Source organism: Haliotis asinina, chromosome 4 (genome assembly GCF_037392515.1).
Source record: "Haliotis asinina isolate JCU_RB_2024 chromosome 4, JCU_Hal_asi_v2, whole genome shotgun sequence".
NCBI classification, from domain to species: domain Eukaryota; kingdom Metazoa; phylum Mollusca; class Gastropoda; order Lepetellida; family Haliotidae; genus Haliotis; species Haliotis asinina.
The window spans coordinates 2,904,458-3,040,449 of NC_090283.1; the positions used below are offsets into that span (position 1 = coordinate 2,904,458).

Consider the following 135,992-nt stretch of genomic DNA (forward strand, 5'->3'; position numbering starts at 1 on the left):
GATTAGGCATCATCACACGCCCGCGAACTTTTGGTGTCAAAAGTCAGTTCAGTAGCCTGTGTGCCATCAACCGTTGGTTTTGATGAGGACGACACATACGCGACGCTAAGTGATTGAAGTAAGCTTGTGGAATGCTTTTCTATGTCTGATCCAACGCTTGTCCCTATTCATCTGAAGTCAGTAGTTAATTCTGGGGTTGACGTCGCTCCATTTTATCCTTGCTCGAAGTGAATTTACGTCTCTGTCCTTGAATGAACAACTGTCCACGAGGTACATACATCTCTGTATCACAGACGTGCCATATTGTACAAATGTGCTGTGGGAACATCTCCCTCATGTGGATGGTATGTCACCAGGGCTGTATTCGAGTGTTCTATATCCCATCTTTATCCACGCATACAGTGGAAATAATTATATATATTTATATATATATTTATCATGCTATAGGACAGAAATGATCTCCAGTCGTGGATTCCGACCTCAGCTAACACCGGCCCACGCATAGTTCATATTCACTGTATTCAGACACCAAGGGAACGCCCAGTTTCGCTACACACGATGAGAAAGTGATACTGAATGTATCCCGTAACACATATATCTGTGTTCAGTTAAATTCAGTGTTTACATCTGTGTTTGTGTACACAGGTACGTGCAGTATATAATTATGTTCACATCTGCGTTTGCGTACACAGGTGCTTCCAATATATATGTTCACATTATACATGCAGTTTTGATGTGAACTCTACTAGCCTATTCTCAGTTGGATTCTCCACAATGTATTTGGTGGTTAACCTTAGGCTGGTGTATATTGCCGTTGGCATGTCTTTCCCTCGCCATACCATCATCCTCACTTTCATCAAAGGGAGTTGAAAGTAGACCCTTTATCGCTGCCCACCGAAAACACGGGTAGCAACCTGGTAGTGTAGTACAGGGATGAAAATATCATTAAATTACTTGAGGTAATTGCGAGAATGCGTGTGACCCTTTAAATTGGTTGGGAAAAAGTGTTTCTTAATAACTGGTTGGGCCTCTTCAAACACCCGTGGAGTACCTTCGTTTTGTGTTCGAAAAGATGAACTCTAGCTGGGTGAAATTTAAAGTAGAGTTTACTGCTACACACATTCATTTGGGACCAGGAAGACCATAGGCTGTAACAGACACAACATACAGGCTGTCGTGATACTGATCTTTACTGTTTCGGTGCTGTTTTATTAACTATCACTTAATTACCAGGAAACCGAAACAAACAGATGACCTTAACAGTGAAACTAGTGTCCGTCAGTTCAGTATCGGGCCTTCATGCAAGTAAGTGAGGATATTTTATTGTCTAAGTCAAAAGCAAGGACATTTTTTTGTTTTTAGGTGTGTATGTTGTAGATACTACTTGTGTAGTCCTGTCTACATGTACTGTTACATCTTATTTTGCCGGCAGTCCCAATCTGCCTACGTCCCAGTTTGCCCACTAACATTATCGTAGGCGGAATGGGAAATGACGTTTTACTTGTAAATGCGGTTAGTTAAATCAGCTGAGTTATTTTAGCCGACATGATGAGAGTGGTGATAGAGAATGACAAGTTGAAGCTTCATGACTGTGGTTGGTTCTTATAATGACTCAATATGCATAACAATAACAAAGATACATGTACAATGATATTGGCTTTTATTTGAAAGAGTTAAACTGTTTATTCACCCATGCAGATTTTTATCTCAAAGTTTGGATTAACTTAATCACTGCATCTCCTCATAAGTCATGAACCTAACTTTAGTCAACATCTCCATTGTGGTTGCAGCTACACCATGTCGCACCTTCTTCAGATCTTGGTCACGGCATACATCGTCATTTACTCACAAGGTAAGGATTGAGTGAGTGAGTTTAACGCTAAATCATGTCATCAATATGTGAGTGAGTTAGTGAGTGAGTGTGTTTTGTTTACTAACGCTTCAAACAGTTATATGTCGACTTGTAAATATGATCTTGGAAGGAAAGTCTGATCTTGGATGCTATCATGGCAAACATCAAGCGCATAGTTCTTACCTAGAAACTGGGATTTGAAGCCAGAAACATAGGTTCCTGGCAGGAAGGCTACAGGTCTGCCTGGTTGAGTCTGTTTCAAATGCAACCCTGTAAACAATGTATCTAATCTGTGTATTGTATATACAATTATTATGACTACGTCGTAGTATAAAAGCCACTGTCATTGGATCCAGAACAATGTCTTCTAGATTACCAGATTCCAGCTCTATTTTCACAGGTGAAGCAAACGCCATATTAACGGCTCTTAAATATGTTCAAAGGCACCCAAAACATAAACAGTATATAATCTATTCCGACTCTCTTTCTTGCCTTCAGGCATTTCTAGCAAACATCCACTTTTAATTGAAATTATTGAATTGCATAATGATCTTGCTACTGGCCAATACGACATCGTCTTTTGCTGGTAACACAATGGCTGACCTTGCTGCCAAAGCAGCCCTCAACAAATCTGTGACACCACTTCTTATTCCATACACCGATTATAAAAGCTACTATTAAATCTTATATCCGTGAACTGATGCAGAAGAAGTGGGATATCCAAGTGAGTATTAATAAATTACATGCAATAAAACCGTATATTGGTTATACCTACTTGGGATGTCAGTCCAGATTTGAAGAGGTCATCATTCGGCGATGTCGTATTGGCCATACGAGATATACTCATAAATACTTATTGAAAGGTGAGGATCCTCCATTCTGCATCCCTTGTGATGACATAATCACCGTCAAACATGTCTTGCTTGACTGTGTCGAATATTCCATCACAAGGGATAAATATTTCAAATCACCAACTATGAAGGATCTTTTTAGTAACATACCTTCTCGTTTAATTCTTGCATTTTTAAAAGAATTAGATTTGATATCAGACTTGTAAATAGATAAATCTTTTATGTTTGGAGGTTTAAATTGTTAACTGAGATTGTTAGTGGCTGTATCCTCGAGGGGGGTTAAGGTACTGTAAAATTATTGTCCTCCGGAGAGGGTACGTAAGTCCACAAACATTCAAAGTAAATTCAAACTCTGCTTATTTTAATCGCAGTATATTTGTTATTTTAAATGTGTGACTAGATCTGTCTAAATTGCTAGCGACTGAGGGGATAGTGTAAATCCAGCTAGGGTCCATGCAGGTAGCAAAGGTAACGTAAGTCCCCATGGTCCTTAGCATGGTGATCTACCTTCAGTTGTTGGCAATCTATAGCCCATTTCTATATTGTATTGTCATCTATAGTTAAACTGTTTTAGATTTGATTACTAATCTTAAATGGATGTCTGTGATATTTACTAGTGGTTTTACTGTTCTTCGTCAACAGCGTTTTAATTTCTTACATTCATTCATTTTACAATGTGATTATTACTTGTTCTCGTCACGATATGGCTGCAATATTGCCGATGTGACGATAAATATGAACTCACTCACGCACTCGTAGTATCAATATTGGTTCTATGTGCACATAGATATGATTTTATTGGTCTAGCCGTGTGAGCATGTAGAATATGACCGCGTCAAATATTGTTAAAATGTATTGCTCAGGAAACTGGTAGCTATATATACTAGGCACATAAGGAAACTGTGCATACAAAACTTGAAACTCTAGATTTATCAAACCTGTGTAGACACATAAGGATTTAAACTCAGAAAGTTGTGACATGTATCCAAAATGTATGCACGTGCCACATTCCGTGACGTCAGAGGTTTCCTACTTGAGACATGCAATACGCTGTTGTACGAAAGAGAAACAGAGCAGAGAATAACACACAATGCTGTCGCCTTGGAAAGCTCAGCCCCTGCCCTTCCGATCGTTCAAAAACATAAAAGGCTATTGAAAGACATAGCATGCGAAGGCTGACGTCTGCACAACATCATGGGTCTGTTAGGATGCATGATCCTTTGAGGAAGTGGCTGCACAGAACACCATTTCTGTACTGGTGAAAGGCTACCAGCGCACAAATGACGTCATCTGCACGCCAAGACAGGACGGCTGGAAAAGGGTGACACATCTTCGCCACAGCTTTCAGGCTGCAGTGATGACTGCCCGGACCATCCCATGACTTCGATGTATTCACCCCAACACAGTTCGACAACGTTTAGGTCACGGGATCAGACCACGACTCGAATACGACCTGTTCTGACAGAACGTCATCGACAAGCTCGCCGAGTGTGGTACCGAAATGATGTCTTCATATCTTTGTTTTGGTGGAGAGATTTTGTTTTTCACAGACGAGTCAATGTTTAACATTTCTCATAGTGATGGACATCAACGTGCCTAGACGCGTGGGAGAACTGTATTCTTGGAGAGGAATCGCTTTGGTAGTGGTTCCGTGATGATTTGGGGTGGAATAACAGCACGCCAAAGAATTCCTTTGGTGATTGTTCAGGAGCTTAAATGGTGTGGGCTACAGAGATCAGATTCTTCGACCTGCGGCAGTTTCTTTTCTGAAATCTCATGGCTCTGGGTTAACATTCCAGCAGGTCAAAGACCGCCCTCATACGGCAAGGGTTGCTATGGATATATTGCAACACCACAACATTGACTTACTGCCTTGTCCGGCACATTCATCAGATCTCGATAGAGCATGTTTGGGACGACATGGATCGACGTCTAATCATCCGCCAGATAACGTCCTTGACCTTGTAACAGAACTTGAGAGAATCTATCGTGACTTCCCACAAGTCTTCCTTGCACGTTTCAAAGGCTCTATGCGTCGTCGAACCACTGCTGTTCTCAATGTCGATGCGATGCGTTATTGAGCTTATGGTGTGGTTGTTTCACCCCAGTCCCGCTTGTGGACTCGTGGCGTCATTGTGATTGACTTTTCAGTTAAAATTCTCCCGACTTGTCATTCTCCCATGATCCATCCATCAAAGTTTATATGTACCTTTGACGTTGTTATCGTACTTATTAACTGAAATAATATTTTGACAATGCACAGTTTCTTTTTGTGATTAGTATGCATGAAGAACATACGAGCTCTCCATAAATATGTTTCATATTAGTCAATATTATGGGGGATATATTCACAGGCGCTAAATGTCCTGATAACCTGCATGGTTCTGAGTGTGATGAACAGAGAGGTACAATGTAGTCCGCATGGAACATTTTACACAATGACTAAATATGCCAAATAACAACATTAATATTTACAGGTGCTAAATGTCCTGGCAGTCATCATTGTTCTGAATGTGATGAACAGACAGGTCTATGCAAGACAAAGTGCCACAGAGGATATTTCGGCCTAACCTGCCAGGATGTTTGCAACAGAAGGTGCAGGTACCACACATGTGAATTGGTCCCTGACAAAGGTATTGAGAGATGTACTGATGGTTGTATACCTGGATTCCAGGGACTCACCTGCCACAGGCCATGTGACACTCACCACACAGGCTGTACCAGATGTCCAGGTGGATGTGATGGGGAATATTGTCAGGTGTCTGGAGTGTGTTTCTCTGGTTGCAGAGACTCCTACTATGGAGCAGGATGCAAGGCATGTTCCAGCAGATGTAAATCCTGCAACAGGATCACAGGCACCTGTGAGCTGTGCCATCCTCCTTATTCAGGAGCAGAGTGTGGACACTCATGTGAGAACTGTGTGGGAGGATGTGAGAGTGGCTGTACACAGGGATGCAGACACGGTTTCTATGGAGACGACTGTAAGGAAGCATGCAGTGACACCTGTCGTCCTAACCCCTCCCTGGCCGCTGATGGACTATGTCCAGATAGAGAATCATGCCCACCTGAGTGCCACAGCCAGAGTGGCGAGTGTTTCCACGGTTGTGTTGATGGTTGGTATGGCCCACAGTGTTCCCGACGATGCAGCTCTAACTGTCAACACCAGAGATGTAACAGATCAGGAGCGTGTGCGGCAGGATGTGAACATCATGTGTCTCCTTGTGAAGGCTGCTTGGAGCAATGCGTCAACCTCACCTGTGTCTCATCCAACACCTCTTGTTCCTGTGGTTGTAACAATAGTACATCTGGTTGTGGACTGTCCTGTAATGGGGTTGTTACAAACTCCAGTGATTACAACATCACCTCTTGTAGGTACAACTGCACTCACAACTCCTCATCACCTGACTGTCCTCCCGGGGCTTGTGGCACAAGTAAGTAATACTCAAAGGTCTCACGGACTGCCTTATATTTTATCTTTTCATGAGATTGCTGTGATATCTTACATAGTCGTAGTTCACTCTGAAATACCCGTGTATTGCGTTGATAGAGAAAAGTATAGAGTTCCACTTACTAACTTATGTATCAATCACCAAAAACAGTGGGCAATTATGTTGGACTGGTAGTGCGGAGTATGTACTTCCGCAGAATGTCTCTCAAACTGCTGAAGATAAGAAACATAAACGCTAACAGAAGGTATGACATACGCTCGAGTATTGTGTAAACAGGTTTCTAAGGTATACAAAACTCTTTGAGACAAATAGTCATATAATTGTGCTTATTACTTTCAGATGTTTCAGTTATCAACACAGAGACAGTGAAGTATGTGGTGCTGGCTGTCATATGTATTCTGGCAGCAAGTCTGTGTGGTTGGTGTTGCTACCGTAGAGGGCTGTCCACAAACAGGTGGGTTGTTGTTGCTACCACATAGGCTGTCCACAAACAGATATGTTCGTGTTGCTACCGTAGAGGGCTGTCCACCAACAGGTTGGTTGCTGCTGCTACCACAGAGGTTTGTGAACAAACAAGTATGTTAACGCTGTTACTGTTACAGCAGAGGGCTGTCCACAAACTGTTAGGTTGGTGATGCTAAAGAAGAGGGTCTCTACAAGCAGGTAGGCTGCTCCTGCTACCTCGGAGGGCTGTCCACAGACATGTAGGTTTGTGATATTACCACATAGGGTTGTCCACAAATAGGTAAGTTACTGCTGCTACCACAGAGGGATGTCCAGAAACAGACAGGTTACATTATCAACACTAACTATACCCTGCTTATAAAGTTTGATAAAATTCATATAATTTATGTGATGTTGTCATTAACATTCCGTTAACCACCACTGTATAATCTTTTTTGTGGTACAGTCTAGCATACTCTTTCTATAACACGACTCTTGCAGCAGGTATTTTATCACGATACCAAAATTGGAAGTCACTTGACAAAATGTAGTGGAGGACGTCTTGAAGACATTTGCAACTTAAGAGCAATATTCTGTCCCAGTTTATTACATTATTGCTTTGTGCATGCTGGCATCTTCGGAAACCTTTCACATTAGAAAACTGTGGCTGTGTTTAAAGGAGTAAATAAACTGTGTATTTCCTACGTGGATAGGAGTTTCAGATTGCTTGTCCATGTCACAGAGGACAAAGTCGGTGTTTTCACACATCCTAGATTGAGAGATAGATAGAGGCTGTGCCACGTCAGAAATGTCTTTTAAGTAGCCATATGTCATCGATGAATGTTTAAGGTGATTTTTCTTTAAAGAAAAAGAAAAACAATATTTGAGCATGAGATATATGATCTGTTGTGTTTAACAACATAGGACCCTGTGTTATAGAATACGTTATACGGCTGATGAGGTGATGAACGCTGGTCAGACAGACGTCCTCAACAGCGGGTATATGGCGCTACATCTCTACGAGGATGTAAGGGAAGGAGATGTGACTATTCAGCTTCCAGGTCAGAGCCAAGGAGGCACGAGTACGGAGGATGTAACGGGGGCAGATGAGGCTATTCAGCACCCAGGTCAGATCCACAGACACACGAGCTCTGATGAGTGTCGACAACATTCACTTTCTGAAGTTTCTCTCGACTGATGCTGTAGGCGAAGGTGTTCATCATCCTTTCCAGAATTGTCGTGATCCGGTAGTTTCATGTTGATGGTCCTACAACAGGCGCACCACCACCTAATGGAGCTGCCACGTTACAGTTAGGATCGCGACGCCTCGTCCAGTGTCAGATGCATGTTAGAGATGTCACATGTTCACTGTGAAACTCAAACTTTCCGAGACTAGAAACGTGTTACAACATGTACTGTTCCGCTGTGTTTAACACTCCACCCGTTTGTTTATCGCTTTCCCGACCCTTCTATTTAGTCACGCAGTCATCGTGGTGCTGTATTATCTGTCTTTGTGTGCGTGCTTGGGTTTGTTTTGTTTGTTTGTTTGTTTCGCATCAGTTTCCGCCTATATGACGGTATATATTCGACACTGGGACCCTGGGCCAGAGAATCCAATGATTGATATGCTTAACATCAATCTACACCTTCGGGACACGATCTCATGCACACCACCACCAACAAAGAAATGTTACACAATAGACATTTTGTATTCCCAAACGAACTCAACACAATTTTATGCAGGGATATTGCAATGACAGTACATTCAAGAATGTGATTATTTACTGGCAGGACAGAACCAATATGATGTAAAACAGCGATTATAGCCACACGGAGAGTGATGGTTGTGCACAACAAGCAGCAACAATTTGTCCTTTTTCGAAAATAGGCGCGCACTAGGTGTACAGTGTGAGCTGCACACAGCTGCTGGTTCTATGTAATATAGGTGGATTTGTATGTGTGTAGGTATAAGCACAAGTAATTGGACATTCTTTTCCAAGTTCAATTAATGCTGGAAGTCTTCTGACAGCATGCAACCCCAGTTGTTAGTCAACCGTCTATATACTGTCTTTCCGGTCTGTGATGGTACCATGGACTGTTCTCACTTACAGGCCTGGAAAGACTATGTGAAATCTTATGAGGTAGTCTGCCTGTGACTGTATTGCCATGTCCCGCGTTGTCTGAAGCACTGAATGGTGTCTGCGCACTGTCAGATAAGAACAAAGGCAAGGTGAACCTAACGCTAGGACTCTCACACTCACGACCACGAAGTGGTACACTGAAGGTCTCACGTAGCTCACACATATGCATTCAGTTCAATTCGCTGTTCACATGCACTTCCAGTATATATGTTCACATTATTGATGCAGTCGTGATGAAAACTAGATGAAACGGCAGGCCGTTCTTGAATATTTTACTTTACACTTTAGGGGATTGTGCTCTTTGTACGTGTAGACGAGATGATAGTGACAGGCCACATTTATTGGGAAAGTACTCCTAAACGCTGTGTTCGTATCTGAAACACATTGCAGACCAAGAAAGAGAAACTTCAATGGTTTTATCAAATATGTTACTTGTAATTCATATGATATCAATAACCATCAGAGAAAGTGAAAGGGACACACATAATATACACAGCCGACTGAAATATGAGCTCTTGTAAGCAGCATGTGTGTATATATGTGTTTGTATGTGTTTGTATGTGTGTGTGTGTGTGTGTTTGTGTGACAGCTATGACGTTCAGAATATGGTGCAATGAATAATGAAACATCATAAAAGTGTTTAAACATCCATCCATCAACCTATCCACCCATTCATCCACATACATACATACATACATACATACATACATACATACATACATACATACATACATACATACATACATACATACATACATACATACATACATACATACATACATACATACATACATACATACATACATACATACATGCATGTCACTGGGTAATGTTGTACAGCCTGCTGACTGCAGAGAGAATATCATTAATTTATTTGACGCTAAAATTACAGTTCAGCAACATTAATGTCATAGCGAGCAAGTTACCGATCTTTGAAATCTGTAGTTTTGTTTGGGGTAAAATCCTTCCTCTAATAACTGGTTGCGCATCTTCAACCAACCGAGGAGTACTTTCATTTTGTGTCGGGAAAGATGACCTCCAAATGAGTGAAACTGGAAGGAGAGTCTACATACAGCCACAAAGCAGGAAGATCACTCGCACATGCTGTAACAAACACACAGGTTGCCTTGACATGGATCTTTATTGTTTTGGTGCTCGTTCGTTAACTATCACATAATTACCAGGAAGACGAAACAAGCTGTTGACCGTAACACTGAAACTAGTGTCAGCCAGTCGTGTATCGGGCAACAACGACAGTGTGCATGTCGAGCTAGAAACTGTGAGGGTATTTCATTGGATTATTCAAAAGTAAGTACATTTTTCGTTTTCATTTGTGGATCATGTTGATACTACTTGTTGAGTCCTGTCTACCAGTAAGGTTACGTTCTGTCTACAGTTCCAATTTGCCTACATCCCAGTTTGCCCACTGACATTATTGTAGGCAGAATGGGAATTGATGTTTTACCTGTAAAATAGTGGAACAACCCATTTTCAGTCACTGAAGGATATGTTATTGGGTAATTAATGCAGCTGAGTTAGTGAATAGTGATAGTGTTCTTTATTAGAAACAGTAACACTGTTTATAAATTGATGCAGATTGCCATCTCAAAGTTTGGATTAACGTAATCACTGCATCTCCTCATAAGCCATGAACCTAACTTTAGTCAACATCTCCATTGTGGTTGCAGCTATACCATGTCGCAGTTCCTTCAGATCTTGGTGACGGCTTACATCGTCATTTACTCACAAGGTAAGGATTGAGTGAGTGAGTTTAGCAGTACACCATGTCATCAATGTGTGAGTGAGTTAGTAAGTGAGTGTGTTTTGTTTACTAACGCTTCGAACAGTTATATGTCGACTTGTAAATAAAATCTTGGAAGGAAAGTCTGATCTTGGATGCCATCATGGCAAACATCAAGCGCATAGGTCTTACCTAGAAACTGGGATTTGAAGCCAGAAACACTGGTTCCTGGCAGGAGGGCTACAGGTCTGCCTGGCTGTGTATGTTTCTAATGCAACCCTGTAACCAGCTATGTAATCTGTGTATTATACATTAGAATTATTATGGCTAAGTCGTAGTATAAATATTAGTCACTGGTTCTGTCTACGCATGGATATGATTTTACTGATCTAGCCGTGTGGACATGTAAAGTAAGGCTGCCATGATCTTCTGTTATAAAGATTTCTTCAGCAAGAAGATGGTCCTTGTATACACGAGGAATGATGAGTTCTTCATAGATATGTTTCAGATTGAACAGTTTTACAGATGATTACATTTACAGGTGCTAAATGTCCTGACAGTCATCATTGTTCTGAGTGTGATGAACAGACAGGTCGATGCAAGACAAAGTGCCACAGAGGATATTTCGGCCCAACCTGCCAGGATGTTTGCTACAGAAGGTGCAGGTACCACACCTGTGAGCTGGTCCCTGACAAAGGTATTGGGAGATGTACTGATGGTTGTATACCTGGATTCCAGGGACTCACCTGCCAGAGGCCATGTGACACTCACCACACAGGCTGTACCAGATGTCCAGGTGGATGTGATGGGGAATATTGTCAGGTGTCTGGAGCGTGTTTCTCTGGTTGCAGAGACTCCTACTACGGAGCAGGATGTAAGACATGTTCCAGCAGATGTAAATCCTGCAACAGGATCACAGGCACCTGTGAGGAGTGCCACCCTCCATATTCAGGAGTAGAGTGTGGACACTCATGTAAGAACTGTGTCGGAGGATGTGAGAGTGGCTGTAAACAGGAATGCAGACACGGTTTCTATGGAGACGACTGTACTAAAGCATGCAGTGCCACCTGTCGACCTAACCCCTCCCTGAGTACTGATGGACAATGTCCAGATAGAGAATCATGCCCACCTGAGTGCCACAGCCAGAGCGGCGAGTGTGTCCACGGTTGTGTTGATGGCTGGTATGGCCCCAAGTGTTCCCGACGATGCAGCTCTAACTGTCAACACCAGAGATGTAACCAGACAGGGGCGTGTGTTGTAGAATGTGGGAAATGCCTTGGTGAAGCATGTAACAGATCCTGCATCACTGGATGTGACGGATGTGCTGGTGGTTTTTGTGATCTCACATCCGGGGTGTGTGTTCAGATATGCAACTCGACTGGATTCGGGTGTGGCGTCAACTGCACCGACAACTGCCGGACGCCAGATTGTCCGTCTGGACTGTGTGAACCAGGTACACAGTCAGTTGTAGGATACACATCTCGTACATGTGTTAAATAGATTTGTTCGTGATGGTTTGTTTTCTTTCGCCTTTTCTTTTCAAGACCTTTCGCAAGTGTTACATGTTATGCATAGAATGGTTAAAGATCACGAATTGCATGTAATGTAGCTTTATTCGTAGTACTGATGTTGACTACAACAACAATGATAGTAACAATAGATACTAGGAATACCCGAACCATCTTTACTGCACATGCACATAATATCACTCCTACAATTAATCATGTCTTACTACGCCCTGGATTCTCTGTGTGATTGTAAAATGTGTAAGTGTAACCATTGATCCATCTTTTAGGGGAACCTGTTGCTGGTGCCTCCAGTGCCGTCATGGTGACATCGGTGGTCGTTGTCGTCTTCATTATCCTGGCTGCATGTACCGCTGGCTGCTACATCTGCTATAGGAAAGGAATGTGCCCCACACGGTCAGTTGACATTCGCAACAGGACTATGAGCAATAAGTATACTTCATGGTCTGCCTTGATCACGCCATCATAGGAGTTGTGTTCCATATTTGTGTGAGAATCCCATTCTGCTTGAAAACTATTCTCAATATGACGGCCAGCACTCCACTGGCGTCAACAAAGAGGTCCCGGTAGTTCTTTGAGGTTCGGTGTTAACCTGAACGATCCACATTTAGGAAGATGTATACGCAGACAACAGTATAGCGTTCTAATTGATTAGCTTACGTTCAGCTATCATCCATTTCTTCCTCAATGCAATGTCCCGTAAGTTGCAATATGCATTATCCTTTAATCATCCATAAAATCCTGAAGATAATTACCTTAGATGGGATTGTTACAGGAAAAATGTTGATGACCAGAAAGTGGAAGCTAAGCTGGAGCAGGCTGACATCGCCATCCATGACTACCTGGAGCTACATCACTATGAGGACATCAGAGAGGATGATATAGTAGAACCAGACCAGAACCAACCAGGGAAGGAGACTCTCGCCATTCCTGTTGTAGCAGACTGCTTCCCAGGAGAAGTGAAGATTGGCGTCAAAGATAGGCCTGGAACAGACTCGTACACTGAACTTAAGAAAGGTGGGCGTGTCTCTCGTCCTAGATCGTCCGTCGGGTACATATCTCCTCTTGACTAGAAGAATCGGCTGTGTGTGGAAACCCTTGATAAGAAAATCAGCTTGTCAACCCCTGATAAGACTATCTCTTGAGTCAATCAGTTCTTCACAAGGACATTAATTGTGTCTATAAACCTTTGACAAAGACATAATCTGTGTCTTACAAGTCTTAACAAGGACATCGGTTTCGTCTGCACTATTTGCAGTAATACAGGAAATATATCCTACACATTGTGTATTAATGAGGACGTAGTTATATTACGAGATTTTGTTCTTCCATGTGCGCTGACTATCGTCTCGTCTCGTCTCTCGAAGCTTTCTGTGCCGTATGCTATCTGGCTTTTGCTTCCTCAACATCCAAGTAACATTGTTCACTCAGTGGTCGCCAGATGTTTCCACACTGTAAGACTCAAAAGGGCAAACAAGAATTATGTGTGCGTGCAAGAGTGTGTGTGAGCATATGTGTGCATGTGTGTCCTGATGTGTGTAAGTTTTAATACAACCTTAGGCTGTCCACTTGGCTTCCTGCCTTCCGGAGTGAGTCTAGGGATGGCATGATTACTGGACGTCTGTGGCTCCCTACCAGACAGACAAACTTGTCCAGTGGCAAACATACTGTGCCATTGGTAACTGAATGAATTTCAATTAATTAACATTTGTATGAATATTGCATTCGTAGAAACTACCCATTTTGCGCACATATTGGAGCAATAATAACTGCCATATTCGCTTGCACCATCACCGTATTAAACGTATTCGGGCTTGAGGTAGTGGATTTCTGAGCAAGCTGAACTGTGGATCTACTTCCTCGTGTGTGAATGTAACGGATCATGACACAAAAATTAAAGGATTCTTTATCGTAGTGAGAATGCAATACATCAAGTCATCTAGTCATTGAAGTCACGAAACATATGTTCGTAAATGAAAATGTCAGTTTGAAAACCTCGGAGGGCAGACATTTCGGATTCGAACTCAATCACCGATATCTCCCAGTTTAGATGTGTCCACCTCTGTCAGATGTGTCGACCCTTTCCGCGCCCCAGACGTTGTAATGTGTTTATACTCTACACTTCACAGTTTGTGTGACTGACACATCTGTACACATTGTCATTATCATCGTGTCCCCATTAAATTTATATAAACTCGGCGCGCCTAGTGTCTTCCGAGTTGTATATCCCCAGGGAGTTGAGACTGATTATAAGACGCGCCGTTCAGAATGATTGATATAAAGTGATCAAGTGCCTTTTCGCACCTGAGCTGTATATCGGTGCTTAAATAGTAATACTATATTGTGAACATATATCTGTTCCGTAAACAATTCCTGTAGTACCTTAACGACATACCCCGTGAATATATTGTAAGGCAGTAGATGTTAGTAGAAAGTAGAAGTCGATGCTACAGTAGACATAATCTAGTCTGCGTTCTGCATGTTGTCATTGCCATCATCATGCTGTGATTATACTTTTGTTCTACTTTTAGCCTAAAGTACTTTACTCTGAGTAAACAATAATCAAAGAGGCTCTATCGAGTGTGACTTTAGGGAGTTCCAATGTCACATGATCAAGTATATTCTGATGAGAGTAGCCACAGTCCGCCAATGTCACTCAGTGTTGGTTGAATATTGGTAAAACACTTCGCACATTCTCACTCACTCACCCGACCAACCACCAACAGTCTCATATAAACACCCACGCTGTCACAAACAGACTGGTGTCCACCGTTTATTTCATCCCACTGGAGACAGGTTGTATAAACGATTCTGGTCCTGGCACTTTCAGTGAAATATATTGATACAGTACTTGTCAAGGGTTCGTCCGTTTACATCTGTCACAGGTGCATTGACAGGAACCCTCCCAGTTTCATTGCATAGTGAAACATGCCTACACTTGGCAGATATTGGGAAGTGAAGTCTGAGGCACAAGTCACGCACGATATATTTCCTGGTAACGGCAGAAACTACTCGAACATATATGGTTTTTATGAACGATTTTGTTACTATTGTTTTCACTTGAAATGACGACTGTAACTAGATGTATACCCGGAAGGCGATGGGTAAAGTCATCTATGTACTTGTCTTGTTCTATATGTCAGAACAATGATATTGCGTGTCTGTGTTGTCGTGAGGTCGAACTGTATCAACCCTGTCTGCGCCTGGTTTCATGTCAAGCACAAAAGACAGCCAATGCTAAGAGTTACAAGGAGTAAAGGTATAGTCCATTTAGGATCTCCTCCATGAGTCAGCGGAGGAGATTGCGTAAAGGGGCGTATTCTATTTTTGTTAAAAAAGATCATTCATTTAATTTTCATCTATATACACTTTTTTCATTATTTGTCATTATTTTTATTCATTTCATGTATACATTTACATTTGAGGGCGGGGCGATAGGGTAAGCCTAGGGGATAACATAACTTTTACCCTCCCTCTCTCTCAACCTCCGCACACCCCCCAGCAACACGTACACACATGCTCTCTCTCAGTAACTCATTAACATACAACAGATTCGCAGATCGATGCACATGTTGTTGGTCACTGGATTGTCTGATCCAGACACGATTATTTACAGACCGCCACCATATGGCTAGATTATTACTGAAGCGGCGTAAAACTCATTCACTCACTCTTCATCATCATCATCATCATCACAAAGACCCTGTACACACTCCCTTCACTATTCTGTTGAACCGTACCTCCACGGCAATATTAATGAATATGTGACACGTAAATATGTTGAAGACAAATTGTCTCCCCTGTTTCATAATACCGAAAGTAGGGTATTTATAAACACGACAAATCAATCGTTGATTAGTGACATGTCTGGACGCGGAAGGACTCCGGATACACAAGTCATTCATCTCGTATTCGTAAGCGATATTTGACTATATTCATTTTGCTTTAACTTTGCTTATTCACTTTGCCTAGTCACAACACATATTACCTGGGCGTGACATTTGAAAAAGGATCAAGTGGAATTTCCCCATAGGGTGAATGTATTATCGTGGGTCTGGAATGTTGCTCTTTGTTTCTGTGTAAGATCACTCGGTCACTCTACTGAGACCAGCTGAAGGTGACCAATAGACAAGAAAAGCCACACGGTGTAAAACTACGATATCTCACCAGCTGAGGTTACGTGTGTTTACTGTGAAACTAAAGTGAAAGTGAAACAACAATATTCCACCTGCGCTGTTTTTTCTTATCTCAAAGATTAGTGGGTAAATACACCAGTAAGTGTACATATTGTACAGTGTTTGTATTATGTCATAGCTTCCTGGGGGATACACCAGTAAGTGTACATATTGTACAGTGTTTGAATTATGTCATAGTTTCCTGGGGGATACACCAGTAAGTGTACATATTGTTACCGTGTTTGTATTATGTCACAGCTTTCTGGGGAATACACCAGTATGTGTACCTATTGTACAGTGTTTGTATTATCTCGTGGCCTCCTGGGGTATACACTAGTGAGAGTACGGTTGTTGTATTACTAGTATCTCATATTGTCCTGGGTAATACTCTAGTAAGTGTTCAAATTGTACAGTGCTTGTATGATCTACTGACGCCCCAAGAAATACACTGGTAATTTTACATACTGTACAGTGTTTGGTTTATCTCATTTCGTCATAGCTTGAATATTTGCTTAGTGAGGCGTTAAACAACAACCCAAACAGCCCTCCTACGCATGCGCAACACGTCAAAGCCATGTACAATCAATAATATAGAGAATTACTCGAAATGTGTGTGTGACTTTATGATGCTAAAAGGCCACAGTCAATCCATTATATTGTTTTGATAGTACAACTATTGTTATTGGATGTGACGAACGTTTGTTGTTTCCGACTATCCCCATGTCGTTTACAGTCAGTGTGATCTCGCCTGCTTACTGTTCTCACCGATCACAAATTGAGTCTGCCAGAAAGTAGTCATCTTTTCTTATGCAGGCGTGACGATCAGCTGTCTCTGTGGCTCGTCAAGGTGCACCCCAGAGTGTAACATTTCACCAGACACAGTCTCACGTCAACGTTACCATTCCAGAAGGGGTGATGCAGACATAACAACAATGTTGGAGATAGTTCTGGCATTTCTACTACTGTGTATGTTAATGAACTATAAGCGTGAACTATATGCAATACAATACAATACAATACTATATACAATTAAATATAAAGTTATCATCAACTATTGGCACACAATGCAGCCTTGAACACCAATTGACCCAGAACTTTTACTGCCAACGCTTTAACGGCTTTGGTTGCTGGTGACATGTAAAAAGATTCCATCTTGTGTCGATTAATAAGTTTCTCTTTCGAATGTTGTGAAACAGGAGAGTAACATAGTGCTATATGTACTGTTCTACACTGGAAGATTTCAATATGCTCGTTTAAATGTATATTTGTTTCTACCTCGCCAATTCGCCAATTCTCCTGTTCCCCGTTTCAGTTGGAGATGTACGCGGACAGGAGTGTCCAGTGGGGATGTACGGAGACAATTGTAAACTGAACTGCAGTCGTTACTGTGCCCCTTATGACGAGCAGAAGGTTTACTGTGACAAACAGAGTGGTAAATGTTCAGAAGGATGCATCCCTGGGAGGTATGGTGACCGGTGCCATCTGACCTGCAGCAGGAACTGTAGGAATGACGTCTGCAGTGTCCAGACAGGTCACTGTGCCCAGGGCTGTACAGGGAACAACACGGGGCATTTCTGTGAGATCTCACGAGGTATGTCATGATAGGGGAATCATCTTCTGGCCAGGTAACAGCCACCAGTTGTTGATTATCGTCAGTCATGTTATTGGTTACCTAATGTATTGTCATGACCATGACCAGGTTTAACCACAGAGAGTTCAAAGAGTATTGTATGATGTTACAGAACCGGCTTCAAAACAAAGTCAAAGAGCGTCTCAAGACACTGCTTCACTACCACTGTCTCAAGATGCTGCTTCAACAGCACTGGTCCCGATACTTGTTCCTGTGATGGTGATACCCATCGTCATCATCACTGCTGTGACTGTATTCTGCATGCTGCGCAGAAAGTATGACTATTTTTTGTTGAAACATTATTAGTCTTGTTGCCCTTCATAGATATGCAATTTATATGCTTGTTACCACAAACCGTGGCATCAGCTGTGTGCACTGCGAGTGTGACCTGGTTTCTCAGTTGATGAAATTGTCGAACTTTGTCAAGCAGAATTTAATTAGAAAAGCCTGATAATAAGATATATCACACGCAATATTGGGAACAAAAAATAAAGTATTTCACACTGAAAACAGATGAACAATAATTTCAATATGTTTGTTTGTTTGCTTGCTTTTCGTTGTGTTATTTGTTTGTTGTTCTGTTTCAGATGTCATCGCGAAAGTAAGTATGAAAGCAGAGGCTGAAGAATTGAAGTGGTTTCAAATAGCAGTACAGGGGGAAGGGAGTACAGACAACTTCTGGGTATTAATGTATGTTAGTGAGTAAATTTGGCAGTTATTGGATTGCCTTGACAGGTCCAACTGATGTCAGTGTTTGATGCCAATTGAACAAACACAGAACACAACGATCTGAATACATGTGGAAAGGTTCTTGGAGAGTTAAGTGTCGGGAGAGTTCTCTGTGTGCAGAAATCCCGACAAGTGTTGACTGAGAGACATTGCACTGTTGAGTTGTAACAGTCCAGGTGTAGCTCAACTCAGACAAAGCACTAGTAAGAGACAACAACCATAAATACAAGGATGTAGACGCTTCTTTATTTTTCAACTCCGTCACATAGTCGCCTGGGACAGAGAGTGAGTGAGAGAGAGAGAGAGAGAGAAAGAGAAAGAGAGAAAGAGATGTGTTGTGAACTCCTTCTCCCGGTCTCTCTAATTATTGAGTCCTACTCTTTATACACTAGCCATGCTCGGCCAGTGTTTTCTTTCTGCATTGCCCAGTGACCATTATTATTATATAATTTCTACACTATCGCTTAGACCCCTGGTCACTCTTACTTCAAGGGCTAGTCCACTGTATTGGGCAGTTGTCCACTCATGCGGAGTCACTGGGAGCTACCCCACACTGACCATTTGGTCACTGTTCTGAGTTTCTACACGCGGGCTATAGCCCCTTCATCAACCCCGATTCTCCGGGTTAGACATAGCTTCTTCTCTCTCCCTTTCGTTAAAATGGATTTGTTAACGCAGTGTTCATGGCCCACTGTGTCCACTTTCTTACATTATTTACTGATCGTATTGTACTTGAGTTGGACCACACCAAGGAGCCAATATTTGTCAGTCGTAGCTATAATCAACATACTTACTTTTCCCGTATTCATTGTTGTAGCAGGTATGTAATGCTCTTATCGTCATTCTAGTTGCATAGTTTATCTTTCGGCCTTTTCTATAACGAAAAAGGATATTTGTAACTATAAGGCACATCCCTGAAAGTAAAGGTGACTGAAATACTAACTCGGATCTCCTTTAGAACTAGAGGTTATCATAGCCAATGCCATTGTCTACTTTCATTTAGATTTTGACCCAACAGTGATAAAGTCTATGGTGTTTCTCTTTGTCAGGACCGTACGATGTCGAAGATCAAGAAGTGCTTAACCCCGGTGAGAATACACTTGCAAGTGTTTAAGAAAGATGTTCGTCTTTCCTGACACAGTAGTGAGCTAATGTCGTGAATTATCCAACATGACAACTTCATTTCATACATCATATGTCTGTTCATATCAGATGCCATATGCCACTATACCATGATCATTTCGGGTCATTATGATCAAATCAAAAGTAGCGAAGTATATACGTAGTTGAGTATATGGCAGGTTTTATTGGTAACAACTTCTTTTAATTCTTTACAGGACGTTTGAGTTAATTCTTGCTCCTTCATGAGGTGAACGTTAGTTAGAACATAGAGCTATCTTTGTACATTCTATCCCCTATTAATACACCCCATCCCAGCTCTTGACTTTGTCATTATGATACATTTTGAATTGTTTATGCTTTATAAAGAATCTTATTCGCTTTTTAATTGTGTATCTATATATACACTCCTAGTACTGTCTAAGCATTCACTTGATGAAGAATCAAGATGTAAGGAATGAAAAAGAGGTTGTTTTCCATAAAACACGTGATGTATTCATGTTCGATCAGCTTCTAAATGCGTTCCCAAAACCTTACATGAGTAGTTGGTTTAGATTCTCAATTTGTAAACGTTCCCTGGTCGATATGACATCCGTGTATATACTTCCAGCATACAGGAAACTTTTATGTCCTGTTAGATTCAACTAGTTTGTAAGATACATATCATCGTCAGTATGATCTTGGTATTACAGAGGACACTGACCTCATTGTCGCCTGCAAACAAGGGAATCTACGGAGAGTCAAAGACATCCTGGAGCAGAACATGGACGATATCAACAAGAAAGGGAAAGAGGGCCTGACACCGGTGATGTGGGCAGCAAGAAGGGGATACAAAGAACTGGTTGACTTTCTTGTGAAGAAAGGGGCTGATGTTAAACTTGTGGACGGTATCGGTAATAACATCCTCCACTGGGCCTGTTTTGGAGGACATGTACCAATGGTGAAACATGTCGTCTCAAAGAACATCGGGGACATCAACTGTAGAGGGCGGGATGAGAGAACGCCATTGATGTGTGTGGCTCGCCAGGGGAATAAAGAGATGTTTCATTTACTTGTAAGTAAAGGGGGCCTAACTTCACAAGTGGACGCAGATGGAAACAACATCCTCCACCTCGCCTGTTGGGGTGGGAATATTGAGATTGTGGAATACATCCTCTCACATGACGACGTGGACATCAACGGTAGAGGACAGTTCGGTAGGACTCCATTGATGGCTGCTGCATACAAAGGACATGGTAAGATCTTCGACCTACTTGTGACTAAAGGGGCTGATCACACTGCAGTTGATGATGCTGGTGGCAATGTCCTCCATGTCGCCTGTCTTGGGGGACATATGGATATTGTGAGCTGTGTCCTCGAGCTTGACATGCTGGACATAAACAGCAATGGTCAATGCGGTAGGACACCTCTGATGATGGCGGCTAGTAATGGGGATAGAGACATTTTCGACTTACTGGTAAATAAAGGAGCTGATGCAACACTACTGGATGAAGACAATAACACCATCCTTCATCTTGCCGCTAAAGGAGGACATGTTGAAATAGTGAAGTATGCTCTGGCGGTGAAGAGTGTGGACATCAATGCCAGGAACAAGCATCATGAAACAGCGACCATGCTGGCAACAGATGGAAGTGAAGTGTGCAACCTGCTCGTGTCACGTGGTGGCATCATGAAGTAACTGAAAGGAGAGGGACTGATTAATTTTCTAACAGAAAATGCCCATTTGATGGAATTGCTCTGCTGCTTATCTGAAACGTTCAGACCCTTGTATTCCTCATCATCATTTCTAGGATGCAGGGCAAATGAAGATAAACCAAACCCTTCTCATGACATGCAGACATTGCTTATCGGAATATTCTGCACGCAGGAACAGTTGCAACCGATTCGTGTCCATGACAGTCAAACAGCCCTCAGACAACAAGACATCATCCATGCCATGTTTGTAGGCCATTTCCAGTCTTTACTGAACACCAACGACTAGGTTTGACCGGTTTCTGACCGGTCATTAAGTTACCACAAGGCAAGTGTGGACTTCGGAGAAATAATGAACATATTTGTACTCGGTATTAGTGTCACAAAAATGAAATACTGCATACTACAAGTTTTTTATTACTATGACTTTTTCTATTTTTATTGTTTTATTTTCTTTTTATTTATATTCATTTGTCGGAGCACAACCTGTAGTATGAATGGTAGGTTTTTATCTTACCATTCTGACATTACCTTCTGTTCCTGTGACTACTCAGGTGATACTCTCCTTACTCCAGATGCGTCACTCACTGATATGTAGGAAACAGTAAAGTCTTCGTTTTGGATGTGTGGCAGTTCAGAAAATTCAAATGGACAGTATGGCCTGTAATGACTAACACTCAGTCAGTCAGCTGGAACGTCCAAATATGCGTATCTCGTGACCCTATCCACCAAGACAGTTGGTGGTGTACACATGAAAATTTTCAGTGTTTCAGGTTAGACTGTTGCAGGATGTCACCCACTGTTCTAGTATCCTGCTTTAGTGTCACATTTGTGAACAAATCCGATGTTGTGGGTAGGTCAAAAGGATTATCATTAACCACATTGACATGTGTCTGTCACACCTCTGTGTGGTGTCTAGTTAGCCGCCATGCTGTCTATCACACCTCTGTGTGGTGTCTAGTTAGCTGCCATGCTGTCTATCACACCTCTGTGTAGTTTGTTGCCCTGCTGTCTGCAAACCGTCCTGTTGTTTACACCGAACCTGAATGAACACGGTCATGTTTTCAGCCACATTAATGATTGAGGAAACTTCCTCTTCTTTCACATATATCATGAAAGCTGAGCGAATAGTTTGAGAATCCATGCTGTATGGCAGTTGGCGATCGCTAGGCTCTTTGTATTGTGTTCGTAACTGATAGTGAAGATAGGGATGTTTGTGACAGTCCTTATTTTGTAGATTTTTTTATTTTGTTGCATATTTAGATATTTTATACAAACAATTAAAAATAATGCAAATATGCATGATGCTGCAAGTTTAGATTAGATCAATAGATTTTGTTCTATATCTACGGAGCAGAAACTACAATCACTATTGTCTCTATATCCTATCGTTTCTAAAAAAATGTTTGTTGGCAAGATATGATGTATTGGAACCTTTGCAGTCCAGTATCTTTCGGACATCCAGAGCTCCAGATAGGTTTTCAAGCAATTGGATATTTACTCCCATGTCTGTTTATGTATGAGTAATTGCTTGTTTTAAGGAGTAACTAATAATAGTATCATTTTGTATACTCCCACTACTTATAAGAATTGAATACTTATGCATGGCGACAGCCAACCCCATTCTTATATCTTTTTTTTCATCGGGAAATCTTTCTCTACATGGATCTACAAGATCAATTTCGTCTTTTAACTTTAGGATTCTCTCTCTTGACTTTGGATTATGATTATGTTTAAAGTTATATGTATCGATATCGTAATCTTGAACTGCATTCCTCTCTCCACAAGCAATTACATTTTCTCGTTTCAATAAATGTGTCATTGTGTCAAGTTTATGACACAAAATTTAGACTGTCAACGTTTGGACCATATATATTGATTATAGTTAGTTTGTAGTCATCTATCATAATCTCTATGGCCACAAGGTTGCCTTCATTATGCCTCACATTATCAGTTTTATAATCTAGCCGTTTTGCAAATTAAGTAGCTATACCCCTACCATTACTTTTATACGGGGTAAAATAACAGTCCTTGCACCCCAAGAGTGGAGAAATATGCAACAGAATATTTAGAAAATAGAAAGCCATATTTTATTTTGTGTGTGATAGCCTTGTCGATATACATTACTTTGGTGTCATGATTTCAATATAGGATTTTGCCTCACAATTAATATTTCGTACAGTTTCGAAGCAGTTCATTAATTCAAACTGAAAAAGGCATCCTCCATCCACTCCCTGCTTCTGCATTTATTTTGTTACCTAACTTCAACATGTTTCATTTGTATTTATGCTGTAAGGCATGTATTAGTACACTGTTTACTGCGTCAGAACACATTAAACGTGGACTTTAAGCCGTAATGTTTTACAGTTTTACAAGTTTAGAAAGTCCGTTCAGTTGGTATTTTTTAACTAAAACAAAATTAAGCCTAAGATTTGGTTTCCTAGCTCAAGTTTCACTGTACTTACTCCTCAGCAACATCACTTATCCAACACATCAGACTCTTTTTATAGACCTGTAAGATCAGGAGTAGAGTAGCTAGGTCTTCAGCAATCAACGCATGTCCTACAAGGCGACTCTGCTTGTCGTAAAAGGCGACTAACGAGATAGAGTGGTCAGGCTTGCTGACTTGGCTGACACTTGTCATCGGTTCCCAGTAGCGCAGATCGATGTTCATACTACTGATCACTAGACTATCGATTGTTTACAGACCACAGCCATATAGCTGGGTTATTTCAACTTGCATATTGTTGTGATGCCTGATCTGTGACATCCCTGCTCTATCTCACTACACATAGAGTGTAACCCGCTATGTCAGATACAGATATGCCTTGCTGTTTCAGTTAATTACTTGTGTGTTCAAGACATGCACGTTATTTATATTCATCGTTTTTCATTGATTTTGTGTTTTCACGGACATTTCAATTTGAACTTGTAAGGTGTTGCTCTACAACTGTAGCTTAATTAAAATATGTTCCATGTTTAGTAGTATGAATCCTAATTTCAGTTTTTTGGCCACAGGGATCTGTGCTGCCATCTATCAGTTACGATAGCATAAGTCCTCACAGATACTTTGATAACAAACTAAGTAATGGTTCAGCTATCAGACCACGGCACGGTAAAATATTTACATGACATTTTCGAAATCAAGCGGAATGAGTTAGTCTGTAAAATAATAGCTTACCTGAGTGCATAAATTATTACTTTTTCTTGTTGAAAGAACCACGATGTGCGGGACGATTTACATATCGTTTTGCACATTAGTGAGTGAGTGAGTGAGTTAATATTTTACGTCACATTGGCAATATTTCAGCCATATCGTGACGAGAACATTTTGATACTGAAATGAAAATATGTATACATTATAAAAACCTGTCGTCAAAAGACAGTAAAACCACTAGAGCATCACATTTACAATTAAAACTAGTGTGGAGAGTTAAAACAAATACCACTATTTGGACAATACAATATAAAATACGGACTGTAGATCGCCAACAACTAAAAGCCCCTTAATTGTTTTGACATTAAAATATTTATCCCTTGTGATCGCAAAATCAATACAGTCAAGCAAGACATGCTTGACCGTGATTCCTTCATCACAAGGGATACAAAACGGAGGATCCTCACCTTTAAATATATATTCGTGAGTGTATCTAGTATGGCCAATGCGACATCGTCGCATAACAACCTCCTCAAATCTGGACTGACAACCCAAGTAGGTGTAACCAATATAGGGTTTTATTGCATGCAATTTATTAATACCCACTTGGGTGTCCCACTTCTTCTGCATTAGATCACGGATATAAGATGTAATTGTAGATTTATAGTTTGAGTATGGAATCAGAAGTGATGTCACAGATTTGTTGAGTGCTGCCGTAGCAGCAAGATCAGCCATTGTGTTGTCAGAAATGCCAACGTGGCTGGGTAACCAACAAAATACAATGTCGCATTGGCCAGTAGCAAGATCATTATATAACTCCATAATTTCTATTAAAAGTGGATGTTTACAAGATACGTTTTTAATTGCCTGGAGGCAAGAAAGAGAGTCAGAAAAGATTATATACTGTTTATATTTAGGATGTCTTTGAATATATTTAAGAGCTGTTAGTATTGTGTTTGCCTCTGCTGTAAAAACAGAGGTATCATTAGGTATTCTAGAAGAGATTGTTCTGGATCCAATGACAGTGGCGCAAGCTACTGTGAAACCATCCTTGGACCCATCTGTAAATAAGGATTTGTATGTATTATATTTATGTCTTAATTGAATGAATTCTTGTTTATATTGCAGTTCATTAGTATCTGATTTTTTAAAAACTTTGTCAATGTTAGGTCAACTTGTGGCCTCACTAATTGCCAAGGGGGAGAAGAAAAAAGCCAGGAAGGAGAAATATTCTTCAGGTCAATGCCAGCAGCAGAAATGAATTGCTGGATTCTTATCCCAAGAGGTGGAACAAGTGAAGGTTTTCCATTATTCAAATCCACATAAAGAGGATAAAAACGCAGTTATGAGCAGACTTGGATTCATTAGAATATAACTTTGTGAATTATTGTGAAGACAATTTGATACGGCGAAGTTTTAAAGATGGTTCATCGGCTTCAACGTAGAGACTGTCAATGGGAAATGTTCTGAAAGATCCAAGACATAGCCTCAGACCTTGGTGATGTACAGAATCTAATAGCTTTAGGTTGCTTTTGCAGGTTCCACCATACACAATGAAAACCGTAATCAAATTTCGATCGACCCAGAGATCTATATAAGTGAAGGAGGGTAGTTTGATCCCCTCCCCACTTTGAATCAGAAACAACTTTTAACAAATCGAGTGCCTTCAGACATTTTGCTTTGAGGTACTTAATATGGGGCAGAAATATTAGATGCGAGCCAAAGATGAGACCAAGAAATTTAGCCTCCTTCACAACTTTGATGGGTGTGCCATTTCATGATAATTCGGGGTCTCTATAGGGTTTGTATTTCCTACAAAAATGTATACAATTGGTTTTAGTTTTAGAAAATATAAACCCGTTTTCCAGACACTATTTATGAATTTTGTCTAGTCAAATTTGTAACTGTCTCTCAATAGTTTGCATATTTTTAACACGGCAAGAAATATTAAAATCATCCACAAATACTGATCCATCGACTGAATCACTTAAAACCTTTGAAAGACTATTTATTTTAATACTAAATAGAGTGACCGACAAAATACTGCCTTGTGGGACACCCTGATCCTGATTGTAATGAGCAGACAGGGTTGAACCCACTCGGACTTGAAATTGCCTGTCGGTTAAAAACTGTGATATAAAGAGAGGCAAACGACCTCACAAACCAAAAACATCTAAATCCTTTAAAATGCCATGCTTCCACGTAGTATCGTATGCTTTCTCAAGATAAAAAATATAGATACTGCGTGTTGTTTGGTGATAATAGCATTTTTGACGAAGGATTCTAAACGTACTAAATGATCAATAGTACTTCGATTCTTCCGAAAACCACACTGAATATTTGTAATGAGGTTATTAGTTTTCAGATACCAAATTAATATGTTATTTACCATTCGTTCCATGACTTTACAGACGCAGCTGGTTAAAGATATCGGTCTGTAATTTGATGGATCCGTGTGATCCCGGCCAGGTTTTGGTATTGGCACTACAATGGCATTATGCCACGAAGGAGGAAAAAGTCCAGACGTCCATATTTTGTCAAATATATCTAAAAATGTGACCAGACATGGTTCAGGCAATAGCTGGTAATGAATATTGTCATCACCTGCTGCAGTATCATGAGCTTGATCAAGAGCCGTGTGGAGCTCATGTAACGAAAACACGTCATTATAGTCTTCACCATTATTGGAATCGAAATGAACTTTTGTCTTTTCCTGGTGTTTTTGGTATCTCTGAAATTCAGGGACATAATTTGCCAATGAAGAATTTTTTGCAAGAATTTCGCCAATTGCAATGTCTGCTTTGTTAGTTACTAATTTGTCACCATCTTTAAGATGATGAACTGCAGATTTTTTAACCTTTGCCTTGTTCCACACCTTAGACATAGGTGTACGTGAATTATTTTTTGAAATATAGTTCCTCCAAGATTGGCGCTTGTTTTGCTTATACGTACGTCGTGCCTGAGCAGTGGTAATTTTAACGTTGTAGAAGTTATGAACAGTAGGATGTCTGCGACAATATTTTGCTGCTTTCTTCCTACGTTTTCTTGCCTGTTTGCATTCGTCAGTAAACCATGGTTTACGAATATGGGGAGTTGCGGAGGACTTAGGAATGGTTTGATCAGCAATTTCGTTCAGTTGTGTTGAAAACATCAAGATGGGATCTGGTACATTACTGAAGTGATCAGGTGTTAATTTTTCAACGCATAATTGTTCATATACAGGCCAATTTGCCTTAGTGAAATTCCATCGGGATGAAGGTGGATTGTCACCTGGTGTTACAGATTTCAGGAGAGTAGGGAAGTGATCATCATGTACAGACCATTCAAATTCATTGAGAATGTTCGACACTGTGAGGGTTAGATCAAGTGCAGAATACATTCCAGTGGTTGGTTGCAAGTACGTGTTGTAATCATCATTAAAAACACATAAATTATTATCGGAAATAAAATCTTCAATAACTTTTCCCTTATTGTTCGTATTTGTACTACCCCATAGAGGGTTGTGCCCGTTGAGATCTCCCATGATGATGCAGGGTTTTGGCAGTTGATCATACAAACTTTGAGGGTCAGTTTGACGAAGAGCTGATGAAGGTGGTACATACAGTGAGCACAAAGTAAGAGCAATGTGCAAGGTCAACCGGATAGCAACAGTTTGAAGATTAGTATTCAGCGGAACGGCACTATGAATCATGTCCTGTCTGACCAGGATACTAGATCCTCCAGTAGCTTTGTCCCCGTGGGGAGAAAATGAACTATATTGTCGTAAGTTAAAAACATCAGTATGGTTCAGACACGTCTCCTGGAGACACAATGCTGAAGGTTTAAAGTCCTGTAACAATAGAAGAATCTCATTATAATTCTCCCTACGTCCTCTGCAATTCCATTGTATTAGTGTATCCGTCATTTAGGATGTGTTATCAGTGACAGCTCACGACCCTTTTTCTTAGGAGAATGGCTCCGAGAGCGGGTTGTCAGAGGAGGTGACACCTCCATGTCATCTAAAAGATCAAATCTGTTTAAAAGTGACACAGGGCCTCTTTGTCCTTTAGGAAGACGGTCACTTGTATTTTGCTTCTTAGAGTAATCTACAATTACATTCTTCTTTTTGATAACCGGTGTAGATGTTGTTTGAGTTTCAGAGGATTGTGATGGTTTTCGTGAGGAAGAAACAGAAGGAAGATTATGAATACTCATAGGTGTCTGAGCTGTCAGGCAAGTCAGGTCTGTTTGGCAGTCAACAGATTTAGTGGAAGGTCTCATCACCTCTGCATATGTTGACTTACCTCTCCATACAGTGCTACCAGATGGTGTAGCTGAAGTTGCCAACTTCTTGCTTCTGAAAAGCTTAATAATGTTCTTTTCAGTTTTAATACGTTGGACACTCATTTCAAACTGCGATACCGGACACTCTTTAGAAGACGTGTTAGAGCTGGCGTGATCTTTACCAGCACAGCGTGAACAAGAAGCATGATTGTTACAAGTGTTCTGCCCATTTCCAAACTTCTGACAGTAAAAACATCTCAGTGGTTTTGGAACATACATGCCAATTTTCATACAGAAGCATCCTACTTTAATTGATAGAGGTAAACTGGGTACAGCAAGTAATTATTTGTGGGTACATATATTCCATCCTTTTCAAAGCTGAATCGCTTAGCCTCGACTACTCCTTGCATACGCAACTGACTAACAATGTCATCGGTTGACAGATCAGCAAGACTCTTATCTCTGTCTCGGATGATTCCTTTGCTAAAATTTAAAGATTTGTGAGCATAGCATTTTACAGAGATACTTGCGAATGCTTTTGCTTCCAGAAGATTGGTCGCTTGCTCTCTCTTTAGACATTCTATGAGAATTGAACCAGATCGAGTTTTTGTAAAATTCTTGACAGTCCCAGCAATTCCTTGAATTGCTTTCTATAGCTGAAAAGGGAGAACAAGATGTTAACTTTTTCTCACTTGATTCAGCGACAATGAATCGAGGCCATGCGTTACGTTCAGAGTAACAGAGTCTGGTAATGATATCATCCTCATCATCAGTATCATCAATGTGATAACGTTTACGTTTTTGCTTTTTGCGGTTTTCATTTGCCATGTTAATAGATTTGTGTTTCATCCTCCTGGCTTCCCACCCACCACAGAGTGTCAACAAGGACGATGCCTAATGCCCGTGGGCCTCCAACAAGCGGCACCAAGGATACCAGGAGGATATACTCAAGCAGTAACATTACAGATACCACTAGATTGGCCCATGAGCCATCGCCTTCTGGGCATAAGACTGTTGGCAAAGTTCATGTAAACAAAATTATAGTTAAATAATATTATTTAAACAAAGGGCGCTAAGACCAAAATTTAAACAATTCCAAATCACATTTTGTGCAAATTTAAACATAAAATCCATGCACAGGGCTTAGCATGACCTGCCGACTGGTTGAACCGGACCCATTCAACCACCCATCTAGGAGAAGTCAGGGCCAAAGCGGTGTATTGAGCAACAGGAACATGGTTGCAAGCCCCTATTGTCCTCAACCACCAGGATCCCCTCCTCCGCCGACACAGGGCCGCAACCCACGGCAAACGGGTTGGTGGACCAAATATCCCCCCGGGTCCACAACGGGGTTGTCGGCGAGCTCTTGGCATTGCCCAGCACCCACCACGAGGAGGTGGCTCCCACAAGGAGGTGGCTCCCACGGGTGCCGTTTTGCTCAATAGACATTACGGGGATCATAACAAACGTCGCACATCAACGGTATGCATGGCTGACTCTGAAATGACTGATGACTGGAGGCATACACACATTGTTAAGAAATGCAGATAAGCAAATGAGAGTGGTTTTTAATTTTCACTCTTATAAGCACTTGCTTCTGATCCACTCATTTCGTTCCAACATTCCTAAAACATAAATATGAGTCAAGCCAGGTTATTCCCTGCATTCCTTGGTTTTCAACTTATGCAGTGCGTTTTGGTTTGCTTTGGGGATTACATCACGAGCTAAAAGTCTGACACACTAGGATATAATTTCGCGCCTGATTTTATTTAACACAAATGTGTTTCAAAAACTGTGGACCGTCCATGGTGAAGGGAAGGAGGATGAGGTTGTGATCTCTCCTGGTCCTTGAGAACCATGACACCTCACCTTTACATTCCACAGAGCAAAGAACGACACGGACAAGGAAATGTGTATTTATGTACGTTTGGAAAACATCGCAACACCTATGCTTTTTGGTGTAGTCAGTTGGCGTAGAGACCAGTTGGCGTAGAGATCTTTTTCAACACACCATCAACTATTGTCCGGCTTATGTAGATTATCCCATGGCAGGCTGATTACTTGAAGGCTTCGTTCGACTCCCGACGTGGACACAATGTATGAAGCCTTCCCTGATGTCCTACTTATAAGACGTGCATTATAAATATATTCAAGTGTTGTCAGTGTGCCTGTACAATTGTCACCAGGGAGACGTGATTGAAGGAGTAGTCTCCCTTGTAGTGAGCATGTCCTGACACTCGGTCTCGCTACCCTGCACTAACAGTGACTTGCAAGGAGAGCATCGGAACTGTACTATATATACAAACGTGGGGTGACGTGATGTTTGAGTCTGTATACCGTGTGCATGACAGCGTATGACCAGTGTAACATCATTGCACCATATGTACAAACGTAGGATGACATGGTGGTCGAGTCTGTGTACCGAATACAATACAGTGTGTGACCAGTCTAATATTATTATACTATATATACAAACGTGGGGTGACATCGTGCTCCAGTCTGTATACCGTATACATGACAGTGTGCCACCAGTATCATCACTATATACGGTAGAGCTAACAAGGTAACCACTCATTAGAAGTGAACTAGCTTTGTCACTCTGATCAGGGACAATCTACAGTCTCCCTGCTCTCCTATACATTGTTGTATCACGTTGTTCTTTCCGTGTTGTTTCTCTCAGTGTATCAGGTGATGACACAAAGGATTGTTTGTCGTAGTGACAATACTATCCATCAAGTCATCTAGTTATTGAACTTATGCAACATATGTTCGTAAATGAAAATGTCAGCATGAAAACCTTATAGATCCTGTAGTACACATTCGTTAATCAGCTTTCCTTGTGTATTATCGTTATAGTTATATATAATTTCTTATTGAATAATAGCGGCAGGGTGCAGGTTTGTTTGTTCGTTCTACAAATATAATGGATTGTGTTAGGTTTGGTATTAATGTTCTTGCGAACATAGTGGATGTGTTGTGTTCTGCATGACTGGGCAAAGCTGCAGGTCACACGGGTGCACGATACCAGCTAACACTGCTATGACAGGCAGAGGAGGGCAGACATATCGGATTCGAACTCAATCACTTTTATCTGCCACTTTGGATGTGTCCACCTCTGTTAGATGTGTCGACCCTATCCGATCCCCGGACGTTGAATTGTGTTTATACTGAACAGCTCACAGTTTTTGTGACTCACACATCTGTACATATTGTCATTATTAAATTAGCATGAACTCGGTGCGCCTAGTAGCTGCAAGAGGTATGTGATCCCCAAGGAGTTGAGATTAATAATATGACGTTCCGTTGAGATTGAGACCCAGTGATCGAAAGATAAAGCTCAGCCCCTTTGGTCAGTTGAGCTGGATTTTCGCGTAATACCAATGTCAGTGGAACTTTAGTAAAACATATATCTGTTCCGTAATAATTTTCTGTAGTAACGTAACAAAATACGGGTAAATATCGTAAAGTTGTAGCTGTTGGTTGCAGGAGAAACAATTGTAACCAGTGTTCTGTATGTTGTCATTGTCTTCATCATGTTCTGATTATCCTTGTGTACTCTGAATATACAATAACCAATGACACTGTATCGTGTGTGACTTCAGGATGTATGATAGCATCATTTTGTGTCGAGTGGCCAGAGCTCGCCAATGCCGTAACGTGGATGTCCACCTAGGAAAGCCACACTTGAAAAATACCAATTGCTACTAAAGACACGTTTTCAAGTACATCGCTCGTTGACGCGAAAGCTCACAATAAATATAGGAATCAATACCGTTTCTCATCTTTTTTTTCAAATAAGCCTCACCCATTCATCACAATGGATTAAAATTGCTTTTACGTAATGAATATTTCCGTATGTGATCCCATTACATGAAATTAGCTAAATGAAACTTGCCGGGAAAGTCAGATTCATACGATGACTCACAAAAGCCCATTGTCATTTTCAACTCTGTTTTGAATGTGACTTTCCCGGGCTATAATCGGAGCGTGCACCACGACCATGTGTACGCTAATGTTACAACACTTCCCACATTCTCACTCTCTCATCCAACCACGTGTAACCTAATGTTACAACACTTCCCGCATTCTCGCTCCCTCACTCCAATATGTGTAATCTAATGTCACAACACTTCAAGCCTTCTCACTCCCTCACTCCAATATGTGTAACCCGATGTTACAACACTTCCCGCCTTCTCACTCCCTCATCCGACCATGTGTAACCTAATGTTACAACACTTCCCGCCTTCTCACTCCCTCATCCGACCATGTGTAACCAAATGTTACAACACTTCACGCCTTCTCACTCTCTCATCTGACCATGTGTAACCTAATGTTACAACACTTCACGACTTCTCACTCTCTCATCCGACCATGTGTAACCCAATGTTACAACACTTCCCTCCTTCTCACTCCCTCACTCCAATATGTGTAACCCAATGTCACAACACTTCACGTGTTCTCACTCTCTCATCTGGCCATGTGTAACCCAATGTTACAACACTTCCCGCCTTCTCACTCCCTCATCCGACCATGTGTAACCCAATGTTAAACACTTCCCTCCTTCTCATTCCCTCACTCCAATGTGTGTAACCCAATGTTACAACACTTCACGCTTTCTCACTCCATGACTCCAATATGTGTAATCCAATGAATGTCACAACACTTCACGCATTCTCACTCTCTCATCCGACCATGTGTAAGCCAATGTTACAACACTTCCCGCCTTCTCACTCCCTCACTCCAATATGTGTAATCCAATGTTACAACACTTCCCGCCTTCTCACTCTCTCATCCAACCATGTGTAATCCAATGTCACAACACTTCAAGCCTTCTCACTCCCTCATCCGACCATGTGTAACCCAATGTTACAACACTTCCCGCCTTCTCACTCCCTAATCCGACCATGTGTAACCTAATGTTAAAACACTTCACGTGTTCTCACTCTCTCATCCAACCATGTGTAAGCCAATGTTACAACACTTCACGCTTTCTCACTCCCTCACTGCAATATGTGTAATCCAGTGTCACAACACTTCACGCATTCTCACTCTCTCATCCGATCATGTGTAAGCCAATGTTACAACACTTCCCGCCTTCTCACTCCCTCACTCCAATATGTGTAATCCAATGTTACAACACCTCTCACATTCTCACTCTCTCACCCGACCATGTGTAACCCAATGTTACAACACTTCACGCGTTCTCACTCTCTCATCCAACCACGTGTAACCTAATGTTACAACACTTCCCGCATTCTCGCTCCCTCACTCCAATATGTGTAATCTAATGTCACAACACTTCAAGCCTTCTCACTCCCTCACTCCAATATGTGTAACCCGATGTTACAACACTTCCCGCCTTCTCACTCCCTCATCCGACCATGTGTAACCTAATGTTACAACACTTCCCGCCTTCTCACTCCCTCATCCGACCATGTGTAACCAAATGTTACAACACTTCACGCCTTCTCACTCTCTCATCTGACCATGTGTAACCTAATGTTACAACACTTCACGACTTCTCACTCTCTCATCCGACCATGTGTAACCCAATGTTACAACACTTCACGCCTTCTCACTCTCTCATCCGACCATGTGTAACCCAATGTTACAACACTTCACGCCTTCTCACTCTCTCATCCGACCATGTGTAACCCAATGTTACAACACTTCACGCCTTCTCACTCCCTCACTCCAATATGTGTAACCCAATGTCACAACACTTCACGTGTTCTCACTCTCTCATCTGGCCATGTGTAACCCAATGTTACAACACTTCCCGCCTTCTCACTCCCTCATCCGACCATGTGTAACCCAATGTTAAACACTTCCCTCCTTCTCATTCCCTCACTCCAATGTGTGTAACCCAATGTTACAACACTTGACGCTTTCTCACTCCATGACTCCAATATGTGTAATCCAATGAATGTCACAACACTTCACGCATTCTCACTCTCTCATCCGACCATGTGTAAGCCAATGTTACAACACTTAAGCTTCCCGCCTTCTCACTCCCTCACTCCAATATGTGTAATCCAATGTTACAACACTTCCCGCCTTCTCACTCTCTCATCCAACCATGTGTAATCCAATGTCACAACACTTCAAGCCTTCTCACTCCCTCATCCGACCATGTGTAACCCAATGTTACAACACTTCCCGCCTTCTCACTCCCTCATCCGACCATGTGTAACCTAATGTTAAAACACTTCACGTGTTCTCACTCTCTCATCCAACCATGTGTAAGCCAATGTTACAACACTTCACGCTTTCTCACTCCCTCACTGCAATATGTGTAATCCAGTGTCACAACACTTCACGCATTCTCACTCTCTCATCCGATCATGTGTAAGCCAATGTTACAACACTTCCCGCCTTCTCACTCCCTCACTCCAATATGTGTAATCCAATGTTACAACACCTCCCACATTCTCACTCTCTCACCCGACCATGTGTAACCCAATGTTACAACACTTCACGCGTTCTCACTCTCTCATCCAACCATCTGTAATCCAATGCTGTTTGAATGCAACACATCAGGCATCCTCACTCCCACAACAGACCAACCACCAACACTCGCCCTCTATCACACACAGACGCGTGTCCGTCGTTTATTTCCAGCATCGAGAACGCCCCAATATATAACAAAATATATGTTGGGGCGTTTCCTGTAGTTTCAGAGTCATTCCATCATTTGCAGGATATACATCGAGCATGAAGCGTGCCTCAAACTTCACTTATCAGTATATATATGTGTGTATGCGTGTGGATTTTATGTACGCTTTGGTTACTGTTGTTCGCTATGTTAAATGTCACTTGAAATGTCAACGGAAACTACATGTAGATCCGGCCGGCGATGGCTAAAGTCAGCTGTGTACTTGCCTTGTTCTGTGTCTCTGTACAAGGCTATGGCTTATCTGTATCGTCGTGATGCCGAATTGTGACAGCCAATAGTCTGCGTCATGGATCCATACCGAAAGACAACTTAAATGCTGAAAGTTACAAGAAGGAAAGGTATGAACCATTTAGGATCTACTCCATATGTCAACGGAGGAGAATGCGCAAAGGGGCTTTTTCTAATTCCTTGAAAACAATTCATTCAATGTTTAATTATAAAATGTTTTCACTCTTTTGTATCAATTTTATTGATTTGATTTGATCAAGCATTAAAATAAATATAGATGTACGTATGGATATACCATTAAAGGAGGGTTTGGGCAGTGGGGTAAGACTACAGTAAAGTAGCAAACAGCACATCTGTCCCCTCCCTCACTTCCCCACCCCCTCTCCACACAAACACGCACCCACGCCCTAGACATCCCAACTCAGTCATCATCATCATCATCATCATCATCATCATCATCATCATCATAGTATTTGATACTATTAACACGCACCAGTGTCCACAAAAATCCTGTACATACTCCGTTCACTATCCTATTGACCTCCAACTACGCAGCCATGTCAATGTATTTGTGACACGGAAGTATGTTCAATGCAAATTATCTCCCCTGTTTCACAATACCGAAAGTAGGGTATTTGTAAACACGACAGATCAGTCGTTGATTTGTGACATGTCTGGACGAGGAAAGACTCCGAATATATCAGATATTCATCTTGTAATCGTAAGTTTGTTTGGACTATATTCATTTAGCTTTGAATCAGCTTATTCCTCCTCTCCACAAATATTACTTGGACGTGAGTCTTGAAATAGGGTCAAGTGGATTTTTGTCCTTGGGGTGAATGTATCATGGGTTTGGATAATTTCTCGTTGTTTCTGTGTAAGATCACCTGGTCACTCTACTGAGTCCAGTTGAAGGTGACCAGTAGATGGACAAGAAACGCCACACGGTGTATAACTACGATATCTCACCAGCTGAGGTTACGTGTGTTTATTGTGTAACTAAAGTGAAAGTGAAACCATAGCTTTCCATCTACGCTGTTTGTGTTATCTCCTGGGGAAATACACCAGTAAGTGTACATATTCTACAGTGTTTGTATTATCGCATAGCGTCCTGGTGAATACACCGGTAAGAGTACATATTTGTACAGTGTTTGCATTATCGCATAGTGTCCTGGGGAAATACACCAGTAAGTGTACACATTCTACAGTGTTTGTATTATCGCATAGCGTCCTGGAGAATTCGCCAGGAGGTGTACACATTGTAAAGTGTCTGTATTATCTCATGGCGTCCTAGGGGATACACCAAGAAGTGAACACGTTGTAAAGTGTCTGTATTATCTCATGGCGTCCAGGGGAATACACCAAGAAGTGAACACGTTGTAAAGTGTCTGTATTATCTCATGGCGTCCAGGGGAATACACCAAGAAGTGAACACGTTGTAAAATGTCTGTATTATCTCATGGCATCCAGGGGAATACACCAAGAAGTGAACACTTTGTAAAGTGTCTGTATTATCTCATGGCGTCCAGGGGAATACACCAAGAAGTGAACACATTGTACAGTGTCTGTATTATCTCATGGCATCCAGGGAAATACACCAAGAAGTGAACACGTTGTAAAGTGTCTGTATTATCTCATGGCGTCCAGGGGAATACACCAAGAAGTGAACACGTTGTAAAGTGTCTGTATTATCTCATGGCGTCCAGGGGAATACACCAAGAAGTGAACACGTTGTAATATGTCTGTATTATCTCATGGCGTCCAGGGGAATACACCAAGAAGTGAACACGTTCTAAAGTGTCTGCATTATCTCATGGCGTCCAGGGGAATACACCAAGAAGTGAACACGTTGTAAAGTGTGTGTTTTATCTCATTACGTCCTGGGGAATACACCAAGAAGTGAACACGTTGTAAAGTTCCTGTATTATATCGTTACGTCCTGCGGAATACACCAAGAAGTGAACACATTGTAAAGTGTCTGCATTATCTCATGGCGTCCAGGGGAATACACCAAGAAGTGAACACGTTGTAAAGTGTCTGTATTATCTCATTTCGTCCAGGGGAATACACCAAGAAGTGAACACGTTGTAAAGTGTCTGTATTATCTCATGGCGTCCAGGGGAATACACCAAGAAGTGAACACGTTGTAAAGTGTCTGTATTATCTCATGGCGTCCAGGGGAATACACCAAGAAGTGAACACGTTGTAAAGTGTCTGTATTATCTCATGGCGTCCAGGGGAATACACCAAGAACTGAACACGTTGTAAAGTGTGTGTATTATCTCATGGCATCCAGGGGAATACACCAAGAAGTGAACACGTTGTAAAGTGTCTGTATTATATCATTACGTCCTGCGGAATACACCTAGAAGTGAACACGTTGTAAAGTTCCTGTATTATCTCATGGCGTCCAGGGGAATACACCAAGAAGTGAACACATTGTAAAGTGTCTGTATTATCTCATGGCGTCCAGGGAAATACACCAAGAAGTGAACACGTTGTAAAGTGTCTGTATTATCTCATGGCGTCCAGGGGAATACACCAAGAAGTGAACACGTTGTAATGTGTCTGTATTATATCATGGCGTCCAGGGGAATACACCAAGAAGTGAACACGTTGTAAAGTGTCTGTATTATCTCATGGCGTCCAGGGGAATACACCAAGAAGTGAACACGTTGTAAAGTGTCTGTATTATATCATGGCGTCCAGGGGAATACACCAAGAAGTGAACACGTTGAAAAGTGTCTGTGTTATCTCATGGCGTCCAGGGGAATACACCAAGAAGTTAACATGTTGTAAAGTGTCTGTATTATCTGATGGCGTCCAGGGGAATACACCAAGAAGTGAACACGTTGTAAAGTGTCTGTATTATCTCATGGCGTCCAGGGGAATACACCAAGAACTGAACACGTTGTAAAGTGTGTGTATTATCTCATGGCATCCAGGGGAATACACCAAGAAGTGAACACGTTGTAAAGTGTCTGTATTATATCATTACGTCCTGCGGAATACACCTAGAAGTGAACACGTTGTAAAGTGTCTGTATTATCTCATGGCGTCCAGGGGAATACACCAAGAAGTGAACACATTGTAAAGTGTCTGTATTATCTCATGGCGTCCAGGGAAATACACCAAGAAGTGAACACGTTGTAAAGTGTCTGTATTATCTCATGGCGTCCAGGGGAATACACCAAGAAGTGAACACGTTGTAATGTGTCTGTATTATATCATGGCGTCCAGGGGAATACACCAAGAAGTTAACACGTTGTAAAGTGTCTGTATTATCTCATGGCGTCCAGGGGAATACACCAAGAAGTGAACACGTTGTAAAGTGTCTGTATTATATCATGGCGTCCAGGGGAATACACCAAGAAGTGAACACGTTGAAAAGTGTCTGTATTATCTCATGGCGTCCAGGGGAATACACCAAGAAGTTAACATGTTGTAAAGTGTCTGTATTATCTGATGGCGTCCAGGGGAATACACCAAGAAGTGAACACGTTGTAAAGTGTCTGTATTATTTCATGGCGTCCTGGTGAATACACCAAGAAGTGAACACGTTGTAAAGTGTGTGTATTATCTCATGGCGTCCTGGGGAATACACCAAGAAGTGAACACACTGTAAAGTGTCTGTATTATCTCATGGCGTCCAGGGGAATACACCAAGAAATGAACACGTTGTAAAGTGTCTGTATTATCTCATGGCGTCCAGGGGAATACACCAAGAAGTGAACACGTTGTAAAGTGTCTGCATTATCTCATGGCGTCCAGGGGAATACACCAAGAAGTGAACACGTTGTAAAGTGTCTGTATTATCTGATGGCGTCCAGGGGAATACACCAAGAAGTGAACACGTTGTAAAGTGCTGTATTATTTCATGGCGTCCTGGTGAATACACCAAGAAGTGAACACGTTGTAAAGTGTGTGTATTATCTCATTACGTCCTGCGGAATACACCAAGAAGTGAACACACTGTAAAGTGTGTGTATTATCTCATGGCGTCCAGGGGAATACACCAAGAAATGAACACGTTGTAAAGTGTCTGTATTATCTCATGGCATCCAGGGGAATACACCAAGAAGTGAACACGTTGTAAAGTGTCTGCATTATCTCATGGCGTCCAGGGGAATACACCAAGAAGTGAACACGTTGTAAAGTGTCTGTATTATCTCATGGCGTCCAGGGGAATACACCAAGAAGTGAACACGCTGTAAAGTGTCTGCATTATCTCATGGCGTCCAGGGGAATACACCAAGAAGTGAACACGCTGTAAAGTGTCTGTATTTTCTCATGGTGTCCAGGGGAATACACCAAGAAGTGAACACGTTGTATAGTGTCTGTATTATCTCATGGCGTCCAGGGGAATACACCAAGAAGTGAACACGTTGTAAAGTGTCTGTATTATAGCATGGCGTCCAGGGGAATACACCAAGAAGTGAACACGTTGTAAAGTGTCTGTATTATCTCATGGCGTCCTGGATACTGCATTAGTAAGTGTAGATATTTTGCGGTGGTTCTATCACTGATATCTCACATTGTTCTTCGTAATACACTAGTAAGTGTTCACAGTGTTTGTATTATCGCATAACGTCCTGGAGAATACATCAGTAAGTGTACACTTTATACAGTGTTTGTACTCATCTCATAGTGTCCCTGGGAAAGTCGCCAGTAAGTGCACATATTATGCAGTGTTTGTATTATCTCATAGCCTCCTGGAGTATACACTAGTGAGAGTACACATTTTACGGTAACACTCTAGTAAGTGTTCAAATCTTACAGTGCCTGTATGATATTTTAATGCCCAGGGAAATACACTGGTAACTGTACACATTGTACAGTGTATGGTTTATCTCGTCATATAGCTTGAATATTTGCTTAGTGCGGCGTTAAACAACAAACCGAACAATCCTCCTACGCATGCGCAACAAGTAAAGGCCATATTTTATGAAAAATATAGGGAATTAGTCGAAATGTATGTGTGACATTATGATAGCTAAAAGGCCACAGTCAATCCGTCATTTGGTTTTGATAGTAGAACTCTTGTTATTGGATGTGACGAACATTTGTTGTTTCCGACTATCCCCATGTCGTTTACAGTCAGTGTGATCTCACCTGCTTACTGTTCTCACCGATCACAAATTGAGCCTAACATGAAGTAGGTTTCTTTTGTTCGCCAGGGGTGATAATCAGCTGTGTAACCCTTCATCACAATTTCGCGTCAACCTTACAGCTGATGCGGACACAGGAACAATGTTGGCCAGAGTTCTGGTATTTCTACTACTGGGTAAGTTAACGCAGTGTGAACAACATACAGTTAACATATTATCAACTACTGGCACACAGTGCAACCTTGAACACCAACTGACGCATAGCTTTAACATATTAACGCTTTAGCTGCAATATTCGACATGGAGTCATCTATATAACAATATAATCACTCACTACAACATCATTTACTGACATATGCCCCTCCGCATAGTGTTGTCATGTACGTATATGTGACCCTTTACTCATATATGCCCCTCCGCATAGTGTTGACATGTACGTGTATGTGATCCTTTACTTATATATGCCCCTCCGCATAGTGTTGACAAGTACGTGTATGTGATCCTTTACTTATATATGCGCCTCCGCATAGCGTTGACCCTTTACTTATATATGCTCCTCCGCATAGTGTTGACCCTTTACTTATATATGCCCCTCCGCATAGTGTTGACATGTACGTGTATGTGATCCTTTGCTCAAAGGTGGAAACATGCAATGGTAACAGCATGTAGATATTTCTCGCGATGACTAGACGAGTTGTACAGGTCCCTAGGTTTACCCCCTAGCTTTGTTTGCCGAGGCATGCAGAAGGATTTCATCTTGGGTTCATTGCTATGTTTTTTCTTCGGATTGTATGAACCAAGTTTTAAACACAGAAAGTAACATGTGCTTTGCTTAACTCCTTATGCCTTCCAGTGGGAAGTGCAAGGGGACAGGATTGTCCAGTGGGGATGTACGGAGACAAATGCAAACAGAACTGCAGTCGTTACTGTGCCCCTTATGAGGAGCAGAAGGTTCACTGTGACAAACAGAGTGGTACATGTTCAGAAGGATGCACGCCTGGGAAGTATGGTGACCAGTGTCATCTGACCTGCAGTAAGAACTGTAAGAAGCACATCTGCAGTTTCCAGACAGGTCACTGTGCCCAGGGCTGTATAGGCAACAACACAGGGTTTTTCTGTGAGATCTCACGAGGTATGTAAATGATAGAGGAACCATCTTCATTTCATCGATCACTTTCAGTCCTGTCATTGCTTACTGCCAGTCATAGTCATTGTACCGCTATGTCGACTTATCAGCATCTACACCCCGAGTGGAGTATAGATTCGGTCAATGGATCGATGTCAATTCCAGATCTGATTATTTACAGGACATCATCAGACATCGAGAATATTTCTTAAATGTGACATTAATAAACAATAACAAAATGCGGTAAATATATTTTCTTTCATAATTAATAATAAACAATAGACAAACTAAGAATTCTAAATCAAAGATAGCTCATGAGGTCCAGTGCTTCCCATGACACACTTTTATTACTAGTAGTAATTGCAGCACTGATAGGTGTAGCATGTCAGAGAACAATTAGTTATTGACAATAGAAAAAATAGCATATTGTTTGAATGATAGAACCAAACATGGTTCATAACATTGTGATCTAAAATGTTATGGCTATATGGTTTATAATTTTATCGAATACATTTCTACAACCAAGTTTAATTATAATGAAGCAGTATGGAGACAGGTGTATCATTTTACAGAACCGGTCCCAAAACAAAGTGAAAGAGGGTCACAAGATTCTGCTTCACCACCACTGGTTCCGATACTTGTTCCTGTGTTGGTCAGTTTCATCATCATCATCGTTGCAGTGACTGTACTCTGCATGTGGCGCAGAAAGTATGATTCTTTTTCTTCGAAACATTATTAGTCAAGTTTTCTTTAACCCATATTCTATTTATGTGCTTCTTACCACAAACAGTGGTAACCGCGAGTGTGACTCCAGTTGATGGTATTGTCAAAATCTGTCAAGCAGAATTTCATTGGAGAAAACATAGGCACATATTTGCTTTCCCCTGTACGCCAAATACGACAACCCTTATTATATGTTGTACCACAACAGGCAATAGTGAGAACGGGAAACAAAGTATTTCACACTGAAAGCAGATCCATAACAATACTAATATTTTTGTTTATTTGTTCTTAGTTCGGTTGGTTGGTTAGTTATTTGTTGGTTGTTCTGTTTCAGGCATCACGGCAAAAGTAAGTATGAAATCAAAGGCTACAGAATTCAAGTGGTTTCACATATCAGACCGAATGGAGTTATTGAAACGTGTGTGTATCAGTGTTTGTTAGTGAGAAAATCTGGTAGTTATGTCCCAGCCTGTCGGTGCGAGGACAGGTCCAACTGATGTAAGTAGAACGATTTCAATCCGTGTAGTAAGGTCCGTGGCGTGTTAGTGTCAGGAGACTTCTGTATGTACAGAAGCATTTGACTGAGACACATTCCACTCTTCAGTTGTAACGGCCCAGTATTATGTTTACTTAGACCTATTTACTGATCGTATTCTACTTTGGTTGAACACCTGGAAGAGCCAGTGCGTACCGGCACCTGTAGCTTAATTACTTCTCCCTTATTGTGATGTTTAGTAACACGTACGAAAAGCCCTCATCTTCATTCTGGCTGTATAGTTTCCCGTGTTTCATGTGACCGAAAGGCATACACATAAACTATATGGCATATGCAGGAAAGTAAAGGTGACTAAAAACCTCACACGGAGCTGCTTCGTTATCATGACACCTACCATTTTCTACCGTTTCATTTAGACTATAACCCAGTAGTAGAAATTGTTTCTCTTTGTCAGGCCCTACAGACGTGGAATGTCAAGAAATGCTTTCCCCTGGTAGAGGTAAGAACGTATTTGCTAGTATTTGTGAAAGTTTGGGTTTCCTCACTGTACGGTGAAGACATAGGCATCATCATTTCATACTTCACACACCTGTTCAGACCAAGTATCAGATGCCAATATAGCGGAAATGCTATTGATAGTCGTTTTGGACCATTTCGGTCAACGTAATACTTTAGTTTAGTACATGATATATGTGTGATCATCAGGATGGCTTTGGTGTTACAGTGGACACTGACCTCCATGTCGCCTGCATGGACGGAAAGCTAAAGAGCGTCAGAGACATCCTGGACCACAGTCTGGAGGATATCGATAAGCCAGGCAAGGGGGGAATGACACCAGTGATGTGGGCAGCAAGAAGGGGACACAGAGAAATGGTTGACTTACTTGTGAAGAAAGGTGCCGATGCCAAACGTGTGGATGATGTCGGTAACAACATCCTTCACTGGGCCTGTTATGGAGGCCACGTAGCAATGGTGAAACATGTCGTCTCAAAGAACATGGTGAACACCAACATAAAAGGGCGGGATGACAGAACGCCATTGATGTGTGCAGCTCGGCAGGGGATTAAAGACATGTTTCAGTTACTTGTAAGCAAAGGGGGTCTACCTTCACATGTAGACAGAGATGGAAACAACATCCTTCTTCTCGCCTGTTGGGGTGGCAATGTAAAGATTGTGGATTACATCCTCTCACATGACAACGTGGACATCAACGGTAAAGGACAGTCCGGGAGGACTCCATTGATGGGTGCTGCATACAAAGGACATGATAAGATCTTCGACCTGCTTGTGACTAAAGGAGCTGATGTCAATGTAGTTGATGATGATGGTGACAACGTCCTCCATTCGGCCTGTCTGAGTGGCCACGTGGACATTGTGAGCCGTATTCTCAAGCTTCAAAAGGTGGACATAAACAGACGTGGTCAGTGTGGTAGGACACCACTGATGATGGCAGCAAGAATGGGTGACAGAGAAATATTTGACTTACTTGTGAAAGAAGGAGCTGATGCAACACTAGTGGATGGTGACAGCAACACCATCCTTCATCTTGCTTCTGAGGGAGGGAATGTTAATATAGTGAAGTATGCCCTCGAGGTGAAGAATATGGACATCAACGCCAGGAACAAACGTAACGAAACAGCAACCATGCTGGCACAAAAGGGTAGTGACGTTTGCAACCTCCTGGTACAACTTCATGGGCTTATTCAGTAAATCAAAGATGAAAATGCCCATACGATAGAATTATTCGACTGTTTATCTGAAATGTTGTAAGTCTTGTATGTATCCGTATCGTGTACAGGACGAAGGTCACATGAAGATAAGCCTTTCCATGAAAGGAAGAGAGCACTGATCTAGAATTTACCTGTTTCAGTTGAAAAAGAGAAATGGAATAGGTTTTATTTACCCCAAGTCTGTATTTTCCACAGTGGATTTCAGCGTAATAACAGACACTTTAGTCGTGGTATCAACAGCTGTACTGAAATACTGGGAGTGTGACAGAACTGTACTATTCGGATGTATTGCAAGGAAAGTCTTTTCGATTTCTTATACCATTATCAACTGACGTATACGTCTAGGATATCGAAAATATTCTGGTTAGAGCATTTGGAAACAACCTTTATGCCAGGAGTCATTCGAGGTCGTAAATGTGCACTCCCTAAAACTCAGAAGTGTGATAAAGCAAGAAGGCCAGCCCGGTAGGAAGAGATCACTCCACATGAAGGAGTGGACCGCATGACTGGTCGGTTCCATTCTGATCGTAGTGTTCTGGCTACTGTCTGTTCCCGTGAAAGTGAGTCAGATGATACATTCCTTACTCTAGACGCGCCACCAACAGATATGTAAGAAACAGTAGAGTATGCGTGTTGGGCAGGTGGGATTTTTCAAGATTCACACTGAATAAGAGCTGGAAGGTGGATGCTGCTACGCTTCTTCAGATGACAGGATTGCTGGCCAAAAATGTATCTCCTCGTGTCCCATCCACCAAGACAGGTGGTGTGGAAAGGGACATTTGCAGTGACAGGACACAAGATCTCCTGCATGACCTACTGCTCATATATCCTGCTTTGATATTTAATGTGTGATGTGGCAGATCTGGGTTGCCCACCACACCAACCTTTGTTGCTCTAAATCGTAGATGAAGCATTACCATTAGTCACGTGTACATGTGTCTATCATACCCCTGTGTATTGTCTAGTCACCTGTCGATCTGACAGACCAGTCGTTTACACCGCTGATACTGGATGTCAAGTTTCCAGCCACGTAATGCAATGGACGATGTGTCCCTGTCCTACCCGTATGACATGACAGCTAGCCGAATAGTGTGTGATAGTTGTCTCCCTTTACATGTATCATTACGATCTTTCTGGCAATATACAACGGATCAAACATCAACTATTAACATTCCATGAACACAAAGAAAGTGTATGACGTATGAATTGCAATAGTGAATGTATGTTCGGGCTAATCCATGTCATTTGGTCATTTGCGATCGCTAGCCCCTATATATTGTGTTCGTAACTGATAGTGATGATTGATTGATTGATTGTGATAATATTTGTGTTATAACGTCCTTTTGAGGACATACATGGAAGTATTCCTGATACTAATATACGATTTTGTCTCGTCACGATAGTTCTGATATATTGCCGATGTGACGGTACATTCTTAATACTCACTATTTCATAACCTACCCCAAGTCCTTAATTGGACCACGCCTGCTATATATCACTTGCTGATAAAATTTTGCATTATTTCACTGAACCGTTCTTGAACTTCCAACTGATAGTGACAACTGATTGAGATGATCATGGTTATCTTGTTATCCATACATTCCTCGACGGCAGGACTTCACAAATGTTTGCTATCAATGATCTGATTTTTTTCTCGTCATGAAATTTCTGAAATATTATCGACGTGTCGGTGCATTTTACTCACTTATTCCATACTTCATCTCTATCCCTACGTAAGGCCACGCCTCTGCTAAACGACAACTGTTTTCATATTGACTGATAATGTTTTGCATTGTTTCAAGGAATCATAACCCTGATATTGTCCCTCTGTAATTCTATCATTCTGATTACCTGAACGTACATCATTTCGCAATGATCATAAATGATCTACTTTCAACACAAGGGACAGCCGGGGAATTCCAATATTACAGCCTTACATACATGTACAACATTTTTTACTTCATATCCATGTGTGCAGTTCATACTCTTTCATTATTTTACAGTTCATACATTCATAAACCGAAACCACTACACGGCCAATCCATAAATACATTTCGTTAAGGAACCATCCAGGGCTAAACCCGATAGTTCCCGTCAACTCCCATTGTAACTTGGTTTCATCATGTTGCTTTACTTGTACTCATGCTGTGATATATATGCTTAATGTGGCTATGTATGTTAGAACAAAAAAACATGGACTTTGTATTGCAAGGTTTTACAAGTTTACTTTACTTGTGCTCATGCTGTGATATATATGCTTAATGTGGCTCTGTATCTTAGAACAAAAAACATGGACTTGGTATTGCAAGGTTTTACAAGTTTACAAATTCCATTTATTTGTTTGATGGTGTGTTTACCAAAACAAAATTCACTTCTTTGAGTTGCATCATTCAAAGATTCCTCGCCCATGCTTTCTGTGTCCTTTCTTCGCAAGCCTCCGCAACAACATCACTTGTCCATTGTCGTTGAATATATGAAGGATAGTTGGGGCGTTAAAATATTTGAATAGTTCTTTTTCATAACTGATTCCATGTGTCAACTCGCATGTTGTTGTAATGTTTGATCTGTGACTTTGCCGCGCTATCTCACAATACATACAGAGTCACACCTGCTATTTCAGACACAGAATGGCCTTGCTGTTTCTGTTCATGCTCTTGTGCGTTTAAACAGGCAAGCGTTGTTTTTATTCATGGTTTTTCATTGATTTTGTGTTTTCACAAATATTCCAATTTGAACTGGCATGATGTTGTTCTAATGTTGTAGCTTAAATAAAAGATTTTACATGTATAGCAGTTTGAATCCTAATTTAAGTTTACGGCTGCATGGATCGGTGCTGTCATGTATCAGTTAAGATAGATTACGTCATCACAGATACTTTGATAATGTAAAGTAATGTTTCAACTATCAGACCACGACATGGTAAAACATTTGCATGACATTTTAGAAATCAAGTGGAATACGTTTGGCTGTAATATAATAGCTTACCTGAGTATATAAATTATTACGTTTTCTTGCTGAAAGAACCGCGATGTGCGTTTTGCACAATTATGTAGATATTACGCGGATCATTACAGACACCTATTGTTAAGAAGTGACTGCAGACATACATCTATTGTTAAGAAGTGACTGCAGACATACATCTATTGTTAAGAAGTGACTGCAGACATACACCTATTGTTAAGAAGTGACTACAAACATACACCTATTGTTAAGAAGTGACAGCAGGCATACACCTATTGTTAAGAAGTGCAAGTAAGCAAATAAAAATAGTTGTTTACTTTCACTCTGATAAGCCCTAGCTTTTGGTCCAGTCAAGAAATGCACACCCTAAAGAAATACACATTTCGTTTCAAAATACCTGAAAAATAAATATGAGCCAAGGCAGGTTATTCTCTGCATTCTTTGGTTTTCAACTAACGCAGTGCGTTCTGGTTTGCTTTGTGGATTACACCATGCTTGAAGTAAAGGTATGAGCTCACACTCAATGTATAAAATAATACACTGCCTGATTTGAATCAGCTGAAATATGTGCGAATACCTGTAGAGTGTCCAAGAGTTTATACGGATCAGAGGGAGGATGTGGCCGCGATCTCACGCTGGGAACCATCAACACCAGGTAATGTGACAAAACTTCTGTTGGAAATTAGTTGGGATCTCACAACTGATGATTCATTACCACGCAAAATCATTGAGAAAATTTGGTTAGCGTCAATTTTTCCAGATTTCCCTATCCAGGTTGTTATTGCAGAGAGTGAGTGAGTGAGTGAGTTAATATTTAACGTCACATCGGCAATATTTCAGCCATATCGTGACGAGAACATTAAACAGGAAATGGAATACATTTATATCATAAAAGCCTGTCAACAAAGGACAGTAAAACAGCTAGAATATCACAGAGAGTGTAAAACTAGTAATTAAATCTAAAACAGTTCAACTATAAGAGGACAATACAATATAAAAATGGATTGCCAACAACTGAAGGTAGATCACCATACTAGGGACCATGGGGACTTACATTACTTTTGCTACCTACATGGACCCTAGCTGGATTTACACCATCCCTTCAGTCAGTGGCATTTATGCGGAGAATTGGCCATACATTAAAATGACAAAAATACTGCGATTAAAAACCTGGAAACCTTAAATTTACATCAAATGTTTCGGGACTTACGTACCCTCTTAGGAGGACAATAATTTTACAGTACTTTAACCCCCTTTGAGGGTACAGCCACTAACATATTGAGTTACTAATTTAAACTTCCAGTTATAAAATATATATCTATTTACAAATCAGTTAACAGATCTAATTCTTTTAAAAATCCTATGATTAAATGAGCACTAGTATTGTTAAAAAGATCCTTCATTGTTTTTGATTTGAAATAAGTGTCCCTTTGGATGGAATACTCAACACAGTCAAGCAAGATATGCTTGACTGTGATTCTTTCATCACAAGGGATACAAAACGGAGGATCCTCACCTTTTAATATATATTCGTTGTCAAGATCACAATTATTATAATGTATACAGTATATGTTGAGTGTTTAAATGTGAAGGGTGATAAGTGTGGAGTGAGGACTTGTGAGCGAGGGCAGTGATGCAAGCGTTGAGCTATTGTTCGGATCTGAGGTGTGCAGTAGGAAAGACTATTGTATGTGGCTGGGTAGTAGGCTTGGGGTCAATCATGTAGCTTGGGGGGTATATAAGGTTTGATTTGAAGATTGTGAGTTGGCAACCAGTTGGAAAGTGTATGTGTGTGAGGTTGGCTGTTTTCCCTATATATTCAGCTGGTGTGAGTATTATGATTTTGTGTTATCTTGTGATTGAATTGTTTGTATATGTATTGAAGTTTAGCTTTCACCTTATAATATGTAATATGTGCCATATTATTGCTGAAGGTTGGAATGTGAAAGAATTGTGATTTATAATGAAAGCATTTAGAATGTTCCTAAGCTAGTATGATGGGGTAATAATGATGTTCAGACAACAGTTATGTGTAAAGTACAGTGATAGTGTGGTATATTAAGTACTGTAAAACAGCCGTGTAAACACATTTTGTATGTGTAAAACCCATATGTTGTGTATGTGTAAAGATACCATGTACATAGTGTGCTTTTTGTATTCAGTGTCCGGGGTAGGTGTTACACCCCGTAAGGCTGTCTCGCCGATCGTGAGAGATCGATATGCCGCCTGTGTATAGCTGAACTGACCTGGGTGTCTGGGGAGCGTGCCGTGCCCCGCCAGTAAGGCTGCACCGTTTGATCATTAGGGATCAAAGTGACATGCCAACCAAGTGTGTGAAGAGTAACACGCAGGGGAAGGACCCCTAATATACCACCGATATCATAAACTGTTTGAACCCCTACATATGGTGACAGAACAACAACATCGATTGTGATGGGAACAGTGAACCATAATAGACTGATTTGTGCTTTCAATGAATGGTTATTGTCGATTCCATCTTTAGTGTGAATAATATAAGTATATGATTTGTGCTGTATTTCTTTAAAGATATTTGTAGTGTTGTGATATTGTGAGTTGATGGGAGTGTTGGTATGACTGTATGTGTGTATATTTGAAGAGTGAAGTATGATGGGCATGCGTGAGGGTGCAGGGAAAGTGTACGAGGGTATTTTGATGAGGTGAGAATGCAGGTGTGAAGGCGAACCTAAATGGTTTAGTGTAAATAAGATAGATTTAGTTAATAAATGGCATTAACTTTTAAATCTGGGGTTTGGTTTTTACTCTAGTATGTGACATTTTGGTGGCAGCAGTGGGATGTAAAATCTTCCGTCACATCGTGAGTAAAAATTGTTTGGACCATAAGTGATAATGCTGTGGACTTGAGATATATCCAGCCTTTCTCGGCTTTCAACCATGTGTTGGCTCTCGGTTGGCTCTAAGGTGTTCGAGCCCCTGCGTTAACTTGGCAGTGAATTGTGAAGTAGTGTAATTTTTTTTTTTTTTTTTTTGCCAGGAAACGTAAATGATGGGTACATGGGAAGTCAGATTTTAGTGACAGTTTTGTTATCACTTGGGACTGTGGGTTTGTTTGTTACCATGGACTTACAGAAAATTGCTGATTTTGGTGAAAGTTTAGGTTATACGGGAAAGGACTTACAGTTGTTTGTGAAAGAACAGATTGACATTCAGCTGGCGAAAGAGCAGGCAGAAAGAGAAAGAGAGGAGAGAGCGAATGCACGGGAAGCTAAAAAGTTTGAACAGGAGTTGGAGAAGGCTAAGTTGGAGAGAGAGAAAGAAAGGGAGAGAATGGAGGTAGAGAAGGCCAGAATAGAAGCAGAGAAAGAGAAAGTAAGATTACAGGTGGAGTTAGAGAAAGAAAAAGCTCAAATAGAAATGAAGGAAAGAGTAGAATTGGAGAAAATAAAGAAAGAAAATAGTATGAGTGAGGTTCCAGAAAATGGTACTCCTTCTCTCTCAGGTAAGCCTAAAATGCCTAAAATGCCTCCTTTTGAAGATCAGAAAGATAACATTGATGCCTATTTGCACAGATTTGAGCGTATAGCTAGGACGCAGGCGTGGCCAGAGTCTCAGTGGGCAGCTTATCTGAGTACACTTCTGAAAGGTAAGGCGTTAGAAGTTTACTCCCGGTTAGATCAAAATGATGCTGAGAAATATGAGGAAGTGAAGGCAGCTCTGTTGAAGAGATATGATATGACTGAGGATGGATTCCATCAACGTTTCAGGACAGGTAAGATAGAAACAGGTGAGACATTTTCTCAGTTTGTGGTAAGAATCGAGAATTATTTCACCAGGTGGATAGAGTTAAGTAGCACGGAGAAGACTTTTGAGGGAGTAAAGGATCTCCTACTGAGGGAACAGATTCTTAATAGTACAGGGAGAGATTTGAGCATATTTCTGAGGGAAAGAAAGCCTAAGACAGCCATGGAAATGGGTAAACTTGCTGAACAGTTTGATGAAGCACGTGGCACAGGATGTAGCAAGTTTCAGAATCCTTTGTATAGCAAGAGTAACAAATATGTTCACCCAGATAGAAGTAAGGAGAAAGGTTATGAGGACAGTAGAAAAGTTAAGAACACAGATGACAAAAGAGAATCTAATAAATTTGTCCCTATAAATCAAAGGAAATGTTATGCTTGTGGTGAGGTAGGTCACATGGCGTCTCGATGTTCTAAACCTCACGCAAAAGGTATGAAGGTTGCTAGTATTTGCCAAGAGGACTCTGTCGGGATGGTACAGGATGGTTACATAAATGACGATCACAGGGGTGCACGTGTGGAGGAGAATAAGATCTCAGATAATAATGTGGGAAAGGTAACTTCAGGCACAATGTGTGGGATGTGTGGAACAATGCCCATTTGTCAAGGTAAAGTGTTTGATCACACCGTGCAAGTGTTACGAGATACTGGTTGTAGTGGAGTTATTGTGAGGAAAGCTTTGGTGGATAAACAGCATCTTACCTCAGATACCCAGACGTGTGTCATGGCAGATAGTAGAGCAGTTGTAATCCCAGTAGCCTGGATTACCATTGATACTCCGTTTTACAGAGGTACTGTTAAAGCAGCGTGTCTTGAGACTCCTTTGTGTGATTTGATCTTGGGTAATATTCCTGGAGTTAGAGCCCCTGATAATCCCTTCCCAGAACTCACAGAACCAGTTTTAGCAGTAGAAACTAGAGGTCAGAAAAGAGTGAGAGAAGAAGGTAAAATCCCGATGAAAACTATGGAGTCAGTAGGTGTTTCTTTGAGTAGAAATGAGTTTATGGAAGTGCAGAAACAGGATGAGAGTTTGAAGAAAATGTGGAAATTGGCGGAAGAGAACAAGGTCAGAAACACTACTCAAGGTACATCTGGTTACTTCATTGATCATGGCTTGTTGTACAGAAGGCATGTTTCTGCTAAAGTCAATAACAGTAAACCAGTTGTACAAGCAGTTGTACCTACAAGTTTGAGAAAGGATGTTCTGAGAGTATCTCATGAGGCACTGATGGGTGGTCATATGGGTAGCAAGAAGACTTTGGATAGAGTGACCTCACAGTTTTACTGGCCTGGTGTACAGGGGGATGTTAGACGTTACTGCATATCCTGTGATATTTGTCAGCGTACTACACCCAAGGGGAAGGTCAGCAAAATCCCGTTAGGTACAATGCCATTGATTGAGACTCCTTTTGAGAGAGTAGCAGTGGATCTGATTGGCCCAATATACCCAGTTACAGATAGAGGCAATAGATATATTTTAACAGTTGTAGATTATGCAACTAGATATCCTGAAGCTGTAGCATTGCCTAGGATTGAGACCGAGTATGTGGCAGAAGCATTGTTGGAGATATTTTGTAGAGTTGGCGTCCCTAAGGAAATATTGACAGACATGGGTTCCCAATTTACCTCTGCGGTGATGAAAGAAGTTAGCCGCTTGTTATCATTGAAACAGTTGACCACTACACCATATCACCCCATGTGTAATGGCCTAGTTGAGCGATTCAATGGCACTTTGAAAACCATGTTGAAAAGGCTAAGTGCTGAACGTCCTCAAGATTGGGATAGGTATATACCTGCACTTCTGTTTGCTTATAGAGAGGTACCTCAAGAGAGTTTAGGATTTGCTCCTTTTGACCTATTGTATGGCAGGAAAATTAGAGGTCCAGTACAAATTTTACGTGAATTGTGGACTAAAGACATTGCAAATAATGAGGTCAGGACTACTTATGAATATGTAGTAGATCTCCAAAACAGGATTGAAGATACCATGCGTTTAGCGCATCAAGAACTTAAGAAAGCTTCTGGAAGGTATCAGAAATATTACAATGCCAGGTCAAAAGATAGAAAGATGGTTCCAGGTGACAAGGTATTGGTATTGTTACCAACCAATCAGAACAAATTATTGCTACAGTGGAAAGGCCCATACATCATTGAGGAACGGTTTGGTATTGGCAATTATCGAGTGAGAGTCGGGGATAAGTTGAAAACTTACCATGCAAATTTATTAAAGAAGTACGTTGACAGGGAAATTGCTGTGAATACAATGATGTGTGATGTAAGTATTGCCAGCTTACAGTACATAGGAGCAGGGTTAGTTGATGTTCAAGAACCAATGGACGAGGTTAGCTCAGGTTCAGAACAGTTGGATGTCATGACAATTCCTCTTACTGCTAAAGAAACATATTTGGACGTGGACATTTCTCCGGATTTGACACCAGAGCAGAAACAAGATGTGAGAGAGCTAGTTGCTGAATATCAAGATGTGCTCACAGATTTACCTGGTAGGACAGACTCTATAGAATACAAAATCAAGTTAACTTCTACTGAACCAATCAGGTCCAAGCCCTACCCTTTGCCCCATCATATGCGGGAGGTGGTTGCTAGAGAAGTAGAATCCATGTTAAGTATGGATGTGATAGAACCATCAGAGTCTCCTTATGCTGCTCCAGTAGTATTAATCAAAAAGTCTGACGAGAGTTACCGTTTCTGTACAGATTTCAGAAGGTTAAATCAGATATCAGTATTTGATCCGGAACCTATTCCATTGGCTGAGGCTGTATTCAGCAAGTTGAGTAAGTGCAAATATCTGACCAAAATTGATATTAGTAAAGCTTATTGGCAAATTCCCATGGAGGAAGGGAGCAAAAAGTACACTGCTTTTATCACCCCTGATGGGCTGTATCAATGGAAGGTTATGCCATTTGGGGTTGTGAATGCTCCAGCAGTTTTTTCGCGGTTGATGAGAAAAGTCCTGAAAGATATTCCCAATGTTGATAATTATATTGATGACATCATAGAAGGAACAGAGGACTGGGAGAATCACAAACATAGTCTCAGAATGGTGTTTGATCATCTCAGGCAGCATCATTTGACAGCGCGCCCTTCCAAGGTAAAGATAGGGTATACACATTTGGAATTCCTAGGTCACACTGTTGGGGAAGGTCAGTTAGCTCCAAAGCCACACAATTTAGACAAGATTCTGAATCTGGCCCGACCAGAGACGAAGAAACAGGTAAGAGCCCTGATAGGACTTACTGGTTATTATAGGAAGTTCATTCCTAACTTTGCAGCAATTGCAGCACCACTCACTGATTTGACAAAAAAAGGTAAGTCAAACAAAGTTGAATGGACCGAATCTCAAGAGAATGCTTTTCAGTCACTGAAGAAGTATTTGTCAACTTTTCCAATTTTACGGCTTCCAGATTTGCACAAACCATTCTTAGTACGCACAGATGCTTCTGATGTAGGGATAGGTGGAATATTGTTGCAGGAGCATGAGAATGAGAAATTTCCCATAATGTTTGTGAGTAGAAAGCTACTGAAAAGAGAGAAAGCTTACTCCACTATTGAGAAAGAGTGTTTAGCAATAGTGTGGGCAGTACAAAAGTTGACGAGATATTTGTATGGGAGGGAGTTTGTTTTAGAAACTGATCATCAGCCTCTTGTATGGATGAGTAAAGCTAAGCTGACGAACGGGCGAGTCATGAGGTTGGCCTTAGCTTTGCAACCATACCGATTCCTGATACGTGCGGTGAAAGGTTCTGAGAATGTTGGTGCTGACATGCTGAGTCGATGTCCACCATAAGCGATTTATGCCTTATGAATTATGTTCAGAAATGTACACTCTGTGATGTAGAGGCAGGCAACTGTACATAGTTCATGTGATCTTGTGAGTGCTATAACTGTTTCCTAAACAGTTATCTAAGGGGGGAGGTATTGTCAAGATCACAATTATTATAATGTATACAGTATATGTTGAGTGTTTAAATGTGAAGGGTGATAAGTGTGGAGTGAGGACTTGTGAGCGAGGGCAGTGATGCAAGCGTTGAGCTATTGTTCGGATCTGAGGTGTGCAGTAGGAAAGACTATTGTATGTGGCTGGGTAGTAGGCTTGGGGTCAATCATGTAGCTTGGGGGGTATATAAGGTTTGATTTGAAGATTGTGAGTTGGCAACCAGTTGGAAAGTGTATGTGTGTGAGGTTGGCTGTTTTCCCTATATATTCAGCTGGTGTGAGTATTATGATTTTGTGTTATCTTGTGATTGAATTGTTTGTATATGTATTTGAAGTTTAGCTTTCACCTTATAATATGTAATATGTGCCATATTATTGCTGAAGGTTGGAATGTGAAAGAATTGTGATTTATAATGAAAGCATTTAGAATGTTCCTAAGCTAGTATGATGGGGTAATAATGATGTTCAGACAACAGTTATGTGTAAAGTACAGTGATAGTGTGGTATATTAAGTACTGTAAAACAGCCGTGTAAACACATTTTGTATGTGTAAAACCCATATGTTGTGTATGTGTAAAGATACCATGTACATAGTGTGCTTTTTGTATTCAGTGTCCGGGGTAGGTGTTACACCCCGTAAGGCTGTCTCGCCGATCGTGAGAGATCGATATGCCGCCTGTGTATAGCTGAACTGACCTGGGTGTCTGGGGAGCGTGCCGTGCCCCGCCAGTAAGGCTGCACCGTTTGATCATTAGGGATCAAAGTGACATGCCAACCAAGTGTGTGAAGAGTAACACGCAGGGGAAGGACCCCTAATATACCACCGATATCATAAACTGTTTGAACCCCTACATATGGTGACAGAACAACAACATCGATTGTGATGGGAACAGTGAACCATAATAGACTGATTTGTGCTTTCAATGAATGGTTATTGTCGATTCCATCTTTAGTGTGAATAATATAAGTATATGATTTGTGCTGTATTTCTTTAAAGATATTTGTAGTGTTGTGATATTGTGAGTTGATGGGAGTGTTGGTATGACTGTATGTGTGTATATTTGAAGAGTGAAGTATGATGGGCATGCGTGAGGGTGCAGGGAAAGTGTACGAGGGTATTTTGATGAGGTGAGAATGCAGGTGTGAAGGCGAACCTAAATGGTTTATTGTAAATAAGATAGATTTAGTTAATAAATGGCATTAACTTTTAAATCTGGGGTTTGGTTTTTACTCTAGTATGTGACATTCGTGCGTGTATCTTGTGTGGCCAATGCGACATCGTCGCATAATGACCTCTTCAAATCTCGTCTGACAACCCAAGTAGGTGTAACCAATAGAGGGTTTTATCGCATGTAATTTGTTTATACCTACTTGGGTGTCCCACTTCTTTTGCATCAGATCACGGATGTAAGATCTAATGGTGGCTTTGTAATCGCTGTAAGGAATAAGAAGTGGTGTCACAGATTTGTTGAGTGCTGCTTTAGCAGCTAGATCGGCCATTGTGTTACCAGAAATGCCCACGTGGCTGGGTAACCAACAGAAGACGATGTCGTATTGGCCAGTAGCAAGATCATTATGCAATTCAATAATTTCAATTAAAAGTGGATGTTTGCAAGAAATATTTTTAATAGCCTGAAGGCAGGAAAGAGAGTCGGAATAAATTATATACTGTTTATGCTTGGGGTGTCTTTGAACATATTTAAGAGCCATTAGTATGGCGTTTGCTTCAGCTGTGAAAATGGAGCTGCAATCTGGGGTGAGTGAGTGAGTGAGTGAGTTAATATTTAACGTCACCTTGGCAATATTGCAGCCATATCGTGACGGGAACATTTAACAATGAACAGGACTATATGTATATTATAAAAACCTGTCATCGAAGGACAGTAAAACAACCAGATTATCACAATTTAAAATAAAACTAGCGTGGAGCGTTAAAACTAATATCGCTATTTAGACGACGCAATATAAAAACAGGCTATATATATCGCCAACAACTGAAGGTAGATCACCACACTAGGGACCATGGGGACTTACAGTACCTTTGCTACCTGCATGGACCCTAGCTGGATTTACACCATCCCTTCAGCTGTTGGCGATTGTAAGAAATGTAGCCACGATTAAAACAGAGGAGTACTACGTCTAAAAATCCTGGTAAGTTCAAATTTACTTCAAATGTTTTGGGACTTACGTATCCTCTCAGGGGGACAATAATTTTACAGTACTTTAACCCCCCTCGAGGATACAGCCACTAACAATCTTAGTTACTAATTCAAACTTCCATCCATAAAATATATATCTATTTACAAATCACTTAACAAATCTAATTCTTTTAAAAATGCAATAATTAAATGAGAATTTACGTTACTAAAAAGATCCTTCAAAGTTCGTGATTTAAAATAGTTATCCCTTGTGATAGAATACTCAACACAGTCAAGCAAAATATGCTTGAGTGTAATTCTTTCATCACAAGGGATGCAGAACGGAGGATCCTCGCCTTTCAATAGGTATTCATGAGTATACCTTGTGTGGCCAATGCGACATCGTCGCATAATGACCTCAAATCTGGACTGACAACCCAAGTAAGTATAACCGATATAAGGTTTTATTTCATGTAATGTATTTAGACCTACCTGGGTATCCCACTTCTTCTGCATCATATCACGGATGTAAGATCTTATTGTAGCTTTATAATCTGAGTAAGGAATAAGAAGTGGTGTCACAGATTTGTTGAGTGCTGCCTTCGCAGCAAGATCGGCCATTGTGTTGCCAGAAATGCCTACGTGACTGGGTAACCAACAAAGGACGATGTCGCATTGGCCATTAGCAAGATCATTATACAATTCAACAATTTCAATTAAAAGTGGATGGTTACAAGAAATATTTTTAATAGCCTGAAGGCAGGAAAGAGAGTCGGAATAAATTATATACTGTTTATGTTTAGGGTGTCTTTCAATATATTTAAGTGCCGTTAGTATGGCGTTAGCTTCTGCTGTAAAAATAGAACTATTACCTGGTAATCTAGAAGATATTGTTCTGGATCCAATGACAGTGGCACAAGCCACTGGGCCACCATCCTTGGACCCATCTGTAAATAAAGGTTTATAATTGCTATATTTATGTTTTAATTGATTATATTCTTGTTTGTATTGTAATTCATTTGTTTCTGATTTTTTAAAAGTAGTTAATGTTAGGTCCACTTGGGGCCTAACCAATTGCCAAGGAGGAGAAGACAGAAGACGGGAAGGAGCTATGTATTCCAGCTCAATGCCGGCAGCAGCAAGAAATGGTTTAATTCTTAAACCATGAGGCGGAACAAGAGAAGATTTCCTATTGTATAAATCCTCATACAGAGAACTGAAAACACAGTTATATGCAGGGTTTGACTCACTGGAATATAATTTTGTTACATACTGTAAAGCCAATTTTATACGTCGCTGCTCAAGAGATGGCTCATCAGCCTCAACGCACAGGCTGTCAACAGGTGAAGTTCGAAAGGAGCCAAGACAAAGTCTCAGACCTTGATGGTGAACAGAATCCAAAAGTTTTAGGTTGCTTTTACAGGCTCCACCATATACAATGGAGCCATAATCAAGTTTTGACCGGATCAGTGATCGATAAAGCTGCAGGAGGGTAGCTTGATCCCCTCCCCACTTAGAATTTGAAACGACTTTCAACAAGTCAAGTGCCTTCAGGCATTTAGTTTTGAGGGATTTGATATGTGGTAGAAACGACAAATGCGAGTCAAAAATTATTCCCAAAAACTTGGCCACCTTTACAACTTTTATGGGAGATCCGTTTAGAAACAGTTCAGGATCATTATGCGGTTTATATTTTCTACAAAAGTGTATACAATTAGTTTTGGATTTAGAAAATTTAAAGCCGTTTTCAAGACACCATTTATCTATTTTATTTAAACACAGCTGCAGTTGCCGTACAATAGTATGCATATTTTTACCACGACAAGAAATATTAAAATCATCCACAAATAACGATCCATCAATTGAATCGTTTAAAACTTTTGACAAACTATTTATCTTTATACTAAAAAGTGTTACAGACAAAATACTGCCTTGTGGAACACCCTGATCCTGATTGTAATGATCAGACAGGGTAGAACCCACTCGGACTTGAAATTGCCTGTTGTTTAAAAAGTTGGCTATGAACTGAGGTAAACGACCTCGTAAGCCAAAGTCATGCAAATCTCTTAAAATCCCATGTTTCCAGGTAGTGTCGTAGGCTTTTTCTAAATCGAAAAAAATCGATACTGCATGTTGCTTATTAATTATGGCATTCTTAACAAATGATTCTAAACGCACTAAATGATCGATAGTACTTCTGTTTTTACGGAAACCACATTGAATATCTGTTATTAGGTTATTGGTTTCCAAGTACCAAACAAGTCGATTATTTATCATGCGTTCCATGGTTTTGCAAACACAGCTAGTTAATGAAATTGGCCTATAATTGGAAGCATCAGTATGATCACGTCCAGGTTTGGGGATGGGAACAATTATTGCATCACGCCACGACGAAGGGAAATTTCCACTTGTCCAGATGTTATCAAAAATATGTAACAGTGTCTCCAAACATGATTCTGGTAAGTGCTTCAGAAGTTGATAATGGATGTTATCAGCTCCAGAAGCAGTGTCGTGAGCCTGATCAAGAGCAGTATGAAGCTCATGTATCGAAAAGGTTTCATTGTAGTCTTCTCCATTATCTGCATTGAAATTAATATATTTCTTTTCTTGCTGTTTTTGATATTTTTGGAATTCAGGTACATAATTAGATGAGGAAGAATGTTTGGCCAACGTACCACCAAGTTTGTTTGCAATATCTGATTGATTAGTCAATAATTTGTTCCCATCTTTTAGATGGTGGATGCTAGATTTTGATCCCTTACCCTTTATTTTCCGGATCATATTCCACACCTTTGATATGGGCGTGCGCGAATTGATTCTTGATACATAGTTGCGCCAAGACTGGCGTTTACTTTGCTTGAAAGTACGCCGTGTTTTAGCATTAATGAGTTTTAATTTATCTAAATTGTGGACCATAGGATGGCGACGGAAGTAATGTTCAGCTTTCTTCCGTGCCTTCCTAGCCTGTTTGCACTCATCTGTAAACCATGGTTTTCGTATGTGAGGAACTGTAGAGGACTTTGGGATACATTCGTCAGCTATTTCATTTAGTGTATCTGAGAAACATTTTATGGCATCAGGGATATCTTTAAAAAGTTCAGTTTTGAGTTGGTCAGCACAGAGACTTTCATATAAAGACCAGTTAGCCTTTTTAAAATTCCATCTTGATGATGGAGGAACGTCAGATGGATTCACAGGGTTTAGTATGGTTGGGAAATGGTCACTTCCACAGAGGTCGTCGTGGACTGACCATTCAAATTCACTCAAAAGGTTGGAGTCCGTAATAGATAAATCAAGCGCTGAATATGTTCCTGTGCCAGGATGTAAATAAGTATTTGCACCGTCATTATAAATACACAAGTCATTATTTGAAATGAAATCCTCCAGTAATTTACCTTTGGTGTTTGTAACATTACCACCCCAGAGTGGGTTGTGGCCATTTAGGTCACCCATGATGATACATGGTTTAGGTAACTGATCATACAATGTCTGGAGATCAGACTGTTGAAGCACACAAGAAGGTGGAACATACAAAGAGCACAACGTAAACACAACGTGCAGTGTAATTCGCACAGCAACAGCTTGAAGATTGACATTCAGCAACACATCTATCTAAAATAGATGAGCCTCCAGCAGCTCGTACCCCAGGAGGAGAAAAACAATGATACGAGCTAAAGTGTCGTATATCAATTGTATCTGACGCCTTCAAATACGTTTCTTGAAGGCAAAGAGCTGAAGGTTTCAATTCCTGGTTCAGTAGCTGTAATTCATTTAAGTTTGTCCTAAGTCCTCTACAATTCCATTGCATTAGTATTTGGGAATGATTCATCTCTTGGGCGGTTTGATTGGGGACCTACCTCGCCCATTTCTTTTAGGTGAAGAACTTTCAATTCTACGGTGGATAGTTTCTGAGACATCCATCTCTTCTAATGATCCATACTTATTGTACAGTTTGATGGGATCGTCTGAACCTTTAGACTGTCTACCAGTTTGATTTGCACGAGAAGATGTGTTGTCCGATTTACGTGACGCTTTAACGTTTTGGTCTTTTCCAGAATGTGCCTTTTGTGATAGTTCATGGTGTAAACCGGACTGTGATTTTGATGTAATTGTCATAGAAGGTAAAACGTCAGAGGCCTCTGTGGCTGAAATTTGATCAGCAGTTTGTGTAGTAGAATCAGATGTTACGATGGGCTTTGGGTTCACAGAATTCACCCACGTTATATCTGTCTGACATTGAGTTGATGCTGTCATTGTTGATACTGCGTGTCCTTTGGTCACATTTGCACACGTAGCAATCTGCTCATTATTTGGTACAAGTTTCTTTGCCTCTGCATACGTGATGTTTTTGGTGCATTTTATTTTGCTGATTTCCATCTCTCTTTTCCAAACTGGACAAGATTTACTGGAAGATGAATGAGACCCAGAACAGTTCGTACATTTTTTGACCTCACTGATACAGTCTTCAGTGACATGGGTAGTTTCACTGCAATGTGCACAGGTTATATTGTTTCTACAGGAATTGACACCATGCCCAAATTTCTGACATTTAAAACACCGCAGTGGGTTAGGGATATACATGTCAACATCTATTTTACAGTATCCTGCTCTGACTGATTTTGGTGCAGTGGGAGATGAAAAGCTAAACAGGTACGTATTTGTGTTGATTGTTTCAGCACCTTGACGTCTGGTGAACTTTTTCACAAATCTAACACCTTGATCCCTCATTTCGTAAGCAATATCCAATTCAGTCATATCACTGAATAGTCTATCACGATCTCTAATAATTCCTCTGCTGGTATTGAGAGATCTGTGAGGAGACACACTAACTGGGACTCCGACAAGTTCATCAATTGATATCAGGTTTGTTGCTTGTTGTCGTTTGCAACACTCAATGAGAATTGATCCACTTCTCAACCGTTTGATATTTTTTATATCACCCGCTATTCCATGAATGCCCTTTGCAACAGCAAAAGGGTTAAGTTTAATTGGGGTTTTGTCAGGTGTTTCCATCACCAAGAATCGTGGCCAGTATTCAACAGATTTTGAAATGAGATCAACATCATCCGTTTCAGAATCATTTTCAAGCGTACGTTTGGATTTTTTAATGGGAGTTTGAAAAGCCATGTTTATATGGATAACGTTTCATCATCTTTACTCCCCACCCGCCACCGAGTGCCAACAAGGGCGATATCTAACGCCTGTGGATGTCCAACAGACAGATATCAGAGATATAAGGATGATATACACCAGCAGTAAGTTCTACCAGTTTGGCCCATGAGCCATCGCCTTCTGGCACCAGCATCTAGGCAAATTTGTTCAAATTTAAAATTCATGTAACTCGATGTATACAAAAACACACAAGTCAGTAATATTTCTAAAACAACCAAGCCAAATAATCACAGAGCAATAACAATTAGGTGCTCAGGGCTCGGCATGACCAGCCGATTGATAGAACCGGGCCGGTTCTACCACCCGTCTAGGTGAAGTAGGGGCCAAAGTGGTGTGTTGAGCAAAGGGAACAATGTTCGAGCTCCCACTGCCCTCAACCACCAGACTACCGTCCTCCACCGACACGGGACGCAACCCACGGCAAACAGGTTGCCCAATTTGGTCGCCTCTTACGACCAGCAATGGGGTGCTGTAGACACATTCTGCCCCGGGTCCACACGGGAGAAGAGCACTTAGCATTACCCAGCACCCACCACGAGGAGGTGGCTCTTCATGGGTGCCAGCTGCAATCTGGCAATCTAGCAGATATTGTTCTGGATCCAATGACAGTGGCACAAGCTACTGCGCCATCGTCCTTGGACCCATCGGTAAATATGGGTTTGTAATTGCTATATTTATGTTTTAACTGATTATATTCTTGTTTATATTGTAATTGATTAGTTTCTGACTTCTTAAACTGTGTAAGAGTTAAATCAACTTTTGGCCGCACTAGTTGCCAAGGAGGAGAAGAAAGTAAACGCGAAGGATGTATAATCTCCAGCTCAATGCCAGCATCAGAAAGGAATGGTTTAACTCTATGCCCAAGAGGTGGAACAAGGGAAGATTTCTTAGTATATAAATCCCCATAGAGGGGATTAAAGACACAGTTAAAGGCAGGGTTAGACTTGTTAGAAAAAAGTTTTGTAATATATTGTACGGATAATTTTATACGGTGTTGTGAAAGAGATGGTTCATCTGCCTCGACGTAAAGACTGTCCACAGGAGAAGTTCTGAAGGATCCGAGACAAAGTCTAAGACCTTGGTGGTGGACAGAACCCAGTAGTCTTAAGCTGCTTTTACAGGCTCCCCCATATACGATGGACCCGTAATCAAGTTTTGAGCGGACCAGTGATCTATATAGGTGAAGGAGGGTAGCTTGATCCCCTCCCCATTTTGAATTGGAAACAACTTTTAGTAAGTCCAGAGCCTTCAAGCATTTATTTTTTAGATATTTAATGTGTGGAAGAAAAGTTAAATGGGAGTCGAAAATTATACCCACGAACTTGGCCTCCTTGACCACTTTAATGGGAGTGCCATTTAAAAAGAGTTCTGGGTCCTTATGTGGCTTATATTTTCTACAGAAGTGTAGACAATTAGTTTTTGACTGAGAAAATTTAAATCCATTTTCGAGACACCATTTATTTATTTTGTTTAAACACAACTGCAGTTGCCGTTCAATAGTATGCATATTTTTACCGCGGCAAGAAATATTCAAATCATCCACGAAAAGCGATCCATCGATGGAATCGTTTAAAACCTTGGATAAACTGTTAATCTTAATGCTAAACTGTGTGACAGACAAAATACTGCCTTGTGGGACACCCTGATCCTGATTGTAATGATCAGACAGGGTTGAACCCACTCGGACTTGAAATTTTCTGTCATTTAGAAAGTTGGATATAAATTGAGGTAAACGACCTCGTAATCCAAAGTCATGTAAATCTTTTAAAATTCCATGTTTCCATGTCGTGTGATACGCTTTTTCTAAATCGAAAAAGATTGACACTGCATGTTGTTTATTAATTATGGCATTTTTAACAAAAGATTCTAAACGCACTAAATGATCGACAGTACTTCTGTTTTTACGGAAACCGCATTGTATATCTGTTATGAGGTTATTGGTGTAGAAGTACCAAACAAGTCGATTATTTATCATGCGTTCCATGGTCTTGCAAACACAGCTAGTTAGTGAAATGGGCCTATAATTAGAAGGATTAGTATGATCACGTCCAGGTTTAGGGATGGGAACAATAATAGCATCACGCCACGAGGAAGGGACTTTTCCACTTGTCCAAATGTTATCAAAAATATATAATAGTGTCTCCAAACATGAGTCTGGCAAGTGTTTCAGGAGTTGATAATGTATACCATCAGCTCCAGAAGCAGTATCGTGAGCCTGATCAAGAGCAGTGTGAAGTTCATGTATCGAAAATGTGTCATTGTAGTCTTCTCCGTTATCTGAATTGAAATTATTAGGTGTCCTTTCCTGCTGTTTTTGATATTTTTGGAATTCAGGTACATAATTAGATGAGGAAGAGTGTTTGGCCAACGTTTCACCAAGTTTATTTGCAATATCTGATTTACTAGTCAATAATTGGTTCCCATCTTTCAGATGACTGACGCTAGCTTTCGATCCCTTACCCTTGATTTTCTGGATCATATTCCACACCTTTGATATCGGCGTGCGCGAATTAATTTTTGAGACATAGGTTTGCCAAGAGTGGCGTTTACTCTGCTTGAAAGCACGTCGAGCTTTGGCGTTCAAAATTTTAAATTTATCTAAATTGTGGACCATAGGATGGCGACGGAAATAATGTTCGGCTTTCTTCCGTGCCTTCCTAGCCTGTTTGCATTTATCTGTAAACCATGGTTTTCGTATGTGAGGAATTGAAGAGGACTTTGGGATACATTCGTCAGCTATGGTATTTAGCTTATCTGAGAAACATTTAATTGCATCAGGAATATCATTAAAAAGTTCAGGTTTAAGTTGTTCAGCGCAGAGAATTTCATACAGAGACCAGTTAGCCTTTTTAAAATTCCATCTTGATGATGGCGGAACGTCAGATGGATTCACAGGCTTTAGCATTGTTGGGAAATGGTCACTTCCACAAAGGTCGTCATGGACTGACCATTCAAATTCATTCAATAGGCTGGAGTCAGTAAAAGACAAATCAAGAGATGAATATGTTCCTGTGCCAGGGTGTAAATACGTATTTGAACCGTCATTATTAATGCATAGATCATTATTTGAAACGAATTCCTCCAGTAATTTACCTTTAGTGTTTGTATTACGACTGCCCCAGAGTGGATTGTGTCCATTTAGATCACCCATGATTATACAGGGTTTAGGGAGTTCATCATACAGAGCCTGAAGATCAGTTTGCTGAACGGATGAGGAAGGCGAAACATACAAAGAGCAAAGAGTAACTGCAACATGCAAAGTAAGTCTTACTGCAACGGCCTGAAGACTTGTTTTAAGTAGAACAGGACTGTGGATTACATCATTCCGAACAAGGATTGAAGATCCCCCAGTGGCTTTTCCACCCGGAGGAGAAAAACAATGATAAGCATTATATTGACGTAATTCAAAAAGATCAGTCTGCTTGAGATATGTCTCTTGTAAACAGAATGCTGACGGTTTAAAATCTTGGACTAACATATGTAAATCGTTTAAATTTGTCCTGAGTCCTCTACAGTTCCATTGTATTAGAGGTGAAGAAACAATCTGTATGGGGGATGAACAGGAGATCGACCCCTCACCTTCCTGGCTGGAGACAAGCTATGTGCCCTTCCATGGTTGTGGTCGGACATATCCATGTCTTCGAGTGATCCAAATTTGTTAAATATTTGGACCTGATTATTGACCCCTTTCGGCGTTCTACCACTTTGATTCTTTCTATTTGTTTCAGCTCTAGTTTTGGATTTGATTTTTTCAAGTTGTGTCTCATTTTTCTCTGATTTTGATTTTTGAGATGAGGTCGTATTTTGAGAAGAGGACGAATCCTTATCGCTAGATGGCATAGACTGATTTAGGGTTTGTGAACTGGATGTTTGTGTACAATTCTCTTTATTTGCGGTAGGGATCAAGGTTGGAGCTGAAGATTTTGCCCAAGTGTATTCGGTCTGGCAAGCTACCGATTTACATGGAAGAGGTCTTGGAGTTGTAGCAGAAGCCACAGGAGAAGCAGTTGCGGCAGCATAAGATAGGCCGGTAGATTCCTGAGCAATGACGTATTTCTTAGCCTCAGAAAAGGTGATATTTTGTTCGTGTTTGACACGAGAAATTTTTGATTGGAATTTCCATGACGGGCATTCTCTGGAAGACGAGGGATGACTCCCAGAACAATTGACGCAAACACATGGGTTATTGCACAGTGTACTGTCTTCACATTTCCCTCCACATCGGTTGCAGGCAGCTGGATTATGGCAAGAGTTGGAACCATGGCCATACTTTTGGCAATTGTAACATCTTAGGGGATTTGGAATGTAGGCATCTACCCTTAGTTGACAATAACCAGCTTTAAGTGAGCTTGGGCGGGATGGAAGACAGAAAGTAAACAAGTACGTATTGCTTTTTACAATTTCATTTTCTCTTTTGAATGTAAATCGTTTGACAGCAGTGACTCCTTGAGAGTGTAACTCGGAAACAATGTCTGTTTCAGTCATGTCAGATAGGCAGCGTCCAGTATCACGGACGATGCCTTTGCTATTGTTGAGTGTCCTGTGAGACGACACCTTAACGGGAACATTGGCCAGAGATTTAGTTGAAAGCAGAATTTGTGACTGAATTTGTTTCTTACATTCAATAAGGAGAGATCCTGATCGTAATTTTTTAACTTCTTTGACTTCACCAGCCAGACCTTCTATGCCTTTCGCAATAGCAAAAGGATTCAATTTAAGAGGACCATCGTTTGGATCAGACATGACAAGAAAGCGAGACCAACTTGCAGGATTTGAGAGAGCTGTAGTATCTTCGTCCTCTGACGAGAATGAATCATCTGATTCATGCGAACGTTTTTTAAGTGGGGGTGCCATGATTGTATTAAATTGGATTCACTCTCCTAGCTCCCCACCCACCATGGAGTGTCAACAAGGACGATGCCTTTTGTCTGTGGATCTCCGTCAGACGGCACCAAGGATACTAGGAGAGTATACTCAAGCAGGAAAATGCCTAAAAAGGATAGATCCCACCAGATTGGCCCATGAGCCACCGCCTTCTGGCATAGGACTCTAAGCAAATTGTAAAAACAAGACTTTTAGCAAAAATGAAATAGCCAAGACCACACAATAATTTTTGAAAAGTCAAAAGTGTGCAAAAATAAGTACTATGCACAGGGCTTGGCGTGACCAGCCGATTGGTCGAACCGGGCCCATTCGACCACCCGTCTAGGTGAAGTCAGGGCCAAAGTAGTGTGTTGAGCAACAGGAACACGGTTGCAGGCCCCTATTGCCCTCAACCACCAGGATCCCCTCCTCCACCGACACAGGGCCGCAACACACGGCCAACAGGTTGGTGGACCAAATATGCCCCCGGGTCCACAACGGGGGGTTGGCGAGCACTTAGCGTTACCCAGCACCCACCACGAGGAGGTGGCTCGCCACGGGGCCGTTATTGCAGAGAAAAACCATGACGACTTGATACTTTAAAGTGATAACCAAACATCATGAACATACACATGGCAAATCAGTCATGACTTTTGAGCTGGTCAGTTTTCTCAGGCCCATACAGCTTTTAATAGATGTTCTTTCGTCAAATGTTTCAAAGACTTCAACAATAGTTCTATCGTCGTTTGTGTTCGGGTATGAGAAAATGTGATCAGTTGCTTGGTCGTTTGGTCACTGCGACCAATCATTTCAAATAATCGGAACACCAGCAGGCAAAACCACGCGATTCCTAGAGTACATCCACGGTGCAAGAACGACACTAGTAAAGAGTTTTGTACACATGTACATATGGAAAAACACATCGCAACGTCTATTTTAAGAGAATCAGTCATAGAGACCAACGTCTTTTTCAACACATCTACCACTTGATTGTCAGGCTTGTGTAGATTGTCTGACAACTTAAAGGCATCATTAAACTCCCTACCTATGTAAAATGTGTGAAGCCTTTCCGGATGTCCCACTTGTGGGATTATTGCTGAAAAGCACGTAAAGCCATATACAGTACTCACGCAGTTCTCGTGCATTATAGGCACCCGTGGCGAGCCACCTCCTCGTGGTGGGTGCTGGGTAACGCGAAGAGCTCGCCGGCACCCCCGTTGTGGACCCGGGGGCATATTTCGTCCACCAACCTGTTTGCCGTGGGTTGCGGCCCTGTGTCGGTGGAGGACGGGAGTCTGGGGGTTGAGGGCACTGGGGGCCTGTGACCGCGTTCCCTTTGCTCAACACACCCCTTCGACCCTTACTTCACCTAGACGGGAGGTTGAATGGGCCCGGTTCAACCAATCGGCTGGTCATGCTAAGCCCTGTACATGTAAATTTTACAGCATAAATTTTTAGAAACCATTTTGTCTTTTGTCAGTTGTCATGGCTTTGTGATGATATATCTATTTTACGATTAAATAACTCAAATTTCGTATCTTGCCTTGAGTCCTATGTCCAGAAGGCAGTGGCTCATGGGCCAATCTGGTGGAATAATTACTTGCTGATTATTCTGCTTGAGTATATCATCCGGGTATCCTTGGTGCTGCAGGCTGGAAACCCGCCTGCTCTTAGCATTGTCCTTGTGATACTCCGTGGGGGGTGGGGAGCTCGGATGACGAATTCATACTAACTTACCAATGGAATACCAAACTCCAAACAAAAAAACGAAACGCCAACTCGACAATGATGATGATGAACAGCGACCCTCCAAATCTATTGATTACTGGCCTCGTTTTCTGATCCTTGAGACGCTTGATAATACTCCTTTAAAGCTGAATCCATTTGCGATATCTAAAGGTATCCATGGAATAGCAGGAGATATTAAAGATGTGAAACGCTTGCGTTCAGGATGTTTATTACTTGAATGTAATAGAAAACAGCAAGCAACTAACCTGTTGTCCATTGAAACGTTTGTTGGAGTTCCGGTTAAGGTCTCTGCACATAGAACACTGAACACCAGTAAAGGTATTGTACGAGACCGAGATCGTCTATTTGCAGATATGACCGAGATTGACATTGCATCGGAAATGAAGGATCAAGGTGTGATGTATGTCAAAAGATTTTCCAGTCGAAAAAACAATGAAAGTGTTCCAACTAACACATACCTGTTTTCTTTTTCTGCGCCAAATCCACCCAAATCAATCAGGGCAGGTTACTACAGCGTTACTGTTGATGCATACATCCCCAATCCTCTGAGATGTTTCAAATGCCAGAAGTTTGGACATGGTGTGAAGACTTGCACATTGTCTGTTACATGTGCTCACTGTGCTGAGACTACTCATGTAACAGAAGATTGTGAAAGTAGCTCCAAAAAATGTGCCAACTGCAACGGAAATCATTCAGCATTTTCTAAGGATTGTCCCACTTGGAAAAAGCAGATGGAGATCAACAGGATTAAATACACTAATAATGTCAGTTTTGCTGAAGCCAAAAAGTTGATACAGTCAAGGGATACTAATGAAACTTATGCCTCCATCGCCCGAAAGCCATCAGAAATGACCAACAAAGAAAATACTTCTCAAGTCATTACCTTGTCACATGCCTGTCAAACAGACTTGACGTGGATAAACACAGACATTCCAAAAAATCTTTCTCCTGAGCAATCAACACAGACAGCAGATTTACTTCCTGATCAGCAGAACTTTTCTCAGCACCAATCTACCGTTTCTCAACTTGGATCACAACCAGGGAAGAATGAGAAACACACAGGTAAAACAAAGATCAAATCAAGATCAGACACTTCAAGACCAAATCGAGCTCCTAAAGGGTCAGACAAGATCAAATTATTTAATAAGTTTGGGTCACTAGAAGATATGGATGTGTCTGATAACATCCATCCTCGGGCACATAGCTTGTCGCCCTCTAAGAAAGTGCGGGGTAGATCCCCAATCAACCCACCATAGTTTATTTCCAAAAGTATACAATGGAATTGTAGAGGATTAAGGACTAATCTTAATGAACTACAGCTATTAGTCCAAGACTTTGCACCAGCAGCTTTCTGTTTACAGGAAACATACCTGAAACGGACAGATACTTTTAATTTACGTCAGTTTGATGCATACAATTATTTTTCCCCTTCGGGTGACAGGGCCACTGGAGGATCTTCAATCCTCGTTAAACAAGATGTTATCCATAGTTCTGTAGCTCTTAAAACTAACCTCCAGGCCGTTGCAGTGAGACTTACTCTTCACGTTACTTTTACACTATGCTCTTTGTATATACCGCCTTCCTCGGCACTCCAACAGTCAGATCTGCAAGATCTCTATGATCAACTCCCAAAGCCGTGTATCATAATGGGTGATCTCAATGGCCATAACCCGCTATGGGGTGGTACAAACACTAACTCAAAAGGTCCAATACTGGAAGATTTTATCTCCAATAATGACTTTATACAATGTTTATAATATTATGTAAATAATGTTTATACAATGATGATTCAAGCACTTATCTGCACCCTGCAACCGGCACCTACTCTTCTCTAGATCTGTCTTTTGCAGACTCTTCACTACTTAATGAGTTTGAGTGGTCAGTCCACAATGATCTCTGTGGAAGTGACCATTTCCCTACTATATTAAAATCTATAACTCCATCTGATGTTCTTCCATCATCAAGGCGGAATTTTAAAAAGGCTAACTGGGCTTTATATGAAACACTGTGTGCTGAAAAACTTAAACCTGAACTTTGTATTGACGTTCCTGATGCTATTCAATGTTTTTTCTGAGGAACTGAATTCCATAGCTGATGAGTGTATACCAAAGTCCTCTGCAGTTCCACACATAAGAAAACCATGGTTCAACGATGAGTGCAAACAAGCTAGGAAGGCAAGGAAAAAAGCAGAACATTATTTCCGTCGCCATCCTATGGTGCATAATTTAAATAAATTTAAGATTTTAAATGCTAAAGCGCGGCGTACTTTTAAACAGAACAAACGCCAATCTTGGCAAAATTATGTATCCAAAATAAATTCTCGGACACCTATGTCCAAGGTATGGAACATGGTCCAGAAAATTAAAGGTAAAGGTACTAAATCTACTGTCCATCATCTTAAACATGGAGATCAATTACTTACTGATAAGTCAGATATTGCGAATAAACTGGGTGAAACTCTCGCTAAACATTCTTCCTCTTCGAATTATACACCTAAATTTCAGCAATATCAAAAACAACAAGAAAAGAAAATTATTAATTTCAATTCTGATAACGGGGAAGATTATAATGAAACGTTTTCTATTCATGAACTCCATACTGCTCTTGATCAAGCTCATGATACTGCTACAGGAGCTGATAACATACATTATCAACTCCTGAAACATTTACCAGAATACTGTCTGGAAACTCTCCTAAGTATTTTTGATGATATTTGGACATCGGGTAACTTTCCTCCTTCATGGCGTGATGCCATAGTGGTACCAATACCTAAACCTGGACGTGATCATACAGATCCATCCAATTATCGTCCGATTTCATTAACTAGCTGTGTTTGCAAGACCATGGAACGCATGATAAATAATCGACTTGTTTGGTACTTGGAAACAAATAATCTCATAACAGATATACAGTGTGGTTTCCGTAAAAACAGAAGTACTGTCGACCTTTTAGTGCGACTGGAATCATTTGTTAAAAACGCACTAATTAATAAACAACATACTGTGTCTATCTTTTTTGATCTTGAAAAAGCATATGACACCACCTGGAAATATGGCATTTTCAGAGATTTACATGACTTTGGCTTGCGAGGTCGTTTGCCTAAATTTATTGCCAACTTTTTAAATGACAGACATTTCCAGGTCCGTGTCGGTTCTACCCTGTCTGACCATTACAATCAGGATCAGGGTGTTCCACAAGGCAGTATTCTGTCTGTCACTCTTTTTAGCATCAAGGTCAACAGTTTATCAAAAGTTTTAAACGATTCAATTGATGGATCGTTATTTGTGGATGATTTAGATATTTCTTGTCGTGGTAAAAACGGCAACTACAGTTGTGTTTAAACAGGATTAATAAATGGTGTCTTGAAAACGGCTTTAAATTTTCTAAATCGAAAACTAACTGCATACATTTTTGTCGTAAATATAAACCCCATAAAGACCCTGAACTGTCTCTAGATGGGACGCCCATTAAAGTTGTGAAGGAAGCCAAGTTCTTGGGTCTGATCTTTGATTCACATTTAACTTTTTTACCACATATTAAATCACTTAAAACTAAATGCCTGAAAGCACTTGACTTGTTGAAAGTTGTTTCAAATTCAAAATGGGGAGGTGATCAAGCTACCCTTCTCCATCTCTATTGATCACTAGTTCGTTCTAAACTTGATTATGGCTCAATCGTTTACGGTGGAGCCTGCAAAAGCAATCTTAAACTTCTTGATCCTGTCCATCATCAAGGTCTGAGGCTTTGTCTTGGATCTTTTAGAACTTCACCTATTGACAGTCTCTATGTTGAGGCTGATGAACCTTCTCTTGAGCAACGCCGTAAAAAGTTAGCTTTACAATACATTACTAAATTATACTCTAATCATTCTAACCCTGCATATAACTGTGTTTTCAATCCCCTTTATGAGGATTTATACAACAAAAAGTCTTCTCTTGTCCCGCCTCTGGGACATAGAATTAAACCCTTTCTTTCTGCTGCTGGGATTCAGCTGGAAAACATAGCTCCCTCCCGTCTTCTTTCTTCTCCTCCCTGGCAGTTGGTCAGGCCTCAAGTAGACCTAACATTGACCACATTTAAAAAATCAGAGACTAATGAATTACAATATAAGCAAGAATATAATCAATTAAAACATAAATATAGCAATTATAAATCCTTATTTACAGATGGATCCAAGGATGGTGGCGCTGTGGCTTGTGCCACTGTCATTGGATCCAGAACAATATCTTCTAGATTACCAGATAGTAGTTCTATTTTTACAGCTGAAGCTAACGCCATATTAACAGCCCTTAAATATATTCAAAGACACCCTAAACGTAAACAATATATAATCTATTCAGACTCTCTTTCTTGTCTCCAGGCGATTAAAAATTTATCATGTAAACATCCACTTTTAATTGACATTATTGAATTGTATAATAATCTTGCTACTGGCCAATACGACATCATCGTCTTCTGTTGGTTACCAAGCCACGTGGGTATTTCCGGTAACGCAATGGCTGATCTTGCTGCCAAGGCAGCTCTCAACAAATCTGTGACACCACTTCTTATTCCTTACACTGATTACATCCGTGATCTGATGCAGAAGAAGTGGGACACCCAAGTAGGTATAAATAAATTACATGAAATAAAACCGTATATTGGTTACACCTACTTGGGCTGTCAGTCCAGATTTCAAGAGGTTATTTTAAGACGATGTCGTATTGGCCACACACGATATACTCATGCATACCTATTGAAAGGTGAGGATCCTCCGTTTTGTATCCCTTGTGATGAGAGAGTCACGGTCAAGCATATTCTGCTTGACTGTGTCGAATTCTCCATCACAAGGGATAAATATTTCAATGTCAAAACTGTAAAGGATCTTTTTACTAACATTAATTCTCATTTAATCGTTGGTTTTTTAAAAGAAATTGATTTTTTGGTAGAAGTTTGAATAACGTGTTCTGTAAATAGATGTATTTTAATTATTGGTTGTTTAGATTTGTAACTAGAATTGTTAGTGGCTGTACCCTCAAAGGGGGTTGAAGTATTGTAAAATTATTGTCCTCCTGAGAGGGTACGTAAGTCCACAAACAGTTAAAGTCAATTCTAAATTTCCAGGCTTTTAATCGTAGAATATGCGTCTTTTTATTGTATGGCTAGATTTCACAAATTGCTGACGGCTGAGGGGATGATGTAAATCCAGCTAGTGTCCATGGAGGTAGCAAAGGTACTTTAAGTCCCCATGGTCCCTAGTATGGTGATCTACCTTCAGTTGTTAGCAATCTATAGCCCATTTTTACATTGTATTGTCCTGTATAGATAAATTGTTTTAGGTATAGTTACTAGTTTTATATTCTACTCTGTGATATCCTAGTTGTTTTACTGTCCTTCGCTGACAGGTTTTATAATAGACATATATTTCATTTCAGTATTAAATGTTCTCGTCACGATATGGCTGAGATATTGCCGATGTGACGTTAAATATTAACTCACTCACTCACTCAATATATCTGTGTGTTGCTCAGCGGCTGTACATACGTCGTCTCGTGAGATGTGGTTGAAGGAGTAGTCTCCCTTGTACTGTGCATGTCCTGACACTGAGCCTCGCTGCTATGGTGATATCGGTGTAACTGCACTAACAGACTTGAGTGGAGTGCGCCCGGAACTGCGTTCAGCAACCTGTGCAGAGTACTGACGGAGTAGCCTCCCTTGTGTCGTTCAACGCTCATGCAGAAACTGCCATGAGAGCGTTGAGATATGGATCACTCGTGTTCACCACACACTGCATGTAACTGATTTCTCAGCATTCTGTCGCGTGTATCTGAACATGGTGGAGTTGTCTCCCTTTTGCGCTGCTCATAGAGGGAAATGGTCACACTTGTCGATGTGTGCGTGCGTGTGAGCGGGTGAGTGAGTGAGTGAGTATGTGACTACTGCCACAAGTTTGAAATGACTGTTAAAGTCTGCAGTGTACAAAAACGCATATACTATCTACATGGCACTGTATGAGCAGTGTAATATCAAGATACTATATACATATATACAAACGTATAATGATATGGGGTCCAGTCTGTATACCGTATACATGACAGTGTGTGACCAGTGTAATATCATTATACTGTATACATTTGACAGTCGTGGGGTAACATGGTGGTCGATTCTGTATGTTGTATACATGACAGTGTGTCACCCGTGTAATGATGTCTGTTTACGATGACCGTGACATCACAGTACTGTTTATGGCTGGATTTTGTGAGTCCAACTGTGGCTGACGAGTCTGATACGTGGTCGGAAAAAAAATCCACCGCAGGTCGGGCACTCGTGGTCTGTTAGACTTTGTTTGGTGTTGGCACTCGCTTTACGCATCTCTCGTATCCTCTGTGCCTCGCCAGGCATCCTTTTTTCATAGGATGTGGCAACTTTCCTGATGTGTCTACGTCAGGCGGGAAGGTCAAGAGTTTATTTCTTTTGGGTCTCGATGTTGAGGTCCACAGTAGACCGAATATGCTTGGTGGTCCCGCTCGAGATAGAAAATCTGTGTCCTGACAGATGATCGTTAACACCTTTCACAGAGAATTCAGATGGAAACGGTTCAGCTTTCTAGCAGGGCGTTCATACACTGTGCAAGTCTCTGAAGCACATAGCAGTGTGGGTATTATACATGCCTTGTACACCTTCAGCTTGGTAGTCAACTTAACTCCTCTCCATGCAGACGCTCGAGTAATACTCGCATCGGCTGAATGTGAAAGTTTCGTGACAATGAGCCAGTGGTATGTCCAGCACTTAACGCCACGTGGATATTCATGGAGCTTTGCATAAGGTCAAGAATTATTTAGATTTATACAATTTTGGCTCGTCAATGGAATTCCTGAACCGTAGTCGACTAAAAAGTCCTTTACAGTGCACACCTCCACAGTCTACATACAATTAACGCAATATTTTTAGTCTATTTTCTAATGTCTTTCTTGGCAGCCTATCAACTCCATCATGCACGAACTTGCGAAATACGTCAAACGAGTTGTGTGGATCATATAATATGTTTTACATTTGGGATTACAGTGTCTGAGTAAAATACAGATTCCAGAACATGTATTAAGTTGGGTTCAATCCGGGAATCGAACCCACACCCTCATCAAATGGTCAGTACACATCGTCAGCCATCTAACCCACAGTGTCAATCATAGGTGGATCATGTTCGAACACAACGTATACCCCCTTTATCCTGGAATCACCACCAACATTATACCAACAATGAATGGCTTCAGTGACGGTGACTGTAAGGAGTATTGTGGGAATAGCGCGTACTCCGTGAGTAAAATGTGGCCTGTTTGTAGAGACATACAGAGGGGCCATATCCTACCCGTGTTGGAGGTCACAGTGACATGCAGGGTCGACATGCACACAGCAAAGTGGACTACAAACCACTATCAGCTGCAGTCCAACGTTGTGTTGTGTAACTGGTAGCGCGACAGTGTGTCATGCTCGATCGCCTGCAACAGCTTAGTCGTATCGCCTGGAACAGCTTCGTCACTTTCAGTAAATAGAACTTTCATATCTGCCAGAAATGTACAGTTCGTGTCTCACCACCATCAAGGTGGTACTTGTGAATTATGACCTCGCCACATCAACATGTAGTTGAGGAGACTTGCCTCAATATAGCATTTATTAAACGACGGTCGCCATTCCCTTGTAAGTTCAGCTCTTACGTAGTGTATACATTATTTTTTTTATTTTTTGCTGCACAATGCAATGAAAATAGTTTGTTCTAGTTAAACCTTTGGTTTGCTGAAGGCAGATGTTTACACGTGTGATTGAAGACTTGTCGCTATTTCAGGAAAGTGAAAATGAATACTAAACAAGGCAAGGGAATAAATCGCTGGACACTCCTGAATCATGATGTCTTCAATTAGGTTGTGTTTCCTTCTCCGCTACATGTATTTATGGAAGATGCAAGATATGAACGTATTGATTAGAAAAGGAAACAGAGAGTCACGGGGCTTCTTTGATAGGGAAACTTCCTTGGTGCAAATGTGATGTTGGACGCCTGTAGAAGGATAACAAATGTAGAACCTCCAAACCATGGTGGATTATTTCAGCGTTCTTGTCAGACAGCATGATTCAGCTAGGTAATAACTGCCAAATGGTCAATGTTACAATTGTTGTTACAACATTCATGTTGCCAAGTACTCAGAAAATAGAAGATGGCTATATTTAAACACTCTTTCAAACATTGCTAGACAATAAACATATCAGAAATTTGGATATTGCTTTGACGTTACGTCTAATTTGTGAATTCAACAAATTTATCATTGGGGATTTACATACACATTTCCAAATATTGTGATATCACCATCGAGCACAGATAGTATTACCTTAGACTAAATTAGTTGAGTGGTTCGGTATAGTGAGATATGTTGATGGTTCAGTAGGAACAGTCACTTCGTTGAGAAATAATTCGTGTCCAACTGTGTATAGACACGGGTATTTCTGTATCCTGCGGGCATCGTCAAAATACGCTTATTGCCGTAAAACGTTTGTGCCGGTAACATTGACTCAGTTATAAATTCAGTCTACCCCTCAGTGTCTGGCAGGAGAGTCGTCGTAAGACCTGGGGTGACTAGATTGACATTGGCTAGTAGTTCGGTCATATAGCAGCGTCTCAGCCACCATATAGTGCGGTATAAGTGCTACATGTTCTGTATTAATAGTCCACGGTATGCAGGGAAATTTGCTTACTCTGCTACATTGTCACAGAAAGACTTCCCTGAGAGGAAAAGACCCGTGAAGGTCCCGGGGTAGAATAGACCTTCAGCAAGCCATGCTTGTCATAAAAGGTGACTATGCTTGTCGTAAAAGGGATCGGGCGGTCAGACTCGCTGACTTGGTTGACACATGTCATCGGTTCCCAATTTTGCAGATCGATGCTCATGGTGTTGATTACTGGATTGTTTGGTCGAGACTCGATCATTTACAGACTGCCGCCATATAGCTGGAATATTCCGGAGTGCAACGTAAACCTTCCCTCACTCACTCACTCACTCACTCACTGTGCGGAAAACTTCCTATGAAATCTCAACAGAGGGGGTAGGAGGGCCACGCTTAGAATGAGCTTCACAATTACGCTGCCACCGGTGGGAACCTTCGTACAGACATGCGTGCTATTGTGAAATGTCAACAGAGGGGGTAGGAGGGCCACGCTTAGATTGAGCTTCACAATTACGCTGCCACCGGTGGGAACCTTCGTACAGACATGCGTGCTATGGTGAAATGTCAACAGAGGGGGTAGGAGGGCCACGCTTAGATTGAGCTTCATAATTACGCTGCCACCGGTGGGAACCTTCGTACAGACATGCGTGCTATTGTGAAATGTCAACAGAGGGGGTAGGAGGGCCACGCTTAGATTGAGCTTCACAATTACGCTGCCACCGGTGGGAACCTTCGTACAGACATGCGTGCTATGGTGAAATGTCAACAGAGGGGGTAGGAGGGCCACGCTTAGATTGAGCTTCATAATTACGCTGCCACCGGTGGGAACCTTCGTACAGACATGCGTGCTATTGTGAAATATCAACAGAGGGGGTAGGAGGGCCACGCTTAGATTGAGCTTCACAATTACGCTGCCACCGGTGGGAACCTTCGTACAGACATGCGTGCTATGGTGAAATGTCAACAGAGGGGGTAGGAGGGCCACGCTTAGATTGTGCTTCACAATTACGCTGCCACCGGTGGGAACGTTCGTACAGACATGCGTGCTATGGTGAAATGTCAACAGAGGGGGTAGGAGGGCCACGCTTAGATTGAGCTTCACAATTACGCTGCCACCGGTGGGAACCTTCGTACAGACATGCGTGCTATGGTGAAATGTCAACAGAGGGGGTAGGAGGGCCACGCTTAGATTGAGCTTCACAATTACGCTGCCACCGGTGGGAACCTTCGTACAGACATGCGTGCTATGGTGTAATGTCAACAGAGGGGGTAGGAGGGCCACGCTTAGATTGAGCTTCACAATTACGCTGCCACCGGTGGGAACCTTCGTACAGACATGCGTGCTATGGTGAAATGTCAACAGAGGGGGTAGGAGGGCCACGCTTAGATTGAGCTTCACAATTACGCTGCCACCGGTGGGAACCTTCGTACAGACATGCGTGCTATGGTGAAATGTCAACAGAGGGGGTAGGAGGGCCACGCTTAGATTGAGCTTCACAATTACGCTGCCACCGGTGGGAACCTTCGTACAGACATGCGTGCTATGGTGAAATGTCAACAGAGGGGGTAGGAGGGCCACGCTTAGATTGAGCTTCACAATTACGCTGCCACCGGTGGGAACGTTCGTACAGACATGCGTGCTATGGTGAAATGTCAACAGAGGGGGTAGGAGGGCCACGCTTAGATTGAGCTTCACAATTACGCTGCCACCGGTGGGAACCTTCGTACAGACATGCGTGCTATGGTGAAATGTCAACAGAGGGGGTAGGAGGGCCACGCTTAGATTGAGCTTCACAATTACGCTGCCACCGGTGGGAACCTTCGTACAGACATGCGTGCTATGGTGAAATGTCAGCAGAGGGGGTAGGAGGGCCACGCTTAGATTGAGCTTCACAATTACGCTGCCACCGGTGGGAACCTTCGTACAGACATGCGTGCTATGGTGTAATGTCAACAGAGGGGGTAGGAGGGCCACGCTTAGATTGAGCTTCACAATTACGCTGCCACCGGTGGGAACCTTCGTACAGACATGCGTGCTATGGTGAAATGTCAACAGAGGGGGTAGGAGGGCCACGCTTAGATTGAGCTTCACAATTACGCTGCCACCGGTGGGAACCTTCGTACAGACATGCGTGCTATGGTGAAATGTCAACAGAGGGGGTAGGAGGGCCACGCTTAGATTGAGCTTCACAATTACGCTGCCACCGGTGGGAACGTTCGTACAGACATGCGTGCTATGGTGAAATGTCAACAGAGGGGGTAGGAGGGCCACGCTTAGATTGAGCTTCACAATTACGCTGCCACCGGTGGGAACCTTCGTACAGACATGCGTGCTATGGTGAAATGTCAACAGAGGGGGTAGGAGGGCCACGCTTAGATTGAGCTTCACAATTACGCTGCCACCGGTGGGAACCTTCGTACAGACATGCGTGCTATGGTGAAATGTCAACAGAGGGGGTAGGAGGGCCACGCTTAGATTGAGCTTCACAATTACGCTGCCACCGGTGGGAACCTTCGTACAGACATGCGTGCTATGGTGAAATGTCAGCAGAGGGGGTAGGAGGGCCACGCTTAGATTGAGCTTCACAATTACGCTGCCACCGGTGGGAACCTTCGTACAGACATGCGTGCTATGGTGTAATGTCAACAGAGGGGGTAGGAGGGCCACGCTTAGATTGAGCTTCACAATTACGCTGCCACCGGTGGGAACCTTCGTACAGACATGCGTGCTATGGTGAAATGTCAACAGAGGGGGTAGGAGGGCCACGCTTAGATTGAGCTTCACAATTACGCTGCCACCGGTGGGAACCTTCGTACAGACATGCGTGCTATGGTGAAATGTCAGCAGAGGGGGTAGGAGGGCCACGCTTAGATTGAGCTTCACAATTACGCTGCCACCGGTGGGAACCTTCGTACAGACATGCGTGCTATGGTGTAATGTCAACAGAGGGGGTAGGAGGGCCACGCTTAGATTGAGCTTCACAATTACGCTGCCACCGGTGGGAACCTTCGTACAGACATGCGTGCTATGGTGAAATGTCAACAGAGGGGGTAGGAGGGCCACGCTTAGATTGAGCTTCACAATTACGCTGCCACCGGTGGGAACCTTCGTACAGACATGCGTGCTATGGTGAAATGTCAACAGAGGGGGTAGGAGGGCCACGCTTAGATTGAGCTTCATAATTACGCTGCCACCGGTGGGAACCTTCGTACAGACATGCGTGCTATGGTGAAATGTCAACAGAGGGGGTAGGAGGGCCACGCTTAGATTGAGCTTCACAATTACGCTGCCACCGGTGGGAACCTTCGTACAGACATGCGTGCTATGGTGAAATGTCAACAGAGGGGGTAGGAGGGCCACGCTTAGATTGAGCTTCACAATTACGCTGCCACCGGTGGGAACCTTCGTACAGACATGCGTGCTATGGTGAAATGTCAACAAGTATTCCCAGAAATTATTCATAAAATTGTTTCGGCAAGTATCTAATATATATAAACCTAGGTTTGACGCAAATGAATGTCTTCAGATATGGTAGGTAGAAAACCGATCAAAGTTTGTAAGAAATCGCGTGACAGCGTATTCGTTTTACATGTCCTCAATACTTCTTGGTTTACCCTCTCATTCATTAGCCCGAGACAATAAAAAAAAATAAAACAATAATAAGCTCTGGGCTGTACTTGGGCCACTCTACAACTTGACCATTTTCGTCCGACGGCTACTGTCTTTAATAGCTCACAGTGTGTTTGAGTCGCTGTTATTCCAGAAAATCCAACCATCTTCATTTCAGGCCGTTGGAAGGTGACTATTGAAGATGTCCCGTCGTCAAATGTCCAATGAAAATACACAACGGCGTCACTCCGCGTAATGATAGTCCATCCAACATGTGAAATTCCGGGTTAGGTTTTGGGCGTTGCTTGCTAAGTTTCAAGGCATCCTTTCTCCAAAAACAGTTCGGAGAAAAAGCCTGACAGAACTTTCATCAGGAAAAAAAAAACATTATCACAGTCTTGATTTTCGTGAGCACATCTCATCTTTTATAAATGGTGAGGAAATTCTGCGCTCTTTCCTCCCATTAAGTTTTTGTAATTATTCTCATTCATTACGAACACCTACCCACAACCCACAACCCACAACCCACCCCGCACACCCCAACCCCATTAATCATCTCTATTTTGATATTGCAAACGCTTATCAATTTTCCACTACTCTCAATTTGACCAAGACACCGACGATCCGTAGTACTAAACTTTCTTAAATTCCCTGCCCCTGTCTTGTTGTGTACTGTAACCAAAGCAATGACATGCCTACCAGGTAACTCTGATGAACTAGTCACATCCCTTTCAAAAGCTCGCAGAACCAGCTTACTTTTCTCTTCTACTGTGAAATAATTTAATAATCAGCATTAGAAAACAAAGATTTTCTTAATAATTTCTGAATTTCTGAAGTACTTAAACAGATCGAAGGCTGAGATTGACCTTGTAAAACACAACTCGACACCTCTCTCTCGCGCGCGCGACAGTGTCATCGTCAGAAGGAACACGAAACTGAGAAGGGATCAGAGTATAGAGCTTTAAATCAACCGTCTGGCAACAGGCGTGGAGCGCCAGTCGAGACCTAAACATCAAGAGTCACCAGGGATAAAGTTAAAGTAGGTGGTATTTTTGCTTTTTGATTGTTTTTTTTTCGTTTTGTTTTGTTTATATATAGTTAATATGTTTTGTCTTTTTTTATTTTGGGTCTTTTTTATACACAAAGCAGGAACTGGTTTGATTTGATATATATACTTCAAACAAAAAGTATTGGAACTCCCTAAAATTTGATAGTTTTTTAATTCAACATGATGAGGTCGTTTATGCTAGAAAGGAAACGAAGCTTTTGTGTGTTTAATGGGCATTTTAAATGATATGTTGAAACATGCACTCAGGCAACTGATTCAATTTTCGATAGGTTTCACTGACAGACAGACAAGTTTAATCAGTGAAAGGCAACAGGCCCATCATGCACACATTTTGCATATGGTATTGATATTTTAGTTGGGGTATTGATTTATTAGTAGCTGAAGTGCAGTGTACAGAAACATACTAACATCCTTTATAGTACGGTCATTGCTTGCTTTCATGATGTGAATACATTTGGCATTTGGATAAAAAATCAGGCACACATTTCAGAGTATATCTTAAACGTAATCAGAGAAACACTCACACTTAAAGAGTACAGGAAATTCACCTTCATTTCATTTTTGTCATTTCATTTCCAAAACAAGCCCATAATCTCTCAAAATAATTATCATTATTGTGTCTTCCAATTTCAAATTCTTCATCTTAGGATTTCAGCATAATATAACAATGTTTTTGCAGTCTATAATAAGGCATATACAATAGGTGATTGCAGTATTTAATTACTTTAGTCATATAAGTACTGTGGGGAGGATGTCTGCCACAGTCACCCATAGCCATGTTGTGACAGGTAGATTTACTAACTTTCAAGAAATATTCGCAAAGTTTTACCATAACAGACTCAATGATGTTGCAACCATTGGTACCCCAAATCTTGGACCCATAACAGAATATAGATGAAACCATAAACTAAAAATGCAACAAGTCTTTTTTTTTCGAAAGCCACTTTTAGGAAATATTGCCATATTAGCCTGAGGTGACAGGCAACTTTGAACATTACTCCATACAAGTTTTGGTGTAAATACAAGTCCTATGTATTTATAAGAAGATGCAGTTTCAATAGTCTAACCACTTTTGATAATCCCGTAAGCGCCTACCATTTTTGAAAACAAGATTATTTGACATTCCAGTTTGTTTAAGAAAACATTCAACTGCATTTATTTTCTGCAGTAGCTGATTACATGTCACTGAGTGTAGATGAAACACCTGATTTTTAAAAAGATTAAAAATGATGCATTGTTATTAATGTCATTCAAACATGAGTATACACCACATCTGTACCGTCCATTTATGAAAAAGTCCTAAAAATCATAAATATGCACCAAAACGAAAATCACTTTAGCCCCTCCCTCTCATATGCATATTTTTTGTGGTCTGCCTTTTGTGGGTGTGACGTCATACATGTGAGTCTGCTTGGTTTGATTAAATTTCGCTATCGAGTTGGAAGGGACACGAAGGGCAATGCTTTATTTGAATAAAGCGTTGTTATGGTATGTACTGGAAACTGACAACTGCTCTTCGGGTTTTGATGATTATCCAATTGTGCAAACAACACGCATGTACATTTCCTGAGGAATTCTATTTGACAAGGAGAAGGGCATATATTGTTTCCTGCCATCGTGTGGATTTTGCGAACCCGTTCGCCCACAGTCTACATTTTTCGAAGAAGTGCTATGAAAGATCCGACTGCTGGCTAAATATGGATACGAATAGGCAAAACCTTATTAGGATGTTAGATATTAGGCATTCCTTTCACAGAAGCCGAAATGTCAGCTTGGGACAGAGACCGAGATAGTTGCGATGGAAGCGATGTTGATTGCAGGCGAGTTTTAGATGTAGTTGATGTAAAAGCATGTCATAATTTGTGCTCATCTCCAGTTTTCGATCAGAGATATATTTTCACAGCCAAAGTAATTGTTACTCGTCTAGGCAAGTCATATGTTTCCCTATGCAGGTGTTTTGTGAGTGTTTGTGTGGAGGAATCGGGAGGGGCATGGACAAATGAGAACTTAAGTTAAGAAAGAACATAATTACTAAAAATTAGTCGTATCAGAAAACTGGTCCCCAACCATGTTAAAATGGTTGATCTGGGAGGTGGAGGGTGGGTGAGATGGTAGGGCACGATAAAAATGCTGACTCTCTCTCACTCGTTCTCTCTTAAAGGCAATGTACAGTAAATATAATGGAAGTGACTGCTCTGCACTGGCATAAAGCATGGGTATTTATGGACCCCATGTAAAAACATCAATGGGAATGGGAAATCAGGAAAGATACTCAGTCAAAAAAGAAACTTCAGGGCACTGTAAAAACACAAGGGATGGTGAGATGTTAAATTGTTATTATTTCATTGCTGAGATCTGTGTGATGTACTCTATACACTGACAATACCACTACAGCGATCAGAAGTGGTGCCAGTTTGTTGTAGACGACCTCGCAAGTCATACACAGTACGACGGCTGCATCCCATTGCTCTTGGGACGTCAATAACTGATCTTCCCGCTTGCAACATGCCAACGGCACGTTCACGTTACGCATTTGACAATCGTGACATTTAAATTACCGTTAGATTTGTGGTTTACGAGTGTGTGTTTTTCAGTTTTTGAGGCCAATGGAAACACGTTCAATGAAGAAAACGTCGATGCAAAGATCACGTGATCGACTGCAGGGGCAAAACCTGATTCTAGAGTCGAAAGAGAGGGATCCCATTTCGGATACATAGATGTATCATCAGAGAAAAATTATTCATTATTTTTACAAATTACGATTTTGTGAAGTTTCCTTTTTGACTCAGTATATGTTCATGCAGACAATGTATATATTTGGTGGGTTTCGTACTGGCAAATGTAACAATGAAATGCTATTTTTGGATGTACCTGGCATCCTTTATAAATATATTTACTTTCATTTATAACTAGTAAACAGCATGTATCTAGAGTGTGAACTGAAACCAAGAATGCCCGATGTCTTAAGGTCTATTGTATTCCTCTGTTTGAATGATGTGACTTGTTCAGATGGTAAATGTTTCCAAATTGCTTTCACCAATTTGAAACATTATTGGAGAGCAGTCTTGTTTCTTTAGGCTCATACCAGTCCATCCAGTTAATATACACGCCATCCTTTGCCTTCATGATGCTGGTGTACATACTGTATTCATTATTTTGTCATAAACAGTTTGTATGTAAAAAAAGTATTTGATCTTTTTATGTGCTGGTATCTTGATTTGATCGTTTGTCTTTCTGTGGGACTGATCACACTTTACACATTAGTACTACAACACGATGAAGAAATGCCTGCTTCACTGGCTGACAGCTGAAGACCACGATACACTAAGGATTTGTCAGAATGTATTATACATACATTTCTTCGTTATATCTATTATCATCTGTTAAGGAGGTTAGAGGTCTTTATTATTTTACATTGTATGTATATTTTGCAGGTTGTACAGGTTACACGTGCATGGAAATGTTATAAAACTGATATTTGATGCACCAATATAAAGTCTCTACCAACTTACCCCGAAAGCATACACTACTTCAGTACATAACAGTCGTGAGATCGGACTTGCCGACTTCCGTAACGGTAAAGATTATCACCATACTAAAAACCTTTACGGATAAATTTCATCAGAAGACGCCTATTATGATATAGAGCTGGCAGCTGCTTAAAAACCTTAATAAAATAAGGAACCTTGAACGTAACTATTTTAGTGTTTACATTCCCCATGTCTACTGAAAGACTGGCTCAATACATTGGACGAACATTGCCGTTATCATGACTGCAAATCTTACCGTGACTGCAGAAATATAAATTATGTTTCTGATCGGTGTTCAATGAACATATGATAGGCAACCTGTCTGCAATAGTCTCTTCAAAAAGCTGTCAGGGTCGGGATCGGCCCACGGCAGTATCTTATCAACTGGTGGAATCGTAAATATTCATGTCAGTCAGGCTGCTAGAAATACTTTCAAACTGAAAAGGTTGTCTAAATCTAGTATGTCATCCAAATCCAGGTTCTGTACCACTGTATTTTCTTTGTGATGATGTGGTGACTCTCGGGTCAGACGTCAAGAGAACACGGGACCGCCCACCTCATCTTGCGAAATGGCGAAATGCTTTCGAGGGACGTGCGATTTAGATTCACAATATGAGCTGTATAATGAAATATTACTGTTTATAACTGGATTTTGTGTATATTGTATGTATCTAGGTGTTCATTAGGATCGAATATGAACAATGTGTGTTTAAAATCTTTTAATAAATAGGATAAACAGCTGTGGGCTTAACACACAAGCCTGACGGGTAGAAATATATGTACAATACTTAGATAAACCCTCTGAGGTTTTAACAGATGCAGATAAACTGCTGTACATTGATGACATTATATTGAAACAAATTATGTACCAGAAATACCAACTTCAGCTACAAATCGCAAGAAAACATCATGTCTTATTGTGTTCAGAGCCTTTTAGAAATCAGTAAAAAAAGCAAGATAATCTACTTCTCTTTTTACAAGAGCTAAAGCCTGGAGACAGAAAATGTGATCAATTGTCGAATACCTTGCTCTGACTCATTAACAAGATTTTAAACGCATATTCAAAATATAGGGAAATGTTTTTTTCTAGCCGTGTCAATGAAAGATATACACCTTTATTATTTGGGTAACTTTCACATCCAGATGTGAACAGATGGCATATAATAATCTTTCCCCAAATGCATGGAACGTCACTATCAATCTTTTTATTAAACAGTGCTGTAAGTAAAGGTACACTGGAAGCACTTGATGCTTTAAGAAACATTGTGCTATACCATGAGGTTCAGGGGCCTTATTGTTAGGAGAATGTAAAATATGAAACTAAACTACCTGCTCAGTGCCCTAAGGATCTATATCAGAAGTTATGACAGATTCGGAGTGTAGTAAAAGATGAAATGACAAAAAAGATGTCCAATGTACCTATCCCCAAATTCCAAGCTTTATGAAATAAGCTTCCATTCGTATATTCCACAACACTGGATCAATTGTGAGTGATACAAGTAGATATTGTACCACCCACGGATTTGCAGTGCACGATCTCCTAGCACCGTGACGTCATCAAGTCCAAACGAAGTCTCCAAGGAGATATCGTATGATCTCACACAAGCAATATCCCCTGTGGCACACAGTTTTAGGTTATAAAATCGTAGTGTTAGTGTTCAGTGTTAGTCATGATGGGTACATGATACCTTATTCTGTGTTAATGTTTCATTTCCAGGTACCTATGGCATTCATGATCATCTCCATCATATTGCTGGTCTTTGTGACTGACTACACACTAGGTAAGAAACACGCCTATTAGTCGCCTCTTATACAAACATCGGTTACTGTAGATCCGTTCTGAAGCGATTCTTCACGGAATTCACATTCAGGACGTGGAATTGGAAGGAATTTCCACACATCATGTATCTTTGTGTCCGGTATGTAGTTAGAGTATGGCCAACCAGACGTCATATTATGAAACAGGCTTAAGGAAATATTAACTTCATCTATGAAAGTTAAAAAAAATAAACATTTAAAAATAAGTTAGTGATAACGTGATAATGATTTCGGTGCATCAGTGATTGTAAATGCCGTCAGCAAGAATTGAACGTCTTCGTCCAGTGAAGCCATTGTACATTGCTTTTCCTTTGGTCCACTTGTCATACATCATAGTCTCAAGCGTCCACTTTATGAAAATTGACAGAAGGTGCCCTGAATTTTTACATCATAGTGTTTCACTTTGTAGAGAGGTAATCTTGTAAAGCAAAGCTTCCGAGATATGGTGAATGTTTTCCAGGTCCATTTGATCGTTGTAAAGATGTTCATCAATCTCAATCGATCTCCAACGTTAAAAATGGTTAAGTCTGATTGACGTCACCTCGGTTAGGCCAGTACAAATAGTGGTTTCTTCGCCTTTGGTCACTTTAAAGAATGGCACACCGGTGGTTCTAAGATACGTTTCATAACAAATGTCAACAAAAACTTGTAGTTATCTGCATTCTCGTATAGTCACTCAAAGGTGAAACATCATTTACAGTACTGTTTGGTTGTACTTTTAGAGATGTGTTGTATTCGAAGGTGGAAGGAGACTGTTAGTCAGTTAAGGAATCGTTTATTCTTGAGTTGTTGTACATCGGCTAGAGGCTCACATTGTCAAGAGGGTAAACGGGTCAGGTGAGAGTTACCTCCCTTACCTGATGCTCGGTACACATACCACACTAATATTTCCTTAGGTGAATCTTTAAATCCCTTACACTCGTTAAAACCCTTAACAGCTTTCTGTTGGATAAAACCAACTGAACAGTAACATAACTCTATTTCTGTTACGAACTGGATTGTATGATATTCGTGTTGTAAAGAATGAACTTTTAAGCGTTTATAAATCAATTGAATGTCTTTTCTCAACAGATCTTTTTAGGGTTTTCTCAAATTAAATCAAATTAAATATCAATGTTCACATTCGACTGCGTCCCAGTTAAATAGTGTTTATATCTCAGACGGTTGGTTGGGCTGCGGCTGGTCTCAATGGCGTACTAGGGGTCGCCAATGCTCGTGATGCTAGACCAACCGTTTCCACAGCTGTCAACTCCGAGATGGTCTGACTGTCTAGGGTTACACCTTCCTTCTGTTGTGGTACTTTTTTGTCCATGCCGAGCTCTGAATTATCCAATACAGCTGGGTTCATAGGCATGTCGAATGTCTTGTCACTGGCACGGTTGGTAGCCCAAGGGGGCCGGAGTAGCTGCGACCCAAGGATGTTTTGCAGATTATGCTTTTTGTACACCAACTGTTGATATAACACTCCCTTAGTGGGGATAGTGTCCACGTAGTACGAACAGTTAACTGTGACCCTGGTCACTGTTCTCAGATGATCAATATTTCTTTGCTACTGCCTCCCGTCATCTAGCACCACTTGCGGAGGCCCTTCTTTTTGTGGTGGAAAAGTTATTCATCATTCTGTTTATTCAACACGTTTTCTTGCAGATCTGAGCGAGCAAGTGCTATTCATGTCTTAATTTCTCAGGTCATGAATAAACTTGCAGATGCCCAGTCTGTAGTGAAAGGCGTCGTGCGATATTGCAGTAGGAAGCATGCAATACTGTTGAATTGTCAGTGAATTGAGTTGCTGGTTGCAGGCATGTTGTTGAACATCTGAACCATCCGTTCTGCTGCACTGTTACTAGTTGAATATGGAGCAACTTTCACAGGTGTACTCCGTTCATCATCAAGTATTCTTTACGTCAGGATTGTGAGCTGGTATCGCTTACTTCCTGGTTTGGTGAGCCGTACTTGGTGCACAGGTCGCCAACTATATTAAGTGTTGCCTCATCCGTCGTACGTCTCATATGTACAAACTGTGGCTTCTTGGAAAGAGCTTTGACAACTATGAGACATCCTTTAGATGGCATATGGGCAAGCTCCCCAAAACAGTGACAGTTCCCTGTCGTTGTTCGCTTACAGAGGTAATTGCATCCGTAACTTCCCTGAATGACACCTCACATTCTAGTGCTACTCCATGTTCCCCAACACTTGGGTCAGTGGTAGGATGATGCTAGAAATGTTTTTTAATAAAAATTGATTACATACTACCGAGGCCTTCATGTAGTGACACTTTTCGCTCTTGAATTGCAATCCGTACTTCAGGAATCATTGAAGATCCTTGTAGAAGTGTCCGAATATTAGCACATCGTCCAGGATTGCACAAACACGATCAAGTCAACACACACACACACACACCCCCCCCCCCCCCCCCCCCCCCGCCAGTTCTATGAATCACTGGACTTGATGCCTGGAATGTATTTATCGTTGCCAGTTATTGTGACTTCTCGTCCAACAACATTTGTTGGTAAGCACACTTCAAGTCTATTTTGGCGAACTTCGTTCCACCTGACATGATTCCATAAAGCTGTTCCACAGAAGGAATCAGGAGGTAATCTGTGTGCAAGTTACTGCACACTTGTAATCCCTGCATAGCCTGACTGTATTATCGGACTTGGGTATACATATCAGTTGTGTAACCCGGTTGCTGAGCTCAACAGATTTAATTAATACTTCGTTCTGCATTCGTTCACTTTCCTCTTCCACTGCTGCATGTGACCCTGGACTATCCGGAGAGTTTCGCGACCTTCATAACGAGCAGCATTTCGCTACTGAGAAAGTCCAAATCATGGAGACATGCTGACTCCTTATGCCGTCTCCATGTGGAGGATCTATAGTTGAAGGATTCATCAGCGGAAAAGCTAAAGCCCAATCTACGATTAAAGTCAAAGCATGTGGTTCACTACAGAAAAGTAAACTTTTACTTATACTCTGGATTGAAAGTTCCTTGCGAGCAGAATCCGCGACAAAAGGCCTGCATTCTCTTCAACACTGTGAAGGGAAAGCATGCCAAGAAAAAGTTTGAAAAACATTTTGTTTGATAAACTAATGAATGTTGTAACTCTGTTTTTGGCAAGACCATGGAATATCTCAGGTGAAGTGTGGGCATCAAGCTGATTCAAGGCCAGAAGAGGCTTAGAAAATCAGAGCAAGGACAGGAATACGTGTTCATGTATTGACGGTCAACTCTCAAATGAAGAACATACTGATATTTCTGCAACCATCATTAATTGGATTTAATATGTAATATTGGAGGTCAGGCCAAAGATGTTGAAAGAATTTAGCAGTTAATTCGTCTGGTGTTGAGCGTTTTCTTTCATTTTTCATACGTTTCAATGCATTTCGTAATTATTCATATGATATCTCCGCTTCTATATTTTGTGCGTTTTCATAACTAAATGATTGGATTTTGGAACATTTCATGTAAGTCTATAGAGGAAGTACTCTATTTACTATATCATAACGCCATGCATATTCTCTTCCATCAGGGTTACATAACACGAATAGATCTTTCTCATCATACTAGTCAGCTCATTCAAACATTTTTTGTGTCATTTAAATTCTGTATATGCATTGATCAAATAATGAGTTTATAACGTAAATTGCTTCTGATTCCTCCAAAACGTTAGCACTTTCTTCATAAAAATATAGTTTATACTCATCTGGGCCATATATAAGTGGGTAAATATGCTGGTGTACTTCAATCACTATTGTCTTGTAAATTATAGTTATCCTCAAATATCCATTGTTCATAAAGTCATTCAAAATTATTGTCGAAAAGCATACATGTTCTGCAGCAGTGGATTTATACAAACAAAATAGCATTCTGAAAACGCCCCACTGTTGTTATAATAATAAATTCTTCCTGTTGCTTGGTACAAGTATGTATATCCTGTAGACAAAAACAGACAAAAGATCTTTTTTTTCTTCTTATTTAAAAAGCAAAATACCTTTTTCCTCTTAAAGTTATCATAGGACATAGTTTGCATCGTCAAACCGTAAATCAGAAGGTTGGGTTTTCCATCATGAATTTCCTTACAAATTAACTTCGTCTCAAATACATCCACTTGTACCGTCAACTTTACCTTCAAAACTGACACTTGTTGACGCAGTTCGTTAACTTCACCTTGTTGAATTGAGACTGAACTGTTACTCCCTTTGACCATTGCTACAACGTTTTCAAGTTTCAGATTTAACGTCATAAATAAATTGTTCTAGCTTTTTTCTAACATCAGTAATCACTGTAGACAGTCTGTATTCAGATTTAAGAACAACCGTCGTGCGTGCTGTTTCCTGCCTTGAATAGATCTATTCAGTTATAATGAACTCAATCTAATATTCATAGATTACTTGACCTTTTTTCCATGGGCCGAGCAGAAGCGGTACCCATCCTATCCCTAATCCGGACATGATCACAACTAGTTTGCTTCTAGATGACCATCTTTTAAAATCTTTTTAATGTCATATTCTTTGTGATTGACAGGTACGGATTGTAAGGAGGGTCAGCATTGTCCCGAGTGTGACATGGATGGAGACTGCTTACAAGGTTGTGACAAGGGCTATTTTGGAAAGAAATGCAGCTCGCAATGCAACATCAAGTGTAGATACAATACGTGTAAACTAGATCCGGGTACAGGTGCAGGCAAGTGTACTCATGGCTGTGTACTAGGGTACCAAGGCACTAGTTGTAACAGACCATGTGACAATCACGTAGTCAACTGTACCCTGTGTCCAGGAGGATGTGACGAGGGATACTGTCAGCTGGGTGATGCTTGTTTTGCCGGATGTCGAGATTCCCTGTACGGATCAGGATGCAAGACGTGTCCCAGTAGCTGCAGAACATGCAACAGGATGACAGGAGTATGTTACGAGTGTGACACCACACATTATGGAGTCAACTGTGAGAAATCGTGTGAGAACTGTGCAGGATCCTGTGTACCTGACTGTGAATGTGTTCCTGGTTTCTACGGGGGCTTCTGTGCAGAGACTTGTAGCAAAACATGCCGCCCCAAGTCAGCCCTCAAGTGTCTCACTGCAGTGACATCAAACAGTTGTAAAGGTGAATGTGACAAACACAACGCCACGTGTCTCCATGGCTGTGTGGATGGCTGGTTCGGTCCGATGTGTTCCTCTCAGTGTAATCCTGGATGTCGCCATCAAAGATGTAATGCAGCAGGTTCCTGTGCTGAAGGCTGCGAACTTCATCATTTCGGGTCAGCCTGTGAACCTTGTCCTGAGAACTGCACCAACCTAACATGTCACTTCCAAAGCGATTCGTGTGTGGATGGGTGTAAAGGTGGGTTCTACGGGCAAGACTGTAATGAAACATGTACGTTGTGTCCTCCTACCAGTGTTTGTGACAAGAACACTGGTTTTTGTGTCGAGGATTGCAGTGTCAACCCAGGATGTTCTGCAGGCCATACTAACGATTGTGAGTTATTTTTAATCATAAACATGAACTCTTAAAAATGTGCCAAAACATTTCCCACATCCATAAGATATCTGTACTGAACGCACAATTCTGATTGTACAATTTCCACTCCTTGAGTATGTATTTGAAATGTTACCTCAAATTACCCCCTGCTTTCATTTTCTACAGCTTTCCAGAACCTCTGATGATAGATGTCTTCATACATCTCTAGCTTGATACCATAATCAGTATACGCATGAGCAGTAATTAAGCACAACAGACATTTTGGTTGTGAAAGCGCGAAAACCGTGCGTGCCGTTGTGTAATATTTAAACTGGTATCTGAAATGAATATTTTTCGACTGAAACGATAAGAAACATTTGGTAACAATTTACAATAAGGAATTCAGTCAGCATGATTACATGAGCATTAATTGGATTGCCATTCTAAGGCTGATAATTCTCATTTCTAATATCCTGGTAAAGACACCAGTCAAGAATTATGTGAGACATAAAAAAAATACAATAGGGGGAATGCATTTGATTATATCTTACAACCTAAGGGATGCAGATCAATATTTGATAAAAGACTACCAGCCACAAATATTGTCAGTGACAAATGGGTGTCATTGGACGAATGTCGTGTTACTTTGTGACTGACCCACACCAAACTTATGTTGTTATGGTAAGGTGAGAAATTCTTAGTTCACCCCAAGCTGGTGGACATGTGTATGTTTTTTTCTCCCTTTGTCAGCGCTTCCGGAGATGCCACATATGAGTTCAACCACACTCATATGGTGTGTGTGTGCAGCAGTCCTTTTGGCCTCGCTTGCCAGTTCCGTATGCTGGGTCTGTTGTCACAAAGGCATGTGTGTACAAAGGTAAGTTGTCCTTCACAGTCTCTTTGTCATCAGGGTGTTACTTATGCGTGATTGAGTGACGTTCTTCATAACAGTCGTCTCTAAGTCTGTAGTTATCAGGGCAAGTAGTATAGACAATAGTGGTTTTTGATCACCTCCTAACTTGGCCCCTTGGGAAAGACCTGATCCAAAAGATACTATTGTCTTTATTATACACCCTGATAACCTTGTAACAAGCAGAAGGGGAACTCATGGGGAAACAACGAAATCAACGAGCATATCGCTCGTGAGAAAGTAAAACTTGGTCAAGTGCAAAGCATTTAATAAAAAAAACGATTGCATGATCTGGAAGATGAGCAAAGGACCCTGTTTGGAAGCCAGTTCCTCAAACCCAGAATCATTTGATCCCAGATCAGCCGCGTTCGTGAAACCATCAAGTGGTTCCGGAGAAGAGGACACCACTTTGGTCAACAGGATCCGAAGATGTCACTGTGGCCAGTGTCCTAATGGCACTGGCATTGATCGTATCGACCCTGGTCATGTCACTAACAGGAGCAGGAGGTAGGGCAACAACAATGCCACCGTGAGGAGGAGCTGAAGATGACCAAAGAGACTGGATAAAAACACATCTGACGTTCAATGTCGTGCTACAACCAGTCATCACACACCATGCGAGTTGAACAGATTCTACCAGAACTGCATCGGGTTGCTAAACCAAGTGAGCACCGTTTCAACGTTTGAGACTGAAAATATTTACTTTTGTAAAGCATTGCGAAATTGCGCTAAAGTTGCAACCATCCTCGACGTCCACCCCGGTGTTCATCCGGGCATCAATGCCGTCGCTTTTAAGGGTTAAAACACTCAAGGTGCGTCCATATTCAATGTATATGACAGCATTTTACATACAAGATTAGTAACGTGTATGTCACGCTCACGGAATCGTGATCAGCAAACCAATGCTGCATGAGGTCATAATGGACAAACATAAGCACTGAGAAAAACAACAACAATGTACGCCACATTACGGTTATTATGTGTGCATGCTGAACGATGAAATATTTTAATACTTCAGAGGCAACCTCAAACTCTACGAGTCGGACGGCATGCTCACACTACTGAACAGAGAATGAACCAGCAAAGTAGGCAGACCCTTCTCAGTGAGACGAATTAGACCCTTCAGATAGCCATCGCCTCGCTACTCGTCTGGCCATACATGATTAGCGGGCAGATACACACGCACAGTGCTCGATCATAGCTAAGACAAGTGTTTTCAAAAAACCTTCAAACACTTATAGAATCGCTAGTCAGCATTGTACCGAAACGTCGATCCCCCAAAATAAAGAAGTTGCTCATCCATAAAGTTTGTCATTATCAGGTTATGCTATGTCAAAACATTATTGAGAGCACTTTCGGTGACTTCATCTGATTAATTAAGACTTAATTACGAAAAAAGTTGAACATTTTGCTTTTTCCCAGATCGACCCCATGCTCCTTTCCAAGTCTGTACCTTGAAAAATATCCCACTGATTTTACTCAAATTTTGCATGCACGCACGCGGTAGTATACACAATAGTGCATTTGGGATCAGGTCCTTTTCAAGGGGTCAATTTGCAAACAAGATTTAGGCATTAAGATGGGCTTGGTGAAACCCAACACAGTTAAAATTAGCGCAGTGGTTCCTTTTTTGATTACACAGGGACGAGCCAACTGTGTTTGTACTTCTTCAGTACCACCTAAGTACCCCTCTCGCATTTACATCAGCAAGGCATACACCCGTGAACAGAATTCTGGGAATAATATATATTCGGATAAACATAAAATTACGATGTAAGACATCTGAAGAAAAGATGCTTCTCCAAATTGTCGATTCCCAACGTGACATGCCCCTGGAGGCTTCCGATGTTCAGACGTAAACAACCTCCGGGGGCATGACTTATGACGCTCATCTGCAGTGACGATCTTTTCCTAAAAAATAATTTATAGATCCGACAACACCTCATAGCTATACACATTCAACAGGGATGGTCAGAGATGGATAATTATATAAATGAAGTAGTAGAAACTAAACACAAACGTCACCGGGACGTGTGCTCCTTCCAGTGATGCGATGTTTTGATGTGTGAGTTTCAGGGCATGATCGTCAAATCACGGAACTGAGCCGAGAAATCTCCAAAGATGGCCCAGCATATTTCAAGTATTACCAACACTGTTTCCGATAGGGGCACTGTGTTTATGTACAGATATTGCTTCAATTGTTCCGCGAGTGGGCTGTGTTTGTTTACATCTGAGATGCAATTCCTTCAGATTTGCTGTAATTCTTACAGTTATTTTGGGGGGCTGACTCGGTCCATCATGAGTGGATTCTGAAGTCTCCTCCCTGAGCGACTATTTGATTTACTCAAGTCTTTAATGAGTTGCTTGTCGACTCAATTTGAGGCGTACTCGCAAGAGCAGGTGCACACTTTGAGCATTCTGCTCATTAAAGAGGAGGGTCGCCATCCTGGGTCTCCTCAACACAGATCCCCATCACCTCTTACTCATGTCCTTGACATGGATGGTATCGGGCTCCTTGCCAAAGGAGATGACAATTTGAAAGAATAGGTTCTCTCTATTGGGTCTTTTTCTAATTATATTGGCATGACATTTGGAGTCGACAAATGTGATACTCTATATATGAAACATGTCAAGGTAACCAACTGAATCGGCCAAGTTACAGGGAAGGAGTTATAGATCAACTGTTGGAAGACCTGCCCTACGATTGTCTTGGAATGCAAGTTCAAGACAAGCTCCATACAATTCAAGAAAATCTGGAGCTCAGAACTAAATGCTCGAAACAATGTTAAAGCCTTGAGAGGCATTTAAGTCGGTATTCTAATATACGACAGGGGCAAGGCAAGGAATAGCCCAGAAACATTGTGTAAACATGAAGAAGTTGACATCAATAACATTTTGTTATATTTAAGTTTGCTAATACCTGTGGTGTGCCAGTCCTTTCCTATTCCTTTGGAGCAGTTGATTGGACAAAACGGGACATTCAGAATCTTGACTGCCTGACCAGAAGGATCGTGCCCGATAACAGAGCACACCACCCTCGTGCCAATGTTGTTGTACACAGTCTGAATTTTCAGATTGATCTTGTTGATGGCAATGTACTGCTGGACGGTACAGCAATGGGAGTAAATCTGGCGAAGTCCTTCAAGACTGCTCACAGTCAGTCATTTATGGAGAAGCTTCCTGAGAGTGGCAATCCAACCGATGGATGGCCTGGATGAAGTCAGCTGGTCTTAAATGTGAAACTAAGGGCTTCCTTTCTGCTCATCAGTACCAGACACTTCCCACTTTCATCACCTATATGTGATTCTAAAAGAAACTATTTTTATGAAATGTCGATTGTGCAAAGAATTTATGGACACTGTCCAACACCTTGCCAATGGATGTTCCTCCTTGGCACAAACAGCATTTAAAGAAAATGATGGCATGGTTCATTGCCTTTGCTACCTTTGTCATGCCTGTGGCTGTGACTGCGAGGTCCATACCCAGAGCATCATGGAAAATGCTGCTTTCAAACTTATGCGGCCTGAGAAAAAGACTAGCCAACATACCAGATCCTGTCCTTTTTGATAAAACCAGTGAATTTATTTATATCATGGAATTACTGCCCCCTTTGCCAGCAATGTGATTGGCAAGATTCAGGAAAAGCATTCCAAATATGCGGAATCGCCTTTGAAGCTCAAGTGCACTGTGGTCATGTTTCCCAATGTCCTCGGTTCACTTAATTTTGCACCTCCTGATCTCTTGGCGCAGATCAGGAGACTGCACGGGGTCTCCAACGGAATCACAGTCCTTCTGACACTCTGCTTCATGCAGAAAGCTGCAGTTTTGTTGAGTCTACTCTGTAAAGTTCTTAGTGTTTACGACTAGGCAGTGTTCCCAGAGAGAGGTACCATTCACTTTCTGGATTGCGTGTAGAGGGGGCCATTGCCTTGAGCTGATGATGAGCAATACCAGCCTGAACTCTCTCTCCTGCACATTTGTCTTCACCTATAATAATAATCCATTTATACATGCACATTGCATACTCAAAGCGCTGCTATTAAATGTTTGAGAAATTGTGTTGATGTGTTTCAGAGATATGACAGAAACCAACAGAGCTGGTGTCCAAATACGCCATGGTGATCGACGAATCTCTACACATGATTACTGGCATGTCCATGAGGGTGAAGGTGGTCCAGCAGTTGTGTACCTTTAGTACAGGATCCAGTTAGTGCAACGATGGATTACAGCATATGATGGTGGTTATTTCTTTGTGTAGTTTGTATATAGATTTATTAAATCGGCCATTTGTTGAATTTCAGTCACATTGTCCATACAGTTAACTCGGTTGTACAGAATAGTGACAAATCCATTTCCACCATTAGGATTCCTAATGTGCTTTAATACGTAAAGCGAGCAAACCCTTTTAACATTCTACGACATGAGCAGTTTCAAGGACGAAGACATGATGTGACAGCTGATCGTTTTCCTAATCAAGTCGTCAGACCCCACGGTGTAACACAATTTGAACGTCACATTTTCCAGCAAGGCTGGGGTCGTGTCAACACTGCAAGACCAACGCTGGACAGACAACATCGCGTCCAAACCCTCCAATGACCTGCACTTAGTCCGGATCCAATAAAAAACGTGTGGGGCGAGATTCAAAGAAAACTGAATGACCTCCAACCATGGCCGACAGCTCCGGCTGGATTCGATCAACTTTTCGCAGAGTATGGAACGAAGTGTCTATGGGCTTCTAATTCATTCCAGGTACAGACGACGCAACACCCTCACCGATGCCAATGGAGGCCATCACGATACAAACTTTGAGGTATCTCATTGGTACCAATTTTTATGCATTTATTTGTGGGAACTCTAAATGTGATTCCGAAAGTGTTTTAACCATAATGTTCAAACTTGAACGCAATCCTCCGTTTTGGTTGTGGATTAGAGCGAATTAAAGTGTGTGGTTTAAGAAACCTTTATCAGTGTGTGTTTCTTTTGTGGTTCCCTTTAGTTCATATGTCACTATAATGTAATTAACTTATCGCTGAATTCTTATTATTTTACTGTTTACAGTTTTACCCTACTGAAATAAAATATGTTTCTACTTTCTCAAGATACTTTTTTTTCTTTGAGTTCCAAAAAAATTAACCCCATAATAATTACACTGGCTCTGGTTTTGTTCGTTGAAAACATGCCCAGTTTCATAGCCCTAAACTGTTAGCCCTAAACTTTGCCAAAAATGCTAACTTTGTCAATCTTTTATCAATTTCTACTGTTGTTTTCCTCACATAAGTATTGCCAAGCATGCTCTAAAATTCCTGAAACTGTAACCAATAATTGCATTTTACGATATTTCAAAAAGCCTTATAATATTTGATGACGAAGTGGTTCTTTTTGTGTATCGCCGTAGTACCTAAGAGGTGGATTGTGACTGAAAACAACTAGGCAATATCGAAGGAAAGCGATAGCAGAACAATAAATAGAGACTAGCGACGAGAAACTTGAAAGGAGTGCCAACGGATACTCGTTAACAGCAATCGCCATCAGCAAGTTTGCAGTTAATCGTAAAGAAATGATTCACAATACACTGAACATAATATAGGTATTGTTGCAATTCACTAAAATATAAAATTGTGTTCAATATGTTCAATTGTGCAACCACACTGATATTTTGTCATATGTTGAAATCAAGAGTGTAGAAACTGTTTTAAGTCAGAGATATTGTAATAGAAGCGTCTTTTGAGTGAGTGAATGAGTTACATTATCAATACTTCAACCATGCATGCATCGTGACTAAATAAGTTATAATTTTGTACTCAATCAAAAGTAAATCATAAACACGAAGGACTGTAAAACAACCAGATTGTCATACTGTATGTTATATACTAGTATATTATATATTGTCCTCACAAAGTTGACATAAAGATCTGTATGAATTTATAAATCTTCATTCCTCTTGCCCACAATTTTAAACTATATATCACTATGAATAGCGGTGAAAGAACTATGCGTACTGATAACCGTACAAGCCCGGGGTATGAGCAAAGTAGAACGTGCTTTCACGGGAAGCAGTCGACTGGAAGGGAGGTCACTCTACAATGGCATGTAACTAGTGAACTGACCATAAAGTGAATGAATGATTGATTGAAGGATACTAGCAAAGAGACCACGAGCGAAAGCTACAGCCAGGTGGGAATGGAACACAAAGGCATGTAATTAATTCATACAAAATAACTAAATGACCTTAACTGGGGCACCTCATAGTATATACTTAAAACTATTAATCATGTCTGAAATATTTTTATCACAGAAGACAATATAATATACAACTGAGGCTATAGATCGCCAACAACTGCTCAAGGTAGGTCAGCATACCAGGGATATGTCTAATAAAAGCGAAATCAGCCCAAACAGTTTAATTGACAAGTGCATGAAATACAACATGATGCGTCTTCCACTTTCAGTAGACACGAATGTTTGCCGCAACATGACTTTATCATGGCGAGAAAGAATATGTGTGATCTTCATCCTTGGTCTCATGACACAGAGCTCAACATTGGTATTCAAGCTACTTCGAGATCGTTTGCATGTTTAATTAGAGGGTCGGAGATCGAAATACAGGAAATTTGTGCTTGCAGTGCACTTCTCTACAGAAGTTTATGGAAGCATCAGCCTTACAGTTGAAACTGATGCCAGTATGACAAACAGATGCATCATCTTCGACTAAAGATAAATTGATATAATGTGTCTGAAAAAAGAAACATATATTATCAAGTTCTGAAAGATCGGTACGTTTCGCAGATCCACCTCTGAAACAGACTCGTGATGATGACGAAAACGTCGGCGACAGTGCCCGTATCTACGATAGTGAAACCCATGTTTTAGGACAACGGCAAAGACTAGTGAAAGCACGATCCGGTCGCATTCAGGTACAAAGAGTACAAAGGTTGCTATGTCACGTTTGAGGATGGTGTTACCAGTGCATTTGTCTTACATACTTTCTATTATAATAATGAAAGTTTGACTTACTAAATAGTTGATATCGTTTGCACACTTGGGGAACTGAATCCGAAAGGAGCTTGGTACCGAAAATGGCACCTGCGACAAGCGCTGAAGTTTTACCTAACATTTGATGCAAATGATTTTAGACTATAACCATCATGGCGTTATTTGCCTGTTATAGACAGATTATGCGGTACAAATGATTATGCATGATATACAGTCTTTGTATAAAACGTGGTCGTAACAGCTAACTGTCAATATTGCAAGCACTAATACCCCTCATGGTATTAGTGACATTTGTGATCTGGTTAAAACTTGTTCTGTCGTCAGCAATACTACTGAATCTATTTCTGCACCCAATCTGAACAGAGATGAAAGTGTTAGCTACGTCAGATGTATCTACAGACAGACAGAGAGAGAGAGAGAGAGAAAGAGAAAGAGAGAGAGAGAGACAACAACAAAAGACATTATCACTAGGACACCAAGCCTCATTGTTCACACCGGAGACCATACGTACATTTCCTGTTATATGGTCTCAGGTTACACAAACTGTAACGCAACGCCACAAATCAGAATCAAACTTGTCTTCTTATAAACATGTGACACTCTTCCTGTACATTTAGACATTGTGCTGCTGGGATCAAAGAATGGAACTGTATGACATACAGCTATGCAATCTCTTTGTAAGATCGACTGGAAAAATAAAGGGAAAGCCTAAGGAAGTGCAGAGATTGGTAGGGGAGGGTGCCGAGGGGTTGGTCAGGAGGTGCTTTTAGCGCGGGAACACAATTAGTCCGCACGAGAGAAAATGAAATACCGACGACTTGCAATCTAACAAAAATCAGCTCTAGAAGAAAACTAATAATTACTCCCTTTAGTTGCAACTGCGCCCTTGTACCAAACTGGCAAAACGCACAAATAAATGATGACCGTTTAGGAAACAACCTTTTTTCATATTTATCTGACAAATATTAAGCATTTGTTTCGAGAGTCGGTCTGTTATTTTTATTGCACTCATCGTTGGATTGATACTTTTATGTCTATTTGTTTGAGTAAGACTGCGGTCTATCCATCCATTTTGTCTCAAAGGGACTGTAGTGAATTTGGATCCCGATCCTATAAAAATGTCAAATTGGATATTGTAAGTGGATATTGTTGTGGTATTTTTTGAGGATGTTGTTGTGGAGTTGGATCAACGAAGAATGAAGTATCAGCAGTTTGCAAAACAGTTTATTTCCAAACTGCTGGAATACCTTTCTCAAGATTCAGCCACAATGCTAGTTCAATCGATTATCATTTCACGACTGTATTATTCTAATTCCTTGTTATACGGCATATCAAGATCTTCAACATTCATTCAAACTGCTCCAAAATACAGCTGCTAGTGTCAATACCAGGACACCTATGTACCAACGTATCTTTCCTGCTCTCAAACAACTCCATTCGCTCCCAGTTTCCAAGAAGACTCAAGTTCAAAATCCTATTCCTTATCCTAAAGCCCTTGGTCAGTGTTACACACCAAGACAGAACTTCCTAACGCAAGACCCTTCCCTAAAAGTCTCGATGTACCAGCTATGGGTGAATGCAGTATCACATGTGCAGCAGCATCTATGTGGAAAGTTCTGCTAGACCGCATAAGTTGTCAGAAACGCCATCAACATTTCGTAGTAACGTAAACGGACTATTGTGCGGTTTTTTGTATTGTTGTTGCTCTTTCTATTTTATTGCTTTTTTTCCCCTTTTGGTTTATTTTGTTTTTATCTGAGGCGGCTGTCTGGTATCATAAGGAGCCTTGACCCGCCAAAGAGGGTACTAAATAGTCTTTTTCGGTGCAGCGACGAGGGTTGCGGAGGAGGGTAGGTTGAAAATGGCCAGACTGGTTTATCCAGCGCATTCTGTGGATACAGAGTGGAATAGAGATGAATCGAGTGGAATAGAGATGAATGGATTGGACAGTCAGACAGACTCACAGTCTCACTGCATGTGCAACGTACAGTGTAGACAAAATAACAAATGATCAATAGAATCACATGTACAATTCCTTACTGAATTGTGAAAGACCAAGTCTATAATGCATATTAGACGTCAGACAAACGTTTGCGTTAAAAAAGAAATAACACAATATTGCAATGTAACCATTACACAGCAGCAATCGCCTTCTAGATAAAAACGGAATGAGTTTGGCGCAACACTACTCACAACCTCATAATTAGACAATAAAAAAACCCAAACGTCTGTTCTTAGGCAAGATTAAAAGTTTACAAACACTCATCATTCTATATCGAGCAGTTTCATATCATGCTGCGTAAAAGAGAACGTACACTAAACTTCAATTTTACAATGACTGATTACACTCACTCCATATAAATACCCTCAATCTATCCATATCAATGTTGACTAATCTTCTCCAGTCTCTTAGTTCAGGTTTCCAACTGGAAATCGACAGAGGCATCTAGCCCATATCTCTATTCACAGTAAACGTATATGCATCATGAGAAACCAATCTTTATCCAATAAAATCGCTTCTCACAACAGTGAAAATGCTCCTGTGACGACTACAGTGACATTGTTTGTCACGATACCTCACTTCCCAAGTACTGATCGAGCGAACAAATGACCGCGCGATGTAGTCTAAACTGTCAATTTGCACCAAGCGATGAAAATGTGTTTACAGTACTTTCTAACTCCAAGGAAATATCTTCAAGCCTGATTCTGTACCTTATTAATAACACTGAATTGTTTAGTACCCCATACAGCAGCACCATACATAATAATAGGTAAAACAATAGAGATGAATCGAGTGGAATAGAGATGAATGGATTGGACAGTCAGACAGACTCACAGTCTCACTGCATGTGCAACGTACAGTGTAGACAAAATAACAAATGATCAATAGAATCACATGTACAATTCCTTACTGAATTGTGAAAGACCAAGTCTATAATGCATATTAGACGTCAGACAAACGTTTGCGTTAAAAAAGAAATAACACAATATTGCAATGTAACCATTACACAGCAGCAATCGCCTTCTAGATAAAAACGGAATGAGTTTGGCGCAACACTACTCACAACCTCATAATTAGACAATAAAAAAACCCAAACGTCTGTTCTTAGGCAAGATTAAAAGTTTACAAACACTCATCATTCTATATCGAGCAGTTTCATATCATGCTGCGTAAAAGAGAACGTACACTAAACTTCAATTTTACAATGACTGATTACACTCACTCCATATAAATACCCTCAATCTATCCATATCAATGTTGACTAATCTTCTCCAGTCTCTTAGTTCAGGTTTCCAACTGGAAATCGACAGAGGCATCTAGCCCATATCTCTATTCACAGTAAACGTATATGCATCATGAGAAACCAATCTTTATCCAATAAAATCGCTTCTCACAACAGTGAAAATGCTCCTGTGACGACTACAGTGACATTGTTTGTCACGATACCTCACTTCCCAAGTACTGATCGAGCGAACAAATGACCGCGCGATGTAGTCTAAACTGTCAATTTGCACCAAGCGATGAAAATGTGTTTACAGTACTTTCTAACTCCAAGGAAATATCTTCAAGCCTGATTCTGTACCTTATTAATAACACTGAATTGTTTAGTACCCCATACAGCAGCACCATACATAATAATAGGTAAAACAACAGATTCACTCTGAAAACATTATGCAGCATACCTTGGCCATAACAAGACTCAGTGTCCTACTGACAGAGTGGACAACAGCCTTAGCGGTGGCATTAAAGTCTGTGTAACACATGGACAGGAAGGTATATATAATAATCTACCACACTCAGTAAAAACCACAACACGTAAAAGGTGTAATTTCTGAATGAATTTCTGAAGTGAACAACCTTTGACCTGTCACTGTTTATTAGTACTTCTCCAATTACTGTATCTTTTTCTCTGACAAATGAGTCGATACATAATTTTGTTTGCAAAGAATTGTTGGGTTCTTTTTTTATAATCCTCACATCTATTTTCCTCTCAGCATTTCTTAAGTCGAAAGTACTTACTTTGTTAGTGCAGATTCCAGGGAAAATTATTATTAGGGTTGCCAAAATACAATACATTGTAATCTGACATTGTGTTGCAACGTGTCTCGAACCTCTTACTCGACGTTAAATATATTCTTAGTGTGTGTGGAATTCTTTCTCAGTGCAGTTCTTGAGAGACGGGACAGATTTCCTCGTTAAGACTTGCATAACACGACAGCCTATGTTTCCTCGATGTTCTGTAAGACACTTTCATCAATAACTAATACACTACAGCAAGATGAAATCAGATGAGATTGATAATACGATGCGACGTTGAGGTCGACATCCAATGATCGAGTGAAACAAATCCCAGCGCCTTCAACACGCACTAGTTGCATGGATATGTACGATATGTAAATATCCCATGAGATTAGTGAGTGAGTGAGTGAGTATAGTTCAGCAATATTCCAGGTATATGGCGGTGGAACCGACGACGAGTCAACCAAATCAGCGAGCCTGACCACCCGATCCCGTTTGTCGCCTCTTACGACAAGCATATATCCTATACTCTTTTTGTCCTATAATATTAATAATAAACTGATTTAATTGCTGGTTTTCTTCGGAACCTGGTCACAGTTTACACCTTTCTACTAGAACACAATGCAGAATTTACTTTTTCAAGAGTGCGATGAGGATGTTTAAGTTCTATTTATGGGATCTATGTATTCCTTTGTTATTATACCAGTTATCAGTTGTAAGGAGGGCACAAGTATACGTCATTTTGCATCTTATGTGTATTTTGCAGATGTATATGAGTTATAACCGATGGATTCATGTGTGTGGAAAGTGCAAATGTCATGAAACTGATGTGGGGTGCACCATACCTGATGTACCGACTTCATACACAAACGAATTTCAGGTACTTACCGAGTGAGTGAGTGTGTGTGTGTGAGTGTGTGTGAGTGTGTGTGAGTGTGTGTGTGTGTGTGTGTCTGTGTGTGAGTGTGTGTGTGTGTGTGTCTGTGTGTGTGTGTGTGTGTCTGTGTGTGTCTGTGTGTGTGTGTGTGTGTGTGTGTGTGTGTGTGTGTGTGTGTGTGTGTGTGTGTGTGTGTGTGTGTGTGTGTGTGTGTGTCGGTGTCGGTGTGTGTGTGTGTGTGTGTGTGTGTGTCATTGATGTCGAGTATCCACGTCGGAATCCAGCCGGACACCCAACCACCTTTTTCGTAAATATGTGACCAGAACTGAAGCATTTATAACCGAAATATACATTATATACATTTCATCTTGTTTACAGATATGCAGTCAATAACATTAACTTGGTAACTTTTCTTCTTACTTTTTATTACATGCACTGGTATATCTATATGAAACATGAATACAATTGGCAAACGTTTTCCTTTGATTATGCATTCGAAATACTTGGAGAAGTGAATGTGTCTCTGAACAGAGGAACTGATCTTCTTTATCTAACCAGGGTATTTTGTGTGTCGGTGTGGTAGAATGTCCGCTTCATAGTGTCGTCTGGCGAACACCGAGTGTTTGTAAACGTAATCAGAGCATCTCTCGACAGACCAGAGTTCATACAGCTATCAAGGTTAGAGATAGTGCTAGAGGACATGAGCGCGTCCCTTAGTACGTGCGCGCCACCTTCCTTCTAAACAAGATAGCAGTAGAACGGTACGTCACGTGTATCGCGCTTTCTATCACCATCGGTCACGTCATATCGCTGCAATAAACATGACAGTGTGAGCTGGTATGATTCTGACACTGAGATTATATCAAGTGTGGTACAGATAGCAAACAAATCCGACGGCTAGATGCTATAATCCAGCACACTGGTGCCGGTGTGGCTGACACACGTCATGCATGTATAGTCACCCCTGCCAGCATCAGAGCCGCAGCGACTATTACAGATACGGAGCTCGAGGTCATGTGTTCCACGCATGTATAATAATGAATGACCGAATGTGTTTAGTGTTGCATCCCCAGGAACATGGGAAAGTGTATGTCATTAATTTCTAATCCTCACTAAGTCACATTCTAACTCATCAGACTCTGCACCGTTTCTACAATACAATCCCCACCTGATGGGGTGATGCTGAAGTATCGAGCAGTGAATCAAAGAAAATGTTAATTCTTTTTCTGGTACCATGTACGGTTGATACAGGTACAAAGTGTCATCACATATTTGTTTCTCCTAGAAAGAGAGACCCGTGAAGGTCCGGTCCGACTATGTTTGTCGGACTAATGGGATTGGGTGGTCGTGCGAGCTGACGTGATTGACACATGTCGTCGGTTTCCAGTTGCAAAGATCGATGCTCATGCTGTTCTTCACTGGATTGTCTGGTTCAAACTCGATTATTTACAGACCGTTACCATATTGCTGGAATATTGCTAAGTGCGGCGTAAAACTAAACTCACTCACTCAGTCACTCACTTCAAAAGAGATATATCAAACATTTTAATTCAGATTTAACAAGTGATCTTCACTGAAGGAAATGAATTGTCACGGTCAACAGTTGTTAATCCACATGATAACTTTCTAAAAGTAGATAGTTTTACAGCTGGCAGACGATATCTGAGAAAATTACAATCAAATTCAGTCATAATCAGTTAATCAAGTTTGTGATTGTGTCTGTGAGATTACATCATATGCATTAAAACTGTTATGTTTTGACATATTGAGTTTTGCATATTCATACTGATATTGTGTCCTCAAATGCTGAAGACTCCCTATTGATATGTTGTCCTCCCTCCAACCAATATCTCTCACACACACACACACACACACACACACACACACACACACACACAATGCTTTGATTGCTTTGTTTAAAATGGAACCTATTTAGATATATTGAAACAGCTGAATCAAACGAAACGTAAGTTTCTGTCAATAGAAACTTTCTTTCTTGCTAATATAACAGTAAGTAAACATAGTTCCACCATGGAACACAGCCCTCTGTAACACAGCCTTCTGGATACATAAACTTGAGCAATGTAACATTTTGAAATGTAAAAATGTGCATCAGAGTTATTTAACTTTGGTTTTGTGCATGCAAAGTGTTTGAGTATATATGAGAATATAAAAATATTTAAAAACACTCTAGTTTGTACGAAAACAGTAAATATGAATCTCCGCCCTTCGAGAACATTCAGAAGGGTGATGGAAGTTACTTATTATGACAATTTGTCTTTCATAGTGATTTATGGACATGAGTGTGGGAAATATCTATTCTTGAAATCTTTTCAACGACCTATTACAGGTATCATTTCTCTCTGCCTGCACTGTGCTTACTGTTCGCCAATCAGTGTAAATACGTTGTTGTGTGTTGTCGTTGACTCACTTGCTACCAGTATTCTGATCAAACAAATAGTTTTGTCTGCCACTGATGACTTAACTCTATGACTGCCACCTGTAATCACATATTTGCTGCTGAAACTAAGAATCATTAAATGGGTTGTTAATTGTAATTTCTAGAATGAATTAATTGAAAGTGTTATAAGCATTCTTCCCCCATGACCATTCTATATGTTTTCTGTCATGCATACAATACATGTAGGTAAAATTAAGAACTGGATCATTAGTAAAGAGTCGTGCATAAGAGTGTACCCTGGGACATAAATATTGATCCATATTACAGAGTGGAGCCGACTGATAAAACATTTGGAGCATATTTTCGTTATACGGAACGGTTGTAACCACGCGCACTGGGCTGAGCTCACACATGGGTTACAGTACTACCGCTGTTAATAGCGTGGATGCATAAGGTCAAGAAATATTCAGATTTTTTTACAATTCTGGCTCGTCGATGGGATTTCTCCTTTACTGTAGTCGACTAAACAGTCCGCTACAAATCTGTGCAACACTTCATTGGAGCTGAGTGGATCATATAATATGTTTTACATTTGGGATTACAGTGTCTGAGTAAAATACAGACTCGAGAACATGTATTGAGTTTTGTTTTGGCCTCATGGCCAGCACACAAAGTCAGCCATCCAACTCACAGTGTGAACCATGGGTGGATCATGTTCGAACACATCGCACATCCCTCTTATACTAGAATCACTACCAACTTCATACCAACACTGAATGGCTTCAATGACGGTGACTGTAAGGCGTATGTGTTGGAATAGGGGGAGGAGGAGGGAAGTGTGCCCTTAGATGTTGTACAGACATATAGAGGGGCCATATCCTACCCGTGGTGGAGGTCACAGTGACATGCAGGATCGAAATTACAATGTAGTCTAACATCTTTTTTGGTACTCCATGTTGATAAGGGGCCATCTAACTAGGACTGAGTTATCTAGTTTATCCAGGCATACACGTAGCAACGTGTACTACAAACCACTATCAGCCGCAGTCCATGTTTTGTTGTGTTGTGTAACTGCTAGCTGGGCAGTGTGTCATGCTTTGTCGCCTGCACTAGCTTAGTCGCATCGCCTGGAATGGCTTAGTCATTTTCAGTAAATAGAACTTTCATATCTGAAATGTACAGTTCGTGTCTCATCATCATCAAGGTGGCGTTTGTGACTTATGACCTCGCCACTTCAACATGTAGTTGATGAGGCTTGCCACGATATTGCTTTTATTAAACGACGGTTGTCCTTCTCTTTTAAGCTCAGCTCTTACGTAGTGTTTACATTATTTTTCATTTTTTGCTGCACAATACAAAATATATATTTTGTGTTAGTTAAATCGTTTTTTTGTTGCAGCATGTGTTACACATGTGATGGCATATTTTGCCGGTATTTCAGGAAAGTGAAAACGAATATTAAATATTAAACAAGGCAATGGAATAAGCTGGACACTCCTGAATCATGATGTCTTCAAATATGTTTGCATTTCCCTCTCCGCTACATGTATTCACGGAGGACTATCTGGGTGAAAGATATGGACACGTTGATTATAAAGGGAAGCAGAGAGTCACGGGACTTCTTTGATAAGAAAACTTCCTTCGTGCAGATGTACCAAATCAGTGTTAGTTACAATACCATGTTCAGTATTAACACGATTTAATTAAGAAAACGAGAACCTTTTTCCATTTTATGTGAAGGTGTGATGTTCAAATGTTACTTAAAATTGGTCTGGACAACCCAAATACTGTCTGAAAGTCTGTACATCCCAAATACTGTCTGCACGTCTACACAATCCAAATACTGTCTGAACGTCTGCACAAAACAATGCTGTCTGAACGTTTGTACAACACAAATACTGTCTGAACGGCTGCACAACACAAATACTGTCTGAACGTGTGTACAACACAAATACTGCCTGAACGTTTGTACAACACAAAAACTGCCTGAACGTCTGAAAACACAAATACTGTCTGAGTGAGTGAGTGAGTGAGTTTAGTTTTACGCCGCTTTTAGCAATATTCCAGCAATATCACGGCGGGGGACATCAGAAAATGGGCTTCACACATTGTACCCATGTGGGGAATCGAGCCCGGGTCAAATACTGTCTGAACGTTTGCACAACACAAATACTGTCTGAGAGCCTGTACAACACAAATACTGTGTGAACGTCTACACAACACAGGTGCTCTCATAACGTTTGCGGCTGCGAGGCACCCTTTGGGCAGTGGTCATTTGGTGTGTTTGCGTTCCAGGGAGGATAGCGTGCTATTTTGCCGTAATTACGAAGGGCACTTCAGTGTCGAACGATGTTACCAGAAACTATCCATAAAGTTGTTTCGTCGGCAGAAATCTAATATATTTATACTAAGGAAGTTTGACGTAAGAAAATACCACCCACCCCCACCCACCCCAACCCCCCATATTCATATTTCCAGTGAAAGTACACCACGACGTCTTTCCATGTGATGACATCCCACCCACCATGTTAAAGTACGGGCTATGTTTTGGACATTGAGAGGTTTCGAAATATCTTTGGTCCAAATTTTCGAAAAGAGCCAGTTCGAAATAAAGCCGGACAGAACTTTTATCAGGAAAAAATATATTATCACAATCTTGATTGTCGTGGACCCATCTCATCTCTCATCAGTGGTGAGGAAATTTCGCGCTTTATCGTCACATTAGGCCTGTGTAATTCTCACTCATTACGAACCTGAGGACTCCCACACCCACTATTAATCATCTCATTTCTGATATTCTAAACGCTTTTCAATTTTTCTGTACACTCAATCTGACCAAGTCGGTGGAGACCCGTAGTTCTGAACTTTCTTGAACTCCCTGCCCCGGCTTTGTGCTCTATCCCAACTCCTGACTGAAAAGTCGTCAAGCCTTGTATACTGTAGCCAGGAATGTTACGCTTAACTGCTGAATTAGAATGTCAACAAAGTGAACATGTCCCGTACACCAGAGATATAACTCCTGATGCTATAAGGTTCATTTTATTTTATAATCAGCATTAGGAAACAAAGAGTTCCTCAATAATTTCAGGGGAAAAGAGTACTTGTCACAAAGAGCTGGTACATTATATAATATTTATTGGTCTTGTATGAATTATTACATATATTTTACCTTAATCGGAAAGATTTACGAAAATTAAAATCACTTAAACAATCGAAGCTGGAAATTGACCTCGTAAACTAAAACTCGACACCATGTATGCAAAAAGCTACCCTCTTGAGCAAGGTCACCCATGAGATGACCAGGCCTAACACAAGCAACTGTGTTATCGTCAGACGGAAGACGAAACCGAAAAGGTACACAGGGATCAGAGTATAAAGTTATTAAAACAGCGGCCTGGCGACATGCGTGGAGCGACAGTCAAGAACTAAACATCGAGATGCATCAGGGATAAAGTTAAAGTAAGTGTTTTTCATTTCCACAAAGCAGGGACTGGTCAGCCTCGGTATATTTACTACAATCAAATAGTATGGGAACACATTTAAATTTGATGGTCATATTTTAAAAATGGTGACGTCTTTTCTATTCGAAGGTAAATGCAACGTTTTGTGTACTTAATGAACACTTTCAAAGACATGTCAGAACATGTTCTGAAGCAACAGATGCCCACATGTTTATCAAATTGGACGATGTTCCCAATGGCATGCTCCTCGTTTGCAGTATGTGAAGGGAATCTCACCCTCGTGTCTATTGAGACGACCCGTGTCACGAGTTAATAAAATTACAAATATCAAATGCTTGGTACGTTTACTTTTATCAACGTGTGTTGATATAACTGTTATCCGTAGGTACGAGGTTGAGATTCTATTTATCATCAAGAATCATACTTCATTGGATTTCACTGAAACATGGACATCTTTGGATATTGCACTACGTACACTTATATATGAAGTGCAGCATTGTGACGTCATCAATGTCATGAGGTCGTGGGATTGTCAGGGTATTGTACAAAACCTACTGTCCAAACGAAATCTCCTAGGAGATATGGTCTCACACATGCAGCATCTCACGTGAACCACAGTAGCTTCGGATAGTAAAATAGTAGCGTTAGTGTTCTGTGGTAGTCAGAATGAGTACATGATACATCATTCTGTTAATATTTCATTTCCAGGTATGGCATTCATCTCCATCATATTGCTCGTCTGTGTGGCTGACTACACCCTAGGTAAGAAAGACGAACGTAAACGTTCAAAACATGTTTACCACTGTTGATAACATGTGATTCTGTCTTCTACTATAAACGACATTGTGGGGCATATTGCTGTTAAACGTGTCTGTGGACGTGTGAGGCTATGAAACAGTCTCAGCCTATTTGTCCGTCCTGACGACTGTTTTCACTTGCTCAGCAGTCGGTCGAATCTGACCTTCTGCTGGTCCACAGGGTCGGATGTTTTCTCTATACATCTGGTATACGTCCCACATACCCACTGAGGGTATCTGTGACATATTACACCCACTGAGAGTATCGGTGACATATTACACCCTCTGAGGGTATCTGTGACATATTACACCCACTGAGAGTATCGGTGACATATTACACCCTCTGAGGGTATCTGTGACATATTACACCCACTGAGAGTATCGGTGACATATTACACCCTCTGAGGGTATCTGTGACATATTACACCCACTGAGGGTATCTGTGACATATTACACCCTCTGAGGGTATCTGTGACATATTACACCCACTGAGGGTATCTGTGACATATTACACCCACTGAGAGTATCGGTGACATATTACACCCACTGAGGGTATCTGTGACATATTACACCCTCTGAGGGTATCTGTGACATATTACACCCACTGAGGGTATCTGTGACATATTACACCCACTGAGGATATCTGTGACATATTACACCCACTGAGGGTATCTGTGACATATTACACCCACTGAGGGTATCTGTGACATATTACACCCACTGAGAGTATCGGTGACATATTACACCCTCTGAGGGTATCTGTGACATATTACACCCACTGAGAGTATCGGTGACATATTACACCCTCTGAGGGTATCTGTGACATATTACACCCACTGAGAGTATCGGTGACATATTACACCCTCTGAGGGTATCTGTGACATATTACACCCACTGAGGGTATCTGTGACATATTACACCCTCTGAGGGTATCTGTGACATATTACACCCACTGAGGGTATCTGTGACATATTACACCCACTGAGAGTATCGGTGACATATTACACCCACTGAGGGTATCTGTGACATATTACACCCTCTGAGGGTATCTGTGACATATTACACCCACTGAGAGTATCGGTGACATATTACACCCTCTGAGGGTATCTGTGACATATTACACCCACTGAGAGTATCGGTGACATATTACACCCTCTGAGGGTATCTGTGACATATTACACCCACTGAGGGTATCTGTGACATATTACACCCTCTGAGGGTATCTGTGACATATTACACCCACTGAGGGTATCTGTGACATATTACACCCACTGAGAGTATCTGTGACATATTACACCCACTGAGGGTATCTGTGACATATTACACCCTCTGAGGGTATCTGTGACATATTACACCCACTGAGGGTATCTGTGACATATTACACCCACTGAGGATATCTGTGACATATTACACCCACTGAGGGTATCTGTGACATATTACACCCACTGAGGGTATCTGTGACATATTACACCCACTGAGGGTATCTGTGACATATTACACCCACTGAGGGTATCTGTGACATATTACACCCACTGAGGGTATCTGTGACATATTACACCCACTGAGAGTATCGCTGACATATCAGTGTACCGTGTGCATGTCGAAGGCAAAACTGTGTGTACTATGCATAAAACACCTTTGACAATGACCTTGACATTTAATGTGAGTGTGTGAGTTTAGTTTTATAACCCACTCAGCAATATTCCAGCTCTATGACGGCGGTCTGTAAATAAACGAGTCTGAACAGACAAGTATAAGCATCGGTCTGCGCAGTTGGGAACCGATCACATTTGTCAGTCAAGTCAGCAAACCTGACCACCCGGGCTTGTTAGTTGTCTTTGTGCAAACATGGGTTACTGATGTTTAATTCTAGCCCGAATTGTCACAGAATTCACATTTAGGAGGTGGAGTTTAAAAGAATTCACAATACATTATGTATCCCTGTGGCCTGGATCTAATTAAATTATTGGCGAACACCAGACGTCATATTATAAAACATGCATAAGGAAATATTACTTTCATTTACGAACGTTAAAAGTATACTGAAAAATAAAGTGATAAATTGATAATGATTTCGTTGCACTTGTGATTGTGAATACCGTCAACGAGGATTTAATATCTTCGGCCAGTAACATTTTACAAACTATTGCTTATCGCTTTTCCTCTGGTCTTCAGTACCGTGTCCACTTTCCACACATCGTCTTCTCTTATGTCCCCTTTATTCGGTTTGGTAGACGGTGAATTTCTCCATCATAGTGATTCACTTTGTAGAGAGGTAAACTTGTGAAGTAAAGCTTCCAAGATACTGCGGATGTTTCCCCAGTCCATTTCTCGTCATAAAGGAGTTCCTGAGATGACTCAATCGTAATCGACTTCGAATTTTAGAAAGAAATGGTTTTGTCTTTATCACGACAGTTTACAGTAGGTACGCCGCCAAACACTGGTTTCTAGGCCTTCGATCAAATTCTACGATACGTTTCATTATGTCTATCCTCAAACGTCTGAGCGGAGGGGTAGCCTAGTGGCTAAAGCGTTCGCGCCGAAGACACATGGGTATAATGAGTGAAGCCCATTTTCTGGTGTCCCCCGCCATGATATTGCTGGAATATTGCTAAAAGCGGCGTAAAAATAAACTCACTCACTAACTCACTCACTCAAAAGTCTGTGGTTTATCTGCATACTCGTATAGTTGTTGGAAGGTGAAATATCTTCATCATCTTCAGTATACATTCAGCCACTACCACTTTTGTCTCGTTGTTTTAGAGATGTGTCGTATTCGCAGGTAGAAAGAGACTGTTAGTCAGATAAGGAATTGTTTATTCATGAGTTTTATCGGATTTTACATTGCCGCGAGGCAGGTGGCTCACATTGCCAAGAGTATACATGGGCGAGACGAGAGTTACCGCTCTCGCCCTGGGGTCGGAACTTATACCACACTAATATTTCCTTAGATAAATATTTGAATCCCTTAAAACTCGTTCAACCCTTTATCAGCTTTCTGCGGGATAAACCTAACTGCACAGTGACACAACTTAAATTATGTTACGAACTGAATAGTGTGATATGGATGCTCTTAAGACGTAGCTTGAACAAACGTGTAAACGTTTATAAATCAATTGTGGCAACAGATGTTGTTGACCTTTCTCAGGCGATAATCAAATTAAATGTCATTGTTCACATTCAACCGTGTCTCACTTAGTTTCTATCAGTCTCTCAGGTGGTTGTCTGGTTAGTAGGGGTCGCCAGTGATGGTAGACTAACATCCGCAGATGATGTATCTGCAGTGCTGTAGCTTGTGGCGCTTTCGTGTCCACATCTGTCAACTCAGAGATGATCTGGCTGTCTCGGATTACCACTTCCGTCACTTGATCTACACATGGTACTGTTTTGCCCATGTCTAGCTCTGACAACATACTTGAATTAACTATTGGGTTGTCAGACCTGTGTGTTGTCATTGTTCAGTCTCAAATGATCACTATGTCGCTTCCAAAGCCTACCGTCATCTAGCATCACAACATATGACTTTTGCTCGGAATGTTCTGCTACAGTTCCACTTTATAATGTTCTGCAAGTCCTTGATCAATGGGCAGAACTCACGGAGACAATTCTTGCCGACGTGGACAAGTCTTTTATCATTCTGTCTATTCCAAACATCTAGCAGAACTCGCCGACGCCCTTCTTCTTGCCCTGGAAAAGTTTTTGATCACTCTGTTTATTCAAAACTTTTCATTGCACATCTGGGCGAATAAGTGTTATTCATGTCTTAAGTTCTCTGGTCATGAATAAACTTGTTGTTGTGAAAGGCGTCGCGCGATATTTTAGTAGGAAGCGTGCGGTACACTGAATTGTCAGTAAATTTGAGTTGCTGGCTGCAGGCATGTTGTTGAACATCTGAACCACACATTCTGCTGCACTGTTACTAATTGAATATGGAGCAACTTTCATAAGTGTACTCCGTTCATCATCAAGTATTCTTCACTTCAGGATTGTGAGCTGGTATCGCTTACTTCCTGGTTTGGTGAGCCGGACTTGGTGAACAGGTCGCCAACTATATTAAGTGTTGCCTCAGCCGTCGTACGTCTCACACCTACCAACTGTGGCTTCTTGGAAGGAGCTTTGACAACTATGAGACAGCCTTTAGATGGCATATGGGCAAGCTCCCAAAACAGTGACAGTTCTCCGTCGTCGGTCGCTTACAGAGGTAATTGCATCTTTAACTTCCCTGAATGACGCTTCACAGTCTAGTGCCACTCCATGTTCCCCAACACTTGGGTCAGTCGTAGGATGATACTACATACTACCGAGGCCTTCATGTAGTGACACTTTTCGGTCTCGAATTGCAATCCGTACCTCAGGAATCATTGACGATCCTTGTAGAAATGTCCGAAATCATCTTTCAAAAATTAGCACATCGTCCTGGATTGCACAAACACGATTAAGTCCCCCCAACGCCAGTTCTATGAATCACTGGACTTGATGCATTGAATGTATTTATCGTTACCAGTTATTGTGACTTCTCGTCCAACAACATTTGTTGGTAAGCACACTTCAAGTCTATTTTGGTGAACTAACGACCACCTGACATGATTCCATAAAACTGTTCCGCAGGAGTCAGGAGGTGCAAGTTTGGATTTACTGCACACTTGTAATCCCTGCATAGCCTGACTGTATTATCGGACTTGGGTATACATATCAGTGGTGTAACCCGATTGCTGAGCTCAACAGATTTAATTAATACTTCGTTCTGCATTCGTTCACGTTCCTCTTCCGCTGTTGCACGTGACCCTGGACTATCCGGAGATTTTCACGACCTTCATAACGAGCAGCCTTTCGCTACTGAGAAAGTCAAAATCATGGAGACATGCTGACTCCTTATGCCGTCTCCATGTGGAAGATCTATAGCTGAAAGGTTCATCAGCGGAAAAGCTAATGCCCAATCTACGATTAAAGTCAAAGCATGTGGTCCACTACAGAAAAGTAACCTTTTACTTATACTCTGGATTGAAAGTTCCTTGCGAGAAGCATCCGCGACAAAAGACCTGCATTCTCTTCAACACTGTGAAGGGAAAGCATGCCAAGGAAAAGTTTGAAAAACATTTTGTTTGATAACTCTGATTTTGGCAAGACCATGGAAACTCTCAGGTGAAGTGTGGGCACCAAGCTGATTCAGGGCCAGACGAGGCTTAGAAAATCAGAGCAAGGACAGGAATACGTGTTCATGTATTGACGGTCAACTCTCAAATGAAGAACATCCTGATATTTCTGCAACCATTATTAATTGGATTTAATATGTAACTCTGGAGGTCAGGCCAAAGATATTGAAAAAATTTAGTAGTTAATTCGTCTGGTCTTGAGCTTTTTCTTTCATTTTTCATACGTTTCAATGCATTTCGTAATTATTCATATAATATCTCCCCTTCTATATTTTGTGCGTTTTCATAACTAAATTTACGTCTTGGATTTTGGAATATTTTATCTAAGTCTATGAAAGAAGTTCTCTATTTACTACAGCATAACACCATGCATTTTCTCTTCCATCAGGTTTACATAACACGAATAGATCTTTCTCATCATACTAGTCATTCAAACATTTTTATGTCATTTAAATTCTGTATTTGCATTGATCAAATAATGAGTTTATAAGGTAAATTGCTTCTGATTCCTCCACAACTTTAGCACTTTCTTCATAAAAATATAGTTTATACTCATCTGGGCCATATATAAGTGGGTAAATATGCTGATGTACTTCAATAACTATTGTCTTGTAAATTATAGTTATCCTCAAATATCCATTCTTCATAAAATCATTCAAAATTATTGTTATAAAGAATACATGTTCTGCAGCACTGGATTTATGCAAACTAAATAGCATTCTGAAAACGCCCCACTGTTGTTTTAATAATAAATTCTTCCTGTTGCTTGGTACAAGGATGTACATCCTGTAGACAGAAAAAGACAAAAGATCTTTTTTGTTCTTATTTAAAAAGCAAAATACCTTTTTCGTCTTGTACACTTGTACCGTCAACTTTACCTTCTTCAAAATTGACACTTGTTGACGCAGTTCGTTAACTTCACCTTGTTGAAATGAGACTGAATTCTTACTCCCTTTGACCATTGCTACACCGTTTTCAAGTTTCAGATTTAACGTCATAAATAAATTGTTCTAGCTCTTTTGTAACATCAGTAATCACTGTAGACAGTCTGTATTCAGATTTAAGAACAACCGTCGTGCGTGCTGTTTCCTGCCTTGAATTAATAGATCTATTCAGTTATAATGAACTCAATCTAATATTCATAGATTTGGAAATTTTAACTATAAATTGTATATTTATATACTTATCCTATCTCACGATTTGCACTTCTCTCTCTTGCTTCGACGCTGAGTGGAACGAATTAGAACTTTCCTGTAGGCCTCTCTTGTCTTGACCTTTTTTCCATGGGCCGAGCAGAAGCGGTACCCATCCTATCCCTCATCCGGACATGACCACAACTAGTATGCTTTAAGATGACCATCTTTTAAAATCTTTTTAATGTCATATTCTTTGTGATTGACAGGTACGGAATGTAAGGAGGGTCAGCATTGTCCCGAGTGTGACATGGATGGGGACTGCTTACAAGGTTGTGACAAGGGCTATTTTGGAAAGAAATGCAGCTCGCAATGCAACATCAAATGTAGATACAATACGTGTAAACTAGACCCGGATACAGGTGCAGGCAAGTGTACTCATGGCTGTGTACTAGGGTACCAAGGCACTAGTTGTGACAGACCATGTGACAGTCACGTGGTCAACTGTACCCTGTGTCCAGGTGGATGTGACGAGGGATACTGTCAGCTGGGTGATACTTGTTTTGCCGGCTGTCGAGATTCCCTGTACGGATCAGGATGCAAGACGTGTCCCAGTACCTGCAGAACATGCAACAGGATGACAGGAGTATGTGACGAGTGTGACACCACACATTATGGAGTCAACTGTGAGAAATCGTGTGAGAACTGTGCAGGAGCCTGTGCACCTGACTGTGAATGTGTTTCTGGTTTCTACGGGGGCTACTGTGCAGAGACTTGTAGCAAAACATGCCGCCCCAAGTCAGCCCACAAATGTCACACTGCTGTGACATCAGACAGTTGTACAGGTGAATGTGACAAACACAACGCCACGTGTCTCCATGGCTGTGTGGATGGCTGGTTCGGCCCGAGGTGTTCCTCTCAGTGTAATCCCGGATGTCGCCATCAAAGATGTAATGCTGTAGGTTCCTGTTCTGAAGGCTGCGAACTTCATCATTTCGGGTCAGCTTGTAAACCTTGTCCTGAGAACTGCACTAACCGCACATGTCACCCCCAAAACGGTTCGTGTGTGGATGGGTGTAAAGATGGGTTCAATGGGCAAGACTGTAGTGAATCGTGTACATTGTGTCCTCGAGGTGTTTGTGATCAGAACAGCGGTGCTTGTGTCGATGATTGCAGTGTCAGCGAAGAAGGCAGTGTGACTAACTGTACACGGACCTGCTCTCGGCGAGGATGCTCTACGGGCTATAGTAACAGCGGTGAGTATTTAAAAATGAAGTATAATGGTTGTAATCAATCAGGTCTCACGAGATTATCCTTCATGTTGTATTTTTGCTGGCCTGAGCCTTCATGACTAGTTACCCATCACTATCGGCCATGTGACAGTTATCTCAACACTATTGTCCATGCGACAGTTAACACTCGATCCTCGCCCTTGTGGCAGTAACCCCAAGCCTGTTGTCCATGCAGCACTTACCCCATGACAAGTGTTCCCTGAGTGTTTGCCAAAGAATATGCCCACTGACTAATGTTCATATGATAGTTGCTCCAAGGGCTTTTGCACCTCTTCCAAGATCTATGTCCAATGTATGTTTGTTTGCCAGATCGCCCAAAGCGGCCTCATATGAGCACAGCTACTCTGACGATCGTTGTGAGTGCAGTCACTGTTCTCCTGGTTGCAAGTTCTGTATGCGGTTTCTGTTTCCGCAAACGCACCTGTGCACAAAGGTCAGTATAGTTGTATTCTCTGGTAGCCAAGGGCGATAAATATAAAGACTGTTTGACACAAAACCCGTACATGGGTCATCTCCACTACAGAGTTAGTGAGTGAGTAAGTTAAAAGTTAACGCCACAATGCAATATTCAGCCATGTCATGACGCGGATGTGAATAAAGTACAGACAGTATTAGGCTAGCAATGACACGTTAATCACATGGAATGTTAATGAGTGAGTGAGTGAGTTTAGTTTTACGCCAGTTTTAGAAATATTCCAGCAATATCACGGCCGGGATCACCAGAAATGGGTTTCACACATTGTGCCCACGTGGGGAATCGGTCCCTCGGGCTGACGAGCAAAACACTGTAAACATTAGACAATCCACGGCTCCTAAAATGTTAATGAAAAACTGGGAGTGGAACTGAACGCATTAAACATATCACCCCTCGTTGATAAAGGTGAGAAATATTTATCATCTAGCCATATAGTAACAAAGAAACGTCACAGGTAACTAGTTCATTTCAAAACTTGTGTAGACTATGAAGTCTAGTAGTGCTAACAGGTGCACAATCTGCAGTGCATACATTTCACACTTTCATGGTGGCACATTTAGTAACTTATATGACTGGAACAAGGTCGACAGAAGAACAAGGTAGACAGTCACGACAGGTATAGAAAAAGTCTTTTCGTGTATTTATATATGTTTTTCTATCGGCTACCAAAACTGTCATGTCATATGTACACAATGGTACATGGAGATGTATGATGTACGGGTATTATATCAATATCATATCAATAAACGTATACACGTCAATAAAAGAAAGATCATATCAGGTATATATGGATTCATGATAAATTCTAGGAGTTCTATTACCTCATTATTTCCTCTTTGTATTTTTCTTTCTTTGTTTTCATATATGATTTTCAACAAAGAATATTTCTTTCAGAGTTTTTTGGTGAATAAAGTTTCGTTTAGATACGTATTTGTAATACTGCACACATGCATGTAAATATGTTTTTTTTTCCTGCAATGATGATATGATTCACTAATATATTTTGAGGTAGAGTGCCAAACCAAACCATATGTTTTTAAAATACCAATTGATGGTGGTATTAATTGTAGATTTGTAGATTTTCCAAAAGATTTGTTTCTCCAGTTATTCCAAGTACACATGACACATACTCTCATTTACATTATTGCAGAATCAACATTGGCAACTTTCAACCTTTCTTTCATTTGAAGCAATTCTCTTTTTGTATAAGTAACACCTGAAAGTAATCATTAATAAAAATCTATAAGTTTGGTGTCTTGCGATCCTAATTTATGTACTGTAAATATATATTTTACAGTCAAAGTCTGCTTCAGGAAATAAGAGCTGCAGTATTGCACATATTTGGGTGTATATCAGTGGAAAAAAATTCATAAAACAATTTTGCAGCCTTAAGATATTTTATCTAATAGATCTGGCATTGATTAGAATTCAGATCACTGACTGGTGTTAAATGACTGTTTTTATTACATCCCTCAGTATTTTATCATTCGTGCCATTTCAAATAACAAGAAACAAGATAAATTCTGCTGGTGGTTTTGGCAAGGAATATATAACCAATTTGGAATTTTCTAGACTTTTTATTACAGGGCCCTGTTATTTTACCAATAAGTGTTATTAATCTCCCTCAGACACTTTCTAGTGTTGATTACCCATAAGCATTCACGATCCGGTGTAATTTACTATCTAGTACGTTAACTTCACCAATTACCCATTCAATTTTAAAATCGTTACATATTTTATCCATACAGATATTTATTTATCTGAATTACTTTTAAATCTTGATAGTTTGTAAAAAAGTATTAATTGTGTCAATAACAGAGTGCAAAGTCTCTTTTATTCCATCGATAAATAGTTCAGTATCATCAACATATTGATACTGTTTACATTCGTTATCATTAATGACAATACCAATTCATGTTTTTTGTAATTTTTTCATGCATCCAAGAACCCTAGCAACAAAATGTACAGGGTAAGGGGATATTTGGTCTCCCTGTCTACATTCCATTTTATTTGCCAAAAGGTCAGATAGATGACACCAAGTAATATATTTATCCAGCTTATCGTATCAGGCAAAACTAGCTCGATACAATCTTTTGAAACAGTGTCAGCTTCTACAAAATACATCGGACCCAGCAAAAGAGTAATGTTTGTTTCTTTGTTTGAAACATTATATCGTGTAAAAATCTATTTTTTTTCACTAATAGACCTACCCGGTATAAATCCAGTTGATACAGGGAGAATAACTTCATCTAGAGAAGTTTTCAATCAATGTGCAATGCAGGAACTGATCATTTTAATCAATAATTTCTATAGATACACATATTTAATTTTGTCCCAAAAGATATAACGAAATCGACAGCAAATGCCTGGGCTTTTTCGTATTATTCTTCATATTCTGTATACAACATTGCTAATTTCACCCAAACTGATTTCTCTTTCAAGATGATCTCTTGGTGTTTTGTTTAAAGTTGAAGGTTTGACATCTTTCAAACAGCCTTCTTCCTTAGACTATTTCTGAGGTGCAATGAATTTTCAAATTTCGTTAATTTAATTAAGTAATTAATATGAGTGCTTAATATGAGGCTAACAGGCCATATGTCAGATCAATTTAAGGTTTGCATTTACACAAGAAATGAATTTCATTTTCAACATTCTCACAAAAGTGACTCTTACATGGATAGGTTTATTGGCTTATAGTGACCGGTTTCAATATGCACCGAGAGGAAACCACAACAGAGTCTTTCACTTCTGGCGAGACATGACTGATTTAGCACAAACTTCCGTTTCCGTAGGTTCCCGACATTTTCATGCAGGTTGTATGTTCTTACGTTATATATCTTATTTATTTATTTGTTATTGTACTTCTATAGTTCTGTGAAACATCATTCTTTATCAATCTTGTCTTCTTATTGAGCGAGGACTGTACACAAGATTTGATCTGCTGAGGTTATTGCATTACTCCTTGTTATTGTCTTCTTCTGTAAAGGACAGAGGTTTCTCCCTGCGTTTGACCATTCCAACAGTTTGTTTAGGTATATGTGAATGGGCAGTTCTTGTTAATCTGATGTGAGCACGTGCAGTTGCTCTTTGTTTGATACGACAGAAAATCCATCCCATTTCTCTTTCTACAGCAATGTTAGATGTATTCCATCGCACACCAAGAAAAACGGCCGGTTCTAATTAATTAAAACAGACGTGATGTATAAAATCCCCATAGTGGGACACCACACATAAGAATAGGTTCCACTGTATATGGTAGACTAATTAAAAGTGCGCTGACTTTAGTTGAGAGAGAAATGAACAATAAACTGACAAAGGATTAGCTTGCCCTTTGAATGAAGAACAAAGGAATACCTTGTTCTCCCACAAATTAACAACAGAGCCCAGAACAAATACAAACATACTATAATAAGAGCCTAATTTAATAAAATACCGCAACCAAATCATTTACAGGCAGTGCCGTATTTAAACAAATAATCAAAAGGTAAAAATAGGACACTGACACGTTTATGTACATATACAGAGAGAGGGATAGATTGTGAGAACTGTAGTCCATCATCCAATGTATTTATTATGTCAGTACTGATTCACATATTTACGGTGACAAGGCGGAAGAAGGTGTAAAAATGGCCTGCACATACACTTCATTATCAATTAGTGATCACGGGCATTTGCATGTGGGACTTTTACCTCAAGACTGCATTGTCGAATACCACAGGGAACGTACGCGAGAAAGACAGGTACCCGATTTCGGTCAAGGTATAGGCAGACGCCACACATAAGGCACCAATTTCATATAATGTATCAAGGTAGGTAAGACTGTGTCTGTTGACCAGAATATTCTGAAGAGCTTTACAATTATCATTTCCCATGACACCTGAAAATTCAGCTGCATACTATGGTTCGACACTTATCCAAGTAATAGAATACACTCATTTCGCTTTAAGATACAGTGCTTATTACATTCACTCTGTTAGGCAATTTATTAATAAATTAATTGCATAGTCATTTTATATTTACATTTTTATTGAAAATTAAACACTGACGAAAGTTACTCATCCCGAGCAGCGAACAGAAATAATTATGTCTCACTCATATTAACTCGGTGCTGTGGTCTGTGCCGATTACACATGTACCTGAATATTCATTTCTTGTACCATCCAACAGTATAGAGCCATCACTACAATCAACATTGCCATTGTGATTATGTCTGGTTTGTTTGAGAAACCTGTAAGCTAGATTGGATTTTTTCCTTACAACATATTTTCCTGAATACATTACTCCATACAATTAATGCCATTTCAGGTTCAGGACGATGATACAAGATATGTGACACATCCTGTATATTACCTTTTATTGGGAGAAGTGTAAATGATGAGACGAAACAACCTCTGTACAAGAGAGAAGTTAGAAACATACGCAATGGAGTTTAGACATAGTTGAACGGTTTCTGATACTAGTTTCACATAACATCAGTACAGTTTCCGTACTTTGTGTCCATGTGCAATGCTGCAATATTCTGCATTACATGATGGAATTTGTCTTTAATGGTCATTTTTGGCGCCATGGATTAAAACATACAAATGAAGGTGTGTCAATATAGTTTGTCATCACCAGGCAATGTGAAAGCTCTCTCTCTCTCTCTCTCTCTCTCTCTCTCTCTGTTTACAGAAATTATAATCTTTGAACGAAATGATTTTATTCGAACACGAGCCTGTTAAAACGATCACTTAACAAAATTGACATTGACGCTATGAAAAAAAACAACACAAAAGTGAAATTAGACCCATAACCGCTACAACAGTTTTAATTCTTTTATTCAAACAGGTCTGCTCAAGCTGAAACTGGCACACACAGCAGTGTATTAGAGCAGGTAGACCCCAAATACATGGACTACCAGGAAGTTCACAAGTATTGGGAAATCGGAGATGATGAAACAGAACTGGGCGACGGGATACCGAATCAGAACCACGACAGCACAAGCGATGTCATTGATGACGCACTGCCGGTGTTAGCGGAGTACTTTCCGGGTGATGTGGACATAGAGGCTGGGGATGACAACGTAATTCCTGAAGATGGTGCTATTGAAGCCAAAGGTATCAAGAGTGGTCAAAGAGGCAGTGCAGTCTCTGACGACGATAGCTACACACACCTGACGTCAGTCGTTCCTGTCGGTCATTCTAGGAAAGTCGCCTCATATATATCACCAATTGAGAACTAATATTTCATATGCATTTCGATCCATTATATATCCAGACCAGAAGGGACTGGTGACGTTGAAGCAAAAGATTGTGAAACTGTACCAGAAGATGGTGAAACCGCAGCTATCAGTTCTGTCAAAGACAACCATTATGCTTCCACCTCATACGATGACATTAGGATGCCCTTCATTGCTGATACCACTCGTCACACGTGAAGACACACTGTATATTTGTATTTATTGTTTAGATACATGGAATAGTCATAAACATCATTACATGTAAATACTTTAAAGTTTAGTAGTGGTGAGCTCAACTTCCAACTTGGTGCTAAAAACAAGTGGTCTGGAAAACTATGAGATATGTAGTTTGTAGCAAAATGTCACAAGGGGGGTGTTAAGACCTATTCTTATATATTTGTTCTAAGGTCTAGGCAGTTTAACACCACACTCGTCAATACTAAAGTTACAATAGTGTGGCCTAGAAATATATCGCAACAAGCCAACGACTACCCCAAATACCACGCGGACTGTGCGTGTGTTAGTTTAACGCGAGATTTGGATATATTGTACCTGAAGGAATGCGACTTCTATATCAGGTATGGGTCAGACAAACCAATGATTGTTATTATCATATTACGCACAACTCCCCATATGTTTGTTGTTTAATGCCGCACTCAGCTAAAGTACCGCGATATGTAAATATCTAGCCTGGACCGGGCAAACAATGATTGTTATTGAGCCCGACATCTCACGTGGATTGTATATTTGTTGTTTACCTAAGCCATCTACAGCTATTACATGTGCATGTTTCCATAGTATTACCGCCAAGATACATAAACAATAACAACATTAACCAGCTCATTTTCCGACAACAGGAGTCCAAACGGGGCAACCCCACTTCCACGCGAATTTTCATTCAGCATAGGTCATTACGAAAGAAAAAGAAACATCACCAAGTTCATTAAACAGCTCTAAATATTTTTAACAATTGGTAAATCTTAATACCTAAATGGTTGTACATTGAATAAACACGACACACTTACACAAAAACACCCAATCACAGTTGTCAGATTATTCAGTCTGCATTGAAGAAAGTGTTTGTTAAACCACGAATTACCTGTGCTCTATCGTCTACAGTAGTGAGCTGGGGCAAGTACCTGACCTGACTGGAATAGTCGCATCAGACATACTGGCACAACACTTTTGTTGTGCATAATTTCATATAGGTGGAATATTACTGAGCGCAAACAATCATAATTTCTGTGTATAGATTGCTGTGTCGATAAATCATTACAGGAAAATCTTTATATTGTAGATGATATTGGTTGCCAATTTAATAAAGACATACCTGGTCTTAAAGTTCTTTGTTTTAATATTTGGAGATGGTGGCTTATACTTGATTGTACAAGCCCGATAGGTGTTAATTTCAAATTGCATGTGGTCAGTGATTGAAGCTGTGCATTGCATATTGGGTAACCTCCCAAAACTTAGACCGCCACATCTTAGACAGCTTAAACAACATTTCTGGTTCAGTGCACAACTAATCCTCAAACTGATGAGGTAGTTTCGTATTTTGGATTGGCCAAGTAGAATCAATTAGACAAGCCGTTATGTTCATTCAGCATGTTTATTTAAATGTCATCAGAGCTAAAAGAAATTAATAGTAAATAGTAATTATGTATGAAACATAAAACAGAAAAAGTCACGGTTTTGATGGGAAGGAGGACAAATCATCAGTATGTATTAATAAATGAGAGGTAGAGACATTAGTGAGTGAGTGGGTGGGTGAGTTTAGTTTTACGCCGCACTCAGCTGTATTCCAGCTATATGGCGGCGGTCTGTAAATAATCGAGTCTGGACCAGACAGTCCAGTGATCAACAGCATGAGCATCGTTCTGCGTAATTGGGAACCGATGTCATGTGTCAACGAGCTTGACCACCCGATCCCGTTAGTCGTCTCTTACGACAAGCATAGTCGCCTTTTTATGGCAAGTATGGGTTGCTGAAGGCCTATTCTACCCCGGGACTTTCACAGGTCGAGGTAGAGATATGACTTAAATGATAGTGGGTGAGGGTGTTTTCACACCCCTTCCATTTTGTGAGGAGTTTTAGTTTTCTCTCTATACACCTTGTGTGTTATAACATTTCCCTCTGTTATTCTTCAATCTTTCTCTGTTTCTAATAGTTTCTTGTGAGTTAATAACTGATTGTAAATATCTTTCTCCGATCCCTTTTTTTGTGAATAAAATATGTTTAAACTAATTCAAATGAAATCACAGCATGCATCTTTAAACTTAATCCCACCTGTACAGTTCATATCGATTACTTCTGAATGCAAGCTAGGTCCACACAGCAGGGAACACACTCATAAGTGTTTACGTTATGACTGTCCAACATATGGCGGTCTAAATTTGGGGAGATTACCTGCATATTGTCATTAGCAGACAAGCAGGCAGACATATAGCTGTCAATAAACCAAACACTGACGGAGGCTGCTTATCACAATCAACATATTTTACTCTTTATGTAATGAGTAGATTTAGTTGTATGTGCACATAACCAGATTAGACTACTGCTCAGGACCTCATATTTCGGGCACGCACACTGTTTCAAGCTCCCAGAAACTATTAACTGTGTATGCACAGCTGTAGTAACCTCTTTTTCAACCAGCGCTGGGGGAAAATTAGTGCATCGTTTGAAAACCGATTTCGCAGGGTTTTGTTTTTCATCGCGGTTTTTCAACCTTATTGTTTGAATTGGCATTTTTGATGACTTGTTTCGGTACGTGCATGCCCTAAGGTATCAGAAACTGGAAAGTTATGTTGTACGTTGCTTGTGACCTTTGACTGATGAAAAAAACAGATAGAAGAAACATCCTTGCTTACCACATAATCCTGAACCTTTCAGTGTGTACTAATACTCAAATTTCACAACTGTGCAAGCTAACAATTAAATTAATAATATCAAGTTATCAAGTATGTTATCTTTTTAGACCATTTGGAAATCGACACAGACTGCAGTGAAGAAACAACTCTCAACTGTGATCTGCCATGGCAATGATCTGTGACCCGTCTGTGCCGTTGTAAGAGCAACTTCAGAGATAATATCTCCTTCAGTTAAAACCTTTGTCTTTGGCTTATTTTAAAGTTAGCGTCACCTTTCATATGAATCGACCCTACACTAACGTAACCTAATGTGAAAATATAAGACTGGTCCGACCAGACCTTAGTGTAGCTTGTGTGTATATTTCGGGGAACGGCCAAAAGCCCCTCAGGACAAGAGACCCTTGCTACAAAAGCCCCTCAAGCAAAAGCCCCTCAGGACAAAAGATAAATTGAGTACCGTAGTCAAAGGCCCCTTATTCATATATTTAACATGCCATGGAAAAAAGTCGTAAACTCAGAAAAAGGTAAATGTTGATAGTGTTTTTATTTAACAAGTCATAACAATATTATCATCAAAAGCACTGTTTAAAATTTTCTCAACCACATTTGAGCATAACACATACAGTTATTGTAATTATTCAAGTAAAATATACAGATCACTATCATGAGTAAAGAAATCAACTGATAATGTCATGAGTCCTCTAATCTGTTTGCCAAGTAATCATATGACTTGTGACTTTTGATCCCACAATCTTTCAAGAACTAAATAACAAATGTTGTCTTGTGTTATTTCTTGTTGATGTGATTTTTTTTGCTTTATATATATATATACACTCTAAAATATTTGCTAATTACATATTAATGAATAGTGATAATCTATAAGTTATAGGTTCATTTACAAGCAACAAAATGTAATATGTTGATAATCATTATCTGTATTTCATTCATCTTATTTCCCATTAATACATAAAGTTAGGGGCTCTCGGTATCTTTTCGAGGGGCTTTTGTTCTGAGGGTTTTTTTACTTCGATCCGTATATTTCACACAACTGCGGCAAATACATTCAACACTGAATCACGGGAAAGATATTGGATGTGAAAACGAACGCTGTGCCAACTGGTAATGTAAACAAAGACAAAGTCGGTATTTTCATACATGTATTCATCCTCCGTCTATCCGTTGCATGTGTTGGCTCATTGCATTATAAATATCCATGGAAACAGTATCGCAGCAATAAATAGGAAATGAAAAATAGATACTTTTGTTCGATAAATTCACACTAAGTGGACAAAGTTTCCGTGACGACTATACTGACTCCAAATCATTCAGAACGACAACGGTAATTATCAGTAAACTTTTTACTAGTTTCTTTCGATTAGAAAGTGAACTGCATTACGTAATCTAAATTTCGCTTCATCGCTATTTATTTTGCGTCAAACAGTGTTATCAGTCTTATCTTGGCAACTTCTAGTTGTCTCCCCTGTTTTACAAAGTAGGCTCGGCTGTTCAGGACATGTCAGGACGAGGAGATTAATTATATACAGCAGTCTTCGGTTTGTGAGTTAGTTTTGGTTTTACCTTTCATGAAGTACATTTATATATCACTGACATAATTTAACACTGTAAACACTGGGCTTTCCACAAATCAAATGATCAGTAAAGTATATATGAACGTGCCCTTTACCCTAGAGGCGGACCCACGCGGATTGGCCCGTCCAGTGAATATGCCGAATTCGACCGAGTCGCATCGTCCGAGTAAATAATTCAACAAGCGGTATAGATCAGTCGTTGGGTCCCATGTCGATTGTGTCGCTAGTGTGTTGAGCCTCTTGTAGCAAGTCGGCAAGTTTGGTGTGAGGCGTTTAATCAAAGTGCGTTTTGGTATCACGTGATAAATACAAGTGTGAAACATGGCTTCGTCTTCTTCAAAGAAAGCACGCCTCGTTTTTTTTCACGACTGTTTACCTTCAATTTCAAGTGCTTAAATAATGAGATGTTGGGAATGCTCTGTCCATGTCGCGAAGGAGAATCCATTCTTCCAACAAGTTCTCCCTTTCTTCGCTTTGGCATGGTCAAATTATGTATGTCGTGGTCAGGCATGCCATTCAGGCAACTTACGAATTATTCACAATTTGCAATGTTTCTAGATTTGTCTGATCATGAAAAACAAGTTAGTGACAGACCTTAACCACCTGAATGAGCACTTTCTCCGAGGTCAAATATTTGGCTGTTGTAACAACCATTGTGGGGTCACACGCTGCCTGAAGGAGAACTGCTTAAATCTTACATTGCAAACATTTAACAAACATGCCTACGTTTCGATACAACTGAACATGTGAACTGACTATGGTTATCAGAGACTGGAAACCTACCGTGTATGGCTCGGTAATGCAGCACAGACCAGCAGTTCTCACAGATGCAGTCCAACATGCACGATTAGTACCTGAGACTATTAACACAACCAGGTCATACTGAAGCATTCCAGTAGATATATGCAAAGACACACTGACATCTCACACTGATATATCAAGATGAACTTGACAAATCACCCTCCTCGCTGTCTTATGAACAACACCATCCCAAGTGTGCAGTGAAAGCGGTCACGAGTCCAGACAGGTACACAAGATCCAGAGTGATGCCCATGTGGTTGATTCAATCACATGGCCAAGCACTATTTCACAGAGAGACAATTCCGTGGCACTTCGCGTAATCATCCACACGAGAACGCCCCAGAGATACTTCCCCACTATTGGACAGTGGTACAGACTTATGTGTGATAAATGAAGACACTCCTTCATGAAAAGTTTGACAACAACTTTATTGTGACAGTTAACAATGAACATGTTAGTGTTAAGGGTACGGGTTAACTTCGTCTCGCAATAACTGGTATGAAGATAGACATTTTGTGGAAAGCTGTGGCTGGACAAATCTTGTTTTTTATTTCTTGAGAGAACATAATCTGAAAAGTGGCACCGTATGTATGGATCCACAATGGTACCTTGTTACCTCGGGTAAAGTCTTAGTTACTATCAGTAGCTGAAAAGACATTGTTTCAAAAGTGACAGGGGAAAGTAAAACAAATGACTCACATATAACCACCCACGGCTCTCAGTATTCACAGGTTGAACATTCTCAGACTGACACTAATATTTATTATAAGGAAAGCGAAATCAGATTATTATTCCAAACTTGATGACAAATTAGATAACAGTAAAAATTCAAAATTGTGGTGGAAATTAGTTGAAAAAGAGTAGTCATGAGAACATATATGAAGACACAAACGAGAAGGCAAACATACTTAACGATTGTTTTATTGACCAAGCGAAAATTGACTTCCCAGACAAACAATGTACAATATAGAAATGAAAATGAATTAGGTGAAGTAGTTTTACAGCAAATGAAGTAATATAGATGTATGTTTTTATCAGTTGACATAAACCATGCAAGTGGCCCTGACAAAATACGTTTATTACGCTAACCGCAAAATAACTTTCTTTGCCCCTCGTATATGTATTTAATAAGTCATTGAATGAATGTATTTTCCCCACTATATGGAAGGAAGCTTCAGTATTTCCTTTGCATAAGAATTTCACAATGACAGGTCCGTTACACTTTCGAGCTGCATTGGGAAAATATTTGCCTGGCTTATATACTGTTTATAAATTTGTTAATACAATATTTTTTCCGAAAAAGGAACAAATATTTTCCCAATGCAGCTCGTATATATATATAGCAAATGCTTTAGATAACGGAGAAGAAGTAAACGCCTTTTTCTATGCCATTAAGAATAGCAAACCTACCGACTCCTTCGCCTGGATGAAATCGACTGGTCTCAAATATGAGACCTGTGAAACAGGGCTCGTAGGCTCTCATTTTGCTGCCCAGGACCAGTCACTTCCCAAAATGTGATTCTTAAAGAAAATGTCAATATAAAAGTCGACTTTGCAATGAATTCACAGAGACTGTGCAGCACCTTGTCAGTGGATGCCTTTCATTGGCACCAACAGCATATCGTGAACAACATGATGGCATGGCTCGTTGCTTTTACGACTGTCTTCGCCATGTCTGTGGCTGAGACCCCGAGGTCCACCCATGGTACGACCCTGAACATGTCCAGGGCGTCATTGAAAATTATGCTTATAAATGTATATGGAATAGGCCCATATACAACCTCAGGGGAATTCCAGCCAGCATACCTGATCTAGTCCTTTCAGATAAAGCCAATGAATTTACTTATGTCATTGCATTTTCTCCCCCTTTTGACAGCCACGTGATTGACAAGATTCAGGAAAAGCATGAGAAATATGCGAATCTCGCCTTTGAAATGTGACGCTGTCTGGGATGCAGATTTCAGAGATGTAGGGAGGTTGTTCCACAGAGCTGAGGCCACAACTGGAAAAGCCTGGCTAGCTAACTTTGTCCTCTAGAGGGGCACACAGACCTGGAACTGATAATATGAGCGGAGATAGGAAGTGAGATAGGGAGTGAGGAGGTCCCCCAGTGCAGTGTCTCAGTGGAGAGCAGAAAACACATTACTAGTAGTAAGGGTCTTGAAGGATATGCGCTGTTTGATGGGAAGCCAGTGCAGTCCTCTGAGAATTGGGGTCAGGGACTCATGCAGCTAGTCTAGTACGGATTCTGAGGCGGGCTGCTTTGTTTTGAACTCTGGAGATATGACAGACAACAACGGCTCCTGAGAGCAGAGATTTGCAATAGTCCAGATGGAACGAGACGTAAGAATGAACCAACGTTTTGCAGGTATCATAATCCAAATATTTTATATATTGCTTGCTTCAAAACTTCGATTATTGTTGCCACATATGGGACAACTGTACGAACGAACAGTTTATGATTCTAGAAAAGGAACAATTATACGCTCTGAGAAGGACTTGTGGAGCCGTGAGATTAACTAGTCATTCTACACGGAGACAATGTCATACCATTACTTGAGCGTAGAGAAATGAAAAATAATGCTTTATTCTACAAAATGAGTAATAACCTTACTCCAAACTTTTCATCTGATATAAACCCAGAACATGCTTTAAGCTCTTACACTCTCAGAAACACTTACAGTATTAGCAAAATTCGTGTGGATATCGATGGGAAGGTTCTCTCCATTACTTCTTGTCTTGCCCTTATTATAACTTCATAGGATCACAGATATATTTCTGCAGTAATGATCTTGACTTACTTTAAATTTTTCAAGGTAATCAACCTTAAAGCAGCAGAAAGATCTGTTTATACTAGACTCTCTTCATAAATACATAAACTCTTATGTATGCAATTACTATGAACAATTTAATGTGATGTTGTAGATTATATTAAGCTTTTCATGTCTTTGTGGACATAATTGATTATGTACATTGTTTGATAATAATTATTTAATATTGGTTTGCTGTGCCAATTCATATTCATCGCCCAACACCTCCGGTCAACATGGACAGCGTGGACGAGATATAGGCAGAGTTTGGTAGTTCTCTAGGTGTTGACATTTGATTGGTTTAGGTTGAAAAGTGATGCTGTTTTGCTTTTTTCAGTTTTGATTTTTCAGTCAAATACACAAATGTTGGGTATCACTGTGACATCATTATCACGTTTTATCCCACGTTTCACCGTTACTCCCTATGTTTTAACTTGTTTGGTGATATTATTGTATTGCATGCCGTAAGGTCAATCATGTAGAAGTTGTTTTGCTATTCTGTTGTGATATTGATCACATCACCACAGTGAAAATTTATGCTATGATCATGAGGGATAAAACGTTTCCACTTATAGTGGGGCGGTTGTGACATGAATTCTGCACTTTGGGTTAAAAGCACCAAACTTGGCACACTTACATGTATATATTGAACCACTGAATATGACAAGATGGTTTGTGATATATTGAGCATAGACTGACATCATAGAGATTTCAGTCAAACTGGCAGTCATCTTGGATTTTCTGCTGAGGTGGATCCATATCCAGACATATTTTGAATGGTTCAATATATAAGTCTGCCGAATTTGGTGCTTTTAACTAAAGTGCACAATTTGGACAAAATCCTGGTTTTAACCGCCTAATCCTTGGTGCTGCAGGCTGGAAACCCGCCTGCTCTTAACATTGTACTTGTGATACTACGTGGCGGGTGGGGAGCTCGGATGATGAAACAATGTAAACTTAACATGGCTTACGAAACTCTCCTCAAGAAAACAAGACGTCCTCTTGATACTACTGATCCTGGTGTTGACGGCCAAGGACTGTCCAAATCCATTGACTACTGGCCACGCTTTATTGTAATTTAGACCACTGACAAATCTACATTAAAGCTGAACCCTTTTGCGGTATCAAAAGGCATACAGGGAATTGCAGGTGATGTTAGAAACGTTAGATTTTTACGAACAGGTTCTTTGCTTGTTGAGTGCGGAAGGAGGCAACAGGCAACCAATCTCCTTTCAACAGAATCATTTGTCGGCATTCCATTGTCAATCTCTGCTCACTGTACTCTTAACACTAGTAAAGGAATTGTGAAAGACCGTGATAGATTTTCTGCTGATATACTGGAAATTGACATTGCCGGAGATGAAGGACCAAGGTTTGTTATTTGTCAAACGTTTCACTACACGAAAAAAAAACTAGACCCAACAAACCAACACCTATTTATGTAAATTTTCCACTCCAACTGCTCCAAAATCAATAAAGGCTGGTTACTGTCACATCAAAGTGGAAACTTTTATTCCTAAACCACTGAGATGTTTCAAGTGCCAGAATTATG

The 135,992-nt window shown here is 40.7% G+C and overlaps 7 protein-coding genes across 7 annotated transcripts; all 7 read left to right on the forward strand.

The window, feature by feature from the left end:
* Positions 1-1,796: 1,796 nt before the first annotated feature.
* Positions 1,797-7,794, forward strand: LOC137282151 (multiple epidermal growth factor-like domains protein 6). Its single transcript, XM_067813881.1, has 4 exons — positions 1,797-1,852; positions 5,181-6,134; positions 6,492-6,606; positions 7,536-7,794. Exons 1-4 carry the CDS (start codon positions 1,798-1,800, stop codon positions 7,792-7,794), a joined length of 1,383 nt encoding a protein of 460 aa, XP_067669982.1. The 5' UTR covers position 1,797.
* Positions 7,795-9,916: 2,122 nt separating this feature from the next.
* LOC137280720 (scavenger receptor class F member 1-like) lies at positions 9,917-14,203 on the forward strand. Its single transcript, XM_067811942.1, has 5 exons — positions 9,917-10,045; positions 10,426-10,487; positions 11,020-11,931; positions 12,274-12,400; positions 12,780-14,203. The coding sequence occupies exons 2-5, from the start codon at positions 10,433-10,435 to the stop codon at positions 13,075-13,077; spliced, it is 1,392 nt and encodes a 463-aa protein (XP_067668043.1). The 5' UTR covers positions 9,917-10,045; positions 10,426-10,432; the 3' UTR covers positions 13,078-14,203.
* A 2,795-nt stretch (positions 14,204-16,998) lies between these two features.
* Positions 16,999-47,643, forward strand: LOC137280722 (ankyrin repeat domain-containing protein 50-like). Its single transcript, XM_067811944.1, has 8 exons — positions 16,999-17,145; positions 17,492-17,770; positions 17,922-18,084; positions 18,397-18,410; positions 19,588-19,626; positions 20,350-21,315; positions 22,554-22,565; positions 43,851-47,643. The coding sequence occupies exons 1-8, from the start codon at positions 17,112-17,114 to the stop codon at positions 44,834-44,836; spliced, it is 2,493 nt and encodes an 830-aa protein (XP_067668045.1). The 5' UTR covers positions 16,999-17,111; the 3' UTR covers positions 44,837-47,643.
* LOC137280721 (scavenger receptor class F member 1-like) lies at positions 36,311-43,904 on the forward strand. Its single transcript, XM_067811943.1, has 7 exons — positions 36,311-36,394; positions 40,851-40,957; positions 41,635-41,913; positions 42,480-42,615; positions 42,965-42,978; positions 43,581-43,625; positions 43,832-43,904. Exons 2-7 carry the CDS (start codon positions 40,924-40,926, stop codon positions 43,858-43,860), a joined length of 537 nt encoding a protein of 178 aa, XP_067668044.1. The 5' UTR covers positions 36,311-36,394; positions 40,851-40,923; the 3' UTR covers positions 43,861-43,904.
* A 3,258-nt stretch (positions 47,644-50,901) lies between the features above and the next one.
* Positions 50,902-55,398, forward strand: LOC137282152 (uncharacterized). Its single transcript, XM_067813882.1, has one exon. The coding sequence runs from the start codon at positions 50,914-50,916 to the stop codon at positions 55,396-55,398; it is 4,485 nt and encodes a 1,494-aa protein (XP_067669983.1). The 5' UTR covers positions 50,902-50,913.
* A 32,694-nt stretch (positions 55,399-88,092) lies between these two features.
* LOC137280723 (cell death abnormality protein 1-like) lies at positions 88,093-99,645 on the forward strand. The gene is made up of 4 exons (XM_067811945.1): positions 88,093-88,150; positions 92,713-93,660; positions 94,393-94,519; positions 98,627-99,645. The coding sequence occupies exons 1-4, from the start codon at positions 88,093-88,095 to the stop codon at positions 98,745-98,747; spliced, it is 1,254 nt and encodes a 417-aa protein (XP_067668046.1). The 3' UTR covers positions 98,748-99,645.
* A 12,569-nt stretch (positions 99,646-112,214) lies between these two features.
* LOC137280866 (protein draper-like) lies at positions 112,215-127,714 on the forward strand. The gene is made up of 5 exons (XM_067812063.1): positions 112,215-112,303; positions 113,014-113,067; positions 119,658-120,644; positions 120,990-121,113; positions 125,983-127,714. Exons 2-5 carry the CDS (start codon positions 113,016-113,018, stop codon positions 126,374-126,376), a joined length of 1,557 nt encoding a protein of 518 aa, XP_067668164.1. The 5' UTR covers positions 112,215-112,303; positions 113,014-113,015; the 3' UTR covers positions 126,377-127,714.
* The last annotated feature ends 8,278 nt before the right edge of the window (positions 127,715-135,992 follow it).

Coding starts and splice junctions, on each gene's coding strand:
- LOC137280866 (XM_067812063.1), top strand. CDS start 113,016: ATGGCATTCATCTCCATCATATTGCTCGTCTGTGTGGCTGACTACACC. Junction 113,068..119,657: donor TGTGGCTGACTACACCCTAG/GTAAGAAAGACG, acceptor TGTGATTGACAG/GTACGGAATGTAAGGAGGGT. Junction 120,645..120,989: donor TACGGGCTATAGTAACAGCG/GTGAGTATTTAA, acceptor TTTGTTTGCCAG/ATCGCCCAAAGCGGCCTCAT.
- LOC137280720 (XM_067811942.1), top strand. CDS start 10,433: ATGTCGCAGTTCCTTCAGATCTTGGTGACGGCTTACATCGTCATTTAC. Junction 10,488..11,019: donor CATCGTCATTTACTCACAAG/GTAAGGATTGAG, acceptor TTACATTTACAG/GTGCTAAATGTCCTGACAGT. Junction 11,932..12,273: donor GTCTGGACTGTGTGAACCAG/GTACACAGTCAG, acceptor TCCATCTTTTAG/GGGAACCTGTTGCTGGTGCC.
- LOC137280723 (XM_067811945.1), top strand. CDS start 88,093: ATGGCATTCATGATCATCTCCATCATATTGCTGGTCTTTGTGACTGAC. Junction 88,151..92,712: donor TGTGACTGACTACACACTAG/GTAAGAAACACG, acceptor TGTGATTGACAG/GTACGGATTGTAAGGAGGGT. Junction 94,520..98,626: donor AAAGGCATGTGTGTACAAAG/GTAAGTTGTCCT, acceptor GATGTGTTTCAG/AGATATGACAGAAACCAACA.
- LOC137280721 (XM_067811943.1), top strand. CDS start 40,924: ATGTTGGCCAGAGTTCTGGTATTTCTACTACTGG. Junction 40,958..41,634: donor TCTGGTATTTCTACTACTGG/GTAAGTTAACGC, acceptor TATGCCTTCCAG/TGGGAAGTGCAAGGGGACAG. Junction 41,914..42,479: donor TTTCTGTGAGATCTCACGAG/GTATGTAAATGA, acceptor ATCATTTTACAG/AACCGGTCCCAAAACAAAGT.
- LOC137282151 (XM_067813881.1), top strand. CDS start 1,798: ATGTCGCACCTTCTTCAGATCTTGGTCACGGCATACATCGTCATTTAC. Junction 1,853..5,180: donor CATCGTCATTTACTCACAAG/GTAAGGATTGAG, acceptor TAATATTTACAG/GTGCTAAATGTCCTGGCAGT. Junction 6,135..6,491: donor TCCCGGGGCTTGTGGCACAA/GTAAGTAATACT, acceptor TATTACTTTCAG/ATGTTTCAGTTATCAACACA.
- LOC137282152 (XM_067813882.1), top strand. CDS start 50,914: ATGGACTTACAGAAAATTGCTGATTTTGGTGAAAGTTTAGGTTATACG.
- LOC137280722 (XM_067811944.1), top strand. CDS start 17,112: ATGTTGGAGATAGTTCTGGCATTTCTACTACTGT. Junction 17,146..17,491: donor TCTGGCATTTCTACTACTGT/GTATGTTAATGA, acceptor TCCCCGTTTCAG/TTGGAGATGTACGCGGACAG. Junction 17,771..17,921: donor TTTCTGTGAGATCTCACGAG/GTATGTCATGAT, acceptor ATGATGTTACAG/AACCGGCTTCAAAACAAAGT.